Here is a 137,207-nt window from a genome sequence, read left to right as displayed (position 1 = left end):
AGTCCATCCAAGGGGCAATGGTCGCTCAGAGGTTTGCATAAAGGTACGTTTCAACGAATCTTGATGTTGGCTGGGAGTCCCCTCTTCGTCGGAGAGGGAAGCGCTGTAGAAGAGGGTTGAGAGTCCTATAGCAAAGCAAGTTCTTTGGTTCTAGAAGAGAGGATGTGCTTTCCGCATTGAAGTTAAGGATTGAATGAATTAATTGTCCGAAACCCTACTTGTGAATGAATGTCTCCTGTCCTTTGGCATCCCAGTGAAGAAGTTGACTTACTTCCGAATGAAGCGAACTCTGAATAAGGTTTTCAGATCGACCCAAAATATATTATTTATTGTAAGTGAACGGAGAAAAAATCCAAAGTCTTTAAAATAGGACGGACAGGCTGCTCCCTCTTGAGGTTGCAGGATCTGTAGTGACATCTTCTCCTGATGTGCAATTGGAGGCACTTGTGCTAGTTGCTGCATCTTCACCGATATCATTTATATTTCCATCTTCCTGCACTTGGTTGACAAACCCTGAAACCATAACACAGATTTAAATCTGCTCTTGGAAATCCTCGAAACCCATTCCATATCCAATCTTTGGACTACCACCCATATCTCCTACTATCGACCCACCACTGGAATAAGCGAAGAAGTACTGCGAGATAAAGCACGGATATTGGAGTTGATGAGTATGAGTAAAAAGTAAGTAAGCTTACAGGCGGGCCGGCCATACCATATTTAGGATTACTAGTTAAGGCTTTTCGCATTTTCGCTTGGTTGAGTCTGATAACGCATTATAAATTGTCAATTTGCAACTTATTATCGACCCACAGCATTCTAGAGTCAAAGCTGTTTTGAGAAACAAGTAAAATAGAAAGCAAAAACCAGCACAAGGCTTTATCTCCTCTCCTAAAGAAATCTATTTTGATCCGCAAATAAACAAACAGTTATCGCCAAGCATTTCTTTGAATGAACTTTTGTACGATCGAACAACGGGGAGATTTATCTCTTGCTAAATGATAAGAAGCTAAGCGCCCTTGCTAACTGACTTAACTGATACTAGCATGGAACTACTTGAAAGAGAGCAGCTTACTGAACGTACGATGAAAAAAGGCTGCTGCTGGTCCCTACGCTCATAGACAAAGGTTGTTCTATTAAACAAGGCACCACTTAATAATAAGAAGATGAATGTCTTGCTGCTTGGTGCCCTTTTAACCACCGACTGACTCCCCGCTTATACAGAGACGACCCGTGGGAAAGAAACAGTGGAAAGTATGACCCGAGAGCTTTGACTAGTTCCTTTTTACGGTCAGGCTACGGCTGATGAGCCGATCCTAGGCCCCGGGGAAAGGTTTTTTGCTTCCTTGGCGGTTGGACTTTGAGCAATCGAATCCTATCAACGGGCCCTGGATAGCGATAAGGGCACGGGGCCAGGGAAATTTCCTTTTTCTGGCTTAAACTAAACTAATGCTACCCTCGGAAAGGGTGGTTCCAAATCCAATAGCGGAAACACGCAGATAGCGAACCTTGCTGCGGATGTTGTAATAGTGTTTCACTTTTCCAATGACGGTGTAGGAGAAATGAAAGAGGGGATAGCGTGGGGAAGAGCGAGGAAGGGGAACACTAAAATTGAGGTTTTTGTTGATTTTATTCGTGATGATTATATTCAAAAGATAGTAGTCGCGGTATCTTTTTCACATCAGGACTGGGTGTATCGATGCCGGGTGTTATGCCGATGGCTTCCGGGGGCGAAGTCAATGCTTAAGGAGAAAGGTATGCCTGATACTTTTTAGGCAGAAGCAGTTAATACAGCTGTTTCTATTCTGAACAGAAGTCCGACAAAGGCAGTTCTGAACCGAACACCGTTTGAGCATGGTTTGGTAATCAGCCACATGAAGGTATTAGGTTTGCTTATTTTACTAGTCAAGCAAGTATCGGACAACTGCGAGCGAAAGCAAGAGATGTTTCTCGAGCTACAGATGTGATTGGTTGGCCATGCTCCTCTCCTACTAAGTGAATAGGGAAATAAGAATCATCAGCTGGGAATAAGAGTTCTATCCGTTCCTGATACCCTGCCTGGGCATCCCTCACTGAAAAGAGAATCAATGGCCATTCCTAACAAGCTTCTTTCCTCTCGGCATAACCGGTCTTAGCTTTTCCTGTTCACGATTCCTAGCACGATTCCTATCCTAAGCATTCTTTCCTAGGTGCCAGAGCGGGTTCCTTAATCTCAAGCAGCAGTCCAAGTTGAGTCTAAGTCGTAGGAGGGATTCCTTAGAGGAACGAAAGCATAGAAAATCGATAAACAGAAATGAGTAGTTGACACGGGAGACTAATTGCTTCAGCCTAGTGCAGAGTTTTCTACAAGCCGAGTAAAGTGTTCCTTTTGCTAATAACAACCATTGCTAAAAGCAGGTGCCTTTCCCCAAGGATACCGTCAACCGATTAAACCTTTGCTAATGGTGAAATTGCCAAACCTTTGCCCATGCCGAAAAAGAAGCCAAGTCCGATTCAATAATTACCTTTCTTTTGTCTCTATCTTTGGACTGAATCAGAATCAGAAGAAAAGCAAGGCTTATGTTCATTTCAAAACTCCTATCAAAATAGGGGAATTCAAGTGTAGGCGTGACTTGACGTTACGAAATGTCGAATCGGCACCAACGAATGTCACTAGGTGAGTTGACTATTATCGGAGCTAGGTGAGTTGATCAAACCCGAGAGTTCCCTAGTGTAGTAGAATCGCTTTCATTCAGTGAATGCAACTAGTTTTTTTCAGCTTGAGTAGTGGAACATAAGCATGGCACTTTTCTCGTATAGCCCATACCATAAGCTATCAGCAGCTGAAACGTCCATACCGGTTCAGTAATCAGAGCAGGATCTCTCCCTCTTTGGCAAAAGTAGTATTTAACTTGTTCCCTCCCATGTGGAATTAAGCAATGAATTAACACAAACAACTTAAAGCTTAAGAAAAAGATAGAGATAAGAACGGTGAGTCTGCTTGAAAGTTTTCGTAGACTGATTTGATTCAACAGAAGAATTCCATCCCTCCTGAGCTTTGCTAGCAATGGAAGTGGTTTCTTTTCCATCATCTTCTATCATCTGATGTACAAGGGCAATGCACAAAACCCGGCACACAAACTGTTTGAGTCAAGTTGCCAGCTTTTTCAACTCTTTCACGATACAGAGCCACAACCTGCTTATCGACAATGCACACATCATTTCCAAGCACAGTATACTCATTAAAGTACTTGCCAGGATACACCTTCTCCCCAAAATAGAGAGGAGCGGAAGGCCAGTTTGAAAATTGACAACGGGTCTTCCACGGACTGAACGGATATTATATTATACGGCGGACACCAGAGGTTCGAAGAAAGCTCTTTTCCACGCAGAATGGCACTGAAAATAAGAACACACTGGCTGGATGACTTGGATAAGGAAAGGCAATAAGAGAGACTAGAAAGATCGGGACCTATTCCCTCTAAAGTGGATCGCGCTGGAATCACCCGTTGGCCTTCTGATAACATAAAAAGCAGATTTCGTTGAGAAGATGTCATGGTTGTCGGGGATCCTAAGTAGTTTATCTTTCTCACCAGCAAAGCATGGAATATGGACTGATATGGTGTATCACCTCCTCTAGAGGAAGGGACAATAATAAATCACTTATCTGCTGCCCATGTTGAATGCATCTTGAATAGAGAGGTGGCTTATAAGAAAATGAACGCGCCATCTATCAGGCTGGAAGTAATTTGAGTCAAGCACCTATCCCAGACCCAATTAGATGTGAAGAAAGTCGTTACCCGCTGCCAACCAGAAATGAGTATTGTAATAAAATGAAGATCGTATCTCAAGCATTTCATGCCAATCTTGGAACAACCTGGTTTATGTCTAGCAGCAGCAAAAGAGAGATCTGTCAGAGTACTTGGCACTGCAGGAATCTTGCCCAAAGTCCCTCGGAATGGTACAATGACCAGAAAAGTTGAAGCTTTAGTGCCTTGTAGATGTAAAATAGGCTTACAAAGGCCACACCTCCTTCTTTGATGAGCTTGCGCTACGGTCTCAACTTGAGCCAACAAGGACTCTCTCTGGAAAAGTATGCTCGTAGTTCCAGACCTGCAATCAGTTGCAATACAAATCGTTTTCAATAAAAAATAAGAGAAATGAATGAAACATTTATATATATACATATGTACTTATGATATATAAAATCACCGTCAGTGCAAAAGAGCATCCAGAAATGCTTGGGCAGCCCACTCTTCCCAGTAGTTGTCTGGTTTTGTACTGTTGGGCCACCTCTTGCAAATTCTTTAAGGTGAGTATGTTCACCGCTGGACCCCAAGCATACTGCTAAAGCTCGTCAAGGTTTTAAAACATAGTCCCAGAGAAACATAGGCCAACACGAATCATCACGAGTTCAAATCCTTTCCGCAAAGCCTTGATCCCGGCTTTCCAAAACAAAAATGATTAGATTGCCTTGTTTGTCCACTTAAGCCGTGGGTGGTACCTCTGCTTCTAAGCGCTCGGTATGGTATGATCGGCATTGGAAAAGAAGTGGATTTTTTAGAACATCTACTTGATTTGAATGTTCCGTTTCTGAAAACCAATGAGAAAATGTAGGTTAGCAATCCGAAAGGTCAGGAAGAACTGGCTTTATGCCGGAAAGAAGGAATACTCGACGAAAAGTAACTTAACTAGCGGCGAATCGTCTGAGCGGGAATCGTTCTTCGTCTCTCGTCAATGAGCTGTCTTGAGATCGCTTGCCTCCTCCAGTGAAGGGAAGTCCGTAGCTTCTTGGGTCATGCGGGTAATCACATGCGGTGAGCGGATCGAGCTACTATATAATAAGTAACGGCTGAAAAAGCAATTCTTGGTAGATCCACTTGTTAAGGCGCGGAAAGCCGTGTTCCTTCTCAGCTCACGCTTTCCTGATTGATTTGAAAGACCCTACACACCACCGTATCCTTGGCTTTCTTCCCACTTTCAAAGAACTGGCTATCATTCTTTCTATTCTATCTCCTCGCTTGAGGTCTTATGCTTCTTCTTAAAGGGGTTACTCCGAGTCCATCAGTGTTGAAGGAATGGACAGAGACAGGCAAAGACAAAGTGCTGATTTGACTACCGATAGAGAGCAGAGCTAGAGACAAGATGCCTAGGACCTGGAGGAGATCCATAAGAACCAAGTCGTGGAGAAGATAGCATCAAACTGGAGATAATAAACCTAACTCTCCGTGCTTTAATCGAGAATGGATACAGGGTCGTCGAGCGAAACCTTTATTAGGCACTTGATGATCAAAATTGGAAGGGAGCAATGGATTCAGAGAATGGTGCTTTAATGCGTAATAACACATGGCACTTGGTTCCCGCAACTCAGGGACGCAATCTGATTGATTGCAAATGGGTTTATAAGATAAAAGGAAGGCTGATGGTACTATTGATCGGTACAAGGCTCGTTGGTTGCTAAAGGGTTTAAGCAACGTTATGGTATTGACTACGAAGAGACTTTCAGTCCTGTAGTCAAGGCGGCCACAATTAGACTAATATTGTCACTAGCAGTCTCTAATGGATGGTCTTTGCGACAGCTAGATGTTCAAAATGCTTTTCTTCATGGAGTTCTTGAAGAAGATGTTTATATGCGTCAGCCACCTGGTTATGAAGACAAGTCAAAGTTGGATTATGTGTGTAAATTAGATAAAGCACTCTATGGTCTCAAGCAGGCACCAAGAGCATGGGTTTCCAGACTAAGCATGAAATTGCAGAATCTTGGATTTCAACCGTCAAAAGCAGATGCTTCGATCTTCTTTTACAAGAAAGGTACAATCTCCATATTTGTGTTGATATATGTTGATGACATCATTGTTGCTAGTTCTTGTGAAAAAGCAACTTCGGCATTACTTCAAGATTTGAAAGAAGAATTTGCCCTTAAGGATCTTGGTGCGTTGCACTATTTATTGGGCATAGAAGTTAATAAAGTTCATGATGGAATTATCTTGACTCAAGAGAAGTATGCTACTGATCTGTTAAAACGTGTCGGCATGCATGGCTGCAAGGAGATCAATACACCGTTATCAGCAACAGATAAATTATTGGCGAAAGAAGGTGAGCCTCTAGGTGCGGAGGACTCTACAAGGTATCGAAGTATTGTTGGTGCGTTACAGTACTTGACATTGACCAGACCGGATATAGCTTTTCCGGTAAATAAAGTTTGCCAATATCTACATGCTCCCACTTCATTGCACTGGACAGCAGTTAAGCGCATATTGAGATATCTCAAAGGATCCTTGGGACTTGGTCTTCGAATTTGCAAGTCAGATTCAACTCTAGTAAGTGCGTTCTCAGATGCTGATTGGGCAGGATGTCCGGATGATCGCAAGTCCACTGGAGGGTTTGCAGTATTCTTGGGAGCTAATCTGATTTCTTGGAATGCTCGGAAGCAGGCAACTGTTTCAAGATCAAGTACCGAAGCAGAATACAAAGCCTTGGCAAATGCTACTGCAGAAATTATTTCGGTTCAAACCTTACTCAAGGAACGCGGCATAGCTCAGCCGCGGGCGGCATGCTTGTGGTGTGACAATATTGGTGCGACCTACTTATCAGCAAATCCAGTCTTCCATGCGCGAACTAAGCACATAGAAGTGGATTACCACTTTGTGCGTGAACAAGTGTCTCAAGGGTTGCTGGATATTCGGTTTGTTCCTTCAGGAGATCAAGTAGCAGATGGCTTCACCTGTAACCGACCTAGAAGGCAATATATACAAGGCGGCCTCCATCGTGGAGGTTAACACGCTTCATCAATAGGTTACACAAATTTACAGTGCTAACATGACTGCATCTCTACACGCCAGCATCTCCACTGTGCTCGGATCACTGATATGGTCATATCTTCGACACTCAGCAGTGACAAAGTTTCCTGTATTATCCCGTGCAACAATTCCTGCACCCGCAACTCCATCCTGCAAGTTCAGTGCTCCATCAGTGTTCAGTTTCATCCATCCCAAAGCAGGTCGAGCCCACTTCTGAACCACAGCCGATGGGGCTTCCTCCTGAGCTGGAATCTCTAGAGATTTAATGAGCTCATCAACCAATTCAACAGACCTCAACGGCTGGTACTTGACATCGCCATGGTTGTAGCTGTTTCGGCTCCCCCAGATGGTCCACATTACAGAGACTGCAATTGCCGCCTCCCGTTTTGCTCATGATATCTGCATCCAACACGTCCCGCGACCATGTAGCTGGGTTTAACCGTGGCATCATCTTGAGATCAAAAAGATCCTGAGCCGCACTCCAATTTTGCATGCTCACACTCGACTAGAGGGCGGGATTCTTTCATCCAATTGATGGCACTTTCTTTACAGAGACTGGAAAAACGGCTAAGAAACCCCGTCAAAATCGATTCAACTTGACTGTCATAATTAAGAAAGTGAAGAGATGGGCGCCCTATTCTCTGTGGTCTGTGAAGTTCTGTCAGCTATTGCCCGTGCTCAGTTCCAGATTTCTTCCATCAGTAGTCGGTATCTTCCATTTCAAATGCTAGTGAACATCACTTCTTCTAATATGCAATTCCCGAATGGGAACAGACTTGAAACCCTTCTTTTCCTAGCATTTCAGCCCAGGCGGCTTCCCTCTATATTAATAAGTTCTTTCGAGCAATCACTGATGTAGGTAGGGCTGGTGCGAGAAGAGATTGTCTTATGCCAGAAAAGAGGTGCTCCATGTCGAAGGCAAAAAGAGGTGCTTATCAAACAGGTGGTCCAAGCTCTACCAATCAGGGAGTATAACTACACTGGTCTATAGGGCTTAAGCTAGGGAAGGGGTATAGAATGGTACTTTCCATTTCTCAGGAATCCATAGAGAGAAGATCCTCCTGCTGCGGGTACAAGGCAGTTACACTTATTTCAGCAAAACTATTAGGAATGATGCTGATGGCAGATGCTTGCACTATTCACTTAAGGCTGGGTTGGCTTCTCAGTTAAGAAGAAGCAAACAGTTCGGCCTGATTGAAAACTAGCGTTTCTTGTCCATCCATCTTGCGAAAAAAACAGAGTAAAAAAAAGAACAAGAGCATGAGTTACGTCTGTGATTCCTGTTCGAGAAGCGGTTCCAACTTCCGCCTCAGGGTCTTGTGATAAAATTGATATAGGATTTGGCATTGCTGTCCTCCAGGTTGCCTGGCTAAGAAAAGAGAAAGGTCTCTCGCCACTCCAGTGATTTTATTAGACATCCTCTTTCCTCTACTTCCCAAGCCCGATTTCCTACCAGCATTTCTACTCAACCACAAATCCACCTAACTCTTCACTAGAGAAAGCCTGTCTTCTCGGACATCCTGTAATCTAGATCAGGCAAAACAAAAAAATCGTAGATAATGAAAGAAGAGTCAGCCCTTGGGGCACTAGGTGGGTCCCCTGTATGCAAGTCGTTACTTAACTTGGCAGTGTTGAAAGTGTTGCTGTGTAAAATCGAGATTGTGTGGGTGTTCAGTCATGTTCGACGCTATAAAACCCAGCCTTAAGTGGCCCCTCTCTGATAAGGTTTGAAATCAAAACGAGAAATAAAATGACAATGACGAACCAAGGTTCTTCTAAAGGTAAAGAAATGCAGGTGTTGGAGACCGGGATTAAGAATTTTGATCTTTCGGGAGGAAGTGCGACTAGCAGCCCGCATTCATCTTCCTATTTGTCTGTCAATTCGAGTCTGGACTCTCCTACTCCTACTCCTTCTTCTTCTTCTGCTGAGGGATTAATTGGGAGTGGGAGTCCTTCCTCCTCTTCCTCCGTGAACCAGCCATCCCCGCTTGAGTCCTTTGACTCTGTGAACCAACCATCCCCACCGAGATCCTTTTCCGTGAACCAACCATCCCCAGAGAGAGAGATCCGCTTCCTTTATCTTAATGAGCTATTGCAGAGTCCAAATGATAATTATGTCCGAGGTGTGTTGAGAACATCTATCGAGAACCAAATGAAAGATTTAATTCGTAGTGACGGCAGGGATCACCGAGGTGTTAATTTTAGGGCGGTAGCCGAACGGGTACATCATAATAGCGATGATATTGATTTTCTGGTTAAACAGCACAAGGACTTAGCAATGAATGGCACTGCAAGTGAAGCGTTCCAGTACGGAGTAGGCGACCTAGCTAATGCTAATTTAGCGGAAAATTTCGCTGCTATGCATTTTGCGGGGAGCACTTCGGATCTATTTTTGATTAACCCTATTGCTCTCGGTATCGGTTTGTTTCTATTTCTTGTGTTTTTAGGAATGCGGAAAGTATGGAAAAACATCTCGTAACGTCAAGTCACCCCTACACTTGAATTTCATATTTTCAAAATAAAGCCTTGCACCTCCATGTGACCTAACAGGACTCAAATAAAGCCTTGCACCTCTATGTGACCTAACAGGACTTTTGAATTAACTCTGCGATTTTGAAGACGGAGGAAATGAAAGCTGAAGAAGTTATCGAAACTTGGTTTAGTATCAAGGTTCTTCTCTTCCAGCCCCGAGCCCCTCTCTGATAAGGCTTTCAAGTTTTCAAAACGAAAATCAAATGACAAATCTGGTCCGATGGCTCTTCTCCACTAACCACAAGGATATTGGTACTCTATATTTCATCTTCGGTGCCATTGCGGGAGTGATGGGCACATGCTTCTCCGTACTGATTCGTATGGAATTAGCCCGACCCGGCGATCAAATTCTTGGTGGGAATCATCAACTTTATAATGTTTTAATAACGGCTCACGCTTTTTTAATGATCTTTTTTATGGTTATGCCGGCGATGATAGGTGGATTTGGTAATTGGTTTGTTCCGATTCTGATAGGTGCACCTGACATGGCATTTCCACGATTAAATAATATATCATTCTGGTTGTTGCCACCAAGTCTCTTGCTCCTATTAAGCTCAGCCTTAGTAGAAGTGGGCAGCGGCACTGGGTGGACGGTCTATCCGCCCTTAAGTGGTATTACCAGCCATTCTGGAGGAGCAGTTGATTTAGCAATTTTTAGTCTTCATCTATCAGGTGTTTCATCAATTTTAGGTTCTATCAATTTTATAACAACTATCTTCAACATGCGTGGACCTGGAATGACTATGCATAGATTACCACTTTTTGTGTGGTCCGTTCTAGTGACAGCATTCCTACTTTTATTATCACTTCCGGTACTGGCAGGGGCAATTACAATGTTATTAACCGATCGAAACTTTAATACAACCTTTTTTGATCCTGCAGGAGGGGGAGACCCAATATTATACCAGCATCTCTTTTGGTTCTTCGGTCATCCAGAGGTGTATATTCTCATTCTGCCTGGATTCGGTATTATTAGTCATATCGTATCGACCTTTTCAAGAAAACCGGTCTTCGGGTATCTAGGCATGGTTTATGCCATGATAAGTATAGGTGTTCTTGGATTTCTAGTTTGGGCTCATCATATGTTTACTGTGGGCTTAGACGTTGATACGCGTGCCTACTTCACCGCAGCTACCATGATCATAGCTGTGCCCACTGGAATAAAAATCTTTAGTTGGATTGCTACCATGTGGGGAGGTTCGATACAATACAAAACACCCATGTTATTTGCTGTAGGGTTCATCTTTTTGTTCACCATAGGAGGGCTCACTGGAATTGTTCTAGCAAACTCTGGGCTAGACATTGCTCTACATGATACTTATTATGTGGTTGCACATTTCCATTATGTACTTTCTATGGGAGCCGTTTTTGCTTTATTTGCTGGATTTTACTATTGGGTGGGTAAAATCTTTGGTCGGACATATCCTGAAACTTTAGGCCAAATCCATTTTTGGATTACTTTTTTCGGGGTTAATCTGACCTTCTTTCCCATGCATTTCTTAGGGCTTTCGGGCATGCCACGTCGCATTCCAGATTATCCAGATGCTTACGCCGGATGGAATGCTCTGAGCAGTTTCGGTTCTTATATATCCGTAGTTGGGATTCGTCGTTTCTTCGTAGTTGTCGCAATCACTTCAAGCAGTGGAAAGAACAAAAGATGTGCGGAAAGTCCTTGGGCTGTTGAACAGAATCCAACCACACTAGAATGGTTGGTACAAAGCCCTCCAGCCTTTCATACTTTTGGAGAACTTCCAGCTATCAAAGAGACAAAAAGCTAGGCGCACCTCTCCTAACTATTGCCCATAAAAAATAATATATTAATATTATTATATATTCTATATATATTTGCCCTTATAAAATAATATATTTAATATATATTAATTTTTTTTCTATTGTGTGAAGTAAAAGAAGAAAAGGTCTAGACTCCGTCATGACGGAATCTAAGATAAGAACCTAACAGAACATAAAAAATGAAAAAAGATTCTAGACTGTTAATGTCTTGGCTCTGGAAGGAGATCGCGTGCAAGTAAACTAACGTCGTTCGTTCGGCGACCCCGCCTCACTTCACTTAACAGAAAGGGGGCCCTATTGAGAATTACGAGCATCGCATAACAGAAAATCTATTTACAAGCTACTGATTCTCCGACTACCAATTCTCAGGTCTGTGCTTCGGTTGGAGTCTTGGTCCGCGGGTGGAGGTTCGCGAGGGGGATATTCTGAACCAGCCGCTATGGCATATTGCCAGCCGATACAACTTGAAAGCGAGACCAAACACTCTATACTATTACTCTAAACATCGAATGCAATGAGAAATTCTTCGACAGACGGACTTAGCTGATTGATGTCATAAGCAATCTTCCTCGTATAGCGAAATCGAGAGTTCACGCTCAGCGTGAAGGAAAGCACTTCTACTTTCTCAGAGCTCCCCATACAGTGGCACATCACCAGCCTTGCCTTAGTTCTCTTCTCGTTCAATGCTGTCTTTTCAGCGCTGATGGAAGCATGCCAAGGTGAAGTTGACGATCTCTTTAGCCTTTCTCCTTCTCTTCATCTTGCCCTATGAGCTCATGCAGTGAGTGCCGCAGGATGATTTAGTTCTGAGCGAGGGCTTGACCCGTTGAGGAGGGCATATTCTTCTGCATCTCTCTTGTCGGATCGCCTCCCCGTGTCCACGTCGTCGAAGAGATAGTCTTTGGACCCCGATTTCCCGTCGTAGGGAGCACTCTTCTGAGCCCCTAGATTCGCCGAAGGATGAGATCTTGCCTATGCAGTAGGATGAACAGGAAAGTTCTCCTCCATTGAGACCCCACCGCCGTGGAAGACTACTACTTTTTCTTATTGAAAAAAGAGGGGAGGGAATGGGGGGCTAGCAACCTCGTTTGAAGCTGATTTTCCAGCAGGGTCTGGATTCGACAGGTAGAAGGCCCAAAGCGGGACAGAAGGGCTTACAGCGCTCTGGGAAAGAAAGGTTCCGCTTTCTCCACTTTAGAATAGAATAGTTTTTAGGCCTTCGGAAAGTCTACTTTTTTGCCTTCGGAACTGAACGTAACAGGTCAAAATGGAAAAAAGTTACCGGTGCGTAATTGAAGATTCGGTGAAAACTAGTCGACCTTTCATCACAAATTGAAGCAGAGGCTGTTAGTTGAAAATCCATTTGCAGATCCTGTTGTTGAGGTAGAACCAGCTTCACCAATAGCATAGACTCTATCAGTCGAAGAGATCTGATCAGCAGGTACGAGGATAACAGAGACAGAGATAAAGGCTTCGTCAGCAGAGACGAGAGCAGGGCCCTTTTGAAAATAAGAAATAAGAGGGGCGATCAACGAATTGACCAGGTGTAAGCAGAGGGAACTGGAGCAGAGCAATATGTAGCATACTTTTCCGTTCGAGACCCGTATCTAGACCCTTGTGATCGATAGCCGGACCCATGCTGACGGCACCGAAACCCTGCCCCTCCCGCGGAACTAGTACCACCAATAGATAGGCCCGCCCCTTCTTGGGCAACCCTGAAAGTCTCTTCTTGTACGGACTGAAACAAGACAAACTACTCGCGAGACCCACTTCAGATCTCTTTCTTTAGTTTTCAGCTTTATTCCTTTCTTAGAAAAAAGTAGCTTCCCTTATTAGTAGCGCTAGTATCTTTTCATAATGATGACTTTTTTTCAGAGAACTTACTTCCTAGATTTTGAGAAGCTGAGGCATTGCCGGCTGGGGGGACAATTGATCGAAACGAATAACAACTAGTCACGATTAGGGAGAAAGCTCAGCTAGTATACGTAATGTGTTCAAGGCGCATTTCCTCCAACAACTAGACTAAATAATAAGGGCTGAAGGATTGACTTAAACGTTGTTGCATGAGCGGCTTCTAAATGAGTGGTTGATGATTCAATTCCTTCAAAGATGGCAAGAGCGGGGCATCTAGATCGATTCGTTTTTAAGGTTGTTATACCGAATAAAAAGAATTCTGATTCTCTGTTGAGGCAAGCTATTCATCATTAACAGGAAAGATCCCAAAGCTGTTATTGCAAACATGGGATAGCCTGACTCTACGCTACAATCTCTATTTTCTTATGATATTGAATCTGGCTTCTATTATTCAATCTCTAGTTACCGTGGGAAAAGAAAGAGATAAGAGCTCTTAGTCCGACAAGACAAGATATCCCTCTAAAAGCTTCTTCAATAGCTGTGGATGAAATTCATCTGCACACTGATAATTCACCAAAAACAATAGTTTCTGTTTCCCTAGTTTACCTGCCGCCTCTAGATTTCGTATCCATTCCGTGATCTGGCTCGTCGGTTATCAGCTATCGGGTTTTCCATGTTTGTATATTCGAATACAGAATTATGTGGGAATTACAACCGTAAACTAAGGTCGTCTGTTGTCTATTTACGAGTTTGGATGTGAATTAGTCAGAGGTTTACCCATATCTTCATTCGTAGGCTCACTTACGAACAGGATTGATGATGGATAAGTGAACTAGGCTGGTACTTTTTCTTATTACTCTGATATGAATGGATCTTGCTCGTAAAGTCTTCTCTTTCCCACAAACAAGTAGTAGGAGGTAGGCTTTTCTGCTATCACAAGATCTGCTTTCTTGGAGTGAGTGATGCCCAGGCAGGGTATCAGGAACGGATCATAGCTTCCTTGTCAGAGAGTCAAGTTAAGACTATTCTTGGGAATTCCGACCTGGCTCGCTCACTTCCGTCTATGAACGAGAGGAGAAAGCTCTATCGGGAAGATAGGGAAGCTGAACTAGGGATGCGATTAGTAGGTGGATAGCTGTTTTTTCAAGGAAGCAAGCAGCGGGTAAGGTTTTAGTAAAAAAGCAAGGACTCAGGGAACAACTTTTGTTGCTTTGGTTCACGGACCATCCTATGCAAATCCAATTAGCAGGACCCACGCACCAGTCCACCGAACCTGATATGCGGATAGCGGACCTCGAGCAGGGGGAATAGCTAACAGGTAGGAAGCAGCTGGGCCAAACCAGATAGCTAGGTTCAAAGAAAGGGAGAAGCAGCCCCGCAGGGCCAAGGAGTACGAGCAGTCGAGCTGTGGACTAGGAAGGGTACTTCGAACAGGGTGAATAGACCAGGCCCAGGTCAGGTAGTCCACCCCTCGGAAAGAAGGAAGTTTAGGAAGAACCCAAGGATAGCGAGGGAAGTCCCAACCAGAAGCGAGCAAACATAGGATAAATCTGTCTATGAAAGCAAGCCAAGAACTAGAAGCACGGAATCCAATCTTATTAACCACGGAAGTATAACGATAAGGGGAAGGAAGGATATGCGTAATATCCAAGTCAAGTAAAAGTTTACAAAGGTAAGCGTGAATGCTTTTGGTTCGCTACGATAGTAGTTACTCACTGGGTCAACAAGTCAAGGTATAGTTGTTTACAAGGTAGCTGGGTTGGATCGACTGATTCCTCGCGCAAAGAAAAAAAAGAGAATCTCTTCTACGGCTCCACCCACGAATCTAGGTACTGAGAGACCTCACAGCTAACCTCATTCCTCGCTTCATAAGCACATTGTTTAATTACCCTTGATTGTGTTTTTAGACCTCTGGCATCCAGATCAACGAAAATGCTCATCTTGTGGCTCTATTCTCCTGTTCTCCGTTTGAATACTACCGGGTAAGGTGGCTCGGTGAGAACATAACTAGCCCTCCCGTCAGCAAAGTGAAACCCCCTCCTCTAGGCTTGTTACAGTGGTGGGTGATGCACGTCGAGACCCAATGAAGAAGATGTCTCTTCTAGTAAGAATAGAGAAGATGTCTCATCTAGTAAGAATACACTTATTTGTGATCCTCCCTCTGTGACTGCTATTCCTATACTATCAGAAAGTAGACTATCCTAAGATTCGGGTTGCGATCCTCAAGGAAATAAGCTTTAATCTCAAAAATACTATTAGAGTGGGGAAACTTATAGCATCAGTCATAGTAACTTGAGAGGACTTTTCAATCTCGAACTCAAACTGATGCCTAGCTATTATTTAGAGATGCTCTTACAGAATCCCATGCTACGGAATGAATCTAGTTACCATCCGATTTAGCTCTTAAAGTATGGACATGGCTTAAGGAAGCTAATTACTCGGGTTCAAGTAGTTCGGCGTTGCCGGCAAGAGAGATGGAGTAACAAAGCCCTAACGTTAGATCCATTATCTCACAGAGTGAACGACATTCAGACAATTCATCCCTTCCAGCGCGGGTGCCAGACATCGCCAAAATGAGTAAGTCTAAGTCGCCGAAGAGAGTATTTTTTGTTTCTCTCGCAAGCTCTGATAGTGAGACAACAAAGGAAAGAATCTTCAGGCTATTCGCTTCCCTCTTTCAGTGTAGCCGGTCCAATAGCCCTCGAATGGAAGAGTTATTAGCAGAATCACCTGAGTCGGGTTTACCTGTGGAATCTAATGCATTAGGGACAGAATCCCAAGACGACGTTGGCGCAGAAGCTGACACAGAAGCAATCTCTGGGTCTCTACCTTTAGATTACCTGGCCATAGAAACACGTTCTGGCGAAGATGAACAAACATCCTCGGGTAAGTAAACTTAGAGCAAAGAGAAAGCGACAACGAGATCATACTTTTATTGCTTTTGAAGTTCCTTCTACTGGTGTACCGGGCACAGGGGATGTTGCCTCACCTAACTCCTTTATCTCCGGCGGATTCGCATCTATGTCTCTTTGAGAAGACTGCCTTGACAAGTCAATAATCAATCACTAGATTTAGGATCACAAGCCGATGCTTCACGTCGAAATGGGTTAGTCTGCATCTGAGAGACCCCGCCTAGCTCTAAAATGGTTTCAACCTTTCCTCGACCGGAAGCATTATGATAGTTTTCTTCGGCTAGAAAAGGAAGACTCATAGTCGCACTGGGAGTGAACGATACAAACGATGAAGCTCCCGAATTGGCATAATTGATGTATAAGAAGAAATAGGATCTGTTGTCCTTGGAACCGGGCGCGGCCCTCTTTCCGCTATTATGAGCGAGTTTTGGGTTAGCCAGAGCGGGCCAATAGGGATAAACAAAGTATGGAAGTAGTTGTGAGGTAATCAGATTGAACAAAGCGTGCTCTCGATGCTCCCGCAGTTGACTCATTTCCCGACGTTCTTGTTGCTCGAAGCAAGCTCCAAAAGCTGTGCTTAAGGCTGTTGTTGTTCCTGGGCTGGATTCGACTGGCGAGATAGACTACTTTGTTTGCGACTTTCCGTGCTTTACTTTCAACCGCGATGAGGTCAGCGTTTCTTAGCGGATAACGTGTTGAGCTATGCCCAATAATAGTCGTAAGATGAAGTAGCAGATCCTGAACCAGCTTTGGACATAGTTCTTTCTTTTTCTGCACAAAGAGCCCCTCCTAATTCACTAATTTGTAGGAAGATACTGGACTTTTGGATTTGAAAAAAGTTTCAGAAGATATGTCTAAAGTAGATGGTGATTGATAGAGCAATTCTTGCTCGTAAGTTCCAGTATGAGTACTGCGCCGAACATAAAGCTTGTGACTGGTAGTAAAACATCGATTTCTCTTTTGAGATAGAGTTCGATCCTCAACTATTTCTCGCGATATCTTCTTATGAAGTTTTGTTAGGGCATCTATAACCGCCTCCGGTTTAGGTGGGCAGCCCGGCAAGTAGACATCCACAGGAATTAACTTATCGACTCCCCGAACAGTACTATAGGAATCCGTACTGAACATTCCCCCTGTAATAGTACAAGCTCCCATAGCAATGACGTATTTTGGTTCAGGCATTTGCTCATATAATCTCACTAAAGAAGGAGCCATTTTCATTGTTACCGTACCGGCTGTTAAAATTAGGTCCGCTTGCCTAGGACTTGATCTTGGTTTGGTACCAATCCATAACGATCAAAGTCGAATCGCGAGCCTGAAGCAAATTCAATGAAACAACAACTGGTCAAAGTGCTTAACCAATGGGAATCACATCACCTTTTTTCACCGAGCGAGCTCTACTTAAGGATTCTGAGGGGAAAAGGATCCAATCTCTAAAGAAAGTACCCCCTCTTCGAACAGAAGCCTTTCCCCCAAGTCCTAATTTCTCTTTCTTTTATGCCGGGGAGGATTAGATTAATACTACTCAAATACTGCGATCTGAATCTACCGGGATGAACGAAAAATACGAGAAGAAAACATCGATCATGTCACCTTCACTCCTCTAGGGTCTGATGACACAATCAAAGAAGGATTCCGGGTTGTGAAAGGACATTAGGTAGTTTGATGTCCTGACTTTCGCTTCCATGAGCTGGAGAAAATATACAGTTAACTCTGTCACGACTTGAGAGTTTCGTTCCTCATTTACGAGATAATTTGGAGCCGCAGGAATCCGCCTTTCATGAGCATGCCGACGTCTTTTTTACTCCACTTTGAAAAGAGCAGCACGCATCCTCGATCAGACTAAATCAAACAAAGTATAGACAAGTTTTTCCAGTAATCTTGGCATTCTTTCTTCTCTCTTGAGCTGAATCAAAATCCGCAATTCGAACTCATTGTACCATAGGATCCAGATCATCCAAACTACACACGAATCCTTCACTCATTTGTTTCCACGAAGGCAAAGGGCTCCTACCGACATCACGTCAACCACGGCCTCAGATCCCCTGATTTCAAGTGACTTCGAAGATGCCCGGACAAATCTCTCTCCGTGATTCATCTATCGACGTACCCAATCATCACTATGAACCTAACGAACACGAACAGGAAATGTTAAGGTAAAGAAATAGTTCAATCACCCCAGAATCGTCGAAATCCCCTCGAAATGGAGAGCGGCGCAAGTCTCACACTCTTTCTCTCACTCTCTATCCTCTGTCTTTCAGATTTGCCCCTCGTAGCTGATACAGTGAAATATTTTTATGTAAGAGAGCTGATCCACAGGATTCAATGGTGAATTCTGATTTCCCCACAGACTGAACCAAAGGAGAAGAATAGAATAATTCACTGGTGCAGGCGGAGCAGCAAACCTTCGTAGAAAAGGGAGAAAACCGGAAAAAAACCGGGCTGTATGAAAAATGCTAAAATAATTTAGCTGCTCAGACCCAAACGATCAAGAAAGGATCCCAGACTTGCTCCGTCTATGCGCCCTGAACCTGAAGATAGAGACCCCAGCTAAGACCTATTTAGTTTAGTTGCCTCGGGTGAGCTGAACTACCAGAACTAGTTCTTTACAACTCGTGCCCCGGAGCCCTCTATCTAGAATAGCTCTCTCTAGATTTTCCAGAAATGTTACCAGAATAAGTTACAACTGACTATATCTTCTTTTCCCAGCGACGCGCTCTCCCACTAAGCTCTCAACCAATCCAAGGTTAAGAAAAGAAAGAACCAATGGAATAGTTGCGAATAGATCAGTCAAACCTCATCAAGTCCAGGTTTTGTAGGCAGGTATCTGGATAGGTTTATGGTTGGAAGAGATAGACACGAACGGATAGCCTTGTATGTATCGGTATGAACAGGTGTTCAGGTTTAGGAAGAGTAGTTAGCACAGAAGGGCTAGCTAGTGTTCTTTCTTTTGAGTAGGCGTGATTAGGTTTATATGTATGCATGGCCTAGTACAGTAGGTTTCGAAAGAAATAAATCTATCCTCCCTATGTGGAACTTGGTACTTTCCTCTTCGAAACTTGTTTTTTGCTTCGGATTGCTCGAAAGCCTAAATCGGCAACAGGAAACTCGTATTCAGAGATGGAGGAAATCAAGTCTCATGTTGCTCCTAAGAAAACGCGTATAGTAAGTAGTCTCATTGGCCCTCGTCGATGGGATGGACAAACGCGGAAGTGTATGCGTTACTGGGAAGCTAGCATTTCGTTTTGTCATGGAAGTTCGTGTTCTAATTTGTTTTTCGTTGGGGAAAAAAAACACCCACGCCAATAAAAAAAAGTCTCCCTTTCTCTTTTCGGGATTGGGAGCAGATCTTCCAAAGATGGTAAATTCCGCGATGTTCAATAATTTTAATAGGGAGAGCCCCCGCCGTGTATTGGATTTTGAGCAAGCAGCAACAAGCTCTAGATCAGCTGAAAGTGCCGCGTGGGATCTCCCAAGGGAGCGCCGTATCTTTCAGTTTGATGAGGCGAGTTTGAATTCCACCGAGAGTTCTATCCCTAGTTCTATCCCTACCACCACAACAAGTTCTGTTAGAACTATGACAGAAAGATCCAATGGTAGTGTAGTTAATGAAACTTCTGCGGAGTCAACTAGAGGAATTTATGAAGACCATCCAGGTCTTAACCCGACCGATGAAAGAGTAGTTGAATATCAAGCGGCTATACACGAAAAAATGGGGAAATTGATGATTGGCAGGAATCCCGCAGAAGTTCTGGCTGCGGCCGAACGTGTGCATGGGGAAAGCAATGATCCAGAATTTCTTCAAGAGCAGTACCAGGATTTAGTTCAAAATGGGACTGCAAGTGAAGCCTTCCAGTACGGAGTGCTTGAGCCCCCGGAGGACTATACTTTACCGGAAGTACGCGACCATATAATGGGTGGCTCACCCATCGAAGATTTGCAGATAGATTTCTTTATAAACGGCTATGAAAGTGCATTTTTGTCGGAATTTTTACCTATTTGTATCTATTTAGTGATCAGTCCGCTAGTTTCTTTGATTCCACTCGGTGTTCCTTTTCCATTTGCTTCCAATAGTTCGACCTATCCAGAAAAATTGTCGGCCTACGAATGTGGTTCCGATCCCTCCGGTGATGCCAGAAGTCGTTTCGATATACGATTTTACCCGGTTCCTATTTTATTTATTATCCCTGATCTGGAAGTCACCTTTTCTTTTCCTTGGGCAGTACCTCCTAACAAGATTGATCTGTTTGGATCTTGGTCCATGATGGCCTTTTTATTGATTTTGACGATTGGGTTTCTCTATGAATGGAAAAGGGGTGCTTCGGATCGGGAGTAACCACTAGTGAAAGGGCAAAGGGGGGAAGGACATAGGAAAGAGGGATGCCTACAAAAAATCAATTGATTCGTCATGGTAGAGAAGAAAAACAGCGCACGGACCGTACTCGAGCTTCGGATCAATGTCCCCAGAAGCAAGGAGTATGCCTGCGTGTTTCGACGAGAACACCGAAAAAACCTAATTCAGCTCTACGCAAGATAGCAAAAGTACGGTTGAGCAATCGACATGATATATTTGCTCACATTCCAGGCGAGGGTCATAATTCGCAGGAACACTCTATAGTCTTAGTCAGAGGAGGTAGAGTGAAAGATTCGCCAGGTGTGAAATCCCATCGTATTCGAGGAGTCAAGGATTTACTGGGAATTCCGGATCGTAGAAAGGGAAGATCTAAATATGGTGCAGAAAGACCAAAATCGAAATGAATGGAAGATGCCTCTGGAACTTTTTGGTTATTTTGAAGACGGAGGAGAAAGCTGAAGCGGAAATGCAATTCTCGTAGTGGCTATAAGGTAGCATAATCTAATGTAATATCTAAAGCCTTTCTTTTCTATTTCTTCTATTGGCTGGTCTGGGGTGGATGAAGCGAGGTAGGTATGTGGGAGGCTATATCTACAAATGGAGGAATCAGTCTGGTGGTTTAGTTTTAGAACCATCTTCTTCCATTTCTTCTTACTATTTGTCTTCTTCCTATCATTCTCTATGTTCTCTGGAGTGTTGCTAGTAACAGGTTTAGGCTCTTCAGGTATTAGTTTTGTCGGACAACCTCGCTCTCTGCCAACAGTGGCCAATTTAGTAGGATAGAATGTTTAGTAGAGGCTAGTGGAACGTTACATGAATAGTAGCTGGCCCATGCTGTTTCAAAGGGTAGGCAAGCTTCGTCTCGGAACTCACCGTAGTGGAAATCGGTAACGCGGGTATAAAGTGGAGTTTTTCTGACATTCTCGTAGCTAACTGTCATTGTTCTGACAGGTAGTAGGAGTAGGAATTGACAGATAAAGAATCTAGTGGTAGGCAGTAGACAACAGTCAAGAATGAGATTTACTTTCTATTTCATTCAATAGAATGCTAAAGTCATTGGCACAGTTACAAGCACCTCTCATTCATCTGTGATCTTGTAAGGATGGCCCTTTCCTGGTCTTGTCACGGACGGATGGACCTAGATTTCCATCTCATTCCAATGGAATATCTAGTGCTTTCTTGAATGTAATAAAACTTCAAAGCAAGCTTACAACGGGGCTTGATGCAGTGTAGATGTTTTTGGGAGTAAAGTTCAGAGTGGGCCATATGACAGGGAAAACTCTACACTAGAGACAATAACATAGAAGAGATTCTAGTAGAGGGTGTGCTTCTTCTTTATAGAGAGACTGACAATAAGAGTAGATTAGATCGTGTGCTTCTTTATAGACGGTGCGCCGACTACTTCACTGTTACCTACTTATCATTCACTAGACCGAGTATGAGTACGGACTGACATTCACTAGACCAAGTCAGAGTAGGGGGTTCCATTCTTCACTACACCCAATCTGTACCGACTCCCATTAATTACACCTTTTCTAGGTTACGAGTGTGGAAAGGAAAGACTTCTTACTTTATTCCATTCACTACAGGTTAAGTAAGCATGAACGTAGATAAGAGAGGAGTCAATGGAACTCTTGGCTTGTGAACAAGTGACTTCTTTCTTTTCATAGACTATACTACAGACTATCAAGCACTAGAAAACAACAGGCCCAGTTACGTACGAGTCAGGCAATTGTCTACCCTCACGAAGCAATGAGAAAAGGTAGGTGCTGATGTGCTAGTATAGAACATAAGTAAGAAAGCATCTATTTCCCTATAATCACCGACGTTGGTATTTGCCTACACCCCATTCTATGAAAAACTCCTACACTCCAAATATTATATATAATAGGAAGGCCATTCACTTTAAGAGGAAATGGAGCTGCATAGCGTCGCCTTCTGACTGGTATTAGCAAATGCTTTGTTGATCTGAACCGAACAAAGACACATCTTTGGTGCAGTTTTCCTGAAGGCGGCTCACAGGGAAGAGATCCGTTTTGTCAATCAGCAAAACCGTAGTGATGAAAGAAATTTCCCTCGATCATGTGTTCTCGGCCCAGTGACTGGTAAGTCAGTTCAGGCAAGAGATGATGGCGGGTCGATCACTATTTAGTCTTCTTGATAATAGAGTATAGGTCAGCCTAAGGTAAGGTCTGGTTAGAAATCCTTAGGAACAAGAAAGGGCACACAATCAAAGCCAGAGGTCTTCATCAAATTCAGCAAGACTAATCGTTTTCTTCAATCATCGACCCAGAATTCAACATAGAAATCTGATTACCTTCCAATCTGGTTGTATCTCTTTCTTAACTCCCTTTTTCGGATACACTCTAGTTTTCAAATTCTCCATGGCTACCACTGACAATACTGCTATTAGTCACCCCCCAACCTCTACCTCAGTCTCACACAGTGATTAACTCTATTCATTTTCAATACCCCATACACACTAAACAGGATGATTCCAACTTTCTACTTTGGCAATCACTGATTTTTCCTGTGGGGCCATGGCCTTATTGAATACCTCGAAGGCACTATTTCTTCACCATCCCCTACCTTAGTACTCGCCAATGGCACAGCCACCCCAAACCCGGCCTACGAAACCTGGATTCGTCAAGACCTGTTGCTGCTGGCTTGGCTTCTCTCGTCTATCTCCCCATCGATTCTTCCTCAGGTTGTCTCATGCACCACCTCCACCGATCTATGGAGGCTTCTCAAAAGCTCTTACTCCTCTCAATCGAATAACTAAACCAGAAGAACCATCGAGAAAGAAAAGCTTTCGTCACATCGATATGAGTGCTTTCTATAGGAAATGCATTCCAAGGACTCCCTTTGCTTTGCACAAAACGCATATTTATCCACCAGTTGCTCCGCATGTTCGATATCTGCGCTAATCTCCCCAAAATCTTACAAAGCGGCACCCAACAGCATTTCATGCGCCGATAGCTCTTCGGCTTGCTTGAGAAGAGTTTCACCTGGAGTACAACATTATATACCCAAGGTCAGTCAAAAACAATATAGAGGTGGAAGTAAAGAAGCTGAAGCAACTCTGCAAAGGACGGCTCGTGCTGGAAGAACATGTCGATCGAGGCTAGGGTTTTGAAAGAGGAGATGCAAGAGGGGTTCACCATTGTTTACTTTTCATGCCGGCGGAAGATGGTGTAAGACCGTCGACTATTTGGGAAAAAGGAGGAAAATCACTCTGATCTCTGATTTCGGAGAAATAAGTGGCTCACGAGGAATGGAGAGACAGATTCTCTATTTGATCTCGAAGTCCTCATATAACACTTCTTCCAGTCGGATCACTTGTTGGGAAATAATCATGCTCACACATGTTCCACACGGGCAAGGAAGCATAATCTAATGAAAGCCGTCTGAGATTCTTTCTATAGGAACCCTGAAGAGAAAGGATACGCCCCCCCGACTCTAAAAGGTTCCTGAATAAAGAAGGATGTAAGGAAGCTGAAGCGGAAATGCAATTCTCGGGTGAGGGAAGTGGAAGGTTGACGTGAGGTGGACGGCCCTCCTGGTCTTCACCTAATTGTGGAAGAGGGGAGTATCAACTCTCTCTCGCGCCTTTCTTCAGCTTGCTTCTTCCTGTTCGTCCATTCGGGACGGGGCAGGCAGCCCACATACATGAAGAGAAAAAGAGGGGGGTTCCTTGTCTGTCGGTCGAAGAAGGCAACAAACAAGTGGAAGCAACCGATGCTTTGGTCATTCGACTCCTTGATGCCAGTCTGTGCTTGCTGTCATGCTGGCAAAAGCGGGGGTTTCGGCCGGTTTTACCTACTATTGGATTTGAACCAATGACTCTCGCCGTATGAAAGCGATACTCTAACCGCTGAGTCAAGTAGGTCAAGCTGAGTCAAGTCAGAGAAAATAGAAAAAAAGAGAAAGCCAACCAAAGCGCAACCAGAGTTCTCCGCGGGGTGGAGCGCTAAGAAAGAGAAAGCGTTATCGCTATACGAAATGAAGCAGCGGCTAGCACGCTAAGATAAACCACTTGGTTTAGGCCCCTGCTTAGTGGCGTGTGATTTCAACACTATTCAAGAGGTATATGACAAAAATGGTGGGAGAGACCTCTATGTTCCTCAGCTTAAATCATTCTATGATTGTTTACAATTCTGTCATCTATTTGACATGAGGGCTAGAGGGTGGTCTTGGAGCAAGAAAAGTGTTGAGTCCAGGCGCATTATGGTACGACTGAGACTGAGTTGGGCAGGAGCAAGCGGTTGGATTGGCCTGACTCTTCAAGACCAAAGATACTCGGCTTCCTCTTCATCAAGTCACGAAATTCGACCCTTAGTTAGCTGCACCAAAACTAGAGCAGGCCCAAGACAAGCAAGAACAGTCAGTCAGCACCGATCAGGCAGGAAGCTGACAGTAAGCTAAGAATACTGGAAGAAGGTGGTCGCTCAGCCAACGCCCTAGTTCAACCAGAACAGTAGGGAAAGCGGTAGAGGCTGCTCCGTAGCTTTTTGGTCGGTAGCGAGGCACAGCAGTGAAAGAGCGCCGAAATGAATTAGATATCTTTCCACGGCTGTAACTACTAGTCATTCTACCCCTTGGAACACTTACTAAAACTACTAGTCCTAGTCGATACACCTACTCGTTTCGTTGCAACTGTCCAATAAGCTAGGGCCGGGCATGTCCAAAGAAGAATGTACCTGGGTCGGTAGCGAGGAAGTAAACTAGTGCTTTCCAACTGAGCTGGATACATACATATAGCTGGGGTTGCTCGCCTTGTTGAAACTAGTCCCCTTGCTGGCTCGGAAGCACCAGACCTATTCGTTTCACTCGAGAAAGTCTTTTGCTTCACCGGTTCGATATGCGATATAAAAATCCTTTCCTTCCACGGATGCGACTAAAAAGAGAGTAGCTTCTCCTGCTCGCCTTGTTGAAACTAGTCATTCTGTTTCTGCTGTGGCTGGTTTATCGGTTGCTCCAATTGTCCAATCTGTCCCAACAGAGTTAGGCATTCCTTCTGAGCTAGCTAGGGAGTCAATAGCAAGACCGGGTACAACAAGCCTATTAGAGAATGAAGTAGCTGAGTCGGGGGAAGGAACAACTGGACAACAATACGTTCCTACTGGGCAAACTGGGGCTGTAACTCCTATTCAATATGTTCCTACTGAGCTAGCACTGGTCGATCCAACTGAACTAGACTACTATAGGACTGGGCAACCTGATTTATACAGCTGGGATTCTAACAAGGCGTAGGGCTAGCCTAACTGACTACAGAACAACAGAACTAAAAGAACAAACTGGGGCCGGGCAACTATTAGTTTCAGCTCAAGCTGTCCCAACTGCTGCACTAGTCTATTCACAAGCACCAGCTAGCAACTAGTTCCGGAGCAGCAAACAGGACAACTGTCCAAAGAGAAGCTGCATGCCCAAGCGTTACCTGCGGCCTGGGTTTGGCTTTCCAACTGAACAAGCAACGGATTGAGCGCACTAGCGCGAAAGCGTTAGCACGCGCATCCGTTTTCTTGCTCCATAAGAAGCACTAGTACTTTTCCACGGAAGGCGCGGGCGTTGAAGCAAGGAATATAAGCTCGGGTAGGGTTCCGAGGACCACTAGTCGTTTCATTCGTTCCTGCCGCACCGGATTGAGCTGTCCAAGAAGCTAGGTCTTTTTCGGGGAAATAAGTTGTTTCTGCTACTGAACCAACTAGTCAAACTAGGCATTCCACTAATTGCTGCAGCTTCCGTTATTGCTGCTGGATTGGCCGTAGGGCTTGCTTCTATTGGGCCTGGAGTTGGTCAAGGTACTGCTGCAGGACAAGCTGTAGAAGGTATTGCGAGACAGCCAGAAGCAGAAGGTAAAATACGAGGTACTTTATTGCTTAGTCTAGCTTTTATGGAAGCTTTAACAATTTATGGACTAGTTGTGGCACTAGCGCTTTTATTTGCAAACCCTTTTGTTTAATCCTAAAAAAGAAAATGAGCCCTTTAGATTAGATACTTTTTTCTTTTTTTAGTAAATTGGTATTTGCTTCTGCAATTCCAATTATATCAATACTTTACTCCTATTTATTACTCCTGGAATTATCTATTTATCGGGACAGACAATACCCCACCCCAGGAAGAGCTGATTTGAGGATAATCAATTTAGAGGATATGCTCGCCTTCTTCCTTCCCGTCCTTAGTTTAGGACAGTGGAAAGTCTTTTTCCTTCTCCCGTGCTTCAAATATGTAAAGAATGGTAAACAAAGAAGAATAGCTAGGGGTCTGAGACCCTTTGGAATACACGAGATAAGCCATAAAGACGCCCAATACTTCTTTTCAAAGGAAGAAATGACAACCTTGAAAAATGGTTGGAGTGGAAAAGCTGAACCCTCTTCCTCACAGGTGGCTGAAACTTCATCCAACGCCAAGAAACCCAATACTCCTGATTATACCAGGGTTCCTCCTCCGAAAAAACCTAGCTGCTAACACACCCCAAAAACAGGTGGCTATGATTAAACCCATTCCAGTCTTTGGATTATAAACGGATGAGGAGACTTCAAGCACTGAAGGTTCTTCATCAGACGACGAAATAATGAACAAGCCCTTGAACTATCCCTTTGAAGAAGAGGAGTTTGAACCACGCGAAGATTATGAATCCGATACCGACAGGTATAAAACCTAATGATTGAAAGAATTCCCGAAAAACATTCAAAAGCAATTTGCCCTAGGGAAGTCAATCCTATTCATGAGCTTTGTATGATCATCATTCCACCGAAGGACTGGGTAAGAAGAATAAAATAATTCGACACAAACCCATAATCTTTTACAAAACCGAGCCCCCCCCATGTAAAAAACCCATGGAAGAATGTCTTTGGTGACGATTCTTCGGGGGAAGAACAACTTGTCGAAGGATCTCAATACCTAGAGGAAAGGACGGTACAATTAGCCAAGAGAGTGAAATTTCCCGTAACCATCCTGAAATCAGAGTTCAAACAATTCGAGAAAATGCGGTGCCCGCCAACCAACAGAGTGAGAGGACTCGATGGAGAAATTAAGAGTTCTCGAGGATTGGGGTATAGTTCAGAAGATGACACACGAGAAATAGATTACAGAGTGGCCGCGTTCTTTAATTCCCATCCTTTACGGCATGCGATCTAGGGTTTTCTAGCTAAAGGATGAAGTGAAGCAGTCAAATCGAGTTCGGGATATAGACGTGAATTGCTCCGTATATCGGAAAGAGCTAAGCATTGCGGCGAAGACCGTCGTGACATAACGAATCCATTCGATATTCTATGGAATCAATATCAAGATTTATTAGAACTAAAAGCAGCATTCCATCCAGCAGACCAAGTCGGGGAGAAATGGCAGATTGGTATAGGGGATTCGACCTACTTTTAAGAGAATAGAATCATTCTTTTTTTAAGTCAAAGAAAGCAAAGCTTATGAATGAATTGTGTGCTCTGAGGAACCTATTTCCCGAACCATTTGCATCATTTACAGATTCTCTCTCGATCGAGGACCCTCTTTCCTAAAGGCCCAAAGTGCATCATTCAGTCTGGATCAACGTACTGCATTCCATTCCAAGTGAGACATCGCAATATAGATAGAAAAAAAATGGGTAGTTCTATTCATTTAAGGTCTAAATTGATTAGAAAGAAGGGTACAGAAGCCAAGGACTGACATCCATTGTGGGGATCATCTTTTATCGGGAGACATGGCCTGGTGGTTTCTGATCGAGATTCCTAATCAATAGGGCGAAGAGTTCTTCGCATGATCTGGTCCTATCTTTTGTCTACGCTATTTTTTTGTCTCTTCTCAGCTGCTGTCCTTACTCCGGATAAATTGGAACACATTGATTCCGTTCGTTCCTGCCCTTCGCTTCAGGCCATAGTGCTTCTGAATTATTTCTATACCCCTTTGATGATGCAGCCTCTGACTCTCGTGGGTAAACTCCTACTTGATTAGTCAGAACTTCTCTGTCTCAACTCGTGGACCTATCTATCTTCTTCTTTATAAGAGATAGGGGTTTGCTATTCTCACGGATTGCTCATATTTATTTACCCCATTTTAAAGTTTTTGCCTTGTTTCAGCCCTTCCTTCATCTGAACCTTCCAGTACAATCTATCTTTATGGGGAGGACCCTTCATCTGACCTCCGAGCTACCCTGTCAATTGTAAAAAGTAGTTGAGTCGTGTCTCGCAGGAGCAAAAAGAGTGAAATGAGGACGTAAGCCCCCTAGGTCTTCCTCTTCCTTCTAAACTAATTGCTTTCGCTTGACTCTTCCAGTAAAAAAGTATACTGAGTGGTTGAAGGAAAGCGAAAAGGAATGGCTTTTTCATGTACCAGATCCGGTGAGCCAGACATCAAGCAAAAATTGACATACAGTCAAAGAGTAAGGAGCAGTTATTTGCAATGACGGGTGGATTGGTCAGAGCTGCAAGGAGAGACTCGGTTATGGTGCGATAAAGAGCTTGCTTCAATGCTCGGATTCAGGTAGAAAGTAAGAGCAGTAGCATATTCATAGGAGAGCTTTGTACTTGAAATTAGTAGTCCCGGTAGTTGGAAAAAAGCTCTGAATACAGATTCAAAGCATCAAGATAGGTAGTCCGATCATTAGTTGGCCAGTCATAGCAATTTAAGTAGAAAGCTAGCTTCGGGATCAGATCATTCAACTAAAGCTGTCAGGCCGGGTAGGCTTATCGGAACATTGGGGGTTCCTTATGTTGTGACTGAGCAGATATGTCTATTGTGCCCGGCAAAAACGTCCCGTCTTCCTCCTCCAGCCGCCACGCTGCGTCGTCGCCTCACCTCGGCTGCCCGCACCACCATCCACCTACGCACGCTTCCGCTCTGCCTCGCCGCTGCGCTCACCACCGTGCGTCGCATCCGCGCAGTCGCGCCGTGTCCCCGACGCCTCGCCGTGCTCGCGCCCGCGCCGCGACTTGCCACCTCGCCGTCACCATGGCCATTGCCGCCGCGTCACGCGCCACGTCCTCGCACCCGCGCTTCGCCGCCGCACGCGCTCGTCGCTGTCGTGCCGCGTCCGCTCGTCGCCGTTGTCGCGCCGTGACATGGCCACCGGGCTGTGTGCCACTCACGTGCACCGAACCGCTTTGCCACCGCGTTGACACCATCGTGCTGTTGCTCTCCCTCGCCGCGCCTGTGCCACCGTCGCTTCGGTTGCGCCGTCGCTCCGGTTGTGCCGCCGTCGTGCGCCACCGCTCCGGTCGCGTCCGCCGCTCGGCCGCCATGCTGCTCCGCTGCTTGGCCGACGCCACCACCTCACTCTTCCCTCGTGCTCCCTTTCGTCCCCGCCGCCTCGCCGTGCACCGTGCCGTCGCGTCACGGATGCCACTCTGCTCCCTCTCAGTCGCGCCGCACGTCGGTCTCGAAGTCGTCGCGGCCGTGTGCTGCCGGCCGCCGCCTTCACCATCCTCCCCGGCTTCATTGCGTCGCGCCCTTGCCTCCTACTCACGTCGCCTTGTCGCGCGCCCGAGCTGTCGCTCACAGCGCGCGGTGCTGCCGCATACGCGCGCGCGTGCTGCTCGCGCCGCCGCACCCTCCTTCCGCTTTCCCCGGCCGCCGCCAACCGCCGCCCGGAGATCCCGGCGCTGCATCCTGGCCACGCCGCTAACTACCTCCCCGCCCCAGCCGGCGCCGCGCCCTTGTGCCCGCGCCACTGTCCCCGTCCTCCGCTCGCCCGCGCGGTCGCGCCGCGTCCTCGCCTCACTGTCGCGCTGCTCCACCGTCGCGCTGGCCGTGCCAGCCCGACTGTAGCACGCGCCGGCCGCCGCTCCACTTGTGCCGGCCCAACAGACGGGCCACTTTTTCCGCCAGTGCCGCGCAACCACCGCGCGCGCCATGCGCGTGCCACGCGCCGCTACCAACCACCTCCCCGCCCTACGCGGCGGCCGCCCAATAAATTCCTCCCCTGGCCGTGCTGCCGCCCCCTTCGCTCCCTCTCGCGCTCGCCTCTCACCGCCGCGCTTCACCGCCGTCGAGACCACGCCGCCGATCGCCATGGCCGAACGCTGCCTTCGCCGTGCACCTCCGCCGGCCATCACTACCGCCTCTCGCCGTCCCACCACCCCGGTGAGCATCTCCTTCCTCCTCTCTCCCTTCCTCTGTTTTCGCCGCGCGTCACCGAGGGCGTGCGTGCGCCGTGCATCCCTGTCGCCATCTGGCCGCGCCACCGCCGCTCTCGATCTCGCCGTCACCGAGCCCGCGCCATCACCCGAGCCGCTCGGCCGATGCCATCGCCTGTTCCTCCTTCCCCGTCCTCTCTTCTTCTAGGCTCATGCTCGCGCGTCGACGCCGTTGGTCCTCCTCGCCGCCGTGCGCCACCAAGGGTCGTCGCCATCGCCGATTGCCACCAGTCGCGCCACGCCCTCACGTGCGCAGTTTCCCCCCCACGCCGCGCCACCGGCCTCTCCACGTCGCACCGTTGACCGCACCCCTTGCTGCCTCACCTTGCCTCTGCTGGCCGCGCGTGCCGCTCGCACCAGCCGCCACCATAAAATCCTCCGCCGGCCGTCTTTGCCGTCGAGCGATCTTCGCCGCCGAGCCGGTGCCGCTGCCGTCGCCCTCCTCTCCGAGTCACCCATCGGACGCCGTTCTCTGTGCCGCCCCTCGCCAGTCCGCGTCACCCGCCGGTTGCCGCTCTCCGCGTCGTCCCCAGACGCCGCCCTCTGCCCTGCTCGCTCGCTAGCCGTCGTGCTGTACACCCGCTCGGCCATGCGCGGTCTTGCGCCGCTGGCCTTTGGCCGCGCGCTGCTCATCGTCGGTCCCTGTCCCCGTCGCCGGCCTTCGCCGCCGTCCGCCACCACCGCATCGCCACCTCCCCGCTGCCCGAGCCCGCGCGCTGCTCGGCTCGGCCAAGCAGTCCCCTCCCTCTCCTCTGCTTTGACTCACTGACCGGTGGGGTCTGCTTGTCAGCAAGCCCCACCGACAGATCGGCCCACGTGTCATCCCCTCAATCTCTCCTCTCTCCCACTGACAAATGGGCCCCAGCCGTCAGCCTCCTCTCACTCCTACGCTGACGTCATCCCTCCGATTAATTGCGTAATAAATCAATAAGGTTTTGCTGTTTAGTTTAAAAACCCAGAAAACTTCTAAAATTCATAAGTAATTCATCTAGTCTCCGGTTAGGTCCATTCAAGTTTCATTAAATCCAGGAAAATACCAAGAACCCATTAAAAATAGTTTCATTCCCTGTTTCAGTAGTTTTATAGCCTGTTTTGTTGGTTTTGCCTTGTTTGTCGTAGGTTTTGACCCCGTCGCAGCGCCGTTCGCTCCCGAAGTCGTCGCCGAAGTTCCTTGTGGGTCTAAGCAAGGCAAGTGGCACCCTTCTTTGATCATATTGAACCTATGTTTATAAAACCCCCGCTTTTACATTCAAACATGCATTGTATTCAAATCTATTTACTTTATTTATCTATTGGGCATTTACCAATATATCCGTTGATCCCCATTTATTATTATTGTCATCCCAGGGTTAATTTAACTAGACTTAGGGTTAGGCAATGCTTAGCCATGCTTAGCTCAACTAGCTCACCAATTATTATTTAATTACTGTTACACTTTAATAGACCTTTAATGGTTGTAATCATTATTAATATCCCGTTGAGGATTAATACAACTAAAATATTGCTTATGGTGGGCTATGGGTGCATGGTTTTGAGAGTCGCACCCATGGCAATTAAGGACCGGTTCTCAGGAAACCCTGAAGGTCTTACACATACTAACCACAAGCCAGAATGGGCAACGGTGAGACTCGTAATCTAGCTTGTCCCTATTCGACGTACCCAGGCAAGGGTAGGCGTGATGGAGTATGGACGGGCAATCGTGGTGTAACGAAAGCTTCTCCTGCTTCCGGATCTACCAAGGCACAAGAGGGGACTGCCCGACTTGGTGTAAAGGAGGGGGTGAAACCTGAAGTGTGGTACGATTGTCTAGGGAGAGTTAGGCGAAAGGTCTTATCATGGTTTCCGTACTGAGGTATCGTGGTGATACGTTGGGGCATGGTAACATGCTTGGCAGCCATGTCTTGTGGGTAAAGTTGTACACCTCTGCAGAGTAAAACTATTCGAATAGCCGTGCCCGCGGTTATTGGGCGAACTGACAGATTCACTGGGATTAGTTGAACCTCTTTAATAATTTTATTAATCTTGGAACTGGTTTGACCCTGCGCAATGTGGTGTAACGTTGGCAGTGGTTTGGGTCTGTCGCAACGTGGTTTAACGTTGGACAGAGGGTTGACCCTGTCGCTACGTGGTGTAACGTTCGACAGCGGTCTGGTCCTGTTGCAACGTGGTGTGACGTTGGACAGTGGATGATTATTTTAATTGTTTACTTTACTTTTATTTCAGTCTATTCTATTTACTGTTTTGCTAAATTAGTGCAGCTTTGTGCAATTTAACCTTAGCCTATCCTTGATACCCTGTTGCATTCACTATTCTTCCTCTCTTGGGTGTTACTTGTTGAGTACGGTGATTTGTACTCAGCCTTGCTTAATTTTTCCCCCACCAGAGCAAGTGCCAGAGCCTGTGTCAGAAGAAGGTTGTTCCGAAGGTTGAAGTAAGGTTCAGTCCGCCGTCGAGAGTGCCTGTGGTGTGGAGCCATCTTCGCTAGCTGAAGCTGAAGATTAGATGGTTTAGTTTCTTTTCCTTTTCCGCTGCATTTCAGGCGTGGAAGCTGAAGCTGAAGCTGAAGATAGATAATTGTTTTTATTTGTTTTTAAGGCGTGGAACTGTGTATTAATTTGTCGTAGCGTGTACTCGGGCTGATGCCTGGACCGAGATTTAATACATGCTATTGTTCAGAAATTTGGTGTAAATTTCTGGGCGTGACATCCCGCCGGTCGTTGCCGTCCGCCCGAGCCGCGCTCGGCTCCCCTCCTCTCTGTTCCCCTCACGCTGACGAGTGGGCCCCACCCGTGCCGTTCCCCGCGCCCCTCCTCCTCTCTCTCCTCCCCGGGCCCGCGTGTCAGTCTCTCCCTCCCCCTCTCTCTCACCGACAGGTGGTCCCCACCTGTCAGCCGTCAGCTTCCTCTCTCCTCGCTGACGTCAGCAGCCCCATTAATTGCGCAATAATTGATTTAGGACTTTTCTGTTTAGCTAAAAACCCAGAAAACTTCTAAAATTCATATGTAATTCATCTAGTCTCCGTTTAGGTCCATTCAAATTTCATTAAATTCATAAAATTGTCAAGAATCCATTAAAAATAGTTTCTTTTGTTGTTTCAGTAGAGTTTGTGCCTGTTTTATTTATTTTTGTGCTCTGTCGCTTAGATTCGGACCCCGCCGAAGAGCCGGTTTACTTCGAGATCGTCGCCGAAGTTCCCCAAGGGCCAGAGCAAGGCAAGTGATACTCATCCTTGAACATATTGAACCCATTATTGCAAATTCCCCGCTTTATTTCTTCAAGTATGCATTGTTTTAATCAAAGTATTTACTGTGTGTTATTTTCGGGTAAACCTTATTATTATGCCGTTGTTTATCCAACTTTATTCATTGCTGGACCAGGGGTAATTTGATTAGAGTTAGGCTTAGGTTAATGCTTAGCCGTGCTTAGAACAAATAGCTCGTGCGATCACATTTTATCATGCTTAGTTCTGTTTAGCTGAGATATTGATTCACTACCCGGTTCGGGTTAATGTCAACTAAAATATCGATAATGGTGGGCTGTGGGTGCATAGTTTTGAGAGTCGCACCCATGGCAATTAAGGACCGGTTCACGGGAAACCCTGGAAGTAATTAAGTGCTAACCACATGCCGAAATGGGTAAAGTGCGATTTGAAGCATGACTTCGAACTATTTGACGTACCCAGGCAAGGGTAGGCGTGATGGAGTATGGACGGGCAATCGTGGTGTAACGAAAGCCTCTGCTGCTTCCGGATCTACCAAGGCACAAGAGGGGACTGCCCGACTTGGTGTAAAGGAGGGGGTGAAACCTAAAGTGTGGTACGATTAAATAGGGAGTGTTGTGTAACGGGTCCTATCACGGTCTCCTTTCCGGTATACCATGGTGGTATGTCAGCGCACGTTCAAGTGTAGTGGAGTCGTGTCTTGTAGGTACAGTACTACACCTCTGATCAGAGTATAAACTATTCGAATAGCCGTGCCCACGGTTACGGGCGAGCTCCCAGCTTCAATGTGATTAGTGAACCTTTAATAACATGAGTAATTGGTTATCACTCGGGACTACTGCAACGTGGTGTAACGTTGAGTAGTGGTTGGGCCTGTTGCAACGTGGTGTAACGTTGGACAGTGTTGTGGTATTTTACAACTGTTTATTTACTTATGCTTTACTGTATTAAATTACCTTTATTCTTCTTAATCTCTGTTACTTGTTTAACTGCTGCTTTTTTGCAACTAACCCTAACCTGTCCTTGTTAATCCCTATGCATCATTTTTTCCCCTTGTCCGTGTTACTTGTTGAGTACGGTGGTTTGTACTCAGCCTTGCTTAACTTTCCCACCCCAGAGCTAGAAGTCGAGTCCGATGGTGGTGCCTCTCAGGAGTGAGCGGTTCCGCCGTCGAAGCGTTGCCTGTGGACTGGAGCCGTACCCGCTGGAGCTAGTCTACAATTGTTTCCTTTCCGCTGCATTTCCGCTAGAATAAGTGTAATTTTTAGTTGTTTCTAAGCACGATGGTTATGTAATCAACATTGTCTTTTTGTGTACCCTGGCTGGTCCTGGACAGGGATTTAATACACAATTAAGTTCAGAAATTCGTGTGAGGAATTTCTGGGCGTGACACACGTGCGGGGAGCATAAGGGGGCAGGCGGTGCAAAACATGGTAGATGCGATCATACCAGCACTAAAGCACCGTATCCCATCAAAACTCTGAAGTTAAGCTTGCTTGGGCGAGAGTAGTACTAGGATGGGTACCTCCGGGGAAGTCCTCGTGTTGCATCCTTCTTTTTAGCCGTTTTGGGTTCTTGGTCGAGACATTCGTTCATTTTTACCGTTTTCGGTACTTGCCGGAGCCATTCGTTCGGCCTACGCGTTTATCGCTCGTGACGCGCGTGCCTGGCGACGCCGTCGTTCGTTCCACCTTCTGTCCGGGACAGACGTCCCGCCGTTTGCTCGGGGTACACGTATCTCGCTTTTCGCTCTCATGAGACCCTGCCGTTCGTACGCGGTACGAGTCAGCCGCTTATTCGCTCCTACGACGGCACCGTTCGACCCGGATGGACGGGTAAGGGCCACGCGCAGGGAGCATAAGGGGGCAGGCGGTGCGAGACATGCTGGATGCGATCATATCAGCACTAAAGCACGGAATCCCATCAGAACTTCGAAGTTAAGCATGACCTCCTAGGAAGTCCTCGTGTTGCATCCCTCTTTTTAGCCGTTTTGGGTTCTTGGTCGAGACATTCGTTCATTTTTGCCGTTTTGGGACCAAGGTCGAGACATTCGTTCAATTTTACCGTTTTCAGTACTTGCCGGAGCCATTCGTTCGGCCTACGCGTTTATCGCTCGTGACGCGCGTGCCTGGCGACGCCGTCGTGCGTTCCACCTTCTGTCCGGGACAGACGTCCCGCCGTTCGCTCGGGGTACACGTATCTCGCTTTTCGCTCTCATGAGACCCTGCCGTTCGTACGCGGTACGAGTGAGCCGCTTATTCACTCCTACGACGGCACGGTTCGCCCCGGGCGGACGGGTAAGGGCCACGCGCGGGGAGCATATGGGGGCAGGCGGTGCGAGACATGCTGGATGCGATCATATCAGCACTAAAGCACTGAATCCCATCAGAACTTCGAAGTTAAGCATGACCTCCTGGGAAGTCCTCGTGTTGCATCCCTCTTTTTAGCCGTTTTGGGTTCTTGGTCGAGACATTCGTTCATTTTTGCCGTTTTGGGACCTCGGTCGAGCCATTCGTTCATTTTTACCGTTTTCGATACTTGCCGGAGCCATTCGTTCGGCCTACGCGTTTATCGCTCGTGACGCGCGTGCCTGGCGGTGCCGTCGTTCGTTCCACCTTCTGTCCGGGACAGACGTCCCGCCGTTTGCTCGGGGTACACGTATCTCGCTTTTTGCTCTCATGAGACCCTGCCGTTCGTACGCGGTACAAGTCAGCCGCTTATTCGCTCCTACGACGGCACCGTTCGCCCCGGACGGACGGGTAAGGGCCACGCGCGGGGAGCATAAGGGGGCAGCCGGTGCGAGACATGCTGGATGCGATCATATTAGCACTAAATCACTGAATCCCATCAGAACTTCGAAGTTAAGCGTGACCTCCTGGGAAGTCCTCGTGTTGCATCCCTCTTTTTTGCCGTTTTGGGTTCTTGGTCGAGACATTCGTTCATTTTTGCCGTTTTGGGACCTCGGTCGAGCCATTCGTTCATTTTTACCGTTTTCGGTACTTGCCGGAGCCATTCGTTCGGCCTACGCGTTTATCGCTCGTGACGCGCGTGCCTGGCGACGCCGTCGTTCGTTCCACCTTCTGTCCGGGACAGACGTCCCGCCGTTCGCTCGGGGTACACGTATCTCGCTTTTCGCTCTCATGAGACCCTGCCGTTCGTACGTGGTACGAGTCAGCCGCTTATTCGCTCCAACGACGGCACGGTTCGCCCCGGTGGACGGGTAAGGGCCACGCGCGGGGAGCATATGGGGGCAGGCGGTGCGAGACATGCTGGATGCAATCATACCAGCACTAAAGCACCGGATCCCATCAAAACTCTGAAGTTAAGCGTGCTTGGGTGAGAGTAGTACTAGGATGGGTACCTCCTGGGAAGTCCTCGTGTTGCATCCCTCTTTTTAGCCGTTTTGGGTTCTTGGTCGAGACATTCGTTCATTTTTGCCGTTTTGGGACCTCGGTCGAGCCATTCGTTCATTTTTACCGTTTTCGGTACTTGCCGGAGCCATTCGTTCGGCCTACGCGTTTATCGCTCGTGACGCGCGTGCCTGGCGACGCCGTCGTTCGTTCCACCTTCTGTCCGGGACAGACGTCCCGCCGTTTGCTCGGGGTACACGTATCTCGCTTTTTGCTCTCATGAGACCCTGCCGTTCGTACGCGGTACGAGTCAGCCGCTTATTCGCTCCTGCGACGGCACCGTTCGACCCGGACGGACGGGTAAGGGCCACGCGCAGGGAGCATAAGGGGGCAGGCGGTGCGAGACATGCTGGATGCGATCATATCAGCACTAAAGCACGGAATCCCATCAGAACTTCGAAGTTAAGCGTGACCTCCTGGGAAGTCCTCGTGTTGCATCCCTCTTTTTAGCCGTTTTGGGTTCTTGGTCAAGACATTCGTTCATTATTGCAGTTTTGGGACCTCGGTCGAGCTATTCGTTCATTTTTACCGTTTTCGGTACTTGCCGGAGCCATTCGTTCGGCGTACGCGTTTATCGCTCGTGACGCGCGTGCCTGGCGACGCCGTCGTTCGTTCCACCTTCTGTCCGGGACAGACGTTCCGCCGTTCGCTCGGGGTACACGTATCTCGCTTTTCGCTCTCATGAGACCCTGCCGTTCATACGCGGTACGAGTTAGCCGCTTATTCGCTCCTACGACGGCACGGTTCGCCCCGGGCGGACGGGTAAGGGCCACGCGCGGGGAGCATATGGGGGCAGGCGGTGCGAGACATGCTGGATGTGATCATATCAGCACTAAAGCACTGAATCCCATCAGAACTTCGAAGTTAAGCATGACCTCCTAGGAAGTCCTCGTGTTGCATCCCTCTTTTTAGCTGTTTTGGGTTCTTGGTCGAGACATTCGTTCATTTTTGCCGTTTTGGGACCAAGGTCGAGACATTCGTTCAATTTTACCGTTTTCAGTACTTGCCGGAGCCATTCGTTCGGCCTACGCGTTTATCGCTCGTGACGCGCGTGCCTGGCGACGCCGTCGTGCGTTCCACCTTCTGTCCGGGACAGACGTCCCGCCGTTCGCTCGGGGTACACGTATCTCGCTTTTCGCTCTCATGAGACCCTGCCGTTCGTACGCGGTACGAGTGAGCCGCTTATTCACTCCTACGACGGCACGGTTCGCCCCGGGCGGACGGGTAAGGGCCACGCGCGGGGAGCATATGGGGGCAGGCGGTGCGAGACATGCTGGATGCGATCATATCAGCACTAAAGCACTGAATCCCATCAGAACTTCGAAGTTAAGCATGACCTCCTGGGAAGTCCTCGTGTTGCATCCCTCTTTTTAGCCGTTTTGGGTTCTTGGTCGAGACATTCGTTCATTTTTGCCGTTTTGGGACCTCGGTCGAGCCATTCGTTCATTTTTACCGTTTTCGATACTTGCCGGAGCCATTCGTTCGGCCTACGCGTTTATCGCTCGTGACGCGCGTGCCTGGCGGTGCCGTCGTTCGTTCCACCTTCTGTCCGGGACAGACGTCCCGCCGTTTGCTTGGGGTACACGTATCTCGCTTTTTGCTCTCATGAGACCCTGCCGTTCGTACGCGGTACGAGTCAGCCGCTTATTCGCTCCTACGACGGCACCGTTCGCCCCGGACGGACGGGTAAGGGCCACGCGCGGGGAGCATAAGGGGGCAGCCGGTGCGAGACATGCTGGATGCGATCATATTAGCACTAAATCACTGAATCCCATCAGAACTTCGAAGTTAAGCGTGACCTCCTGGGAAGTCCTCGTGTTGCATCCCTCTTTTTTGCCGTTTTGGGTTCTTGGTCGAGACATTCGTTCATTTTTGCCGTTTTGGGACCTCGGTCGAGCCATTCGTTCATTTTTACCGATTTCGGTACTTGCCAGAGCCATTCGTTCGGCCTACGCGTTTATCGCTCGTGACGCGCGTGCCTGGCCACGCCGTCGTTCGTTCCACCTTCTGTCCGGGACAGACGTCCCGCCGTTCGCTCGGGGTACACGTATCTCGTTTTTCACTCTCATGAGACCCTGCCGTTCGTACGCGGTACGAGTCAGCCGCTTATTCGCTCCTACGACGGCACGGTTCACCCCGGGCGGACGGCTAAGGGCCACGCGCGGGGAGCATAAGGGGGCAGGCGATGCGAGACATGCTTGATGCGGTCATACCAGCACTAAAGTACCGGATCCCATCAGAACTCCGAAGTTAAGCGTGCTTGGGCGAGAGTAGTACTAGGATGGATGACCTGCTGGGAAGTCCTCGTGTTGCATCCCTCTTTTTAGCCGTTTTGGGTTCTTGGTCAAGACATTCGTTCATTATTGCAGTTTTGGGACCTCGGTCGAGCCATTCGTTCATTTTTACCGTTTTCGGTACTTGCCGGAGCCATTCGTTCGGCGTACGCGTTTATCGCTCGTGACGCGCGTGCCTGGTGACGCCGTCGTTCGTTCCACCTTCTGTCCGGGACAGACGTTCCGCCGTTCGCTCGGGGTACACGTATCTCGCTTTTCGCTCTCATGAGACCCTGCTGTTCATACGCGGTACGAGTTAGCCGCTTATTCGCTCCTACGACGGCACGGTTCGCCCCGGGCGGACGGGTAAGGGCCACGCGCGGGGAGCATATGGGGGCAGGCGGTGCGAGACATGCTGGATGTGATCATATCAGCACTAAAGCACTGAATCCCATCAGAACTTCGAAGTTAAGCATGACCTCCTAGGAAGTCCTCGTGTTGCATCCCTCTTTTTAGCCGTTTTGGGTTCTTGGTCGAGACATTCGTTCATTTTTGCCGTTTTGGGACCAAGGTCGAGACATTCGTTCAATTTTACCGTTTTCAGTACTTGCCGGAGCCATTCGTTCGGCCTACGCGTTTATCGCTCGTGACGCGCGTGCCTGGCGACGCCGTCGTGCGTTCCACCTTCTGTCCGGGACAGACGTCCCGCCGTTCGCTCGGGGTACACGTATCTCGCTTTTCGCTCTCATGAGACCCTGCCGTTCGTACGCGGTACGAGTGAGCCGCTTATTCACTCCTACGACGGCACGGTTCGCCCCGGGCGGACGGGTAAGGGCCACGCGCGGGGAGCATATGGGGGCAGGCGGTGCGAGACATGCTGGATGCGATCATATCAGCACTAAAGCACTGAATCCCATCAGAACTTCGAAGTTAAGCATGACCTCCTGGGAAGTCCTCGTGTTGCATCCCTCTTTTTAGCCGTTTTGGGTTCTTGGTCGAGACATTCGTTCATTTTTGCCGTTTTGGGACCTCGGTCGAGCCATTCGTTCATTTTTACCGTTTTCGATACTTGCCGGAGCCATTCGTTCGGCCTACGCGTTTATCGCTCGTGACGCGCGTGCCTGGCGGTGCCGTCGTTCGTTCCACCTTCTGTCCGGGACAGACGTCCCGCCGTTTGCTCGGGGTACACGTATCTCGCTTTTTGCTCTCATGAGACCCTGCCGTTCGTACGCGGTACAAGTCAGCCGCTTATTCGCTCCTACGACGGCACCGTTCGCCCCGGACGGACGGGTAAGGGCCACGCGCGGGGAGCATAAGGGGGCAGCCGGTGCGAGACATGCTGGATGCGATCATATTAGCACTAAATCACTGAATCCCATCAGAACTTCGAAGTTAAGCGTGACCTCCTGGGAAGTCCTCGTGTTGCATCCCTCTTTTTTGCCGTTTTGGGTTCTTGGTCGAGACATTCGTTCATTTTTGCCGTTTTGGGACCTCGGTCGAGCCATTCGTTCATTTTTACCGTTTTCGGTACTTGCCGGAGCCATTCGTTCGGCCTACGCGTTTATCGCTCGTGACGCGCGTGCCTGGCGACGCCGTCGTTCGTTCCACCTTCTGTCCGGGACAGACGTCCCGCCGTTCGCTCGGGGTACACGTATCTCGCTTTTCGCTCTCATGAGACCCTGCCGTTCGTACGTGGTACGAGTCAGCCGCTTATTCGCTCCAACGACGGCACGGTTCGCCCCGGTGGACGGGTAAGGGCCACGCGCGGGGAGCATATGGGGGCAGGCGGTGCGAGACATGCTGGATGCAATCATACCAGCACTAAAGCACCGGATCCCATCAAAACTCTGAAGTTAAGCGTGCTTGGGTGAGAGTAGTACTAGGATGGGTACCTCCTGGGAAGTCCTCGTGTTGCATCCCTCTTTTTAGCCGTTTTGGGTTCTTGGTCGAGACATTCGTTCATTTTTGCCGTTTTGGGACCTCGGTCGAGCCATTCGTTCATTTTTACCGTTTTCGGTACTTGCCGGAGCCATTCGTTCGGCCTACGCGTTTATCGCTCGTGACGCGCGTGCCTGGCGACGCCGTCGTTCGTTCCACCTTCTGTCCGGGACAGACGTCCCGCCGTTTGCTCGGGGTACACGTATCTCGCTTTTTGCTCTCATGAGACCCTGCCGTTCGTACGCGGTACGAGTCAGCCGCTTATTCGCTCCTGCGACGGCACCGTTCGACCCGGACGGACGGGTAAGGGCCACGCGCAGGGAGCATAAGGGGGCAGGCGGTGCGAGACATGCTGGATGCGATCATATCAGCACTAAAGCACGGAATCCCATCAGAACTTCGAAGTTAAGCGTGACCTCCTGGGAAGTCCTCGTGTTGCATCCCTCTTTTTAGCCGTTTTGGGTTCTTGGTCAAGACATTCGTTCATTATTGCAGTTTTGGGACCTCGGTCGAGCCATTCGTTCATTTTTACCGTTTTCGGTACTTGCCGGAGCCATTCGTTCGGCGTACGCGTTTATCGCTCGTGACGCGCGTGCCTGGCGACGCCGTCGTTCGTTCCACCTTCTGTCCGGGACAGACGTTCCGCCGTTCGCTCGGGGTACACGTATCTCGCTTTTCGCTCTCATGAGACCCTGCCATTCATACGCGGTACGAGTTAGCCGCTTATTCGCTCCTACGACGGCACGGTTCGCCCCGGGCGGACGGGTAAGGGCCACGCGCGGGGAGCATATGGGGGCAGGCGGTGCGAGACATGCTGGATGTGATCATATCAGCACTAAAGCACTGAATCCCATCAGAACTTCGAAGTTAAGCATGACCTCCTAGGAAGTCCTCGTGTTGCATCCCTCTTTTTAGCTGTTTTGGGTTCTTGGTCGAGACATTCGTTCATTTTTGCCGTTTTGGGACCAAGGTCGAGACATTCGTTCAATTTTACCGTTTTCAGTACTTGCCGGAGCCATTCGTTCGGCCTACGCGTTTATCGCTCGTGACGCGCGTGCCTGGCGACGCCGTCGTGCGTTCCACCTTCTGTCCGGGACAGACGTCCCGCCGTTCGCTCGGGGTACACGTATCTCGCTTTTCGCTCTCATGAGACCCTGCCGTTCGTACGCGGTACGAGTGAGCCGCTTATTCACTCCTACGACGGCACGGTTCGCCCCGGGCGGACGGGTAAGGGCCACGCGCGGGGAGCATAAGGGGGCAGCCGGTGCGAGACATGCTGGATGTGATCATATTAGCACTAAAGCACTGAATCCCATCAGAACTTCGAAGTTAAGCGTGACCTCCTGGGAAGTCCTCGTGTTGCATCCCTCTTTTTTGCCGTTTTGGGTTCTTGGTCGAGACATTCGTTCATTTTTGCCGTTTTGGGACCTCGGTCGAGCCATTCGTTCATTTTTACCGTTTTCGGTACTTGCCGGAGCCATTCGTTCGGCCTACGCGTTTATCGCTCGTGACGCGCGTGCCTGGCGACGCCGTCGTTCGTTCCACCTTCTGTCCGGGACAGACGTCCCGCCGTTCGCTCGGGGTACACGTATCTCGCTTTTCGCTCTCATGAGACCCTGCCGTTCGTACGTGGTACGAGTCAGCCGCTTATTCGCTCCAACGACGGCACGGTTCGCCCCGGTGGACGGGTAAGGGCCACGCGCGGGGAGCATATGGGGGCAGGCGGTGCGAGACATGCTGGATGCAATCATACCAGCACTAAAGCACCGGATCCCATCAAAACTCTGAAGTTAAGCGTGCTTGGGTGAGAGTAGTACTAGGATGGGTACCTCCTGGGAAGTCCTCGTGTTGCATCCCTCTTTTTAGCCGTTTTGGGTTCTTGGTCGAGACATTCGTTCATTTTTGCCGTTTTGGGACCTCGGTCGAGCCATTCGTTCATTTTTACCGTTTTCGGTACTTGCCGGAGCCATTCGTTCGGCCTACGCGTTTATCGCTCGTGACGAGCGTGCCTGGCGACGCCGTCGTTCGTTCCACCTTCTGTCCAGGACAGACGTCCCGCCGTTTGCTCGGGGTACACGTATCTCGCTTTTTGCTCTCATGAGACCCTGTCGTTCGTACGCGGTACGAGTCAGCCGCTTATTCGCTCCTGCGACGGCACCGTTCGACCCGGACGGACGGGTAAGGGCCACGCGCAGGGAGCATAAGGGGGCAGGCGGTGCGAGACATGCTGGATGCGATCATATCAGCACTAAAGCACTGAATCCCATCAGAACTTCGAAGTTAAGCGTGACCTCCTGGGAAGTCCTCGTGTTGCATCCCTCTTTTTAGCCGTTTTGGGTTCTTGGTCGAGACATTCGTTCATTTTTGCCATTTTGGGACCTCGGTCCAGCCATTCGTTCATTTTTACCGTTTTCGGTACTTGCCAGAGCCATTCGTTCGGCCTACGCGTTTATCGCTCGTGACGCGCGTGCCTGGAAACGCCGTCGTTCGTTCCACCTTCTGTCCGGGACAGACGTCCCGCCGTTCGCTCGGTGTACACGTATCTCGTTTTTCACTCTCATGAGACCCTGCCGTTCATACGCGGTACGAGTCAGCTGCTTATTCGCTCCTACGACGGCACGGTTCACCCCGGGCGGACGGCTAAGGGCCACGCGCGGGGAGCATAAGGGGGCAGGCGATGCGAGACATGCTTGATGCGATCATACCAGCACTAAAGTACCGGATCCCATCAGAACTCCGAAGTTAAGCGTGCTTGGGCGAGAGTAGTACTAGGATGGATGACCTGCTGGGAAGTCCTCGTGTTGCATCGCTCTTTTTAGCCGTTTTGGGTTCTTGGTCGAGACATTCGTTCATTATTGCCGTTTTGGGACCTCGGTCGAGCCATTCGTTCATTTTTACCGTTTTCGGTACTTGCCGGAGCCATTCGTTCGGCCTACGCGTTTATCGCTCGTGACGCGCGTGCCTGGCGACGCCGTCATTCGTTCCACCTTCTGTCCGGGACAGACGTCCCGCCGTTCGCTCGGGGTACACGTATCTCGCTTTTCGCTCTCATGAGACCCTGCCGTTCGTACGCGGTACGAGTGAGCCGCTTATTCACTCCTACGACGGCACGGTTCGCCCCGGGCAGACGGGTAAGGGCCACGCGCGGGGAGCATATGGGGGCAGGCGGTGCGAGACATGCTGGATGCGATCATATCAGCACTAAAGCACTGAATCCCATCAGAACTTCGAAGTTAAGCATGACCTCCTGGGAAGTCCTCGTGTTGCATCCCTCTTTTTAGCCGTTTTGGGTTCTTGGTCGAGACATTCGTTCATTTTTGCCGTTTTGGGACCTCGGTCGAGCCATTTGTTCATTTTTACCGTTTTCGATACTTGCCGGAGCCATTCGTTCGGCCTACGCGTTTATCGCTCGTGACGCGCGTGCCTGGCGATGCCGTCGTTCGTTCCACCTTCTGTCCGGGATAGACGTCCCGCCGTTTGCTCGGGGTACACATATCTCGCTTTTTGCTCTCATGAGACCCTGCCGTTCGTACGCGGTACGAGTCAGCCGCTTATTCGCTCCTACGACGGCACCGTTCGCCCCGGTCGGACGGGTAAGGGCCACGCGCGGGGAGCATAAGGGGGCAGCCGGTGCGAGACATGCTGGATGCGATCATATTAGCACTAAATCACTGAATCCCATCAGAACTTCGAAGTTAAGCGTGACCTCCTGGGAAGTCCTCGTGTTGCATCCCTCTTTTTAGCCGTTTTGGGTTCTTGGTCGAGACATTCGTTCATTTTTGCCGTTTTGGGACCTCGGTCGAGCCATTCGTTCATTTTTACCGTTTTCGGTACTTGCCGGAGCCATTCGTTCGGCCTACGCGTTTATCGCTCGTGACGCGCGTGCCTGGCGACGCCGTCGTTCGTTCCACCTTCTGTCCGGGACAGACGTCCCGCCGTTCGCTCGGGGTACACGTATCTCGCTTTTCGCTCTCATGAGACCCTGCCGTTCGTACGCGGTACGAGTCAGCCGCTTATTCGCTCCAACGATGGCACGGTTCGCCCCGGTGGACGGGTAAGGGCCACGCGCGGGGAGCATAAGGGGGCACGCGGTGCGAGACATGCTTGATGCAATCATACCAGCACTAAAGCACCGGATCCCATCAAAACTCTGAAGTTAAGCGTGCTTGGGCGAGAGTAGTACTAGGATGGGTACCTCCTGGGAAGTCCTCGTGTTGCATCCCTCTTTTTAGCCGTTTTGGGTTCTTGGTCGAGACATTCGTTCATTTTTGCCGTTTTGGGACCTCGGTCGAGCCATTCGTTCATTTTTACCGTTTTCGGTACTTGCCGGAGCCATTCGTTCGGCCTACGCGTTGATCGCTCGTGACGCGCATGCCTGGCGATGCCGTCGTTCGTTCCACCTTCTGTCCGGGACAGGCGTCCCGCCGTTCGCTCGGGGTACACGTATCTCGCTTTTCGCTCTCATGAGACCCTGCCGTTCGTACGCGGTACGAGTCAGCCGCTTATTCGCTCCTACGACGGCACGGTTCGCCCCGGGCGGACGGGTAAGGGCCACGCGCGGGGAGCATAAGGGGGCAGGCGGTGCGAGACATGCTGGATGCGATCATATCAGCACTAAAGCACTGAATCCCATCAGAACTTCGAAGTTAAGCATGACCTCCTGGGAAGTCCTCGTGTTGCATCCCTCTTTTTAGCCGTTTTGGGTTCTTGGTCGAGACATTCGTTCATTTTTGCCGTTTAGGGACCTCGGTCGAGCCATTCATTCATTTTTTCCGTTTTCGGTACTTGCCGGAGCCATTCGTTCGGCCTACGCGTTTATCGCTCGTGACGCGCGTGCCTGGCGACGCCGTCGTTCGTTCCACCTTTTGTCCGGGACAGACGTCCCGCCGTTCGCTCGGGGTACACGTATCTCGCTTTTCGCTCTCATGAGACCCTGCCGTTCGTACGCGGTACGAGTCAGCCGCTTATTCGCTCCAACGACGGCACGGTTCGCTCCGGTGGACGGGTAAGGGCCACGCGCAGGGAGCATAAGGGGGCAGGCGGTGCGAGACATGCTTGATGCAATCATACCAGCACTAAAGCACCGGATCCCATCAAAACTCTGAAGTTAAGCGTGCTTGGGCGAGAGTAGTACTAGGATGGGTACCTCCTGGGAAGTCCTCGTGTTGCATCCCTCTTTTTAGCCGTTTTGGGTTCTTGGTCGAGACATTCGTTCATTTTTGCCGTTTTGGGACCTCGGTCGAGCCATTCGTTCATTTTTTCCGTTTTCGGTACTTGCCGGAGCCATTCGTTCGGCCTACGCGTTTATCGCTCGTGACGCGCGTGCCTGGCGACGCCGTCGTTCGTTCCACCTTCTGTCCGGGACAGACGTCCCGCTGTTCGCTCGGGGTACACGTATCTCGCTTTTCGCTCTCATGAGACCCTGCCGTTCGTACGCGGTACGAGTCAGCCGCTTATTCGCTCCAACGATGGCACGGTTCGCCCCGGTGGACGGGTAAGGGCCACGCGCGGGGAGCATAAGGGGGCACGCGGTGCGAGACATGCTTGATGCAATCATACCAGCACTAAAGCACCGGATCCCATCAAAACTCTGAAGTTAAGCGTGCTTGGGCGAGAGTAGTACTAGGATGGGTACCTCCTGGGAAGTCCTCGTGTTGCATCCCTCATTTTAGCCGTTTTGGGTTCTTGGTCGAGACATTCGTTCATTTTTGCCGTTTTGGGACCTCGGTCGAGCCATTCGTTCATTTTTACCGTTTTCGGTACTTGCCGGAGCCATTCGTTCGGCCTACGCGTTTATCGCTCGTGACGCGCATGCCTGGCGATGCCGTCGTTCGTTCCACCTTCTGTCCGGGACAGGCGTCCCGCCGTTCGCTCGGGGTACACGTATCTCGCTTTTCGCTCTCATGAGACCCTGCCGTTCGTACGCGGTACGAGTCAGCCGCTTATTCGCTCCTACGACGGCACGGTTCGCCCCGGGCGGACGGGTAAGGGCCACGCGCGGGGAGCATAAGGGGGCAGGCGGTGCGAGACATGCTGGATGCGATCATATCAGCACTAAAGCACTGAATCCCATCAGAACTTCGAAGTTAAGCATGACCTCCTGGGAAGTCCTCGTGTTGCATCCCTCTTTTTAGCCGTTTTGGGTTCTTGGTCGAGACATTCGTTCATTTTTGCCGTTTAGGGACCTCGGTCGAGCCATTCGTTCATTTTTTCCGTTTTCGGTACTTGCCGGAGCCATTCGTTCGGCCTACGCGTTTATCGCTCGTGACGCGCGTGGCTGGCGACGCCGTCGTTCGTTCCACCTTTTGTCCGGGACAGACGTCCCGCCGTTCGCTCGGGGTACACGTATCTCGCTTTTCGCTCTCATGAGACCCTGCCGTTCGTACGCGGTACGAGTCAGCCGCTTATTCGCTCCAACGACGGCACGGTTCGCTCCGGTGGACGGGTAAGGGCCACGCGCAGGGAGCATAAGGGGGCAGGCGGTGCGAGACATGCTTGATGCAATCATACCAGCACTAAAGCACCGGATCCCATCAAAACTCTGAAGTTAAGCGTGCTTGGGCGAGAGTAGTACTAGGATGGGTACCTCCTGGGAAGTCCTCGTGTTGCATCCCTCTTTTTAGCCGTTTTGGGTTCTTGGTCGAGACATTCGTTCATTTTTGCCGTTTTGGGACCTCGGTCGAGCCATTCGTTCATTTTTTCCGTTTTCGGTACTTGCCGGAGCCATTCGTTCGGCCTACGCGTTTATCGCTCGTGACGCGCGTGCCTGGCGACGCCGTCGTTCGTTCCACCTTCTGTCCGGGACAGACGTCCCGCTGTTCGCTCGGGGTACACGTATCTCGCTTTTCGCTCTCATGAGACCCTGCCGTTCGTACGCGGTACGAGTCAGCCGCTTATTCGCTCCAACGATGGCACGGTTCGCCCCGGTGGACGGGTAAGGGCCACGCGCGGGGAGCATAAGGGGGCAGGCGGTGCGAGACATGCTTGATGCAATCATACCAGCACTAAAGCACCGGATCCCATCAAAACTCTGAAGTTAAGCGTGCTTGGGCGAGAGTAGTACTAGGATGGGTACCTCCTGGGAAGTCCTCGTGTTGCATCCCTCTTTTTAGCCGTTTTGGGTTCTTGGTCGAGACATTCGTTCATTTTTGCCGTTTAGGGACCTCGGTCGAGCCATTCGTTCATTTTTTCCGTTTTCGGTACTTGCCGGAGCCATTCGTTCGGCCTACGCGTTTATCGCTCGTGACACGCGTGCCTGGCGACGCCGTCGTTCGTTCCACCTTCTGTCCGGGACAGACGTCCCGCCGTTCGCTCGGGGTACACGTATCTCGCTTTTCGCTCTCATGAGACCCTGCCGTTCATACGCGGTACGAGTCAGCCGCTTATTCGCTCCAACGACGGCACGGTTCTCCCCGGTGGACGGGTAAGGGCCACGCGGGGAGCATAAGGGGGCAGGCGGTGCGAGACATGCTGGATGCAATCATACCAGCACTAAAGCACCGGATCCCATCAAAACTCTGAAGTTAAGCGTGCTTGGGCGAGAGTAGTACTAGGATGGGTACCTCCTGGGAAGTCCTCGTGTTGCATCCCTCTTTTTAGCCGTTTTGGGTTCTTGGTCGAGACATTCGTTCATTTTTGCCGTTTTGGGACCTCGGTCGAGCCATTCGTTCATTTTTTCCGTTTTCGGTACTTGCCGGAGCCATTCGTTCGGCCTACGCGTTTATCGCTCGTGACGCGCGTGCCTGGCGACGCCGTCGTTCGTTCCACCTTCTGTCCGGGACAGACGTCCCGCCGTTCGCTCGGGGTACACGTATCTCGCTTTTCGCTCTCATGAGACCCTGCCGTTCGTACGCGGTACGAGTCAGCCGCTTATTCGCTCCAACGACGGCACGGTTCGCTCCGGTGGACGGGTAAGGGCCACGCGCGGGGAGCATAAGGGGGCAGGCGGTGCGAGACATGCTTGATGCAATCATACCAGCACTAAAGCACCGGGTCCCATCAAAACTCTGAAGTTAAGCGTGCTTGGGCGAGAGTAGTACTAGGATGGGTACCTCCTGGGAAGTCCTCGTGTTGCATCCCTCTTTTTAGCCGTTTTGGGTTCTTGGTCGAGACATTCGTTCATTTTTGCCGTTTTGGGACCTCGGTCGAGCCATTCGTTCATTTTTACCGTTTTCGGTACTTGCCGGAGCCATTCGTTCAGCCTACGCGTTTATCGCTCGTGACGCGCATTCCTGGCGATGCCGTCGTTCGTTCCACCTTCTGTCCGGGACAGACGTCCCGCCGTTCGCTCGGGGTAGACGTATCTCGCTTTTCGCTCTCATGAGACCCTGCCGTTCGTACGCGGTACGAGTCAGCCGCTTATTCGCTCCAACGATGGCACGGTTCGCCCCGGTGGACGGGTAAGGGCCACGCGCGGGGAGCATAAGGGGGCAGGCGGTGCGAGACATGCTTGATGCAATCATACCAGCACTAAAGCACCGGATCCCATCAAAACTCTGAAGTTAAGCGTGCTTGGGCGAGAGTAGTACTAGGATGGGTACCTCCTGGGAAGTCCTCGTGTTGCATCCCTCTTTTTAGCCGTTTTGGGTTCTTGGTCGAGACATTCGTTCATTTTTGCCGTTTTGGGACCTCGGTCGAGCCATTCGTTCATTTTTACCGTTTTCGGTACTTGCCGGAGCCATTCGTTCGGCCTACGCGTTTATCGCTCGTGACGCGCATGCCTGGCGATGCCGTCGTTCGTTCCACCTTTTGTCCAGGACAGGCGTCCCGCCGTTCGCTCGGGGTACACGTATCTCGCTTTTCGCTCTCATGAGACCCTGCCGTTCGTACGCGGTACGAGTCAGCCGCTTATTCGCTCCTACGACGGCACGGTTCGCCCCGGGCGGACGGGTAAGGGCCGCGCGCGGGGAGCATAAGGGGGCAGGCGGTGCGAGACATGCTGGATGCGATCATATCAGCACTAAAGCACTGAATCCCATCAGAACTTCGAAGTTAAGCATGACCTCCTGGGAAGTCCTCGTGTTGCATCCCTCTTTTTAGCCGTTTTGGGTTCTTGGTCGAGACATTCGTTCATTTTTGCCGTTTAGGGACCTCGGTCGAGCCATTCGTTCATTTTTTCCGTTTTCGGTACTTGCCGGAGCCATTCGTTCGGCCTACGCGTTTATCGCTCGTGACGCGCGTGCCTGGCGACGCCGTCGTTCGTTCCACCTTTTGTCCGGGACAGACGTCCCGCCGTTCGCTCGGGGTACACGTATCTCGCTTTTCGCTCTCATGAGACCCTGCCGTTCGTACGCGGTACGAGTCAGCCGCTTATTCGCTCCAACGACGGCACGGTTCGCTCCGGTGGACGGGTAAGGGCCACGCGCGGGGAGCATAAGGGGGCAGGCGGTGCGAGACATGCTTGATGCAATCATACCAGCACTAAAGCACCGGATCCCATCAAAACTCTGAAGTTAAGCGTGCTTGGGCGAGAGTAGTACTAGGATGGGTACCTCCTGGGAAGTCCTCGTGTTGCATCCCTCTTTTTAGCCGTTTTGGGTTCTTGGTCGAGACATTCGTTCATTTTTGCCGTTTTGGGACCTCGGTCGAGCCATTCGTTCATTTTTTCCATTTTCGGTACTTGCCGGAGCCATTCGTTCGGCCTACGCGTTTATCGCTCGTGACGCGCGTGCCTGGCGACGCCGTCGTTCGTTCCACCTTCTGTCCGGGACAGACGTCCCGCTGTTCGCTCGGGGTACACGTATCTCGCTTTTCGCTCTCATGAGACCCTGCCGTTCGTACGCGGTACGAGTCAGCCGCTTATTCGCTCCAACGATGGCACGGTTCGCCCCGGTGGACGGGTAAGGGCCACGCGCGGGGAGCATAAGGGGGCAGGCGGTGCGAGACATGCTTGATGCAATCATACCAGCACTAAAGCACCGGATCCCATCAAAACTCTGAAGTTAAGCGTGCTTGGGCGAGAGTAGTACTAGGATGGGTACCTCCTGGGAAGTCCTCGTGTTGCATCCCTCTTTTTAGCCGTTTTGGGTTCTTGGTCGAGACATTCGTTCATTTTTGCCGTTTAGGGACCTCGGTCGAGCCATTCGTTCATTTTTTCCGTTTTCGGTACTTGTCGGAGCCATTCGTTCGGCCTACGCGTTTATCGCTCGTGACACGCGTGCCTGGCGACGCCGTCGTTCGTTCCACCTTCTGTCCGGGACAGACGTCCCGCCGTTCGCTCGGGGTACACGTATCTCGCTTTTCGCTCTCATGAGACCCTGCCGTTCATACGCGGTACGAGTCAGCCGCTTATTCGCTCCAACGATGGCACGGTTCTCCCCGGTGGACGGGTAAGGGCCACGCGGGGAGCATAAGGGGGCAGGCGGTGCGAGACATGCTGGATGCAATCATACCAGCACTAAAGCACCGGATCCCATCAAAACTCTGAAGTTAAGCGTGCTTGGGCGAGAGTAGTACTAGGATGGGTACCTCCTGGGAAGTCCTCGTGTTGCATCCCTCTTTTTAGCCGTTTTGGGACCTCGGTCGAGCCATTCGTTCATTTTTTCCGTTTTCGGTACTTGCCGGAGCCATTCGTTCGGCCTACGCGTTTATCGCTCGTGACGCGCGTGCCTGGCGACGCCGTCGTTCGTTCCACCTTCTGTCCGGGACAGACGTCCCGCCGTTCGCTCGGGGTACACGTATCTCGCTTTTCGCTCTCATGAGACCCTGCCGTTCGTACGCGGTACGAGTCAGCCGCTTATTCGCTCCAACGACGGCACGGTTCGCTCCGGTGGACGGGTAAGGGCCACGCGCGGGGAGCATAAGGGGGCAGGCGGTGCGAGACATGCTTGATGCAATCATACCAGCACTAAAGCACCGGGTCCCATCAAAACTCTGAAGTTAAGCGTGCTTGGGCGAGAGTAGTACTAGGATGGGTACCTCCTGGGAAGTCCTCGTGTTGCATCCCTCTTTTTAGCCGTTTTGGGTTCTTGGTCGAGACATTCGTTCATTTTTGCCGTTTTGGGACCTCGGTCGAGCCATTCGTTCATTTTTACCATTTTCGGTACTTGCCGGAGCCATTCGTTCGGCCTACGCGTTTATCGCTCGTGACGCGCATGCCTGGCTATGCCGTCGTTCGTTCCACCTTCTGTCCGGGACAGACGTCCCGCCGTTCGCTCGGGGTACACGTATCTCGCTTTTCGCTCTCATGAGACCCTGCTGTTCGTACGCGGTACGAGTCAGCCGCTTATTCGCTCCTACGACGGCACGGTTCGCCCCGGGCGGACGGGTAAGGGCCACGCGCGGGGAGCATAAGGGGGCAGGCGGTGCGAGACATGCTAGATGCGATCATATCAGCACTAAAGCACTGAATCCCATTAGAACTTCGAAGTTAAGCATGACCTCCTGGGAAGTCCTCGTGTTGCATCCCTCTTTTTAGCCGTTTTGGGTTCTTGGTCGAGACATTCGTTCATTTTTGCCGTTTAGGGACCTCGGTCGAGCCATTCGTTCATTTTTTCCGTTTTCGGTACTTGCCGGAGCCATTCGTTTGGCCTACGCGTTTATCGCTCGTGACACGCGTGCCTGGCGACGCCGTCGTTCGTTCCACCTTCTGTCCGGGACAGACGTCTCGCCGTTCGCTCGAGGTACACGTATCTCGCTTTTCGCTCTCATGAGACCCTGCCGTTCATACGCGGTACGAGTCAGCCGCTTATTCGCTCCAACGACGGCACGGTTCGCCCCGGTGGACGGGTAAGGGCCACGCGCGGGGATCATAAGGGGGCAGGCGGTGCGAGACATGCTTGATGCAATCATACCAGCACTAAAGCACCGGATCCCATCAAAACTCTGAAGTTAAGCGTGCTTGGGCGAGAGTAGTACTAGGATGGGTACCTCCTGGGAAGTCCTCGTGTTGCATCCCTCTTTTTACCCGTTTTGGGTTCTTGGTCGAGACATTCGTTCATTTTTGCCGTTTTGGGACCTCGGTCGAGCCATTCGTTCATTTTTTTCCGTTTTCGGTACTTGCCGGAGCCATTCGTTCGGCCTACGCGTTTATCGCTCGTGACGCGCGTGCCTGGCGACGCCGTCGTTCGTTCCACCTTCTGTCCGGGACAGACGTCCCGCTGTTCGCTCGGGGTACACGTATCTCGCTTTTCGCTCTCATGAGATCCTGCCATTCGTACGCGGTACGAGTCAGCCGCTTATTCGCTCCAACGACGGCACGGTTCGCCCCGGTGGACGGGTAAGGGCCACGCGGGGAGCATAAGGGGGCAGGCGGTGCGAGACATGCTGGATGCAATCATACCAGCACTAAAGCACCGGATCCCATCAAAACTCTGAAGTTAAGCGTGCTTGGGCGAGAGTAGTACTAGGATGGGTACCTCCTGGGAAGTCCTCGTCTTGGATCCCTCTTTTTAGCCGTTTTGGGTTCTTGGTCGAGACATTCGTTCATTTTTGCCGTTTAGGGACCTCGGTCGAGCCATTCGTTCATTTTTTCCGTTTTCGGTACTTGCCGGAGCCATTCGTTCGGCCTACGCGTTTATCGCTCGTGACGCGCGTGCCTGGCAACGCCGTCGTTCGTTCCACCTTCTGTCCGGGACAGACGTCCCGCTGTTCGCTCGGGGTACACGTATCTCGCTTTTCGCTCTCATGAGACCCTGCCATTCGTACGCGGTACGAGTCAGCCGCTTATTCGCTCCAACGACGGCACGGTTCGCCCCGGTGGACCGGTTAGGGCCACGCGGGGAGCATAAGGGGGCAGGCGGTGCGAGACATGCTGGATGCAATCATACCAGCACTAAAGCACCGGATCCCATCAAAACTCTGAAGTTAAGCGTGCTTGGGCGAGAGTAGTACTAGGATGGGTCCCTCCTGGGAAGTCCTCGTATTGCATCCCTCTTTTTAGCCGTTTTGGGTTCTTGGTCGAGACATTCGTTCATTTTTGCCGTTTTGGGACCTCGGTCGAGCCATTCGTTCATTTTTTCCGTTTTCGGTACTTGCCGGAGCCATTCGTTCGGCCTACGCGTTTATCGCTCGTGACGCGCGTGCCTGGCGACGCCGTCGTTCGTTCCACCTTCTGTCCGGGACAGACGTCCCGCCGTTCGCTCGGGGTACACGTATCTCGCTTTTCGCTCTCATGAGACCATGCCGTTCGTACGCGGTACGAGTCAGCCGCTTATTCGCTCCAACGACGGCACGGTTCGCCCCGGTGGACGGGTAAGGGCCACGCGCGGGGAGCATAAGGGGGCAGGCGGTGCGAGACATGCTTGATGCAATCATACCAGCACTAAAGCACCGGATCCCATCAAAACTCTGAAGTTAAGCGTGCTTGGGCGAGAGTAGTACTAGGATGGGTACCTCCTGGGAAGTCCTCGTGTTGCATCCCTCTTTTTAGCCGTTTTGGGTTCTTGGTCGAGACATTCGTTCATTTTTGCCGTTTTGGGACCTCGGTCGAGCCATTCGTTCATTTTTACCGTTTTCGGTACTTGCCGGAGCCATTCGTTCGGCCTACGCGTTTATCGCTCGTGACGCGCGTGCCTGGCGATGCCGTCGTTCGTTCCACCTTCTGTCCGGGACAGACGTCCCGCCGTTCGCTCGGGGTACACGTATCTCGCTTTTCGCTCTCATGAGACCCTGCCGTTCGTACGCGGTACGAGTCAGCCGCTTATTCGCTCCTACGACGGCACGGTTCGCCCCGGGCGGACGGGTAAGGGCCACGCGCGGGGAGCATAAGGGGGCAGGCGGTGCGAGACATGCTGGATGCGATCATATCAGCACTAAAGCACTGAATCCCATCAGAACTTCGAAGTTAAGCATGACCTCCTGGGAAGTCCTCGTGTTGCATCCCTCTTTTTAGCCGTTTTGGGTTCTTGGTCGAGACATTCGTTCATTTTTGCCGTTTAGGGACCTCGGTCGAGCAATTCGTTCATTTTTTCCGTTTTCGGTACTTGCCGGAGCCATTCGTTCGGCCTACGCGTTTATCGCTCGTGACACGCGTGCCTGGCGACGCCGTCGTTCGTTCCACCTTCTGTCCGGGACAGACGTCCCGCCGTTCGCTCGGGGTACACGTATCTCGCTTTTCGCTCTCATGAGACCCTGCCGTTCATACGCGGTACGAGTTAGCCGCTTATTCGCTCCAACGACGGCACGGTTCGCCCCGGTGGACGGGTAAGGGCCACGCGCGGGGAGCATAAGGGGGCAGGCGGTGCGAGACATGCTTGATGCAATCATACCAGCACTAAAGCACCGGATCCCATCAAAACTCTGAAGTTAAGCGTGCTTGTGCGAGAGTAGTACTAGGATGGGTACCTCCTGGGAAGTCCTCGTGTTGCATCCCTCTTTTTAGCCGTTTTGGGTTCTTGGTCGAGACATTCGTTCATTTTTGCCGTTTTGGGACCTCGGTCGAGCCATTCGTTCATTTTTACCGTTTTCGGTACTTGCCGGAGCCATTCGTTCGGCCTACGCGTTTATCGCTCGTGACGCGCATGCCTGGCGATGCCGTCGTTCGTTCCACCTTCTGTCCGGGACAGACGTCCCGCCGTTCGCTCGGGGTACACGTATCTCGCTTTTCGCTCTCATGAGACCCTGCCGTTCGTACGCGGTATGAGTCAGCCGCTTATTCGCTCCTACGACGGCACGGTTCGCCCCGGGCGGACGGGTAAGGGCCACGCGCGGGGAGCATAAGGGGGCAGGCGGTGCGAGACATGCTGGATGCGATCATATCAGCACTAAAGCACTGAATCCCATCAGAACTTCGAAGTTAAGCTTGACCTCCTGGGAAGTCCTCGTGTTGCATCCCTCTTTTTAGCCGTTTTGGGTTCTTGGTCGAGACATTCGTTCATTTTTGCCGTTTAGGGACCTCGGTCGAGCAATTCGTTCATTTTTTCCGTTTTCGGTACATGCCGGAGCCATTCGTTCGGCCTACGCGTTTATCGCTCGTGACACGCGTGCCTGGCGACGCCGTCGTTCGTTCCACCTTCTGTCCGGGACAGACGTCCCGCCGTTCGCTCGGGGTACACGTATCTCGCTTTTCGCTCTCATGAGACCCTGCCGTTCATACGCGGTACGAGTCAGCCGCTTATTCGCTCGTACGACGGCACGGTTCGCCCCGGGCGGACGGCTAAGGGCCACGCGCGGGGAGCATAAGGGGCAGGCGGTGCGAGACATGCTTGATGCGATCATACCAGCACTAAAGCACCGGATCCCATCAAAACTCTGAAGTTAAGCGTGCTTGTGCGAGAGTAGTACTAGGATGGGTACCTCCTGGGAAGTCCTCGTGTTGCATCCCTCTTTTTAGCCGTTTTGGGTTCTTGGTCGAGACATTCGTTCATTTTTGCCGTTTTGGGACCTCGGTCGAGCCATTGGTTCATTTTTACCGTTTTCGGTACTTGCCGGAGCCATTCGTTCGGCCTACGCGTTTATCGCTCGTGACGCGCATGCCTGGCGATGCTGTCGTTCGTTCCACCTTCTGTCCGGGACAGACGTCCCGCCGTTCGCTCGGGGTACACGTATCTCGCTTTTCGCTCTCATGAGACCCTGCCGTTCGTACGCGGTACGAGTCAGCCGCTTATTCGCTCCTACGACGGCACGGTTCGCCCCGGGCGGACGGGTAAGGGCCACGCGCGGGGAGCATAAGGGGGCAGGCGGTGCGAGACATGCTAGATGCGATCATATCAGCACTAAAGCACTGAATCCCATTAGAACTTCGAAGTTAAGCATGACCTCCTGGGAAGTCCTCGTGTTGCATCCCTCTTTTTAGCCGTTTTGGGTTCTTGGTCGAGACATTCGTTCATTTTTGCCGTTTAGGGACCTCGGTCGAGCCATTCGTTCATTTTTTCCGTTTTCGGTACTTGCCGGAGCCATTCGTTCGGCCTACGCGTTTATCGCTCGTGACACGCGTGCCTGGCGACGCCGTCGTTCGTTCCACCTTCTGTCCGGGACAGACGTCCCGCCGTTCGCTCGGGGTACACGTATCTCGCTTTTCGCTCTCATGAGACCCTGCCGTTCATACGCGGTACGAGTCAGCCGCTTATTCGCTCCAACGACGGCACGGTTCGCCCCGGTGGACGGGTAAGGGCCACGCGCGGGGATCATAAGGGGGCAGGCGGTGCGAGACATGCTTGATGCAATCATACCAGCACTAAAGCACCGGATCCCATCAAAACTCTGAAGTTAAGCGTGCTTGGGCGAGAGTAGTACTAGGATGGGTACCTCCTGGGAAGTCCTCGTGTTGCATCCCTCTTTTTACCCGTTTTGGGTTCTTGGTCGAGACATTCGTTCATTTTTGCCGTTTTGGGACCTCGGTCGAGCCATTCGTTCATTTTTTCCGTTTTCGGTACTTGCCGGAGCCATTCGTTCGGCCTACGCGTTTATCGCTCGTGACGCGCGTGCCTGGCGACGCCGTCGTTCGTTCCACCTTCTGTCCGGGACAGACGTCCCGCTGTTCGCTCGGGGTACACGTATCTCGCTTTTCGCTCTCATGAGATCCTGCCATTCGTACGCGGTACGAGTCAGCCGCTTATTCGCTCCAACGACGGCACGGTTCGCCCCGGTGGACGGGTAAGGGCCACGCGGGGAGCATAAGGGGGCAGGCGGTGCGAGACATGCTGGATGCAATCATACCAGCACTAAAGCACCGGATCCCATCAAAACTCTGAAGTTAAGCGTGCTTGGGCGAGAGTAGTACTAGGATGGGTACCACCTGGGAAGTCCTCGTGTTGCATCCCTCTTTTTAGCCGTTTTGGGTTCTTGGTCGAGACATTCGTTCATTTTTGCCGTTTAGGGACCTCGGTCGAGCCATTCGTTCATTTTTTCCGTTTTCGGTACTTGCCGGAGCCATTCGTTCGGCCTACGCGTTTATCGCTCGTGACGCGCGTGCCTGGCGACGCCGTCGTTCGTTCCACCTTCTGTCCGGGACAGACGTCCCGCTGTTCGCTCGGGGTACACGTATCTCGCTTTTCGCTCTCATGAGACCCTGCCATTCGTACGCGGTACGAGTCAGCCGCTTATTCGCTCCAACGACGGCACGGTTCGCCCCGGTGGACCGGTTAGGGCCACGCGGGGAGCATAAGGGGGCAGGCGGTGCGAGACATGCTGGATGCAATCATACCAGCACTAAAGCACCGGATCCCAACAAAACTCTGAAGTTAAGCGTGCTTGGGCGAGAGTAGTACTAGGATGGGTCCCTCCTGGGAAGTCCTCGTATTGCATCCCTCTTTTTAGCCGTTTTGGGTTCTTGGTCGAGACATTCGTTCATTTTTGCCGTTTTGGGACCTCGGTCGAGCAATTCGTTCATTTTTTCCGTTTTCGGTACTTGCCGGAGCCATTCGTTCGGCCTACGCGTTTATCGCTCGTGACGCGCGTGCCTGGCGACGCCGTCGTTCGTTCCACCTTCTGTCCGGGACAGACGTCCCGCCGTTCGCTCGGGGTACACGTATCTCGCTTTTCGCACTCATGAGACCATGCCGTTCGTACGCGGTACGAGTCAGCCGCTTATTCGCTCCAACGACGGCACGGTTCGCCCCGGTGGACGGGTAAGGGCCACGCGCGGGGAGCATAAGGGGGCAGGCGGTGCGAGACATGCTTGATGCAATCATACCAGCACTAAAGCACCGGATCCCATCAAAACTCTGAAGTTAAGCGTGCTTGTGCGAGAGTAGTACTAGGATGGGTACCTCCTGGGAAGTCCTCGTGTTGCATCCCTCTTTTTAGCCGTTTTAGGTTCTTGGTCGAGACATTCGTTCATTTTTGCCGTTTTGGGACCTCGGTCGAGCCATTCGTTCATTTTTACCGTTTTCGGTACTTGCCGGAGCCATTCGTTCGGCCTACGCGTTTATCGCTCGTGACGCGCGTGCCTGGCAACGCCGTCGTTCGTTCCACCTTCTGTCCGGGACAGACGTCCCACCGTTTGCTCGGGGTACACGTAACTCGCTTTTCGCTCTCATGAGACCCTGCCGTTCGTACGCGGTACGAGTCAGCCGCTTATTCGCTCCTACGACGGCACCGTTCGACCCGGACGGACGGGTAAGGGCCACGCGCAGGGAGCATAAGGGGGCAGGCGGTGCGAGACATGCTGGATGCGATCATATCTGCACTAAAGCACTGAATCCCATCAGAACTTCGAAGTTAAGCGTGACCTTCTGGGAAGTCCTCGTGTTGCATCCCTCTTTTTAGCCGTTTTGGGTTCTTGGTCGAGACATTCATTCATTTTTGCCATTTTGGGACCTCGGTCGAGCCATTCGTTCATTTTTACCATTTTCGGTACTTGCTAGAGCCATTCGTTCGGCCTACGCGTTTATCGCTTGTGACGCGCGTGCCTGGAAACGCCGTCGTTCGTTCCACCTTCTGTCCGGGACAAACGTCCCGCCATTCGCTCGGGGTACACGTATCTCGCTTTTCACTCTCATGAGACCCTGCCGTTCGTACGCGGTACGAGTCAGCTGCTTATTCGCTCCTACGACGGCACGGTTCACCCCGGGCGGACGGCTAAGGGCCACGCGCGGGGAGCATAAGGGGGCAGGCGATGCGAGACATGCTTGATGCGATCATACCAGCACTAAAGTACCGGATCCCATCAGAACTCCGAAGTTAAGCGTGCTTGGGCGAGAGTAGTACTAGGATGGATGACCTGCTGGGAAGTCCTCGTGTTGCATCCCTCTTTTTAGCCGTTTTGGGTTCTTGGTCGAGACATTCGTTCATTATTGCCGTTTTGGGACCTCGGTCGAGGCATTCGTTCATTTTTACCGTTTTCGGTACTTGCCGGAGCCATTCGTTCGGCCTACGCGTTTATTGCTCGTGACGCGCGTGCCTGGCGACGCCGTCGTTCGTTCCACCTTCTGTCCGGGACAGACGTCCCGCCGTTCGCTCGGGGTACACGTATCTCGCTTTTCGCTCTCATGAGACCCTGCCGTTCGTACGCGGTACGAGTCTGCCGCTTATTCACTCCTACGGCGGCACGGTTCGCCCCGGGCGGACGGGTAAGGGCCACGCGCGGGGAGCATATGGGGGCAGGCGGTGCGAGACATGCTGGATGCGATCATATCAGCACTAAAGCACTTAATCCCATCAGAACTTCGAAGTTAAGCATGACCTCCTGGGAAGTCCTCGTGTTGCATCCCTCTTTTTAGCCGTTTTGGGTTCTTGGTCGAGACATTCGTTCATTTTTGCCATTTTGGTACCTCGGTCGAGCCATTCGTTCATTTTTACCGTTTTCGGTACTTGCCGGAGCCATTCGTTCGGCCTACGCGTTTATCGCTCGTGACGCGCGTGCCTGGCGACGCCGTCGTTCGTTCCACCTTCTGTCCGGGACAGACGTCCCGCCGTTTGCTCGGGGTACACGTATCTCGCTTTTTGCTCTCATGAGACCCTGCCGTTCGTACGCGGTACGAGTCAGCCGCTTATTCGCTCCTATGAGGGCACCGTTCGCCCCGGACGGACGGGTAAGGGCCACGCGCGGGGAGCATAAGGGGGCAGGCGGTGCGAGACATGCTGGATGCGATCATACCAGCACTAAATCACTGAATCCCATCAGAACTTCGAAGTTAAGCGTGACCTCCTGGGAAGTCCTCGTGTTGCATCCCTCTTTTTAGCCGTTTTGTGTTCTTGGTCGAGACATTCGTTCATTTTTGCCGTTTTGGGACCTCGGTCGAGCCATTCGTTCATTTTTACCGTTTTCGGTACTTGCCGGAGCCATTCGTTCGGCCTACGCGTTTATCGCTCGTGACGCGCGTGCCTGGCGACGCCGTCGTTCGTTCCACCTTCTGTCCGGGACAGACGTCCCGCCGTTCGCTCGGGGTACACGTATCTCGCTTTTCGCTCTCATGAGACCATGCCGTTCGTACGCGGTACGAGTCAGCCGCTTATTCGCTCCATCGACGGCACGGTTCGCCCCGGTGGACGGGTAAGGGCCACGCGCGGGGAGCATAAGGGGGCAGGTTGTGCGAGACATGCTTGATGCAATCATACCAGCACTAAAGCACCGGATCCCATCAAAACTCTGAAGTTAAGCGTGCCTGGGCGAGAGTAGTACTAGGATGGGTACCTCCTGGGAAGTCCTCGTGTTGCATCCCTCTTTTTAGCCGTTTTGGGTTCTTGGTCGAGACATTCGTTCATTTTTGCCGTTTTGGGACCTCGGTCGAGCCATTCGTTCATTTTTACCGTTTTCGGTACTTGCCGGAGCCATTCGTTCGGCCTACGCGTTTATCGCTCGTGACGCGCGTGCCTGGCGATGCCGTCGTTCGTTCCACCTTCTGTCCGGGACAGACGTCCCGCCGTTCGCTCGGGGTACACGTATCTCGCTTTTCGCTCTCATGAGACCCTGCCGTTCGTACGCGGTACGAGTCAGCCGCTTATTCGCTCCTACGACGGCACGGTTCGCCCCGGGCGGACGGGTAAGGGCCACGCGCGGGGAGCATAAGGGGGCAGGCGGTGCGAGACATGCTGGATGCGATCATATCAGCACTAAAGCACTGAATCCCATCAGAACTTCGAAGTTAAGCATGACCTCCTGGGAAGTCCTCGTGTTGCATCCCTCTTTTTAGCCGTTTTGGGTTCTTGGTCGAGACATTCGTTCATTTTTGCCGTTTAGGGACCTCGGTCGAGCAATTCGTTCATTTTTTCCGTTTTCGGTACTTGCCGGAGCCATTCGTTCGGCCTACGCGTTTATCGCTCGTGACACGCGTGCCTGGCGACGCCGTCGTTCGTTCCACCTTCTGTCCGGGACAGACGTCCCGCCGTTCGCTCGGGGTACACGTATCTCGCTTTTCGCTCTCATGAGACCCTGCCGTTCGTACGCGGTACAAGTCAGCCGCTTATTCGCTCCTACGACGGCACGGTTCGCCCCGGTGGACGGGTAAGGGCCACGCGCGGGGAGCATAAGGGGGCAGGCGGTGCGAGACATGCTGGATGCAATCATACCAGCACTAAAGCACCGGATCTCATCAAAACTCTGAAGTTAAGCGTGCTTGGGCGAGAGTAGTACTAGGATGGGTACCTCCTGGGAAGTCCTCGTGTTGCATCCCTCTTTTTAGCCGTTTTGGGTTCTTGGTCGAGACATTCGTTCATTTTTGCCGTTTTGGGACCTCGGTCGAGCCATTCGTTCATTTCTCCGTTTTCGGTACTTGCCGGAGCCATTCGTTCGGTCTACGTGTTTATCGCTCGTCACGCGCGTGCCTGGCGACGCCGTCGTTCGTTCCACCTTCTGTCCGGGACAGACGTCCCGCTGTTCGCTCGGGGTACACGTATCTCGCTTTTCGCTCTCATGAGACCCTGCCATTCGTACGCCGTATAAGTCAGCCGCTTATTCGCTCCAACGACGGCACGGTTCGCCCCGGTGGACGGGTAAGGGCCACGCGGGGAGCATAAGGGGGCAGGCGGTGCGAGACATGCTGGATGCAATCATACCAGCACTAAACCACCGGACCCCATCAAAACTCTAAAGTTAAGCGTGCTTGGGCGAGAGTAGTACTAGGATGGGTACCTCCTGGGAAGTCCTCGTGTTGCATCCCTCTTTTTAGCCGTTTTGGGTTCTTGGTCGAGACATTCGTTCATTTTTGCCGTTTAAGGACCTCGGTCGAGCCATTCGTTCATTTTTTCCGTTTTCGGTACTTGCCGGAGCCATTCGTTCGGCCTACGCGTTTATCGCTCGTGACACGCGTGCCTGGAGACGCCATTGTTCGTTCCACCTTCTGTCCGGGACAGACGTCCCGCCGTTCGCTCGGGGTACACGTATCTCGCTTTTCGCTCTCATGAGACCCTGCCGTTCGTACGCGGTACGAGTCAGCCGCTTATTCGCTCCAACGACGGCACGGTTCGCCCCGGTGGACGGGTAAGGGCCACGCGCGGGGAGCATAAGGGGGCAGGCGGTGCGAGACATGCTTGATGCAATCATACCAGCACTAAAGCACCGGATCCCATCAAAACTCTGAAGTTAAGCGTGCTTGTGCGAGAGTAGTACTAGGATGGGTACCTCCTGGGAAGTCCTCGTGTTGCATCCCTCTTTTTAGCCGTTTTGGGTTCTTGGTCGAGACATTCGTTCATTTTTGCCGTTTTGGGACCTCGGTCGAGCCATTCGTTCATTTTTCCGTTTTTGGTACTTGCCGGAGCCATTCGTTCGGCCTACGCGTTTATCGCTCGTCACGCGCGTGCCTGGCGACGCCGTCGTTCGTTCCACCTTCTGTCTGGGACAGACGTCCCGCCGTTCGCTCGGGGTACACGTATCTCGCTTTTCGCTCTCATGAGACCCTGCCGTTCGTACGCGGTACGAGTCAGCCGCTTATTCGCTCCAACGACGGCACGGTTCGCCCCGGTGGACGGGTAAGGGCCCGCGCGGGGAGCATAAGGGGGCAGGCGGTGCGAGACATGCTTGATGCAATCATACCAGCACTAAAGCACCGGATCCCATCAAAACTCTGAAGTTAAGCCTGCTTGGGTGGGAGTAGTACTAGGATGGGTACCTCCTGGGAAGTCCTCGTGTTGCATCCCTCTTTTTAGCCGTTTTGGGTTCTTGGTCGAGACATTCGTTCATTTTTGCCGTTTTGGGACCTCGGTCGAGCCATTCGTTCATTTTTACCGTTTTCGGTACTTGCCGGAGCCATTCGTTCGGCCTATGCGTTTATCGCTCGTGACGCGCGTGCCTGGCGACGCCGTCGTTCGTTCCACCTTCTGTCCGGGACAGACGTCCCGCCGTTCGCTTGGGGTACACGTATCTCGCTTTTCGCTCTCATGAGACCCTGCCGTTCGTACGCGGTACGAGTCAGCCGCTATTCGCTCCAACGACGGCACGGTTCGCCCCAGTGGACGGGTAAGGGCCACGCGCGGGGAGCATAAGGGGGCAGGCTGTGCGAGACATGCTGGATGCAATCATACCAGCACTAAAGCATCGGATCCCATCAAAACTCTGAAGTTAAGCGTGCTTGGGCGAGAGTAGTACTAGGATGGGTACCTCCGGGGAAGTCCTCGTGTTGCATCCCTCTTTTTAGCCGTTTTGGGTTCTTGGTCGAGACATTCGTTCATTTTTGCCGTTTTGGGACCTCGGTCGAGCCATTCGTTCATTTTTTCCGTTTTCGGTACTTGCCGGAGCCATTCGTTCGGCCTACGCGTTTATCGCTCGTGACGCGCGTGCCTGGCGACGCCGTCGTTCGTTCCACCTTCTGTTCGGGACAGACGTCCCGCTATTCGCTCGGGGTACACGTATCTCGCTTTTCGCTCTCATGAGACCCTGCCATTCGTACGCGGTACGAGTCAGCCGCTTATTCGCTCCAACGACGGCACGGTTCGCCCCGGTGGACGGGTAAGGGCCACGCGCGGGGAGCATAAGGGGGTAGGCGGTGCGAGACATGCTTGATGCAATCATACCAGCACTAAAGCACCGGATCCCATCAAAACTCTGAAGTTAAGCGTGCTTGGGCGAGAGTAGTACTAGGATGGATACCTCCGGGGAAGTCCTCGTGTTGCATCCCTCTTTTTAGCCGTTTTGGGTTCTTGGTCGAGACATTCGTTCATTTTTGCCGTTTTGGGACCTCGGTCGAGCCATTCGTTCATTTTTTCCGTTTTCGGTACTTGCCGGAGCCATTCGTTCGGCCTACGCGTTTATCGCTCCTGACGCGCGTGCCTGGCGACGCCGTCGTTCGTTCCACCTTCTATCCGGAACATAGGTCCCGCCGTTCGCTCGGGGTACACGTATCTCACTTTTCGCTCTCATGAGACCCTGCCGTTCGTACGCGGTATGAGTCAGCCGCTTATTCGCTCCCACGACGGCACGGTTCGCCCCGGTGGACCGGTAAGGGCCACGCGCGGGGAGCATAAGGGGGCAGGCGGTGCGAGACATGCTTGATGCAATCATACCAGCACTAAAGCACCGGATCCCATCAAAACTCTGAAGTTAAGCGTGCTTGGGCGAGAGTAGTACTAGGATGGGTACCTCCTGGGAAGTCCTCGTGTTGCATCCCTCTTTTTAGCCGTTTTGGGTTCTTGGTCGAGACATTCGTTCATTTTTGCCGTTTTGGGACCTCGGTCGAGCCATTCGTTCATTTTTTCCGTTTTCGGTACTTGCCGGAGCCATTCGTTCGGCCTACGCGTTTATCGCTCGTGACGCGCGTGCCTGGCGACGCCGTCGTTCGTTCCACCTTCTGTTCGGGACAGACGTCCCGCTGTTCGCTCGGGGTACACGTATCTCGCTTTTCGCTCTCATGAGACCCTGCCATTCGTACGCGGTACGAGTCAGCCGCTTATTCGCTCCAACGACGGCACGGTTCGCCCCGGTGGACGGGTAAGGGCCACGCGCGGGGAGCATAAGGGGGTAGGCGGTGCGAGACATGCTTGATGCAATCATACCAGCACTAAAGCACCGGATCCCATCAAAACTCTGAAGTTAAGCGTGCTTGGGCGAGAGTAGTACTAGGATGGGTACCTCCTGGGAAATCCTCGTGTTGCATCCCTCTTTTTAGCCGTTTTGGGTTCTTGGTCGAGACATTCGTTCATTTTTGCCGTTTTGGGACCTCGGTCGAGCCATTCATTCATTTTTTTCCGTTTTCGGTACTTGCCGGAGCCATTCGTTCGGCCTACGCGTTTATCGCTCGTGACGCGCGTGCCTGGCGACGCCGTCGTTCGTTCCACCTTCTGTCCGGGACAGACGTCCCGCTGTTCGCTCGGGGTACACGTATCTCGCTTTTCGCTCTCATGAGACCCTGCCATTCGTACGCGGTACGAGTCAGCCGCTTATTCGCTCCAACGACGGCACGGTTCGCCCCGGTGGAAGGGTAAGGGCCACGCGGGGAGCATAAGGGGGCAGGCGGTGCGAGACATGCTGGATGCGATCATATCAGCACTAAAGCACTGAAACCCATCAGAACTTCGGAGTTAAGTGTGACCTCCTGGGAAGTCCTCGTGTTGCATCCCTCCTTTTAGCCGTTTTGGGTTCTTGGTCGAGACATTCGTTCATTTTTGCCGTTTTGGTACCTCGGTCGAGCCATTCGTTCATTTTTCCGTTTTCGGTACTTGCCGGAGCCATTCGTTCGGCCTACGCGTTTATCGCTCGTGACACGCGTGCCTGGCGACGCCGTCGTTCGTTCCACCTTCTGTCCGGGACAGACGTCCCGCTGTTCGCTCGGGGAACACGTATCTCGCTTTTCGCTCTCATGAGACCCTGCCATTCGTACGCGGTACGAGTCAGCCGCTTATTCGCTCCAACGACGGCACGGTTCGCCCCGGTGGACGGGTAAGGGCCACGCGCGGGGAGCATAAGGGGGCAGGCGGTGCGAGACATGCTTGATGCAATCATACCAGCACTAAAGCACCGGATCCCATCAAAACTCTGAAGTTAAGCGTGCTTGGGCGAGAGTAGTACTAGGATGGGTACCTCCTGGGAAGTCCTCGTGTTGCATCCCTCTTTTTAGCCGTTTTGGGTTCTTGGTTGAGACATTCGTTCATTTTTGCCGTTTTGGGACCTCGGTCGAGCCATTCGTTCATTTTTTCTGTTTTCGGTACTTGCCGGAGCCATTTGTTCGGCCTACGCGTTTATCGCTCGTGACGCGCGTGCCTGGCGACGCCGTCGTTCGTTCCACCTTCTGTCCAGGACAGACGTCCCGCTGTTCGCTCGGGGTACACGTATCTCGCTTTTCACTCTCATGAGACCCTGCCATTCGTACGCGGTACGAGTCAGCCGCTTATTCGCTCCAACGACGGCACGGTTCGCACCGGTGGACGGGTAAGGGCCATGCGGGGAGCATAAGGGGGCAGGCGGTGCGAGACATGCTGGATGCGATCATATCAGCACTAAAGCACTGAATCCCATCAGAACTTCGGAGTTAAGCGTGACCTCCTGGGAAGTCCTCGTGTTGCATCCCTCTTTTTAGCCGTTTTGGGTTCATGGTCGAGACATTCGTTCATTTTTGCGGTTTTGGGACCACGGTCGAGCCATTCGTTCATTTTTACCGTTTTCGGTACTTGCCGGAGCCATTCGTTCGGCCTACGCGTTTATCGCTCGTGACGCGCGTGCCTGGCGACGCCGTCGTTCGTTCCACCTTCTGTCCGGGACAGACGTCCCGCCGTTCGCTCGGGGTACACGTATCTCGTTTTTCACTCTGATGAGACCCTGCCGTTTGTACGCGGTACGAGTCAGCCGCTTATTCGCTCCTACGACGGCACGGTTCGCCCCGGGCGGACGGCTAAGGGCCACACGCGGGGAGCATAAGGGGCAGGCGGTGCGAGACTAGCTTGATGCGATCATACCAGCACTAAAGCACCGGATCCCATCGGAACTCCGAAGTTAAGCGTGCTTGGGTGAGAGTAGTACTAGGATGGGTACCTCCTGGGAAGTCCTCATGTTGCATCCCTCTTTTTAGCCATTTTGGGTTCTTGGTCAAGACATTCGTTCATTTTTGCCGTTTTGGGACCTCGGTCGAGCCATTCGTTCATTTTTCCGTTTTCGGTACTTGCCGGAGCCATTCGTTCGGCCTACGCGTTTATCGCTCGTGACACGCGTGCCTGGCGACGCCGTCGTTCGTTCCACCTTCTTTCCGGGACAGACGTCCCGCTGTTCGCTCGGGGTACACGTATCTCGCTTTTCGCTCTCATGAGACCCTGCCATTCGTACGCGGTACGAGTCAGCCGCTTATTCGCTCCAACGACGGCACGGTTCGCCCCGGTGGACGGGTAAGGGCCACGCGCGGGGAGCATAAGGGGGCAGGCGGTGCGAGACATGCTTGATGCAATCATACCAGCACTAAAGCACCGGATCCCATCAGAACTCCGAAGTTAAGCGTGGTTGGGCGAGAGTAGTACTAGGATGGATGACCTCCTGGGAAGTCCTTGTGTTGCATCCCTCTTTTAGCCCTTTTGGGTTCTTGGTCGAGACATTCGTTCATTTTTGCCGTTTTGGGACCTCGGTCGAGCCATTCGTTCATTTTTACCGTTTTCGGTACTTGCCGGAGCCATTCGTTCGGCCTACGCGTTTATCGCTCGTGACGCGCGTGCCTGGCGACGTCGTCGTTCTTCCCACCTTCTGTCTGGGACAGACGTCCCGCCGTTCGCTCGGGGTACACGTATCTCGCTTTTCGCTCTCATGAGACCCTGCCGTTCGTACGCGGTATGAGTCAGCCGCTTATTCGCTCCAACGACGGAACGGTTCGCCCCGGTGGACGGGTAAGGGCCACGCGCGGGGAGCATAAGCGGGCAGGCGGTGCGAGACATGCTGGATGCAATCATACCAGCACTAAAGCACCGGATCCCATCAAAACTCTAAAGTTAAGCGTGATTGGGCGAGAGTAGTACTAGGATGGGTACCTCCTGGGAAGTCCTCGTGTTGCATCCCTCTTTTTAGCCGTTTTGGGTTCTTGGTCGAGACATTCGTTCATTTTTGCCGTTTTGGGACCTCGGTCGAGCCATTCGTTCATTTTTCCGTTTTCGGTACTTGCCGGAGCCATTCGTTCGGCCTACGCGTTTATCGCTCGTGACGCGCGTGCCTGGCGACGCCGTCGTTCGTTCCACCTTCTGTCCGGGACAGACGTCCCGCCGTTCGCTCGGGGTACACGTATCTCGCTTTTCGCTCTCATGAGACCCTGCCGTTCGTACGCGGTACAAGTCAGCCGCTTATTCGCTCCTACGACGGCACGGTTCGCCCCGGGCAGACGGGTAAGGGCCACGCGCGAGGAGCATAAGGGGGCAGGCGGGGCGAGACATGCTGGATGCGATCATATCAGCACTAAACCACTGAATCCCATCACAACTTCGAAGTTAAGCGTGACCTCCTGGGAAGTCCTCGTGTTGCATCCCTCTTTTTAGCCGTTTTGGGTTCTTGGGCGAGACATTCGTTCATTTTTGCCGTTTTGGGACCTAGGTCGAGCCATTCGTTCATTTTTACCGTTTTCGGTACTTGCCGGAGCCATTCGTTCGGCCTACGCGCTTATCGCTCGTGACGCGCGTGCCTGGCGACGCCGTCGTTCGTTCCACCTTCTGTCCGGGACAGACGTCCCGCCGTTTGCTCGGGGTACACGTATCTCGTTTTTCACTCTGATGAGACCCTGCCGTTCGTACGCGGTACAAGTCAGCCGCGTATTCGCTCGTACGACGGCACGGTTCGCCCCGGGCGGACGGCTAAGGGCCACGCGCGGGGAGCATAAGGGGCAGGCGGTGCGAGACATGCTTGATGCGATCATACCAGCACTAAAGCACCGGATCCCATCAGAACTCCGAAGTTAAGCGTGGTTGGGCGAGAGTAGTACTAGGATGGATGACCTCCTGGGAAGTCCTTGTGTTGCATCCCTCTTTTAGCCGTTTTGGGTTCTTGGTCGAGACATTCGTTCATTTTTGCCGTTTTGGGACCTCGGTCGAGCCATTGGTTCATTTTTACCGTTTTCGGTACTTGCCGGAGCCATTCGTTCGGCCTACGCGTTTATCGCTCGTGACGCGCGTGCCTGGCGACGTCGTCGTTCTTTCCACCTTCTGTCTGGGACAGACGTCCCGCCGTTCGCTCGGGGTACACGTATCTCGCTTTTCGCTCTCATGAGACCCTGCCGTTCGTACGCGGTACGAGTCAGCCGCTTATTCACTCCAACGACGGCACGGTTCGCCCTGGTGGACGGGTAAGGGCCACGCGCGGGGAGCATAAGGGGGCAGGCGGTGCGAGACATGCTGGATGCAATCATACCAGCACTAAAGCACCGGATCCCATCATAACTCTAAAGTTAAGCGTGCTTGGGCGAGAGTAGTACTAGGATGGGTACCTCCTGGGAAGTCCTCGTGTTGCATCCCTCTTTTTAGCCGTTTTGGGTTCTTGGTCGAGACATTCGTTCATTTTTGCGGTTTTGGGACCTCGGTCGAGCCATTCGTTCATTTTTACCGTTTTCGGAACTTGCCGGAGCCATTCGTTCGGCCTACGCGTTTATCGCTCGTGACGCATGTCACACCCGGAGTTTTGTCCTAAGCTTTAAATCGTAAAAAGGAATTCGTAAATAACAATTGGCTTAATTAACTTAGGAAAAATCCCTCTAAAAGGACCTAATTCAATTAGATCGAGGCTCGCAAATCGACTAACTGGATTTAAATTCAAATTGCAGAAGTATAAAATTTGGCCAAACAAATTAATTTAAAACTCGACAAAAGTGGGGTTTTCCATTTTCCCTCCTTTTTCCTTTCTTTTTCCGTTCCTTCTCAAATTGGGCCGAAGTCCAATTTTCCTCCCTCTTTCTTTTTCCTTTTCTTTTTCTTTTTCTTTTCCTTCCCGGGCCGGCCCAGCCGAGCCAGCCCGCAGCCTCCTCCTCGGCCGGCCCAGCCGAGCCGCCCTCCCTCCGCCCGCCAGCGCGAGCCCCGCCTGGGCCGCGGCTTCGGCCCAGCTCCCGCGCTCGCCCGCTCGCCCGCGCCCGCGAGTCCGCGCCGCCTCCCTCCTCTCTCTCGCGCCACTGACAGGTGGGGCCCACCTGTCAGCGACCGAGCTCCGCCAGCCCGCGCCGCAACCGCCGCCGCCGCAACGGTCGCCGCCGAGACCGCGTCGTCCCTGACTCGGTTTCCAACCTCCGCCCGCCCTAGCCGGTGCCGCCACCCTATAAATCCCCACCGCCGCCGTGCCGTCGCCCACTTTCCGCCGTCGCTCGTGTCGCCGCCGCGCTGCTGCCTCTCGTCGCTGCCGTGCAATTTTGCCGTCGGACGCCTTCGCCGCTGTCCAGCCGCGTCATCGCCTCCGCGCCGCCGTCGCCGACCGGTCGCCACCCTCGTCGTCGCCGGTGAGCGTCCCCCGCGCCGCGCATTCCTCCATCGCGTCGTCGCCGTCGCGCCCGGTCGCCTCACCGCCGCCAATCGATCTCCGCCGCCACCGCCGATCTCCCGCACCCGCCCACGTCGCCACCTCCGCCTCGGTCTCGCCGACCCGCCTGCGCCCTCGCCGCCGCCGGTGAGCACCCGCACCCTCCTTCCCTCTTTCTCCCCCTTTCCGGCCGACCGCCGCCGAGTCGCGCGCCGTCGATGGAAGAGACCGAAGCTCGCCGCTCCCGCCGGCCGCCGTGGTCGTCGTCGCCTCCGCGTCGCCGACGTTTGGCCGCCGTCGCTTGCACCGCACGTGCCGCGTCGTCGGCCGTCGCCGTGCCAGCCGTCGCCGCTGTTCTGCCGGTTGCGCCCGCGCTTTCGCCGCCCCCGCCGTCGTCGCCGTCGCGTCGTCGCCGCTCGCCGGTCGTCGCCGTCGCACCACCGTCGCTGTGCGCCGCCACCGCCGCGTCGCCCGCCGCTCCCGCCGGTCGCCGCCATCCGCCCGACCGCGCATTCTGCCACCTCCTCTCTGTTCCCCTCTCGCTGACGAGTGGGTCCCACCCGTCAGTCGTCCCCGCGCCCGCGTGTCAGTCTCTCCCTCTCCCCTTCTCTCACCGACAGATGGTCCCCACCTGTCAGCCGTCAGTTTCCTCTCTCCTCGCTGACGTCAGCAGCCCCATTAATTGCGCAATAATTGATTTAGGACTTTTCTGTTTAGCTAAAAAACCCAGAAAACTTCTAAAATTCATAAGTAATTCATCTAGTCTCCGTTTAGGTCCATTCAAATTTCATTAAATTCATAAAATTGTCAAGAATCCATTAAAAATAGTTTCTTTTGCTGTTTTAGTAGAGTTTGTGCCTGTTTTATTTATTTTTGTGCTTTGTCGCTTAGATTCGGACCCCGCCGAAGAGCCGATTTACTTCGAGATCGTCGCCGAAGTTCCCCAAGGGCCAGTGCAAGGAAAGTGACACTCATCCTTGAACATATTGAACCCATTGTTGCAAATTCCCCGCTTATTTATTTCAAATATGCATTGTTTTAATTAAAGTACTTACTTTACGCTATTTTCGGGCAAACCTTATTATTATGCCGTTGTTTATCGAACTTTATTCATTGCTGGACCAGGGGTAACTTGATTTGAGTCAGGCCTAGGTTAATGCTTAGCCATGCTTAGAACAAATAGCTCATGGGATCACATTTAATTATGCTTAGTTCTGAATAGCTGAGATAATGATTCACTACCCGGTTCGGGTTAATGTCAACTAAAATATTGATAATGGTGGGCTGTGGGTGCATGGTTTTGAGAGTCGCACCCATGGCGATTAAGGACCGGTTCACGGGAAACCCTGGAAGTAATTAAGTGCTAACCACATGCCGAAATGGGTAAGGTGGGATTTGGAGCATGACTTCGAACTATTTGACGTACCCAGGCAAGGGTAGGCGTGATGGAGTATGGACGGGCAATCGTGGTGTAACGAAAGCTTCTCCTGCTTTCGGATCTTCCAAGGCACAAGAGGGGACTGCCCGACTTGGTGTAAAGGAGGGGGTGAAACCTGAAGTGTGGTACGATTAAATAGGGAGGGTTGTGTAACGGGTCCTATCACGGTCTCCTTTCCGGTATGCCGTGGTGGTATGTCGGTGCACGTTCAAGTGGAGTCGTGTCTTGTGGGTACAGTAGTACACCTCTGATCAGAGTATAAACTATTCGAATAGCCGTGCCCACGGTTAAGGGTGAACTCCCAGCTTCACTGTGATTAGTGAACCTTAATAATTTGAGTAATTGGTTGTCACACAGGACTACTGTAACGTGGTGTAACGTTGAGTAGTGGTTGGGCCTGTTGCAACGTGGTGTAACGTTGGACAGTGTTGTGGTTCTTTACAACTGCTTACTTATCTATGCTTTACTGTAGTTAATTACCTTCGTTTTTTTAATCTCTGTTATTTGTTTAACTGCTGCTTTATTGCAACCAACCCTAACCTGTCCTTGTTAATCCCATTGCATCATTTATTTCCCACTTGTCCGTGTTACTTGTTGAGTACGGTGGTTTGTACTCAGCCTTGCTTAACTTTCCCACCCAGAGCTAGAAGTCGAGTCCGATGGAGGTGCCTCTCAGGAGTGAGCTGTTCCGCCGTCGAAGTGTTGCCTGTGGACTGGAGCCGTACCCGCTAGAGCTAGTCTACCCCTTTGTTTTTCTTTCCGCTGCATTTCCGCTAGAATAAGTGTAATTTTTCAGTTGTTTCTAAGAACGATGGTTATGTAATCAACATTGTCTTTTTGTGTACCCTGGCTGGTCCTGGACAGGGATTTAATACACAATTAAGTTCAGAAATTCGTGTGAGGAATTTCTGGGCATGACAACGCGGGGAACGACTGACGAGTGGGGCCACTCGTCAGCGGGAGGGCAACAGAGAGGAGCAGAGCGCGCGGGCTCGGGCGGACGGCGGCGACCGGCGGGAGCGGCGGGCGACGCGGCGGCGGCGGCGCACGGCGACGGCGGCGCGACGGTGACCGGCGGCTGGCGACGAGATTGCGCGGCGGCGGCGAGAGGCGGCAGCGCGGCGGCGACACGAGCGACGGCGGAAAGTGGGCGACGGCGCGCGGCGGCTCGGGATTTATTGGGTGGCGGCACCGGCTAGGGCGGGCGGAGGTTGGAGACCGAGTCGGGGACGACGCGGTCTCGGCGGCCGCGGTTGCGGCGGCGGCGGTTGCGGCGGCGGCGCGGAGTCGGACTCGGCCGGCGCGGCACGGGCGCAGGCTGGCGAAACGGTCACTGACAGGTGGGCCCCAGCTATCAGTGGCGCGAGAGAGGAGGGAGCGGCGATGGTCTTCGTGGCGCGAGCGAGCTGGGCCGGAGCCGCGGCCCAGGCGGGGCGCGTGCGAAGAAGGGGAGTGTCACGCCCAGAAATTTACACCAAATTTCTGAACAATAGCATGTATTAAATCTCGGTCCAGGCATCAGCCCGAGTACACACTATGACAAATTAATACATAGTTCCCCAACTTAAAAACAAATAAAAACAATTATCTATCGAAATGCAGCGGAAAAGGAAAACAAACTGAACCATCTAATCTTCAGCTTCAGCTGGCGAGGACGGCTCCACACCACAGGCACTCTCGACGGCGGACTGAACCTTACTTCAACCTTCGGAACAACCTTCTTCTGACACAGGCTCTGGCACTTGCTCTGGTGGGGGAAAAATAAGCAAGGCTGAGTACAAACCACCGTACTCAACAAGTAACACCCAAGAGAGGGAGAATAATGAATGCAATAGGGTAACAAGGATAGGCTAAGGTTAACTTGCACAAAGCTGCAGTAATTTAGCAAAAGCGGTAGATAAAATAAACTGAAATAAAAGTAAAGTAAACATTTAAGATAAACATCCACTGTCCAACGTTACACCACGTTGCAACAGGCCCAGACCGCTGTCGAACGTTACACCACGTAGCGACAGGGTCAACCCTCTGCCCAACGTTAAACCACGTTGCGACAGACCCAAACCACTGCCAACGTTACACCACATTGCGCAAGGTCAAACCAGTTCCAAGATTAATAAAATTATTAAAGAGGTTCATCTAATCCCAGTGAGTGTCAGTTCGCCCAATAACCGCGGGCACGGCTATTCGAATAGTTTTACTCTGCAGAGGTGTACAACTTTACCCACAAGACATGGCTCCCAAGCATGTTACCACGCCCCAACGTATCACCACGATACCTTAGTACGGAAACCACGATAAGACCTTTCACCCAGCCCTCCCTAGACAATCGCACCACACTTCAGGTTTCACCCCCTCCTTTACACCAAGTCGGGCAGTCCCCTCTTGTGCCTTGGTAGATCCGGAAGCAGGAGAAGCTTTCATTACACCACGATTGCCCGTCCATACTCCATCACGCCTACCCTTGCCTGGGTACGTCGAATAGGGACAAGCTAGATTACGAGTCTCACCGTTGCCCATTCTGGCTTGTGGTTAGTACGTGTAAGACCTTCAGGGTTTCCTGAGAACCGGTCCTTAATAGCCATGGGTGCGACTCTCAAAACCATTCACCCACAGGTCACCATAAGCAATATTTTAGTTGTAATAATCCACATCGGGAAATGAATAATGATAACACCCATTAAAGGTCTATCAAAGTTTAATCAATAATTAAATAAGAATTGGTGAGCTAGTTGAACTAAGCATGGCTAAGCATTGACTAACCCTAATTCTAGTCAAATTAACCCTGGGATGTCAATAATAAATGGGGATCAACGGGTATAAAGGTAAATGCCCAATAGGTAAGTAAAGTAAATACAATAAATAGATTTGCATAAAACAATGCATGTTTGAATGTAAAAGCGGGGGATTTTATAATCATAGGTTCAGTATGATCAAAGAAGGGTGCCACTTGCCTTGCTTAGACCCACGAGGAACTTCGGCGACCACTTCGAGAACGAACGGCGCTGCGACGGGGGAAAAACCTACGACAAACAAGGCAAAACAAACGAAACAGGCTAAAAACTACTGAAACAGAGAAAGAAACTATTTTTAATGGATTCTTGGCATTTTTCTGGATTTAATGAAACTTGAATGGACCTATACGGAGACTAGATGAATTACTTATGAATTTTAGAATTTTTCTGGGTTTTTTAGCTAAACAGAAAAGTCCTAAATCAATTATTGCGCAATTAATGGGGCTGCTGACGTCAGCGAGGAGAGAGGAGGCTGACGGCTGACAGGTGGGGACCACCTGTCAGTGGGAGAGAGGGGAAGTGGGCGGCTGACACGCGGGCCCGGGGAGGAGAGAGAGGAGGCGGGCGCGGGGAACGGCTGACGGGTGGGACCCGTCGGTCGGCGACCGTGGAACAGAGAGGAGGGGAGCGGGGTCCGGCCGGGAGAGGGAGAGGGGCGGCAACGCCCGGGCGGCGGTGGACGGCGACCGGCGGAGGACGGCGCCCGGCGACGAGCGGCGCGAACCGGCGGGCGGCGGCGAATGGCGACGGCAGCCGGGAAGCGGGAACATCGGCGGTGCGAGCAGCGGCGGCGGGAGCGGCGGAGACGGCAAGGGCCGAGGAGAAAGGGGAGGTGGCGATGGCGATGACCGGCGGCGCGAGGGCATCGACGTCGGTGACATCGACCGGCGACCGAAGGGCGACGACGGCGTCGGCGAGGAGGAGGCAGAGACCACGGCGGGGTGGCGCGGCTCGGAGCGGCGGTGGAGCAGAGCGGAGGAGGGAGAGGGCGGCTGAGCGGCGGCAGAGCAGCAACGACGGCGTCGGCGACGACGTCGAGCGGCGACAAGCGGGCGGCGACGGCGACGAGGGCGCGACGACGACCGACGTTCGACGACAGCGCGTGGCACGCGACCGAGCGCGGCGCACGGCGACGACAGCACAGCGGCGTGGCGACGGCGGGCGGGCGCGGGAAGCGGCCATGCGGGAAGGCGCGGGTGGCGCAAGGACAGCGTGACAACGGCGGAGCTGGGCGACGGTCTGGCAGGGGCCGCCGGCGATCGGCGGAGTCCGACGACGACGGCACGGGGGTGAGCTCGGAGGCGATGATGGAGGAAACGGGAGAGGGAGAGGGGAAACGCTCACCGGCGGCGACAACGAAGGCGGCGCGTCGGCGAGGGTGAGGCGGAGGTGGTGACCCAAACGCGCGGCGGCTGGCGACGCGCGGTGACGAGATCGGCTGACGGCGTCGAGACGACGGGCACGGCGGCGGGAGGGACGAAGGGGTGGCGACGACGCTCGGCGACCACCGGTGGCGACGAGGGCCGGCGGAAGGTCGGCGAAGCCGAGGCGGAGGTGGTGACGCGAGTGGGCGGCGACGTCCAACGGCCGACGGGGAAATCGGCGGCTGACGGCGACGGAGGGGAGCTTCGGGCGGAGAGGGGAAAGTGGCGGCGGGGCGGCGGCGCGAGGATTTTATAGGTGGTGGCGCCGGCTAGGGCGGAGCGGCCGGTGGAGACTGAGTCGACGACGCGGCGAACTCGGCGGTGGCGGTTGCGGCGGTGGTTGCAGCGGTGGTGCGGCGGAGGACTCGGGGCGGCGGCGGAGTCGGCTGGCGCGGCGCGGCGCGGGCGCGGGCTGGCGCGGAGGCGGGGTTTCGGTCGCTGATAGGTGGGCCCCACCTGTTAGTGGCGCGAGAGAGAGGAGGGAGGCGAGACGGACTTCGCGGCGAGCGCGGGCGAGCGAGCGGGCGAGCTGGGCCGGGTGGCGGCCCAGGCGGGCGCGCGCTGGCGGGCAGAGGGAGCGGCCGGCGCGGCTGGGCCGGCCGTGCGGGAAGACGGGCCGGCTCGGCTGGGCCGGCCCGGGAAGAAAAAGAAAAAGAAAAAGAAAAAGGAAAAAGAGAGAGGGAGGAAAATTGGACTTCGGCCCAATTTGAGAAGGAAGGGAAAAGAAAGGAAAAAGGAGGGAAAAAGGAAAACCCCACTTTTGCCGAGTTTTAAATTAATTTGTTTGGCCAAATTTTATACTTCTGCAATTTAAATTTAAATCCTGTTAGTCGATTTGCGAGCCTCGATTTAATTGAATTAATTCCTTTTAGAGGGATTTTTCCTGAGTTAATTAAGCCAATTGTTACTTACGAATTCCTTTTTACGATTTTAGGCTTGGGACAAAACTCCGGGTGTGACAAACCTACCCCCTTAAACGGAATCTCGACCCCGAGATTCGGAGGCACTGGCGAAGAGGTGCGGATGGGCGGCCTTGAGCTCATCTTCTCTTTCCCATGTTGCTTCTTCTTCTGAGTGGTGACTCCACTGAACTCTGCAGAATCTGATCACACGGTTCCGAGTCTTCCTTTCACTGGTTTCTAGAATCCGTGCTGGCTTCTCCACATATGTTAGATCTTCCTGCAGATCGATGTGCTCGGAGTTGGTCTGTTCCTCAGGCACACGGAGACACTTCTTGAGCTGCGACACATGGAACACGTCATGGATTCCGGCCATGTTAGCGGGGAGTTCCAACTGATACGCAACTTCTCCCCTGCGTTCCACTATCCGGTATGGTCCCACAAAACGTGGTGCCAATTTTCCTTTGGTCTGAAACCGGTGTACTCCTCGCAAAGGTGTAACGCGGAGGTACACATAGTCTCCTGCTTCGAAGGCTAAGTCCCTTCGACGATTATCTGCATAACTCTTCTGTCTGGTTTGAGCTGTTTTCAACCTTTCACGGATTATTCTGACCTTCTCTTCGGCCTGACTTAGAACTTCAGTCCCAAAAACTTGACGTTCTCCTGTTTGATCCCAGAAGAGGGGTGTACGACACTTTTGCCCATACAATGCTTCAAAAGGTGCCATCTGCAGACTGGCCTGATACGGTAGGTTCTTATCCCAAGTTCCACCAAAGTTGAGAGTGCAAGCTCTGAGCATATCTTCAAGAACCTGATTTACCCTCTCTGTCTGACCATCTGTCTGGGGATGATAAGCCGTACTGAAATTCAGTCGGGTTCCCAATTCTTCCTGCAGCTTTTGCCAAAACTTCGAGGTAAACTGACTTCCTCGGTCAGAAACGATCTTCTTCGGTACTCCATGTAGACACATGATCCTGGCCAAGTAAATCTCGGCTAATCTTTTCCCTGAGTAGGTAGTGTGAACTGGTATGAAATGAGCGACCTTCGTCAATCGATCAACAATTACCCAAATCGAGTCATGACCGGCAGCAGTCCTTGGTAAACCAGTGATGAAATCCATCCCGATTTCTTCCCATTTCCATTCTGGAATCTGGAGAGGTTGCAATAGTCCTGATGGCCTTTGGTGTTCTGCTTTGACTCGTTGACAAACATCGCACAAGGCGACATATTCTGCAATTTCTCTCTTCATACTAACCCACCAAAACTTTTCTTTGAGGTCCTGATACATCTTGGTACTCCCAGGGTGAATAGAGTACTGGGTTTGATGAGCTTCTCGAAGTATCAACTCCTTTAACTCCTTGTCATCTGGTACGCACAACCTGTTTCCCATCCAGATTGTCCCATGTTCATCTTCTGAAAAATCTCGAGCTTTACCAACTCGCATATTTTTCTTTAGCTCGGCTATCCCCGGATCATTTGCTTGGTATTGGCGAACTTGATCCACCAAAGTGGGCTGCGCTTCTAGAGCTGCTACAAAACCTTCTTCAACTAAACCCAAATTTAGTCGCTTAAACTCCTGTTGCAACTGCTCACAAACTTCCGTTGACATCGCAGCGTTGCAGTAATTCTTCCGGCTCAAGGCATCGGCAACTACATTTGCTTTGCCTGGATGGTAATGGATACTTAGATCATAATCCTTGATCAATTCCAACCATCTTCGCTGACGGAGGTTCAAATCCGGTTGTGTAAAGATATACTTTAAACTCTTATGATCCGTATATACTTCACACTTGTTACCGATTAAGTAGTGTCGCCAAATCTTTAGGGCATGCACCACAGCTGCTAGTTCCAAATCATGAGTCGGGTAGTTACCCTCATGTGGTCTCAACTAACGAGAGGCGTAAGCAATCACCTTTCCTTCTTGCATTAGCACACATCCCAGTCCTGATCTGGATGCGTCACAGTAAACCTGGAAGTCCTTCGTCTGATCCGGCAAAACCAACACGGGTGCCGAAACCAACCTTTGCTTGAGCTCTTCAAAACTCCTATCGCACTCACTTGACCATTTGAACTTCTCTTCCTTTTTCAACAACTGTGTCATTGGCTTGGCTATCTTCGAGAAATTCTCAATGAACCGGCGGTAATAGCCCGCAAGTCCTAAGAAACTCCTGATTTGGGAAACCGTCTTAGGCGGGGTCCACTTGATTACTGACTCCACATTACTGGGGTCCACTGCTACACCTTGGGCATTGATCACATGGCCAAGGAACTTCACTTCGTGCAGCCAAAAATCACACTTGCTGAACTTGGCATACAACTGGTGTTCTCTTAGCTTCTCTAGCACAATCCGCAAATGTTGCCCGTGCTCTTTTTCTGACTTGGAGTAGATAAGAATGTCATCAATGAAGACAACCACAAACTTATCCAGGTATTCCATGAACAACTTATTCATGAGATTCATGAAAAATGCCGGGGCATTGGTAAGTCCAAACGACATTACCGTACATTCATACAAGCCGTAGCGAGTAGTGAATGTCATCTTGGGAATATCTTCTTCCCGAATTCTTAACTGATGATACCCTGATCTCAAATCGATCTTGGAGAAAACTTTGGCTCCCTTCAACTGATCGAACAGATCATCAATCCTTGGCAGAGGATACTTATTCTTGATGGTAACATCGTTCAAAGCACGATAGTCCACACACATTCTCTTGGTTTTGTCCTTCTTCTCAACAAAAATAACTGGGGCACCCCAAGGCGAGGTACTCGGTCGGATATAACCTTTCTGAAGCTGTTCATCCCCTTGCTTCTTCACTTCCGCCATCTCATTGGCTGCCATCCTGTAGGGTCTCTTATAGATCGGGGCGGTTCCTGGTACCAAGTCGATACGGAACTCGATCTCTCTTTCTAGCGGCATTGTCGTGAGATCATCTGGAAACACCTCCGGATACTCACAAACCACTGGTATGTCTTCCAACTTCTTTGGGCCTTTAACTTTTTCCGAGGGTTGCTCTTCGGCTTCCATCTGATTCAAACAAGTCCTGGTTGACACTGACTCCGGCGACTGATAAGTCACCACTTTACCACCTTCATCGGTCAAGGTGACGGTACGCTTGGCACAATCAATCACTCCTTGATGCTTGGTAAGCCAGTCCATTCCCAAAATGACATCTAGGTCTTTAGATTCGAGAAGGATGAGATTGGCCAGAAAGGGTATCCCTTGGATTTCTATGGGCACATCAGGGCTATAAAGGTCCGATAGCATACTATGCCCTGGAGTATTAACCCGCATCGGGTTTCTTAACTTTTCCCTTTCTAACCCAAGCAATCCCACAAACTTTCTTGAAATAAAAGAGTGTGTAGCACCAGAATCAAAAAGTACTGTAGCAGGTACGGAGTTGACAGGAAACGTACCCAGTATTACTTCTGGCGCAGCCTGTGCTTCTTCGGCGGTGACGTGATTCACGCGAGCTTGCATGAACCTTTGCCCACTGCGCTTCGGCTTCGGGCACTTGTCGGCAAAGTGACCTGGGTCGCCACAGTTGTAGCACACTCCAGGCTTTGCACCTGCATCCTTCCTGGCTGGAGGAGGTTGAGCTGTCGGCGGAGAAGCATTCTGTTGCCGGGAAGCTGGTGCAGGGGGAGCGCGTTGAGGTGGAGCACGCTGGGATGAACCACTGGAGAAGTTGATGGGGTTGTAGGGACGATGTTGGCGGAAAATAAAGGTTGACTGCCCATGGTGCTGATTCGAAGGATAGGGGCCAGTGTGGAATCGAGGCTTCTGAGGAGGCGGCTGATTAGACCTGAACTGGGAAGCCTTCCTCTTCCTGTCTATCTGGAGGTGCTGGTCCTCCTGACGGATGGCCTTATCCACTAGTTTTTCAAAATCGGCATAGTCGCCCGAAAGCAACTGCTTCTTCAGTTCATCATCCAAGCCTCCGAGGAACTTTTCTTGTCTTTCGGCATCAGTGCGGACATCCTCGGGAGCGTATTGCGCTAGGCGATTGAACTCATGAAGGTACTCAGTCACTGTCTTGGTACCTTGCTGCAAAGCGCGGAACTCACGCTTCTTCTATGTGACTATCCCGTCGGGGATATGGGCCTTGTGGAAATTAAGACAGAATTCCGCCTAAGTCACTTCCGTGGTAGCGGTGCGGGTAGCCAGGAAATTATCCCACCAAGCAGAGGCGGGACCCATCAGTTGATGTGCGGCAAAGGAGACCTTCTCTTGGTCAGTGCACTGCAGTAGATTGAGCTTCTTCTCGATGGTATGGAGCCAATCACTTACCTCCATAGGGTTGGTAGTGCTTGAGAAGGTTGGGGGACGAACACGGAGAAACTCCGGTAACTTGGACTGCACAGGGGGTGGTCCCTGCTGTTGCTGGTTATTCTGACTTTGATTTAGAAGCTGGTGGAGCACTTGTTGATGTTGCTGCTGTTGCTGTTGCATCTGCTGCATCATCCAAGAGAGCATCTGCGTCTGGTTAGCAAGAATCTGGGCAAGCGACGGGTTCTCTGGTGGAGGCGGCGAGGGCGGTCCTCCGGTACTGGACTGGTCGGTGTCGCGGTTGTTGTGGCGGGTGTTCACCATCTTCAGGAGCGGGAGGACAGAAAGAGAAAGAAGAAAAAGAAACGACTAAGCAAACAGGGGTTTTATTTAATTAGTGAACTGTAATTGTCTTGCTTAAAAAACACACTTAAAAACCACACAACTCCTGGCGGCACAACCATAACCCCACTACTGCTATGGTTCACCACTAGCCCCAAGCGAAGCAAACCTAACACACCAAAACTAGCACACAACGACTAAAACGAAGCTAAAGGCGATGTCTAGGGCACGAAAGGGGAGCGACGATCGACGACCGGAGATGGATCTTCTTCCTCGTCTTTAGAGTGGCTTCTTGAGTTGCTAGGGAGGCCATCTTCATCTTCACCAGAAGCGGACTCGCTGCTGCTCGAGACTGAGACGACCCTGTTGCGGTTCCTTGCAGCGTTGAACGGGGAGACACCTTCCTCGGGCACCGGGGTCGGAGAGGTTGGCACCATCTGCATCAAGGGTCTTAGTTCATCCGGGGCACCAGGGTAAGACTGAACTCTTAGCGGCCCACGGGTTCGCTTTCTTGCCGTAGTGCGACACCTTGCACCTCCGGGCTCTAGGAGTCCTTTAAGCCTGGCATTGTCCTTCTTCAAGCGATCGACCTCATCTTGCAGACGAACGATCTGGGTGAGCTTGGCGTCGTTCAAGGCCTTGGACGCTTCGTGGAGATCGTGATGCATCTGGTCGAGACCCTGCAGCACCGTGCACATCCTACCGAAGGTAGGGTCTTGCTCACTTCGGGCAGACCGAAACCTACTGACCATGGAATTGGGTCCACGACCAGGGTGATACCGGTAAGCCGAATGCCGAAACGTCAGGTCATGCCTAGCCCTGAGCGTTGTCATCAGACTGTAGGCAGCTTCCTGGCAGGCATGCTCATGCGAACCTCCAGCTCCTTCTGCTTCCAAGTTAGGGAGGAAACCGGGGATTCCACGCAGCTCCAATCTTACTTGGTGGGGAAACACGCCTTCCGGAGGATGGATCGTGGTGTACTCCGGCTCATAAGGGTATCCTGCTGTGAACGAGACTCTCGCCAACTCTGCCACGAATCCAGCCATTCCGTTTCCACGATGGTACAAGGGGTGGTCGGCCATGTAAAGCTCACAAGGATTTGGAATCAATAGATGCAAGATTTTATTTCAAGATAAATAAATCATAAAAGAAACAAAGTAAATAAAGTTTTGACCCGTAAATCGATTTACTCATGCTTTTCAGCAAAAGGGGTTTTGTCTTTTTAAATCACTCACGCTTTTGAAAAACACTAACCCATCTTCAAAACAATCCAACTTTCGCAAACTATGCACAAACATGAAAAGCAGAGGGCTCTTAGGGCTTCCATTGGGCTGATCCTACGGTCAAAGGTGGCTCTGATAGCAACTTGTCACGCCCAGAAATTCCTCACATGAATTTCTGAACTTAATTGTGTATTAAATCCCTGTCCAGGAACAGCCAGGGTACACAAAAAGACAGTGTTGATTACATAACCATCGTTCTTAGAAACCACTGAAAATTACACTTATTCTAGCGGAAATGCAGCGGAAAGAAAAACAAAGGGGTAGACTAGCTCCAGCGGGTACGGCTCTAGTCCACAGGCAACTCTTCGACGACGGAACAGCTCACTCCTGAGAGGCACCTCCATCGGACTCGACTTCTAGCTCTGGGTTGGGAAAGTTAAGCAAGGCTGAGTACAAACCACCGTACTCAACAAGTAACACGTACAAGGGGAAGAAGTAAATGATGCATAGGGATTAACAAGGACAGGCTAGGGTTAGTTGCAGTAAAGCAGCAGTTTAAACAAATAACAGAGCTTAAAAGAATAAAGGTAATTAAGTACAGTAAAGCATAAAAAGTAACAGTTGTAAAATACCACAACACTGTCCAACGTTACACCACGTTGCAACAGGCCCAACCACTACTTCAACGTTACACCACGTTGCAGTAGTCCCGAGTGATAACCAATTTACACAAGTTATTAGAGGTTCACAAATCACAGTGAAGCTGGGAGTTCGCCCGTAACCGTGGGCACGGCTATTCGAATAGTTTATACTCTGATCAGAGGTGTACTACTGTACCCACAAGACACGACTCCACTACACTTGAACGTGCGCCGACATACCACCATGGTATACCGGAAAGGAGACCGTGATAGGACCCGTTACACAACCCTCCCTATTTAATCGCACCACACTTCAAGTTTCACCCCCTCGTTTACACCAAGTCGGGCAGTCCCCTCTTGTGCCTTGGTAGATCCAGAAGCAGGAGAAGCTTTCGTTACACCACGATTGCCCGTCCATACTCCATCACGCCTACCCTTGCCTGGGTACGTCAAATAGTTCAAAGTCATGCTTCAAATCCCACCTTACCCATTTCGGCATGTGGTTAGCACTTATTTACTTCCAGGGTTTCCCGTGAACCGGTCCTTAATCGCCATGGGTGCGACTCTCAAAACCATGCACCCACAGCCCACCATTATCAATATTTTAGTTGACATTAACCCGAACCGGGTAATGAGTCATTATCTCAGCTATCCAGAACTAAGCATGATTAAATGTGGTCCCATGAGCTATTTGTTCTAAGCATGGCTAAGCATTAACCTAGGCCTATCTCTAGTCAAGTTACCCCTGGTCTAGCAATGAATAAAGTTGGATAAACAACGGCATAATAATAAGGTTTACCCGAAAATTACCTAAAGTAAGTACTTTGGTTAAAACAATGCATATTTGAAATAAATAAGCGGGGAATTTGCAATAATGGGTTCAATGTGTTCAAGGATGAGTGTCACTTGCCTTGCTCTGGCCCTTGGGGAACTTCGGCGACGATCTCGAAGTAAACCGGCTCTTCGGCGGGGTCCGAAACTAAGCGACAAAGCACAAAAATAAATAAAACAGGCACAAACTCTACTGAAACAGCAAAAGAAACTATTTTTAATGGATTCTTGACAATTTTATGAATTTAATGAAATTTGAATGGACCTAAACAAAGACTAGATGAATTACTTATGAATGTTAGAAATTTTCTGGGTTTTTAAGCTAAACAGAAAAGTCCTAAATCAATTATTGCGCAATTAATGGGGCTGCTGACGTCAGCGAGGAGAGAGGAAGCTGACGGCTGATAGGTGGGGACCACCTGTCGGTGAGAGAGAGGGGGAGGAAGAGACTGACACGCGGGCCTGGGGAGGAGAGAGAGGAGGCGGGCGCGGGGAACGACTGTCGAGTGGGGCCACTCGTCAGCGGGAGGGCAACAGAGAGGAGCAGAGCGCGCGGGCTCGGGCGGACGGCGGCGACCGGCGGGAGCGGTGGGCGACGCGGTGGCGGCGGCGCAAGGCGACGGCGGCGCGACGGCGACGACTGGCGAGCGGCGACGGTGCGACGGCGACGACGGCCGAGGCGGCGACGCACGGGCGCAACCCGGCAGAACAGCGGCGACGGCGACTGGCGAGCGGCGACGGCACGGCATGCGCGGCGCAAGCGACGGCGGCCAGACATCGGCGACGCAGAGGCGACGACGACCACGGCGGCCGGTGGGAGGGGCGAGCTTCACACTCGTCCGGCGACGGCGCGCGACTCGGCGGCAGTCGGCCGAAAAGGGGGAGAGAGAGGGGAGGAGGGTGCGGGTGCTCACCGGCGGCGGCGAGAGCGCGGGCGGGTCGGCGAGGTCGAGGCGGAGGTGGCGACGCGGGTGGGAGCGGGAGATCGGCAACGACGGCGGAGATCGACGGGTGGTGGCGACGGGCGAGACATGGCGGCGACCGGGCAGCGAGGGAACGCGCGGCACCGAGGAGGCTCCCTAGCGACGGCGAGGGCGGCAGCAAGTCAGCGACAGCGGGACGGAGGTGGTGACGCAACAAGGCGGCGGCAACCGGCGGCTGCCGACGAGATTGCACGGCGGCGGCGAGAGGCGGCAGCGCGGCGGCGACACGAGCGACGGCGGAAAGTGGGCGACGGCGCGCGGCGGCTCGGGATTTATAGGGTGGCGGCACCGGCTAGGGCGGGCGGAGGTTGGAGACCGAGTCGGGGACGACGTGGTCTCGGCGGCGGCCGTTGCGGCGGCGGCGGTTGCGGCGGCGGCGCGGAGTTGGACTCGGCCGGCGCGGCGCGGGCGCGGGCTGGCGAAACGGTCACTGACAGGTGGGCCCCACCTGTCAGTGGCGCGAGAGAGGAGGGAGCGGCAATGGACTTCGCGGCCCGGGCGAGCGGGCGAGCGGGCGAGCTGGGCCGGAGCCGCGGCCCAGGCGGGGCGCGCGCGAAGAGGGGGAGGAAGGCCGGTCGGCTGGGCCGGCCAAGGGGAAGGCGGTGGGCCGGCTCGGCTGGGCCGGCCCGGGAAGAAAAAGAAAAAGAAAAAGAAAAGGAAAAAGGAAGAGGGAGGAAAATTGGACTTCGGCCCAATTTGAGAAGGAAGGGAAAAAGAAAGGAAAAAGGAGGGAAAAAAGAAAACCCCACTTTTGCCGAGTTTTAAATTAATTTGTTTGGCCAAATTTTATACTTCTGCAATTTAAATTTAAATCCTGTTAGTCGATTTGCGAGCCTCGATTTAATTGAATTAATTCCTTTTAGAGGGATTTTTCCTGAGTTAATTAAGCCAATTGTTACTTACGAATTCCTTTTTACGATTTAAGGCTTGGGACGAAACTCTGGGTGTGACAGAAGTCCTCATGTTGCATCCCTCTTTTTAGCCGTTTTGGGTTCTTGGTCGAGACATTCGTTCATTTTTGCCGTTTTGGGACCTCGGTCGAGCCATTCGTTCATTTTTACCGTTTTCGGTACTTGCCGGAGCCATTCGTTCGGCCTACGCGTTTATTGCTCGTGACGCGCGTGCCTGGCGACGCCGTCGTTCGTTCCACCTTCTGTCCAGGACAGACGTCCCGCCGTTCGCTCAGGGTACACGTATCTCGCTTTTCGCTCTCATTAGACCCTGCCGTTCGTACGCGGTACGAATCAGCCGCTTATTCGCTCCTACGACGGCACGGTTCGCCCCGGGCGGACGGGTAAGGGCCACGCGCGAGGAGCATAAGTGGGCAGGCGGTGCGAGACATGCTGTATGCGATCATACCAGCACAAAGCACTGGATCCCATCAGAACTTGAAAGTTAAGCTTGCTTGTGCGAGAGTAGTACTAGGATGGGTGACCTCCTGGGATGTCCTCTTGTTGCATCCCTCTTTTTAGCCGTTTTGGGTTCTTGGTCGAGACATTCGTTCATTTTTGCCGTTTTGGGACCTCGGTCGAGCCATTCGTTCATTTTTACCGTTTTCGGTACTTGCCGGAGCCATTCGTTCGGCCTACGCGTTTATCGCTCGTGACGCGCGTGCCTAGCGACACCCTCGTTCGTTCCACCTTCTATCCGGGACAGACGTCCCGCCGTTGGCTCGGGGTACACGTATCTCGCTTTTCGCTCTCATGACACCCTTCCGTTCGTACGCGGTACGACTCAGCCGCTTATTCGCTCCTACGACGGCACGGTTCGCACCGGGCGAACGGGTAAGGGCCACGCGCGGGGAGCATAAGGGGGCAAGCGGTGCGAGACATGCTGGATGCGATCATACCAGTACTAAAGCACCGGATCCGATCAGAACTCCGAAGTTAAGCGTGCTTGGGCGAGAGTAGTACTAGGATGGTGACCTCCTGGGAAGTCCTCATGTTGCATCCCTCTTTTTAGCCGTTTTGGGTTCTTGGTCGAGACATTTGTTCATTTTTGCCGTTTTGGGACCTCGGTCGAGCCATTCGTTCATTTTTACCGTTTTCGGTACTTGCCGGAGCCATTCGTTTGGCCTACGCGTTTATCGCTCGTGACGCGCATGCATGGCGACGCCGTCGTTCGTTCCACCTGTCCGGGACAGACGTCCCGCCGTTCGCTCGGGGTACATGTATCTCGCTTTTCGCTCTCATGAGACCCTGCCGTTCGTACGCGGTACGAGTCAGCACCTTATTCGCTCCTACGACGGCACGGTTCGCCCCGGGCAGACGGGTAAGGGCCACGCGCGGGGAGCATAAGGGGGCAGGCGGTGCGAGACATGCTGGATGCGATCATACCAGCACTAAAGCACCGGATCCCATTAGAACTCCGAAGTTAAGCGTGCTTGGGCGAGAGTAGTACTAGGATGGTGACCTCCTGGGAAGTCCTCATGTTGCATCCCTCTTTTTAGCCGTTTTGCGGAGCCATTCGTTTGGCCTACGCGTTTATCGCTCGTGACGCGCGTGCATGGCGACGCCGTCGTTCGTTCCACCTTCTGTCCGGGACAGATGTCCCGCCGTTCGCTCGGGGTACACGTGTCACGCCCGGAGTTTTATCCCAAGCCTAAATCGTAAAAAGAAATCCGTAAATAACGATTGGCTTAATTAACTCAGGAAAAATCCCTCTAAAAGGAATTAATTCACTTAAATCGAGGCTCGCAAATCGACTAACAGGATTTAAATTTAAATTGCAGAAGTATAAAATTTGGCCAAACAAAATAATTTAAAATTCGGCAAAAGCGGGGTTTTCCTTTTTCCTCCTTTTTCCCTCCTTTTTCCTTTCTTTTTCCCTTCCTTCTCAAATTGGGCCGAAGTCCAATTTTCCTCCCTCTCTCTTTTTCCTTTTTCTTTTTCTTTTTCTTTTTCTTCCCGGGCCGGCCCAGCCGAGCCGGCCCGTCTTCCCGCTCGGCCGGCCCAGCCGCGCCGGCCGCTCCCTCCGCCCGCCAGCGCGCGCCCGCTTGGGCCGCGGCTTCGGCCCAGCTCCCGCGCCGCGCCGCGCCCGCGCCCGCGAGTCCGCGCCGCCTCCCTCCTCTCTCGCGCGCCACTGACAGGTGGGGCCCACCTGTCAGTGACCGTTTCGGCCGCCCGCGCCCGCGCCGCGCCGGCCGAGTCCGGGTCCGCCGCCGCGCCGCAACCGCCACCGCCAAGGCCGCGCCATCGCCGGCTCGGTCTCCAACCTCCGCCCGCCCTAGCCGTTGCCTCCACGCTATAAATCCCGAGCCGCCGCGCGCCGTCGCTCACTTTCCGCCGTCCGCCCGAGTCGCCGCCGCGCTGCTACCTCTCGCCGCCGCCGCGCAACTTCACCGTCGGACGCCGGTCGCCGCCGCTTTGTCGCGTCATCACCTCCGCGCCGCTGTCGCCGACCAGTCGCCGTCCTCGTCGTCGTCAGCGAGCGTCCCCGCGCCGCGCATTCCTCCGTCGCGTCGTCGCCATCGCGCCCGGTCGCCTCGCCACCACCGATCGATCTCCGCCGCCACCGCCGATCTCCCGCACCCGCCCGTGTCGCCACCTCCGTCTCGGTCTCGCCGACCCGCCCGCGTCCTCGCCGCCGCCGGTGAGCACCCGCACCCTCCTCCCCTCTTTCTGCGCTACTTCAGTCGTTGAAGAGTCAAGCGTCGCTCTCAAGTTGAAGATGGAGTCGTTGAAGAGTCAAGCGTTGCTTCTTCAGTCGTCGCAGCCGTTTTGAGCCGTAGACGTTACCCTAGCATCGTCTTTTAGTCGTTGCTTGGTAGTTTTTGTGTGTGTAGGTTTGTTTGGGGTTAGCGGTTCACCATGACAAGTAGTGGCGTTATGGTCGTACCACCAGGAGTTGAGTGCTCTTTTAAGTGTTTTAATCAAGATCAGAAAATTACAGTCGAGTAATTCAAGAAAAGCCCTTTGATTTTCTCCTCTGCCTTTGTTCTCCCCTTCTGCTCAGATGGTGAACACAAGGAACAGTAACCGCAACAACAATGGAGCAACTGGAAGTCAAGGAAACCATGAAGGCTCGCAAATCGACTAACAGGATTTAAATTTAAATTGCAGAAGTATAAAATTTGGCCAAACAAAATAATTTAAAATTCGCCAAAAGTGGGGTTTTCCTTTTTCCTCCTTTTTCCCTCCTTTTTCTTTTCTTTTTCCCTTCCTTCTCAAATTGGGCCGAAGTCCAATTTTCCTCCCTTCCTTTTCTTTTTCCTTTTTCTTTTTCTTTTTCTTCCTTCCCGGGCCGGCCCAGCCGAGCCGGCCCGTCTTCCCGCTCGGCCGGCCCAGCCGCGCCGGCCGCTCCCTCCGCCCGCCAGCGCGCGCCCGCCTGGGCCGCCGCCCGGCCCAGCTCGCCCGCTCGCTCGCCCGCGCTCGCCGTGAAGTCCGTCTCGCCTCCCTCCTCTCTCTCGCGCCACTGACAGGTGGGGCCCACCTGTCAGCAACCGAAACCCCGCGCCGCGCCGCGCCAGCCGGACTCCGCGCCGTCGTCGCAACCGCCGCCGCCGCAACCGCCGCCGCCGAGACCGCGCCGTCGCCGACTCGGTCTCCAACCTCCGCCCACCCTAACCGGTGCCTCCACGCTATAAATCCCGAGCCGCCGCGCGCCATCGCTCACTTTGCGCCGTCGCTCGTGTCACCGCCGCACTGCCGCCTCTCGCCGCCGCCGCGCAATCTCGTCGCTAGCCGCCGGTCGCCGCCGCTTTGTTGCGTCATCACCTCCGCCCCGTCCTCGCCGACTTGCTGCCGTCCTCCGTCGCCGTCGGTGAGCGTCCCCGCGCCGCGCATTCCTTCCTCGCGTCGTCGTCGTCGCGCCCGGTCGCCTCGCCGCCACCGATCGATCTCCGCCCCCACCGCCGATCTCCCGCACCCGCCCGCGTCGCCACCTCCGCCTCGGCCTCGTCGACCCGCCCGCGCCCTCGCCGCCGCCGGTGAGCACCCGCACCCTCCTCCCCTCTTTCTCCCCCTTTCCGGCCGACCGTCGCCGAGTCGCGCGCCGTCGCCGGACGGGACCTTAGCTCGTCGCTCCCGCCGGCCGCCGTGGTCGTCGTCGCCTCCGCGTCGCCGATGTTTGGCAGCCGTCGCTTGCGCACGCGCGTGCCCGCGCTCGTCGCTCGCCGGTTGTCGCCGTGCCAGCCGTCGCCGCTGTTCTGCCGGTTGCGCCTGTGCGTCGCCGCCTCGGCCGTCATCGCCGTCGCGCCGTCGTCGCTCGCCGGTCGTCGCCGTCGCGCCGTCGCCGTCGCGCCGCCGTCGCCATGCGCCGCCGCCGTGTCGCCTGCCGCTCCCGCCGGTCGCCGCCGTCCGCCCGAGCGCGCTCTGCTCCCTTCCTCTCTGTTCCTCTCTCGCTGACGAGCGGGACCCACCCGTTAGTAGTACCCCGCGCCCGCCTCCTCTCTCTCCTCCCCGGGCCCGCGTGTCAGTCTCTCCCTCTCCCTCTCTCTCACCGACAGGTGGTCCCCACCTGTCAGCCATCAGCCTCCTCTCTCCTCGCTGACGTCAGCAGCCCCATTAATTGCGCAATAATTGATTTAGGACTTTTTTGTTTAGCTAAAAAACCCAGAAAACTTCTAAAATTCATAAGTAGTTCATCTAGTCTCCGTTTAGGTCCATTCAAATTTCATTAAATTCATAAAATTGTCAAGAATCCATTAAAAATAGTTTCTTTCTCTGTTTCAGTAGTTTTTAGCCTATTTTGTTTGTTTTGCCTTGTTTGTCGTAGGTTTTGACCCCGTCGCAGCGCCGTTCGTTCTCGAAGTCGTCGCCGAAGTTCCTCGTGGGTCTAAGCAAGGCAAGTGGCACCCTCCTTTGATCATATTGAACCTATGTTTATAAAATCCCTCGCTTTTACATTCAAACATGCATTGTTTTATGCAAATCTATTTATTGTATTTACTTTATTGGGCATTTACCAATATACCCGTTGATCCCCATTTATTATTGACATCCCAGGGTTAATTTGACTAGAATTAGGGTTAGTCAATGCTTAGCCATGCTTAGTTCAACTAGCTCACCAATTCTTATTTTGATTATTGATTAAACTTTGATAGACCTTTAATGGGTGTTATCATTATTCATTTCCCGATGTGGATTAATACAACTAAAATATTGCTTATGGTGGGCTATGGGTGCATGGTTTTGAGAGTCGCACCCATGGCAATTAAGGACCGGTTCTCAGGAAACCCTGAAGGTCTTACACGTACTAACCACAAGCCAGAATGGGCAACGGTGAGACTCGTAATCTAGCTTGTCCCTATTCGACGTACCCAGGCAAGGGTAGGCGTGATGGAGTATGGACGGGCAATCGTGGTGTAACGAAAGCTTCTCCTGCTTCCGGATCTACCAAGGCACAAGAGGGGACTGCCCGACTTGGTGTAAAGGAGGGGGTGAAACCTGAAGTGTGGTGCGATTGTCTAGGGAGGGCTAGGTGAAAGGTCTTATCATGGTTTCCGTACTGAGGTATCGTGGTGATACGTTGGGGCATGGTGACATGCTTGGGAGCCATGTCTTGTGGGTAAAGTTGTACACCTCTGAAGAGTAAAACTATTCGAATAGCCGTGCCCGCGGTTATTGGGCGAACTGACAGACTCACTGGGATTAGTTGAACCCCTTTAATAATTTTCTTAATCTTGGAACTGGTTTGACCCTGTGCAATGTGGTGTAACGTTGGCAGTGGTTTGGGTCTGTCGCAACGTGGTTTAACGTTGGACAGAGGGTTGACCCTGTCGCTACGTGGTGTAACGTTCGACAGTGATTCGGGCCTGTTGCAACGTGGTGTAACGTTGGACAGTGGATGATTATTTTAAATGTTTACTTTGCTTTTATTTCAGTTTATTTTATCTACTGTTTTGGTAAATTACTGCAGCTTTGTGCAATTTAACCTTAGCCTATCCTTGATACCCTATTGCATTCATTATTCTCCCCGTCTTGGGTGTTACTTGTTGAGTACGGTGGTTTGTACTCAGCCTTGCTTACTTTTTCCCCCACCAGAGCTAGTGCTAGAGCCTGTGTCAGAAGAAGGTTGTTCCGAAGGTTGAAGTAAGGTTCAGTCCGCCGTCGAGAGTGCCTGTGGTGTGGAGCCGTCTTCGCCAGCTGAAGCTGAAGATTAGATGGTTTTGTTTGTTTTCCTTTTCCGCTGCATTTCGATAGATAATTGTTTTTATTTGTTTTTAAGTCGTGGAACTGTGTATTAATTTGTCATAGTGTGTACTCGGGCTGATGCCTGGACCGAGATTTAATACATGCTATTGTTCAGAAATTTGGTGTAAATTTCTGGGCGTGACAGCATCCCTCTTTTTAGCCGTTTTGGGTTCTTGGTCGAGACATTCGTTCATTTTTGCCGTTTTGGGACCTCGGTCGAGCCATTCGTTCATTTTTACCGTTTTCGGTACTTGCCGGAGCCATTCGTTTGGCCTACGCGTTTATCGCTCGTGACGCGCGTGCATGGCGACGTCGTCGTTCGTTCCACCTTCTGTCCGGGACAGACGTCCCGACGTTCGCTCGGGGTACACGTATCTCGCGTTTCGCTCTCATGAGACCTGCCGTTCGTACGCGGTACGAGTCAGCCGCTTATTCGCTCCTACGACGGCACGGTTCGCCCCGGGCGGACGGGTAAGGGCCACGCGCGGGGAGAATAATGGGGCAGGCGGTGCGAGACATGCTGGATGCGATCATACCAGCACTAAAGCACCGGATCCCATCAGAACTTCGAAGTTAAGCGTGCTTGGGCGAGAGTAGTACTAGGATGGTGACCTCCTGGGAAGTCCTCATGTTGCATCCCTCTTTTTAGCCGTTTTGGGTTCTTGGTCGAGACATTCGTTCATTTTTGCCATTTTGGGACCTCGGTCGAGCCATTCGTTCATTTTTACCGTTTTCGGTACTTGCCGGTGCCATTCGTTCGGCCTACGCGTTTATCGCTCGTGACGCGCGTGCATGGCGACGCCATCGTTCGTTCCACCTTCTGTCCGGGACAGACGTCCCGCCGTTCGCTCGGGGTACATGTATCTCGCTTTTCGCTCTCATGAGACCCTGCCGTTCGTACGCGGTACGAGTCAGCCGCTTATTCGCTCCTACGACGGCACGATTCGCCCTGGGCGGACGGGTAAGGGCCACGCGCGGGGAGCATAAGGGGGCAGGCGGTGCGAGACATGCTGGATGCGATCATACCAGCACTAAAGCATCGGATCCCATCAGAACTCCGAAGTTAAGTGTGCTTGGGCGAGAGTAGTACTAGGATGGTGACCTCCTGGGAAGTCCTCATGTTGCATCCCTCTTTTTAGCCGTTTTGGGTTCTTGGTCGAGACATTTGTTCATTTTTGCCGTTTTGGGACCTCGGTCGAGCCATTCGTTCATTTTTACCGTTTTCGGTACTGGCCGGAGCCATTCGTTTCGCCTACGCGTTTATCGCTCGTGACGCGCGTGCATGGCGACGCCGTCGTTCGTTCCACCTTCTGTCCGGGACAGACGTCCCGCCGTTCGCTCGGGGTACACGTATCTCGCTTTTCGCTCTCATGATGTGAGGACGTCCCAAAGCCTAGGTGGTGCAATGCTCCGAGACATGTCAGCGCGAAATATCTGGATGGATGGGGCCTCAAATTAAACCCAAATAATTACGATAACCATCCAAACTCATCGCAGACCCCGACGTGTCTTGAAGAGGGCACTACAAAGGCTCTAAGCCATCGGATATGAAATAGAAGACATAACCATTGGAATAGCCACGCCAGTCATCTACGTCATACGCCCGTCAACCACTCGATGGTGGCAACCAAAAGCGTACCCCAGAGACTCGATCTCAACAAAGGCATATTCCCCGGTTATCTCAACCATTTCAAACCCATCCTCATGTGGGACTAGTTGCCCAGGAATGCAACATAGTCTCACATAACTCATCTCAAGCACGATATCCGAATCATAAGTGGTTCTAAGCATAACGCATAAATAGTCTTAATAAGTTCTAAGTAGTACTTGGCGACAAGCCATACATATTGGTTCATACGGTAAGCGTGCTACCCAAAAGCCCATAGGCAAACCGGCTAGGGTAAATCCCTAGTTAAAACCATCCTGGAAATCACAAGCAGCATCAAACTCCTCATCCAAACAGTCAATACCTGCAGCAGGGTTTGAACCAAAAACAAGTAAAAGAAAGCAAGAAATCAGTACATTAATCAAATTAATGTACTGGCAAGTCGGTGACAACCCTAGCATGCTACATGTTGGCCGTATTCAAGGATAAGCTGTGTATAGGTTAATTTGCATAAATGCCAGTTTTAGTTCACAACATTTTCTCAACGGAATTTTTTTTAACAATAGTATAGAGTTAGTAAAACTTGTAATGTAAATGAATAAATAACACGCATCTACCCCTCAAGGTAGATCATCACCACTTACCATCATATCATCACCATTCACCGAACTTTACCCAAGTTCACCAACAAAACATTCCAACCATTTTTCAAGTTCACAAAGAGTTTATCAAAATCACAAACTATACTCATGACACTTCGCCATGCCGCTCATGACCGTGAGCACGGCTAATCGATTAGTTTTAGACTCTGAAGAGTTTGTACAACTTCTAAGCCCACATGATATGGTTCGCTCTAGTTTGTCCGATACCCGTCGGTATCACCACATTCTACACATTGAGTGTGATCTAGAGATCATAACAAAACCGTTACATTGTTTATTGTCTAGCCTTGCACCAGCACGATGTGTGTTTTACCCACGCTACTAGCAAAGTAGCGCCACTAGGTAGCAGGCCCACGCTTTAACCTAGCGCTGTAAGGAACCCTACCCGGAATCCCTCACGAGGCACAGCACCGTTGTATTGGACAGACTGCCCGCTCAAATCATCACATACCACATGTCATTAACCAATCTCAACAAATCACAAGCCATAGGAAGTTCCGATAAGTTACCAAAACCCGGTAACTCATACTCTTCGGCCTACCAAGATGCAAGGCTAAACTCTAAACAACTTAATAGGTTAAGGCCAGCCCATACTTAGCACATGTGGTTTGTACTGTTTTCATTAGTTGGTGACATAGAGTGAGGTCCTTAATCGACCCGGGCGAACGCTCCCCCTATCGGTGCACATCTACTACCATATGTACACCACTCGCCGCCCAAGTCTAAAAACAAGTTTTCTCCATTTTCTATTCACAATACTCACACATTAAAATTCTGTCCAGCAGCACCAAAATAACCTTTTTCACATATAACATTTATCAAAAAGAGTAATTTGTAAGGCGGTAACCGAATATATAAGCATATAGCGGCAATATAAGCATAGCATAATCCCAAATAACACAATAATTGTATCCAAGAGCACCCTATGGTTACAACCAGCAAGGATTCAATATTTCAAGGTAGGTTATTGTCACGCCCAGAAATTTACACCAAATTTCTGAACAATAGCATGTATTAAATCTCGGTCCAGGCATCAGCCCGAGTACACACTATGACAAATTAATACACAGTTCCATGACTTAAAAACAAATAAAAACAATTATCTATCGAAATGCAGCGGAAAAGGAAAACACACTAAACCATCTAATCTTCAGCTTCAGCTGGCGAAGACGGCTCCACACCACAGGCACTCTCGACGGCGGACTGAACCTCACTTCAACCTTCGGAACAACCTTCTTCTGACACAGGCTCTGGCACTTGCTCTGGTGGGGGGAAAAGTAAGCAAGACTGAGTACAAACCACCGTACTCAACAAGTAACACCCAAGGGAGGGAGAATAATGAATGCAATAGGGTAACAAGGGTAGGCTAAGGTTAACTTGCACAAAAGCTGCGGTAATTTAGCAAAGCAGTAGATAAAATAGAATGAAATAAAAGTAAAGTAAACATTTAAAATAATCATCCACTGTCCAATGTTACACCACGTTGCAACAGGCCCAAACCACTGTCGAACGTTACACCACGTAGCGACAGGGTCAACCCTCTGCCCAACGTTAAACCACGTTGCAACAGACCCAAACCACTGCCAACGTTACACCACATTGCGCAGGGTCAAACCAGTTGCAAGATTAAGAAAATTATTAAAAGGGGTTCAACTAATCCCAGTGAGTCTGTCAGTTCGCCCAATAACCGCGGGCACGGCTATTCGAATAGTTTTACTCTGCAGAGGTGTACAACTTTACCCACAAGACATGGCTGCCAAGCATGTTACCATGCCCCAACGTATCACCACGATACCTCAGTACAGAAACCATGATAAGACCTTTCACCCAGCCCTCCCTAGACAATCGCACCACACTTCAGGTTTCACCCCCTCCTTTGCACCAAGTCGGGCAGTCCCCTCTTGTGCCTTGGTAGATCCGGAAGCAGGAGAAGCTTTCGTTACACCACGATTGCCCGTCCATACTCCATCACGCCTACCCTTGCCTGGGTACGTCGAATAGGGACAAGCTAGATTACGAGTCTCACCGTTGCCCATTCTGGCTTGTGGTTAGTACGTGTAAGACCTTCAGGGTTTCCTGAGAACCGGTCCTTAATTGCCATGCGTGCGACTCTCAAAACCATGCACCCACAGCCCACCATAAGCAATATTTTAGTTGTATTAATCCATATCGGGAAATGAATAATGATAACACCCATTAAAGGTCTATCAAAGTTTAATCAATAATCAAAATAAGAATTGGTGAGCTAGTTGAACTAAGCATGGCTAAGCATTGACTAACCCTAATTCTAGTCAAATTAACCCTGGGATGTCAATAATAAATGGGGATCAACGGGTATAAAGGTAAATGCCCAATAGATAAGTAAAGTAAATACATTTGAATAAAACAATGCATGTTTGAATGTAAAAGCGGGGGATTTTATAATCATAGGTTCAATATGATCAAAGAAGGGTGCCACTTGCCTTGCTTAGACCCACGAGGAACTTCGGCGACGACTTCGAGAACGAACGGCGCTGCGACGGGGTCAAAACCTACGACAAACAAGGCAAAACAAGAAAAACAGGCTAAAAACTACTGAAACAGAGAAAGAAACTATTATTAATGGATTCTTGGCAATTTTCTGGATTTAATGAAACTTGAATGGACCTAAACGGAGACTAGATGAATTACTTATGAATTTTAGAAGTTTTCTGGGTTTTTAGCTAAACAGAAAAGTACTAAATCAATTATTGCGCAATTAATGGGGTTGCTGACGTCAGCGAGGAGAGAGGAGGCTGACGGCTGACAGGTGGGGACCACCTGTCGGTGAGAGAGAGAGGGAAGTGGGCGGCTGACACGCGGGCCCGGGGAGGAGAGAGAGGAGGCGGCTGGCGGGTGGCGGCTGACGGGTGGGTCCCGCTCGTCAGCGAGAGAGGAACAGAGAGGAAGGGAGCAGAGCGCGCGCTCGGGCGGACGGCGGCGACCGGCGGGAGCGGCGGGCGACGCGGCGGCGGCGCACGGCGACGGCGGCACGACGGCGACGGCGCGACGGCGACGACCGGCGAGCGACGAGCGCGGGCACGCGCGGGCGCAAGCGACGGCGGCCAAACGTCGGCGACGCGGAGGCGACGACGACCACGGCGGCCGGCGGGAGAGACGAGCTATGGTCCCGTCCGGCGACGGCGCGCGACTCGGCGACGGTCGGCCGGAAAGGGGGAGAAAGAGGGGAGGAGGGTGCGGGTGCTCACCGGCGGCGGCGAGGGCGCGGGCGGGTCGGCGAGGCCGAGGCGGAGGTGGCGACGCGGGCGGGTGCGGGAGATCGGCGGTGGCGGCGGAGATCGATCGGTGGCGGCGAGGCGACCGGGCGCGACGGCGACGACGCGAGGAAGCAATGCGCGGCGCGGGGACGCTCACCGATGGCGACGGAGGACGGCAGCAAGTCGGCGAGGACGGGGCGGAGGTGATGACGCAACAAAGCGGCGGCGACCGGCGGCTAGCGACGAGATTGCGCGGCGGCGGCGAGAGGCGGCAGTGCGGCGGTGACACGAGCGACGGCGCAAAGTGAGCGACGGCGCGCGGCGGCTCGGGATTTATAGCGTGGAGGCACCGGCTAGGGCGGGCGGAGGTTGGAGACCGAGTCAGCGATGGCGCGGTCTCGGCGGCGGCGGTTGCGGCGACGGCCCGGAGTCTGGCTCGGACGCGGCGCGGCGCGGGCGCGGCGGGTGAAACAGTCACTGACAGGTGGGCCCCACCTGTCAGTCGCGCAGGAGAGAGGAGGGAGGCGGCGCGGACTCGCGGGCGCGGGCGCGGCGCGGCGCGGGAGCTGGGCCGAAGCCGCGGCCCAGGCGGGGACGCGCGCTGGCGGGCGGAGGGAGGCCGGCGCGGCTGGGCTGGCCGAGGAGGAGTGGGCCGGCTCGGCTGCGCCGGCCCGGGAAGAAAAAGAAAAACAAAAAGAAAAGGAAAAAGAGAGAGGGAGGAAAATTGGACTTCGGCCCAATTTGAGAAGGAAGGGAAAAAGAAAGGAAAAAGGAGGGAAAAAGGAGGAAAAAGGAAAACCCCACTTTTGCTGAATTTTAAATTATTTTGTTTGGCCAAATTTTATACTTCTGCAATTTAAATTTAAATCCTGTTAGTCGATTTGCGAGCCTCGATTTAAGTGAATTAATTCCTTTTAGAGGGATTTTTCCTGAGTTGATTAAGCCAATTGTTATTTACGGATTTCTTTTTACGATTTAGGCTTGGGATAAAACTCCGGGCGTGACAGTTATGTCGCAATTTGGTCACATCTACCATTCCCACATTTATATAATTTCTTTTACTAAAATTAATACTAGCTAACGTATGCATGTTTGCAATAGAATCATTTAGCCCAATAAAACATAGGATCAAAGTGGTCAAAGGAGGGGCTGACTTGCCTTCGTCCGCAAACACCTGAACCTGGTCTTCAACAAACTCACCCTCTTCTTCTTCGACGTATTCTTCCTCTATTCAAAATACGCGTATACGATAAATACAAAAATGCATAAAAACCAAAAATGCATGAAAATGCATGAGACTTATGCAGTGAGTGTGTGCTGGTCTCAGGTGGCCTCTAGTGAAGAAATTTTTATTTTATCACTTTGTTTTACAGAGAAATGCATTTAATAATTAAAAAGGTTTAAAAAGGGCTAAGTTTTATTAAGCAACATTTTTGTACAGAAGTGAAGAAAATTACTTTTACAAAGTTACAGAGCATGATTTTAGAAAATTAACAGAAGTGGTTTCACAATTTTTAGAGCTATTTTCAATTTGTTATGGAGTTAACAAGCTCTAGGAGACATTTAGGGAAAAACAAAAATAAAGGAAAAGTTTGTACAAAAAGTACCAAGTTTTATATTTTTCTAAAATAGTTCACAGTTCCACGGATCTAACAAAACTGGTTTCACAATTTTCGGAGTTAAAATGAATTTTCTACAAAATTTTGAAGTTCTGCTCATTCTCAGCTTAAAAAAAATAGAAATCAGTTTTCAAAATTTAATTTCAGCCGGGCCCACATGTCAGTGAATGGCATTTGCTGAAGTGAGGGGCGTTTTGCAGAAAGGCCCTCGTAAGATAGGAAATCAACCCGCACTCCCTTGCTACAGTAATATGTGTCTAGGCAGTTTTCGGATAGGACCCTAGCTTTAGTCGAATTCTCCGAAGGAGGTCCCTGGTCGGCTCAAACAAGGGGCAGCCATGGGTGAGTTGGATTTTCAGCTCGCCGGTGACGATCGGTGGCCCGAATCAATTCGAGCGCAAAAGAGAAAATGTAGAGGGGGTCCTTGTGCATCCGTGAGTGGTGGTGGTGAGGGAAATGCTGGTTCGTAGCCCATGGAACACGAGCAACAGCGACGACATGTCTAGGTATGGCCATGCATGTGCTTGTAGTAGCTTGGTTAGTGCATGCAAGGGCTCGGTTAGTGCAAAATAGTTAGTGCCAGAGATGTCTCAAGGTACTAGGGTGCTCACCAAGCGAAGAAACGGACGAAACGATGTCCACGGGAGCGGTGAAGACGTTGGCCGGCGGCGAGGTCGGTGACGCCCACCACGTGTTCGATAGATTGCTTCTTGGGCAAAAGAGGCACGGATGAGCTCGGCGTGATGTTTCGTCTGAGCACAAGGGTAAAATGGGTTCACTGAGGGATGCTAAGAAGGATGACGCGGACGGTTTCTCGTGAGACTCACCTAGGAGAGATTAATGGCGACATGGGCTCGCCGGCGCCGACATGGGCGCTCGCGTTCCGGCCATCCCAAGGGGTTTCCTTCCCGGAGTTCGCTTGGAACGTGAAGAGGCGAGGTAGGAGAGCCTGCTGGCGCGAGGGCTGGTTTAAAGGTGGAGTTTGGACGCGGTGCCCGTGAGCTCGATCCATGGCCTAAGCTCTGTCCCTGTGTTCTCGAGCCGTGCGACGATGGAACAGGGCGGCTGGGCGCATCAGGACGTGTGCAGCGTGCCGTGGAAGAGTAGTGGAGGAGGAGATTTGGTCTAGGCGCGGTGATTTGGTCGGAACGGCCTCGTCTACCTTCAATGGAGTCGTACCCGGGTGGTGATTGGGGAGAATGGCGCGAGGTGGACGATGGGTATGGAGACACGGTGTCTAGACCCATCAGCAGCGTCGGCTAACATCGTAGCTTCGTGGAGAAGGCCCGACATGGCATGGTGGGAAGCTAGGGGTGCTGTTTTCTCCACTTCAAGGAAGACGCCCGCCTGGTGTTCAACGAAATGCTTACAAAGACTGAGAGAGGGAGAGAAGGTGGCTGGTGCTATGATGGGATTTCTTGGGCTTCCATTGGCCATGGGGGGCGGTGGAGGCTGTGAGGAGAGAGTGGGAGGTTGCCATGTGGGTCCTAGGGGTGTGGAGCCCTCTTGTCATTGAAAGAAATTTGAAATCTGGCTTGGAGGCTAAGTCAAGTAGAGTTGGCTGCAAAGGATTTTTTTGGAGGATGAGAAGAAATGGTTAGATAGCGATCCAGCGTGTGCCACTCCTCTTGGTGTTAGAAGAATGTTAGTAGAAGACTTTGGCTGAAACAAAACTTTTAAAAGAGGTTTTTAAATAAATTTTTCGAAGAGAGCAAGTTTGAATCTACTAACAGTTTTTCAGGTTTTTGGAGAGATTAAAATAAATCAAAGAGATAGAAAACCTTAATGAAAAATTTTGAAACTTTGAGGGTTGATTTCTGACATGTCAAGGTATTTTTCAGAATTTTTGTAGAATTTTTGGATGCACATAAATACCAAATTAATTATTTTTGTGACTCTAGGTCTATTATTGCATGTGATGATGAGATGATTAAGATCGAAAAACAATTAAAATCACTCCCAACCACATGATGCATTTAAGTTAAATTTAGTTCTCGGGTTTACGGGCTTGGGTATGTTACAAAACCTACCTCCCTTAAACAAAATCTCGACCCCGAGATTTGATAGGATCTAGGAGAAGAAACTAGGAAAATCGGCTCTAAGGCGGTCTTCCCTTTCCCACATTGCTTCTTCGGGAGTGTGGTTGCTCCACTGGATTTTGAGCATCTTGATTGAGTGGCTTCGCGTGTGTCGCTCGGCTTCCTCAAGAATGCGGATTGGATACTCCTGGTAGGAGAGGTCGGGTTGGAGATTGATGTCTTCTAATGGAGTGATCTCCGTAGGAACTCGAAAGCACTTCTTGAGCTGCGAAACATGGAACACATCATGCACATCTGAGAGTTGAGATGGTAGCTGCAACTTGTAGGCAACTTGACCCCTCTTGGCAAGAACTTGATATGGACCAATGTATCAAGGCGCCAATTTTCCGTGCACCCGAAATCGACAAGTGCCCCGCAATGGCGAGACCTTTAGATAGACATAGTCACCAACCACAAAGCTCAATTCGCGACGGCGACGGTCGGAATAACTCTTTTGGCGGGATTGTGCCTCCTTTAGCCGGTTTCTGATGAGAGCGACGTTTTGCTCGGCTTCCTTGATAACGGCAGGACCAAAGAGTTGTCTTTCTCCCACTTCTGACCAGAAGAGTGGGGTTCTACACTTTCTTCCATACAAAGCCTCAAAGGGTGACATTTGAAGGCTAGTTTGGTAACTATTGTTGTATGAGAATTCGGCAAAGGATAGACATTTGTCCCAATTGGTGTTGTAACTGAGGACACAAGATCTGAGCATATCTTCCAAGATCTGATTGGTGCGCTCAGTCTGACCTCCAGTCTGTGGGTGAAAAGCTGTGCTAAAGAACAACTGAGTACCAAGGAGCTCATGAAGATTCTCCCAAAACCGGGAAGTGAACTGGGGACCACGGTCTGATACAATGGCCTTCGGTACCCCATGCAAGCGAACGATGTGAGTCAAATAGAGCTCTGCCAGCTTTGCACCATTGTAGGAGACATTCACCGGAATGAAATGGGCAACCTTGGTCAAGCTATCAACGATGACCCATATGGAATCATGTCCATTAGAAGTCTTAGGAAGACCTGTTATGAAATCCATTCCAACTTCATCGAACTTCCACTCAGGAATTTGCAAGGGTTGAAGTAAACCTGCAGGACGTTGGTGCTCAGCCTTGACACGCTGACACACATCACAAATAGCAACATATGCAGCAATGTCACGCCTCATGGTAGGCCACCAATAAAGAGAGCGAATATCCTGGTACATCTTGGTGCAACCTGGATGGATGGACATGGGAGACTCGTGTGCCTCTGTAAGAATAAGCTCCCGAAGATGTTGAGTGTCGGGGACAAACAATTGCTTCCCATGAACAACAACACCATCATCATCTAAGGAAAAGATAGTTGGCTTGTCACTTGCCATTTCCTTCTTAATTTCAACTACCTCCTGGTCAGCGAGTTGAGCCTCTTTTATCTGAGAAAGGAGGGTCGGTTGAAGTGCTAGGGCAGCAACAGAACCTTCTTCAACCACACCAAGATTGAGCTTCTGAAATTCCCATAACAACTTCGGTTGTGGAACAAGTTCGGAAGCAGAAATGTGGTTAAGTTTTCGGCTGAGTGCATCGGCTACAACATTGGCTTTACCGGGATGGTAATGGATGCCAAGATCATAGTCCTTGATGAGTTCCAACCATCTTCTTTGCCTTAGGTTCAAATCTGGTTGGGTGAAGAAATACTTCAAACTTTTATGGTCGGTATAGATTTCGCATCTTTTACCGATAAGGTAGTGGCGCCAGATTTTCAAGGCATGAACTACGGCTGCCAATTCCAAGTCATGGGTTGGATAATTGAGTTCATGAGGGTGCAACTGACGTGAAGCATAGGCCACAACCTTTCCTTCTTGCATCAATACACACCCGAGGCCATTGTGAGATGCGTCACAATAGACATCAAAATTTTTGTGGATATCGGGCATTATAAGCACTGGGGCCGTTGTGAGCCTTTTCTTTAACTCTTGGAAACTTGCCTCGCATGCCTCTGACCATACAGACTTGTTCTCCTTCTTGAGAAGTTGGGTCAGTGGTCTAGCAATCTTAGAGAAATTCTCAATGAACCGGCGGTAATAACCGGCTAAGCCAAGAAAAGCTCGAACCTCTGTTACGGTCTTGGGTTGTTCCCAATTAAGCACACTTTCCACTTTGCTTGGATCAACTGCGATACCACCCCCGGATATCACATGACCGAGAAAGGCCACTTCGTTCATCCAAAACTCACATTTGTTGAATTTTGCATAGAGTTGATGCTCACGAAGTTTGTCAAGCACTAGCCTTAGATGTTGTGCGTGTTCTTCCTCATTCTTCGAGAAAATGAGAATGTCGTCAATGAACACTACCACAAATTAGTCCAAGTATTCCATGAAAACCTTGTTCATCAAGTTCATAAAAGTGGCAGGAGCATTGGTTAGGCCAAAAGAAACTACAGTGTATTCAAACAAACCATAGCAGGTTCTGAAAGCTGTCTTTGGAATATCCCCCAGTCTGATCTTGAGTTGAAAATATCCAGACCTCAAATCAATCTTGGAGAATACTTGCGCACCGGTCATTTGGTCAAAGAGATCATCGATGCGGGGGAGTGGATATTTGTTCTTAATTGTCACCTCATTTAGTGGACGGTAGTCAACACACAGTCGAACCGTACCATCACTTTTTGGAGCAAAAAGAACGGGACAGCCCCAAGGAGAGATGCTATGTCGAATGAAACCCTTCTCTAGTTGCTCATCAATTTGCTTCTTGAGCTCAACCAATACTTCACTGGTCATACGGTAGGGTTGTTTAGCGACAGGTGCCGCACCAGGAACAAGATCAATCACGAACTCAATGTCACGATCAGGTGGCATTCCTGGTAGCTCATCAGGGAAGACATCAGGATATTCACACACCACTGGTATTGATTCAAGCTCAGGTTTGATGAGAGAGTTGATACATGACTGGTATGAGTGTCACGCCCAGAAATTCCTCACACGATTTTCTGAACTTAATTGTGTATTAAATCCCTGTCCAGGACCAGCCAGGGTACACAAAAAGACAATGTTGATTACATAACCATCGTTCTTAGAAACAACTGAAAATTACACTTATTCTAGCGGAAATGCAGCGGAAAGAAAAACAAAGGGGTAGACTAGCTCCAGCGGGTACGGCTCCAGTCCACAGGCAACACTTCGACGGCGGAACAGCTCACCCCTGAGAGGCACCTCCATCGGACTCTGCTTCTAGCTCTGGGTTGGGAAAGTTAAGCAAGGCTGAGTACAAACCACCATACTCAACAAGTAACACGGACAAGGGGAAAACAAAATGATGCAACGGGATTAACAAGGACAGGCTAGGGTTAGTTGCGATAAAGCAGCAGTTTAAACAAATAACAGAGATTACCAGAATAAAGGTAATTTAAATACAGTAAAGCAGAAATAAATAAACAGTTGTAAAGTACCACAACACTGTCCAACGTTAGACCACGTTGCAACAGGCCCAACCACTACTCAACGTTACACCACGTTGCAGTAGTCCCAAGTGATAACAAATTTACTCAAGTTATTAGGGTTCACTAATCACAGTGAAGCTGGGAGTTCGCCCGTAACCGTGGGCACGGCTATTCGAATAGTTTATACTCTGATCAGAGGTGTACTACTGTACCCACAAGACACGACTCCACTACACTTGAATGTGCGCCGACATACCACCATGGTATACCGGAAAGGAGACCGTGATAGGACCCGTTACACAACCCTCCCTATTTAATCGTACCACACTTCAGGTTTCACCCCCTCCTTTACACCAAGTCGGGCAGTCCCCTCTTGTGCCTTGGTAGATCCGGAAGCAGGAGAATCTTTCGTTACACCACGATTGCCCGTCCATACTCCATCACGCCTACCCTTGCCTGGGTACGTCAAATAGTTCGAAGTCATGCTCCAAATCCCACCTTACCCATTTCGGCATGTGGTTAGCACTTATTGACTTCCAGGGTTTCCCGTGAACCGGTCCTTAAACACCATGGGTGCGACTCTCAAAACCATGCACCCACAGCCCACCATTATCAATATTTTAGTTGACATTAACCCGAACCGGGTAGTGAATCAACATCTCAGCTATTCAGAACTAAGCATAATTATATGTGATCCCATGAGCTATTTGTTCTAAGCATGGCTAAACATTACCCTAGGCCTGACTCTAATCAAGTTACCCCTGGTCCAGCAACGGATAAAGTTGGATAAACAACGGTATAATAATAAGGTTTACCCGAAAATAGCATAAAGTAAGTACTTTAATTAAAACAATGCATATTTGAAATAAATAAGCGGGGAATTTGCAATAATGGGTTCAATATGTTCAAGGATGAGTGTCACTTGCCTTGCTCTGGCCCTTGGGGAACTTCGGCGACGATCTCGAAGTAAACCGGCTCTTCGGCAGGGTCCGAATCTAAGCGACAGAGCACAAAAATAAATAAAACAGGCACAAACTCTACTGAAACAGCAAAAGAAACTATTTTTAATGGATTCTTGGTAATTTTATGAATTTAATGAAATTTGAATGGACCTAAACGGAGACTAGATGAATTACTTATGAATTTTAGAAGTTTTCTGGGTTTTTAGCTAAACAGAAAAGTCCTAAATCAATTATTGCGCAATTAATGGGGCTACTGACGTCAGCGAGGAGGGACGAAGCTGACGGCTGACAGGTGGGGACCACCTGTCGGTGAGAGAGAGGGAGAGGGAGAGACTGACACGCGGGCCCGGGGAGGAGAGAGAGGAGGCGGGCGCGGGGTACTATTGACGGGTGGGACCCACTCGTCAGCAAGAGGGAACAGAGAGAAGGGGAGCACTCGGGCTCGGGCGGACGGCGGCGACCGGCGGGAGCGGCGGGCGACGCGGCGGCGGCGGCGCACGGCGACGGTGGCGCGACGGCGACGACGCGACGGCGACGACCGGCGAGCGGCGACGGCGCGACGGCGACGACGGCCGAGGCGGCGACGCACGGCGACGGTGGAAGGACAGCGGCGACGGCGACTGGCGAGCGGCGACGGCGTGGCACGCGCGGGCGCCAGCGACGGCGGCCAGACGTCGGCGACGCGGAGGCGACGGCGACCACGGCGGCCGGCGGGAGGGGCGAGCTTTGCACTCGTCCGGCGACGGCACGCGACTCGGCGGCGGTCGGCCGGAAGGGGGAGAAAGAGGGGAGGAGGGTGCGGGTGCTCACCGGCGGCGGCGAGAGCGCGGACGGGTCGGCGAGGCCGAGGCGGAGGTGGCGACGCGGGCGGGTGTGGGAGATCGGCGGTGGCGGCGGAGATCGATCGGCGGCGGCGAGGCAACCGGGCGCGACGACGACGACGCGACGGAGGAATGCGCGGCGCGGGGACGCTCACTGGCGGCGACGAGGACGGCGACTGGTCGGCGACAGCGGCGCGGAGGTGATGACGCGACAAAACAGCGGCGACCGGCGTCCGACGGCGAAGTTGCGCGGCGGCGGCGAGAGGCAGCAGCGCGGCGGCGACTCGGGTGGACAGCGGAAAGTGAGCGACGGCGCGCGGCGGCTCAGGATTTAGGGTGGCGGCACCGGCTAGGGTGGGCGGAGGTTGGAGACCGAGTCGGCGACGGCGCGGTCTCGGCGGTGGCGGTTGCGGCGGCGGCGGTTGCGGCGGCGGCGGTTGCGGCGACGGCGCGTAGTCCGGCTCGGACGCGGCGCGGCGCGGCGCGGGCGCGCGAAACAGTCACTGACAGGTGGGCCCCACCTGTCAGTGGCGCGGGAGAGAGGAGGGTGGCAGGCGCGGCGCGGGAGCTGGGCCGTAGCCGCGGCCCAGGCGGGGACGCGCGCTGGCGGGGAAAACGGCCGGCGCGGCTGGGCCGGCCGAGGAGGAGTGGGCCGGCTCGGCTGGGCCGGCCCGGGAAGGGAAAGAAAAAGAAAAAGAAAAGGAAAAAGAGAGAGGGAGGAAAATTGGACTTCGGCCCAATTTGAGAAGGAAGGGAAAAAGAAAGGAAAAAGGAGGGAAAAAGGAAAACCCCACTGTTGCCGAGTTTTAAATTAATTTGTTTGACCAAATTTTATACTTCTGCAATTTGAATTTAAATCCTGTTAGTCGATTTGCGAGCCTCGATTTAAGTGAATTAATTCCTTTTAGAGAGATTTTTCCTGAGTTAATTAAGCCAATTGTTATTTACGGATTTCTTTTTACGATTTAGGCTTAGGACGAAACTCCGGGTGTGACAAACCTACCCCCCTTAAACGGAATCTCGACCCCGAGATTCGGAGGCACTGGCGAAGAGGTGCGGATGGGCGGCCTTGAGCTCATCTTCTCTTTCCCAAGTTGCTTCTTCTTCTGAGTGGTGACTCCACTGAACTCTGCAGAATCTGATCACACGGTTCCGAGTCTTCCTTTCACTGGTTTCTAGAATCCGTGCTGGCTTCTCCACATAAGTTAGATCTTCCTGTAGATCGATGTGCTCGGAGTTGGTCTATTCTTCAGGCACACGGAGGCACTTCTTGAGCTGCGACACATGGAACACGTCATGGATTCCGGCCATGTTAGCGGGGAGTTCCAACTGATACGCAACTTCTCCCCTGCGTTCCACTATCCGGTATGGTCCCACGAAACGTGGTGCCAATTTTCCTTTGGTCTAAAACCGGTGCACTCCTCGCAAAGGTGTGACGCGGAGGTACACATAGTCTCCTGCTTCGAAGGCTAAGTCCCTTCGGCGATTATCTGCATAACTCTTCTGTCTGGTTTGGGCTGTTTTCAACCTTTCACGGATTATTCTGGCCTTCTCTTCCGCCTGGCTTAAAACTTCGGTCCCAAAAACTTGACGTTCTCCTGTTTGATCCCAGAAGAGGGGTGTACGGCACTTTCGCCCATACAATGCTTCAAAAGGTGCCATCTACAGACTGGCTTGATAACTGTTGTTGTATGAGAACTCTGCATACGGCAAATTCTTATCCCAAGTTCCACCAAAGTCGAGAGCGCAAGCTCTGAGCATATCTTCAAGAATCTGATGTACCCTTCCGTCTGACCATCTGTCTGGGGATGATAAGCCGTGCTGAAGTTCAGTCGGGTTCCCAATTCTTCCTGTAGCTTCTGCCAAAACTTTGAAGTAAACTGGCTTCCACGGTCAGAAACGATCTTCCTCGGTACTCCATGTAAAAACATGATCCTAGCCAAGTAAATCTCGGCTAATCTTTTCCCTGAGTAGGTAGTGTGAACTGGTATGAAATGAGCAACCTTTGTCAATCGATCAACAATGACCCAAATCGAGTCATGACCGGCAGCGGTCCTTGGTAAACCAGTGATGACATCCATCCCGATTTCTTCCCACTTCCATTCTGGAATCTGGAGAGGTTGCAATAATCCTGCTGGCCTTTGGTGTTCTGCTTTAACTCGTTGACAAACATCGCACAAGGCGACATATTCTGCAATTTCTCTCTTCATACTAACCCACCAAAACTTTTCTTTGAGGTCCTGATACATCTTGGTACTCCCAGGGTGAATAGAGTACTGGGTTTGATGAGCTTCTTGGAGTATCAACTCCTTCAACTCCTTGTTATCTGGTACGCACAACCTGTTTCCCATCCAGATTGTCCCATGTTCATCTTCTGAAAAATCTCGAGCTTTACCAACTCGCATATTTTTCTTTAGCTCGGCTATCTCCGGATCATTTTCTTGGGATTGGCGAACTTGATCCACCAAAGTAGGCTGCGCTTCTAGAGCTGCCACAAAACCTTCTTCGACTAAACCCAAATTTAGTCGTTCAAACTCCTGTTGTAACTGCTCACATACTTCTGTTGTCACCGCAGCATGGCAGTAATTCTTCCGGCTCAAAGCATCTGCAACCACATTGGCTTTGCCTGGATGGTAATGGATACTCAAATCATAATCCTTGATCAATTCCAACCATCTTCGCTGGCGGAGATTCAAATCCGGTTGTGTAAAGATATACTTTAAACTCTTATGATCCGTATATACTTCACACTTGTTACCGATCAAGTAGTGTCGCCAAATCTTTAGGGCGTGCACCACAGCTGCTAGTTCCAAATCATGAGTCGGATAGTTACCCTCATGTGGTCTCAACTGTCGAGAGGCGTAAGCAACCACCTTTCCTTCTTGCATTAGCACACATCCAAGTCCTGATCTGGATGCGTCACAGTAAACCTGGAAGTCCTTCGTCTGATCCGACAAAACCAACACGGGTGCCGAAACCAACCTTTGCTTGAGCTCTTCAAAACTCCTATCGCACTCACTTGACCACTTGAACTTCTCTTCCTTTTTCAACACCTGTGTCATTGGCTTGGCTATCTTTGAGGAATTCTCAATGAACCGGCGGTAATAGCCCGCAAGTCCTAAGAAACTCCTGATTTGGGAAACCGTCTTAGGCGGGGTCCACTTGATTACTGACTCCACGTTACTGGGGTCTACTGCTACACCTTAGGCATTGATCACATGGCCAAGGAACTTCACTTCGTGCAGCCAAAAATCACACTTGCTGAACTTGGCATACAACTGGTGTTCTCTTAGCTTCTCTAGCACAATCCGCAAGTGTTGCTCGTGCTCTTCTTCTGACTTGGAGTAGATAAGAATGTCGTCAATGAAAACAACCACAAACTTATCCAGGTATTCCATGAACACCTTATTCATGAGATTCATGAAAAATGCCGGGGCATTAGTGAGTCCAAACGACATTACCGTACACTCATACAAGCCATAGCGAGTAGTGAATGACGTCTTAGGGATATCTTCTTCCCGAATTCTCAACTGGTGATATCCTGATCTCAAATCGATCTTGGAGAAAATTTTGGCTCCCTTCAACTGATCAAATAGATCATCAATCCTTGGTAGAGGATACTTATTCTTGATGGTGACATCGTTCAACGCACGATAGTCCACACACATTCTCTTAGTTTTGTCCTTCTTCTCAACAAAAATAACCGGGGCACCCCAAGGCGAGGTACTCGGTCGGATATAACCTTTCTGAAGCTGTTCATCCACTTGCTTCTTCACTTCTGCCATCTCATTGGCGGCCATCCTGTAGGGTCTCTTATAGATCGGTGCGGTTCCGGGTACCAAGTCGATACGGAACTCGATCTCTCTTTCTGGCGGCATCGTTGTGAGATCATCTGGAAACACCTCCGGATACTCACAAACCACGGGTATGTCTTCCAACTTCTTTGGGTCCCTGACTTTTTCCGAGGGCTGCTCTTCGGCTTCCATCCGATTCAAACAAGTCCTGGTTGACACTGACTCCGGCGACTGATAAGTCACCACTTTACCTTCTTCGCTGGTCAAGGTGATTGTACGCTTGGCACAATCAATCACTCCTTGATGCGTGGTAAGCCAGTCCATTCCCAAAATGACATCTAGGTCTTTAGATTCGAGAAGGATGAGATTGGCTAGAAAGGGTGTCCCTTGGATCTCTATGGGCACATCAGGGCTATAAAGGTCCGAAAACATACTATGCCCTGGAGTATTTACCCGCATCGGGTCTCTTAACTTTTCCCTTTTTAACCCAAGCATTCCCACAAACTTCCTTGAAATAAAAGAGTGTGTAGCACCAGAATCAAAAAGTACTATAGCAGGTACGGAGTTGACAGGAAACGTACCCAGTATTACTTCTGGCGCAGCCTGTGCTTCTTCGGCGGTGACGTGATTCACGCGAGCTTGCACGAACCTTTGCCCACCGCGCTTCGGCTTCGGGCACTTGTCAGCAAAGTGACCTGGGTCGCCATAGTTGTAGCACACCCCAGGCTTGGCACCTGCACCCTTCCTGGCTGGAGGAGGTTGAGCTGTCGGCGGAGGAGCATTCTGTTGCCGGGGAGCTGGTGCGGGAAGAGCACGCTGAGTTGGAGCACGCTGAGATGAACCACTGGAGAAGTTGCTGGGATTGTAAGGACGATGTTGGCGGACAATGAAGGTTGATTGCCCGTGCTGCTGATTCGAAGGATAGGGGCCGGTGTGGAATCGGGGCTTCTGAGGAGGCGGCTGGTTTGACCTGGACTGCGAAGCCTTCCTCTTCTTGTCCATCTGGAGGTGCTGGTCCTCTTGACGGATGGCCTTGTCTACTAGTTTCTCAAAATCGGCATAGTCGCCCGAAAGCAACTGCTTCTTCAGCTCATCATCCAAGCCTCCGAGGAACTTTTCTTGCCTTTCGGCGTCAGTGCGGACGTCCTCGGGAGCGTATCGCGCTAGGCGATTAAACTCATGTAGGTACTCAGTCACCGTCTTGGTACCTTGCTGTAGAGCGCGGAACTCACGCTTCTTCTGGGTGACTATCCCGTCGGGAATATGGGCCTTGCGGAAGTTAAGACAGAATTCCGCCCAAGTCACTTCCGTGGTAGCGGTGCGGGTAGCCAAGAAATTATCCCACCAAGCAGAGGCGGGACCCATCAGTTGGTGTGCGGCGAAGGAAACCTTCTCTTGGTCAGTGCACTGCAGTAGGTTGAGCTTCTTCTCGATGGCGTGGAGCCAATCACTTGCCTCCATGGGGTTGGTGGTGCTTGAGAAAGTTGGGGGACGAACACGGAGGAACTCTGGTAGCTTGGACTGCACAGGGGGTGGTCCCTGCTGTTGCTGATTATTCTGACTTTGATTTAAGAGCTGCTGTAGCACTTGTTGATGTTGCTGCTGTTGCTATTGCATCTGCTACATCATCCAAGAGAGCATCTGCGTCTGGTTAGCAAGAACGTGGGCAAGCGACGGGTTCTCCGGTGGAGGCGGCGGGGGCGGTCCTCCGGTGCTGGACTGGTCGGTGTCGCGGTTGTCGTGGCGGGTGTTCACCATCTGCGGGGCGGGAGGAACAGAAAGAGAAAGAAGAAAAAGAAACGACTAAGCAAACAGGGGCTTTATTTAATTAGTGAACTGTAATTGTCTTGCTTAGGAAACACACTTAAAACCACACAACTCCTGGCGGCACAACCATAACCCCACTACTGCTATGGTTCACCACTAGCCCCAAGCGAAGCAAACCTAACACACCAAAACTAGCACACAACGACTAAAACGAAGCTAAGGGCGGCGTCTAGGGCACGGAAGGAGAGCGACGATCGACGACAGGGGACGGGTCTTCTTCCTCGTCTTCAGAGCGGCTTCTTGAGTTGCTAGAGAGACCATCTTCATCTTCACCCGAAGCGGACTCACTGCTGCCAGAGACTGAGACGACCCTGTTGCGGTTCCTTGCTGCGTTGAACGGGGAGACACCTTCCTCGGGTACAGGGGTCGGAGAGGTTGGCACCATCTGCATCAGGGGTCTTGGTTCATCCGGGGCACCAGGGTAAGACTGAACTCTTGGCGGCCCACGGGTTCGCTTCCTTGCCGTCGTGCGACACCTTGCACCTCCGAGCTCTGGGAGTCCTTTAAGCCTGGCATTCTCCTTCTTCAAGCGGTCGACCTCATCTTGCAGGCGGACGATCTGGGTGAGCTTGGCGTCGTTCAGAGCCTTGGATGCTTCGTGGAGATCGTGATGCATCTGGTCGAGACCCTGCAGCACCGTGCACATCCTACCGAAGGTAGGGTCTTGCTCACTTCGGGCAGACCGAAACCTACTGACCATGGAATTGGGTCCACGACCAGGGTGATACCGGTAAGCCGAATGCCGAAACGTCAGGTCATGCCTGGCCCTGAGTGTTGTCATCAGACTGTAGGCAGCTTCCTGGCAGGCATGCTCATGCGAACCTCCAGCTCCTTCTGCTTCCAAGTTAGGGAGGAAACCAGGGATTCCATGTAGCTCCAATCTGACCCGGTGAGGAAACTCGCCTTCAAGAGGGTGGATCGTGGTGTACTCCGGCTCATAGGGGTATCCTGCTGTGAACGAGACTCTTGCCAACTCTGCCACGAATCCAGCCATCCCGTTTCCACGATGGTACAAAGGGTAGTCAGCCATCTAAAGAACACAAGGATTTGGAATCAATAGATGCAAAATTTTATTTCAAGATAAATAAACCGTAAAAGAAACAAAGTAAATAAAGTTTTACCCGTAAATCGATTTACTCACACTTTTCAATCAAAGGGGTTTTGTCTTTTTAAATCACTCACACTTTTGAAAAACACCAACCCATTTTCAAAACACTCTAATTTCGCAAACTATGCACAAACATGAAAAGCAGAGGGCTCTTAGGGTTTCCATTGGGCTGATCCTACGGTCAAAGGAGGCTCTGATACCAACTTGTCACGCCCAGAAATTCCTCACACGATTTTCTAAACTTAATTGTGTATTAAATCCCTGTCCAGGACCAGCCAGGGTACACAAAAAGACAATGTTGATTACATAACCATCGTTCTTAGAAACAACTGAAAATTACACTTATTCTAGCGGAAATGCAGCGGAAAGAAAAACAAAGGGGTAGACTAGCTCCAGCGGGTACGGCTCCAGTCCACAGGCAACACTTCGACGGCGGAACAGCTCACTCCTGAGAGGCACCTCCATCGGACTCTGCTTCTAGCTCTGGGTTGGGAAAGTTAAGCAAGGCTGAGTACAAACCACCGTACTCAACAAGTAACACTGACAAGGGGAAAACAAAATGATGCAACGGGATTAACAAGGACAGGCTAGGGTTAGTTGCGATAAAGCAGCAGTTTAAACAAATAACAGAGATTAACAGAATAAAGGTAATTTAAATACAGTAAAGCAGAAATAAATAAACAGTTGTAAAGTACAACAACACTGTCCAACGTTACACCACGTTGCAACAGGCCCAACCACTACTCAACGTTACACCACGTTGCAGTAGTCCCAAGTGATAACAAATTTACTCAAGTTATTAGGGTTCACTAATCACAGTGAAGCTGGGAGTTCGCCCGTAACCGTGGGCACGGCTATTCGAATAGTTTATACTCTGATCAGAGGTGTACTACTGTACCCACAAGACACGACTCCACTACACTTGAACGTGCGCCGACATACCACCATGGTATACCGGAAAGGAGACCGTGATAGGACCCGTTACACAACCCTCCCTATTTAATCGTACCACACTTCAGGTTTCACCCCCTCCTTTACACCAAGTCGGGCAGTCCCCTCTTGTGCCTTGGTAGATCCGGAAGCAGGAGAAGCTTTCGTTACACCGCGATTGCCCGTCCATACTCCATCACGCCTACCCTTGCCTAGGTATGTCAAATAGTTCGAAGTCATGCTCCAAATCCCACCTTTCCCATTTCGGCATGTGGTTAGCACTTATTGACTTCCAGGGTTTCCCGTGAACCGGTCCTTAATCACCATGGGTGCGACTCTCAAAACCATGCACCCACAGCCCACCATTATCAATATTTTAGTTGACATTAACCCGAACCGGGTAGTGAATCAACATCTCAGCTATTCAGAACTAAGCATAATTATATGTGATCCCATGAGCTATTTGTTCTAAGAATGGCTAAGCATTACCCTAGGCCTGACTCTAATCAAGTTACCCCTGGTCCAGCAACGGATAAAGTTGGATAAACAACGGTATAATAATAAGGTTTACCCGAAAATAGCATAAAGTAAGTACTTTAATTAAAACAATGCATATTTGAAATAAATAAGCGGGGAATTTGCAATAATGGGTTCAATATGTTCAAGGATGAGTGTCACTTGCCTTGCTCTGGCCCTTAGGGAACTTCGGCGACGATCTCGAAGTAAACCGGCTCTTCGGCGGGGTCCGAATCTAAGCGACAAAGCACAAAAATAAATAAAACAGGCACAAACTCTACTGAAACAGCAAAAGAAACTATTTTTAATGGATTCTTGGTAATTTTATGAATTTAATGAAATTTGAATGGACCTAAACGGAGACTAGATGAATTACTTATGAATTTTAGAAGTTTTATGGGTTTTTAGCTAAACAGAAAAGTCCTAAATCAATTATTGCGCAATTAATGGGGCTGCTGACGTCAGCGAGGAGAGAGGAAGCTGACGGCTGACAGGTGGGGACCACCTGTCGGTGAGAGAGAGGGAGAGGGAGAGACTGACACGCGGGCCCGGGGAGGAGAGAGAGGAGGCGGGCGCGGGGTACTACTGACGGGTGGGACCCACTCGTCAGCGAGAGGGAACAGAGAGAAGGGGAGCACTCGGGCTCGGGCGGACGGCGGCGACCGGCGGGAGCGGCGGGCGACGCGGCGGCGGCGGCGGCGCGACGGCGACGACGCGACGGCGATGACCGGCGAGCGGCGACGGCGCGACGGCGATGACGGCCGAGGCGGCGACGCACGGCGACGGTGGAAGGACAGCGGCGACGGCGACTGGCGAGCGGCGACGGCGCGGCACGCACGGGCGCAAGCGACGGCGGCCAGACGTCGGCGACGCGGAGGCGACGGCGACCACGGCGGTCGACGGGAGGGGCGAGCTTTGCACTCGTCCGGCGACGGCACGCGACTCGGCGGCGGTCGGCCGGAAGGGGGAGAAAGAGGGGAGGAGGGTGCGGGTGCTCACCGGCGGCGGCAAGAGCGCGGACGGGTCGGTGAGGCCGAGGCGGAGGTGGCGACGCGGGCGGGTGTGGAAGATCGGCGGTGGCGGCGGAGATCGATCGGCGGCGGCGAGGCGACCAGGCGCGACGACGACGACGCGACGGAGGAATGCGCGGCGCGGGGACGCTCACTGGCGGCGACGAGGACGGCGACTGGTCAGCGACAGCGGCGCGGAGGTGATGACGCGACAAAGCAGCGGCGACCGGCGTCCGACGGCGAAGTTGCGCGGCGGCGGCGAGAGGCAGCAGCACGGCGGCGACTCGGGTGGACGGCGGAAAGTGAGCGACGGCGCGCGGCGGCTCGGGATTTAGGGTGGCGGCACCGGCTAGGGCGGGCGGAGGTTGGAGACCGAGTCGGCGACGGCGCGGTCTCGGCGGTGGCGGTTGCGACGGTGGCGGTTGCGGCGACGGCGCGGAGTCCGGCTCGGACGCGGCGCGGGCGCGCGAAACAGTCACTGACAGGTGGGCCCCACCTGTCAGTGGCGCGGGAGAGAGGAGGGAGGCGACGCGGACTCGCGGGCGCGGGCGCGGCGCGGGCGCGCGAAACAGTCACTTACAGGTGGGCCCCACCTGTCAGTGGCGCGGGAGAGAGGAGGGAGGCGACGCGGACTCGCGGGCGCGGGCGCGGCGCGGGAGCTGGGCCGTAGCCGCGGCCCAGGCGAGGACGCGCGCTGGCGGGGAAAACGGCCGGCGCGGCTGGGCCGGCCGAGGAGGAGTGGGCCGGCTCGGCTGGGCCGGCCCGGGAAGGGAAAGAAAAAGAAAAAGAAAAGGAAAAAGAGAGAGGGAGGAAAATTGGACTTCGGCCCAATTTGAGAAGGAAGGGAAAAAGAAAGGAAAACGGAGGGAAAAAGGAAAACCCCACTTTTGCCGAGTTTTAAATTAATTTGTTTGACCAAATTTTATACTTCTGCAATTTGAATTTAAATCCTGTTAGTCGATTTGCGAGCCTCGATTTAAGTGAATTAATTCCTTTTAGAGAGATTTTTCCTGAGTTAATTAAGCCAATTGTTATTTACGGATTTCTTTTTACGATTTAGGCTGAGGACGAAACTCCGGGTGTGACAATGAGGTGGCGGCTTTATTGGAAGTGAAGGTGGCTGTTTTCCCATCGCTGTTGACAAAAGAGATGGTTTTGGAAGCACAGTTGATATTCCCCTTGTGTTTGGAAAGCCAATCCATGCCTAGGATGACATCTAATCCTAAGGAACTCACCTGGATTAGGTCGGCTGTGAAGTCTACCTCATCAATGAGGATAGTCACATTCTTGCATATTGTTCTGGTTTTGAAGGTTGACCCAGGGGATTGGATTATCATGGGGGTGTCTAAAAGTGTGTTGGGTATGTTGTTTTGCTTTGCTACTTTGGTGGATATAAAGGAATGAGATGCACCAGAATCAAATAACACCAAAGCAGGAACTGAGTGAACAAGAAAGGTACCTAGCACCACATCGGGTGCGTCAACAGCCTCCTCTGCGGTCGCGTGGTTGAGACGACCGCGCCCAAAGTTCTGAGCCGGCTTGGGAGCAGCTCGGCCCCCACGTGGAGCAGCAGCAGGGACACCACGGGGCTGCGGTGCTGTGGGGCGTGGAGGAGGAGCACTAGTGCGACGCGGGTAAGGACAGTTGTTGGAGTAGTGTCCCAACTTCCCGCAGTTGAAGCAGTTAACATTTGCAGCACGGTTGTAGCCTCTGAGCTGTGGTGCACCACGGTTAGCCTGCGGTGGCACAACAGCAGGTGGACGTGGAGCTACGTACTGGGGACGCTGCGGTGGAACAGAAGTAGGACGTGCAGCTGGAGCAGGCTGCCAAGTGCGTGGGCGACTCGGACGGCTGACAGTAGCCCTGCGCGCCATGAACTTGCGCTTTCGGTCCACAGCTACTTCCTTCTCACTTGCCTCCCAACGGAGGGACTTGTCAACAAGGGTCTTCATACTGTCGATCTCATGGGTAGAGAGACCGTGCTTCAGCTCCGGGCTAAGGCGATCAAGGCAAAGTTGCACCTTTCTCGCCTCAGTAGTGCCTAGCTCATCAGTCGCATACCGTCCAAGGTAGTTGAAGCGACTGAGAAACTCCATGAAAGGCAAGTCCCCTTGAGTGAGATTGAGGAACTCCGTTCTCTTGGCCTTCATAAGCCCTTCTGGGACGTGAGCAGTGCGGAAGCCTTGCTTGAACACGTTCCAGGTGATGGCGGTGTCCTGGGGAAGTGTAGACTTGTAAGTCTCCCACCAGGCAGCTGCAGCACCCTGAAGGTAGTAGGTGGCATAGGTCGCCTTCTCCTCATCATCACAACGGACGAGGTTAAGCTTGTTCTCGATATCACGGAGCCAGTCATCCGCGTCAAGAGGATCAGCAGCAACAGAGAACACGGGTGGTTGTGTTCGCTGCACTTCAGCCAGCTTAGACTGTGGCTGACGGTTGTTCTGGAGGAGAGCATTGCCCAAGGCCTCTTGAGTCGCGACCAAGCGGTCGAAGAGTTGATTCTGCGCCGCGAGAATCTGAGTCAAAGTAGGATCCATCTCGTCGGTTGGATGGCTACCGCTCGCTCCTGAATTCCGAGGGGAAGATGGTGGAGGTTGCAAGTTGTCGTGGTCGTTGTTTTGGTTTTCTGCAGAGTCTGCCGTTATATTGCGCCTAGAGCGGGTAACGGGCATTCTGCACACAAAACACGGAAGTGGAAAAAAAATTGTTGAGATTGATAGAATTGGCATATTTAAGCTGAAAGGAAGGGCAAAAATATAAAAGTAGTGCTTAAAGGAATTGCAATAAGTTAACCCAATCCAAAAGTACGGAAAGGTATAGGCACTTAAAAGCAAGTATTTAAGCACTAATTTAACTTTGATAACAACAAATCATCAGTTAGAATTTCTGGACAGCAAGCATGGATACTCGAAAATGGTTCATAAATGCGCTTATTATGCACCATTCATTCCATTAAAGGTTTCATACAAAAGAGCTTACATAAATAGCCACCAAAACACGTTTACAAATCGCGTGCACATCCAAAATGTGGCTAAGGGGAGTACATCAGAGGTCATCATACATCTCATGCTAATGAAACTATCTAAGTCACCTAGCTAGAACAACCCTAGGTGCTGTCAGAAGGTCTGGGAGAACCTGAAGAGCTAGAAGTCATCTCCACACCATCATCAAGTGGTGGAGGTGTCTGCATCACCAAACGGTAACAGCTCCCGCGGTGATATCGGATGTGGTTTGGCCCCTCAACAAGGAGGCCGGAAGGGGGTGGAAGATCAGCAACAACCCGGTGACTACCACCATGCCCTTTGAACATAGGGGACGGTGTAATCAACTGGTAGTATCCTGATGGAGGGGGCCACTCCTCCTCAACTGGTAGCATGGCGTCTTCGCCGTACACGACCTCGGGTGGGATGCCCCAAATTCCAGCTCGGGGTTCCATCTCACGGTCGAGAATAGCGATGCGCCGCCTCGCCCAATGGAGCTCATGCATCAAATCCTCGATGATCCTCTCCTGGGACCTAACGAAGTAGCCCAAACGGAGGTGAGGGGAGGGCGGTTCACCTTGAAGAGATGCTAGACCAGGGTAGGTGACAAAGCGACCAGCATTCCGGGCTCATGTCACGGAGAAAGCCGGTAGCAGTGTAGGCAGCATCATTCATGGCTCCCACAGCAGTCGACCCAGTGCCGTACACCATAGTGTGGTGTCTGTCATTGTCCCTCGATGGAAGGACTAGCTCAACCTGATAGCTCCTTTGAGAGGCGCTATAGTTTCGCGTGAAGACAGTGTACTGGGGTCGCCGAGAATAGCCGGCGTGCTGCATCATTTCCCAGAGTGTTTGCTGCATGGTGCCTGCCATGAAGCCTCCGGAGTAGTAAGAGGGTTCCAAGAGAGCCATCTACAAGGTTAGGATATGGTTATCTAGATTAGAAACCATAAGTGAAAGGAAGGATCAGGAAAACTTAGTTTTCAGATTCTGGACTGGAGCAAACCATAGCAACAATAGGGGAAAAAGCCTATTTAGGTGGCTGATAAAAAGGATTTTTTTTTTTGCACAACAAAGTTTCTGTACAGGTTATCTACCCCCCTCAAAATTTTAGGAATTTTTGAACAAGTTTTAAGACCTACAAGAAATTTAAGCTAAAGGGTGCAGTTTTGTTTTTCCTCGGGTTCAATGGGTGGCTCGAATTTTTAGACCATGCAAAACTGAAGATAAAATCACACAAAAATTCAAGCAACATCCTACAAGGATCTCCTAACAACAGGCCAAGATTCAAAATTTTCCCACCTACGGTCTATCCTATACAAAAAGATTAAGACTGCTAACTCCAACTCTTGACAGATAATCGTTAGTTGCTAAATAATTCACTAAGTCATGTTTTAGTTGCCCAAAAATTAAGAAATTTTTTCTACATGAAGCTAAGTTGATACTAAGCTAATCTCGTTCAGGGGTGAGTACTGTTGAAAGTTACAGAAAGCAAACAAAATCCTAGATAGCCGTCCTGCCCCATTCTACCCATGCTAGGCCAAGATGGTTTTTTTTTTGTGAGGGTTCATTGCTGAACCTGAGACAACCAACCCAGCGTCTCATCCTAGAAGTTCTAGCAAAATTTTATTTGCTCAAGTCATTCAAAAGCCTATGCTTAACTAATTAACCTAAGCATTTTTGGCAAAAACAAACGTCTCTCATGGGAGGGTTTTGCATAAGCTTTTAATTTCAGTTTCTGATTTAGTTGGCACTCGTTTTAAGTTGATTATTTTAAATGAGATCTACATTTGCAGATGGCAACATATATATGAGATTCTCGTAGCCTATAGCATCAAGAGGAGAGGAAACCGTTTTTCAAAATAAGGTATTACCTAGAAGGGGTAGGAATTCTAGAAATAAGGTTTTCACAAATATATTTTTTTCCAAGATAGTTTTGAGAATACCATTGTACGACTATTCTTTCCAGGGATTCCCTACAGTCGGTCATGGCTCTGATACCAGAAAGCTGTGAGGACGTCCCAAAGCCTAGGTGGTGCAATGCTCCGAGACATGTCAGCGCGAAATATCTGGATGGATGGGGCCTCAAATTAAACCCAAATAATTACGATAACCATCCAATCTCATCGCAGACCCCGACGTGTCTTGAAGAGGGCACTACAAAGGCTCTAAGCCATCGGATATGAAATAGAAGACATAACCATTGGAATAGCCACGCTAGTCATCTACGTCATACGCCCATCAACCACTCGATGGTGGCAACCAAAAGCGTACCCCAGAGACTCGATCTCAACAAAGGCATATTCCCCGGTTATCTCAACCATTTCAAACCCATCCTCATGTGGGACTAGTTGCCCAGGAATGCAACATAGTCTCACATAACTCATCTCAAGCACGATATCCGAATCATAAGTGGTTCTAAGCATAACGCATAAATAGTCTTAATAAGTTCTAAGTAGTACTTGGCGACAAGCCATACATATTGGTTCATACGGTAAGCGTGCTACCCAAAAGCCCATAGGCAAACCGGCTAGGGTAAATCCCTAGTTAGAACCATCCTGGAAATCACAAGCTGCATCAAACTCCTCATCTAAACAGTCAATACCTGCAGCAGGGTCTGAACCAAAAACAAGTAAAAGAAAGCAAGAAATCAGTACATTAATCAAATTAATGTACTGGCAAGTCGGTGACAACCCTAGCATGCTACATATTGGCCGTATTCAAGGATAAGCTGTGTATAGGTTAATTTGCATAAATGCCAGTTTTAGTTCACAACATTTTCTCAACGGAATTTTTTTTTAACAATAGTATAGAGTTAGTAAAACTTGTAATGTAAATGAATAAATAACACGCATCTACCCCTCAAGGTAGATCATCACCACTTACCATCATATCATCACCATTCACCGAACTTTACCCAAGTTCACCAACAAAACATTCCAACCATTTTTCAAGTTCACAAAGAGTTTATCAAAATCACAAACTATACTCATGACACTTCACCATGCCGCTCATGACCGTGAGCACGGCTAATCGATTAGTTTTAGACTCTGCAGAGTTTGTACAACTTGTAAGCCCACATGATATGGTTCGCTCTAGTTTGTCCGATACCCGTCGGTATCACCACATTCTACACATTGAGTGTGATCTAGAGGTCATAACAAAACCGTTACATTGTTTATTGTCTAGCCTTGCACCAGCACGATGTGTGTTTTACCCACGCTACTAGCAAAGTAGCGCCACTAGGTAGCGGGCCCACGCTTTAACCTAGCGCCGTAAGGAACCCTACCCGGAATCCCTCACGAGGCACGGCACCGTTGTATTGGACAGACTGCCCGCTCAAATCATCACATACCACATGTCATTAACCAATCTCAACAAATCACAAGCCATAGGAAGTTCCGATAAGTTACCAAAACCCGGTAACTCATACTCTTCGGCCTACCAAGATGCAAGGCTAAACTCTAAACAACTTAATAGGTTAAGGCCAGCCCATACTTAGCACATGTGGTTTGTACTGTTTTCATTAGTTGGTGACATAGAGTGAGGTCCTTAATCGACCCGGGCGAACGCTCCCCCTATCGGTGCACATCTACTACCATATGTACACCACTCGCCGCCCAAGTCTAAAAACAAGTTTTCTCCATTTTCTATTCACAATACTCACACATTAAAATTCTGTCCAGCAGCATCAAAATAACCTTTTTCACATATAACATTTATCAAAAAGAGTAATTTGTAAGGCGGTAACCGAATATATAAGCATATAGCGGCAATATAAGCATAGCATAATCCCAAATAACACAATAATTGTATCCAAGAGCACCCTATGGTTACAACCAGCAAGGATTCAATATTTCAAGGTAGATTATGCCGCAATTTGGTCATATCTACCATTCCCACATTTATATAATTTCTTTTACTAAAATTAATACTAGCTAACGTATGCATGTTTGCAATAGAATCATTTAGCCCAATAAAACATAGGATCAAAGTGGTCAAAGGAGGGGCTGACTTGCCTTCGTCCGCAAACACCTGAACCTGGTCTTCAACAAACTCACCCTCTTCTTCTTCGACGTATTCTTCCTCTATTCAAAATACGCGTATACGATAAATACAAAAATGCATAAAAACCAAAAATGCATGAAAATGCATGAGACTTATGCAGTGAGTGTGTGCTGGTCTCAGGTGGCCTCTAGTGAAGAAATTTTTATTTTATCACTTTGTTTTACAGAGATATGCATTTAATAATTAAAAAGGTTTAAAAAGGGCTAAGTTTTATTAAGCAACATTTTTGTACAGAAGTGAAGAAAATTACTTTTACAAAGTTACAGATCATGATTTTAGAAAATTAACAGAAGTGGTTTCACAATTTTTAGAGCTATTTTCAATTTGTTATAGATTTAACAAGCTCTAGGAGACATTTAGGGAAAAACAAAAATAAAGGAAAAGTTTGTACAAAAAGTACCAAGTTTTATATTTTTCTAAAATAGTTCACAGTTCCACGGATCTAACAAAACTGGTTTCACAATTTTCGGAGTTAAAATGAATTTTCTACAAAATTTTGAAGTTCTGCTCATTCTCAGCTTAAAAAAAAATAGAAATCAGTTTTCAAAATTTAATTTCAGCCGGGCCCACATGTCAGTGAATGGCATTTGCTGAAGTGAGGGGCGTTTTGCAGAAAGGCCCTCGTAAGATAGGAAATCAACCCGCACTCCCTTGCTACAGTAATATGTGTCTAGGCAGTTTTCGGATAGGACCCTAGCTTTAGTCGAATTCTCCGAAGGAGGTCCCTGGTCGGCTCAAACAAGGGGCAGCCATGGATGAGTTGGATTTTCAGCTCGCCGGCGACGATCGGTGGCCCGAATCAATTTGAGCGCAAAAGAGAAAATGTAGAGGGGGTCCTTGTGCATCCGTGAGTGGTGGTGGTGAGGGAAATGCTGGTCCGTAGCCCATGGAACACGAGCAACAGTGACGACATGTCTAGGTATGGCCATGCATGTGCTTGTAGTGGCTTGGTTAGTGCATGCAAGGGCTCGGTTAGTGCAAAATAGTTAGTGCTAGAGATGTCTCAAGGTACTAGGGTGCTCACCAAGCGAAGAAACGGACGAAACGATGTCCACGGGAGCGGTGAAGACGTTGGCCGGCGGCGAGGTCGGTGACGCCCACCACGTGTTCGATAGATTGCTTCTTGGGCAAAAGAGGCACGGATGAGCTCGGCGTGATGTTTCGTCTGAGCACAAGGGTAAAATGGGTTCACTGAGGGATGCTAAGAAGGATGACGCGGATGGTTTCTCGTGAGACTCACCTAGGAGAGATTAATGGCGACGTGGGCTCGCCGGCGCCGACATGGGCGCTCGCGTTCCGGCCATCCCAAGGGGTTTCCTTCCCGGAGTTCGCTTGGAACGTGAAGAGGCGAGGTAGGAGAGCCTGCTGGCGCGAGGGCTGGTTTAAAGGTGGAGTTTGGACGCGGTGCCCGTGAGCTCGGTCCATGGCCTAAGCTCTGTCCCTGCGTTCTCGAGCCGTGCGACGATGGAACAGGGCGGCTGGGCGCGTCAGGACGTGTGCAGCGTGCCGTGGAAGAGTAGTGGAGGAGGAGATTTGGTCTAGGCGCGGTGATTTGGTCGGAACGGCCTCGTCTACCTTCAATGGAGTCGTACCCGGGTGGTGATTGGGGAGAATGGCGCGAGGTGGACGATGGGTATGGAGACACGGTGTCTAGACCCATCAGCAGCGTCGGCTAACATCTTAGCTTCGTGGAGAAGGCCCGGCATGGCATGGTGGGAAGCTAGGGGTGCTCTTTTCTCCACTTCAAGGAAGACGCCCGCCAGGTGTTCGACGAAATGCTTACAAAGACTGAGAGAGGGAGAGAAGGTGGCTGGTGCTATGATGGGATTTCTTGGGCTTCCATTGGCCATGGGGGGCGGTGGAGGCTGTGAGGAGAGAGTGGGAGGCTGCCAAGTGGGTCCTAGGGGTGTGGAGCCCTCTTGTCATTGAAAGAAATTTGAAATCTGGCTTGGAGGCTAAGTAGAGTTGGCTGCAAAGGATTTTTGGAGGATGAGAAGAAATGGTTAGATAGCGATCCAGCGTGTGCCACTCCTCTTGGTGTTAGAAGAAAGTTAGTAGAAGACTTTGGCTGAAACAAAACTTTTAAAAGAGGTTTTTAAATAAATTTTTCGAAGAGAGCAAGTTTGAATCTACTAACAGTTTTTCAGGTTTTTGGAGAGATTAAAATAAATCAAAGAGATAGCAAACCTTAATGAAAAATTTTGAAACTTTGAGGGTTGATTTCTGACATGTCAAGGTATTTTTCAGAATTTTTGTAGAATTTTTGGATGCACATAAATACCAAATTAATTATTTTTGTGACTCTAGGTCTATTATTGCATGTGATGATGAGATGATTAAGATCCAAAAACAATTAAAATCACTCCCAACCACATGATGCATTTAAGTTAAATTTAGTTCTCGGGTTTACAGGCTTGGGTATGTTACACATGAGACCCTGCCGTTCGTACGCGGTACGAGTCAGCCGCTTATTCGCTCCTACGACGGCACGGTTCGCCCCGGGCGAACGGGTAAGGGCCACGCGTGGGGAGCATAAGGGGGCAGGCGGTGCGAGACATGCTGGATGCGATCATACCAGCACTAAAGCACCGGATCCCATCAGAACTCCGAAGTTAAGCGTGCTTGGGCGAGAGTAGTACTAGGATGGTGACCTCTAGGGAAGTCCTCATGTTGCATCCCTCTTTTTAGCCGTTTTGGGTTCTTGGTCGAGACATTCGTTCATTTTTGCCGTTTTGGGACCTCGGTCAAGCCATTCGTTCATTTTTACCGTTTTTGGTACTTGCCGGAGCCATTCGTTCGGCCTACGCGTTTATCGCTCGTGACGCGCGTGCATGGCGACGCCGTCGTTCATTCCACCTTCTCTCCGGGACAGACGTCCCGCCGTTCGCTCGGGGTACACGTATCTCGCTTTTCGCTCTCATGAGACCCTGTCGTTCGTACGCGGTACGAGTCAGCCGCTTATTCGCTCCTACGACGGCACGGTTCGCCCCGGGCGGACGGGTAAGGGCCACGCGCGGGGAGCATAAGGGGGCAGGCGGTGCGAGACATGCTGGATGCGATCATACCAGTACTAAAGCACGGGATCCCATCAGAACTCCGAAGTTAAGCGTGCTTGGGCGAGAGTAGTACTAGGATGGTGACCTCCTGGGAAGTCCTCATGTTGCATCCCTCCTTTTAGCCGTTTTGGGATCTTGGTCGAGACATTCGTTCATTTTTGCGGTTTTGGGACCTCGGTCGAGCCATTCGTTCATTTTTACCGTTTTCGGTACTTGCCGGAGCCATTCGTTCGGCCTACGCGTTTATCGCTCGTGACGCGCGTGCATGGCGACGCCGTCGTTCGTTCCACCTTCTGTCCGGGACAGACGTCCCGCCGTTCGCTCGGGGTACACGTATCTCGCATTTCGCTCTCATGAGACCCTATCGTTTGTACGCGGTACGAGTCAGCCGCTTATTCGCTCCTACGACGGCACGGTTCGCCCCGGGCGGACGGGTAAGGGCCACGCGCGGGGAGCATAAGGGGGCAGGCGGTGCGAGACATGCTGGATGCGATCATACCAGTACTAAAGCACGGGATCCCATCAGAACTCCGAAGTTAAGCGTGCTTGGGCGAGAGTAGTACTAGGATGGTGACCTCCTGGGAAGTCCTCATGTTGCATCCCTCCTTTTAGCCGTTTTGGGATCTTGGTCGAGACATTCGTTCATTTTTGCGGTTTTGGGACCTCGGTCGAGCCATTCGTTCATTTTTACCGTTTTCGGTACTTGCCAGAGCCATTCGTTCGGCCTACGCGTTTATTGCTCGTGACGCGCGTGCCTGGCGACGCCGTCGTTCGTTCCACCTTCTATCCGGGACAGATGTCCCGCCGTTCGCTCGGGGTACACGTATCTCGCTTTTCGCTCTCATGAGACCCTGCCGTTCGTACGCGGTACGAGTCAGCCGCTTATTCGCTCCTACGACGGCACGGTTCGCCCCGGGCGGACGGGTAAGGGCCATGCGCGGGGAGCATAAGGTGGCAGGCGGTGCGAGACATGCTGGATGCGATCATACCAGTACTAAAGCACCGGATCCCATCAGAACTCCGAAGTTAAGCGTGCTTGGGCGAGAGTAGTACTAGGATGGTGACCTCCTGGAAAGTCCTCATGTTGTGTCACGCCCGGAGTTTTATCCCAAGCCTAAATCGTAAAAAGAAATTCGTAAATAACAATTGGTTTAATTAACTCAGGAAGAATCCCTCTAAAAGGAATTAATTCACTTAAATCGAGGCTCGCAATCGACTAACTGGATTTAAATTTAAATTGCAGAAGTATAAAATTTGGCCAAACAAATTAATTTAAAATTCGGCAAAAGTGGGGTTTTCCTTTTTCCCTCCTTTTTCCTTTCTTTTTCCTTTCTTTTTCCCTTCCTTCTCAAATAGGGCCGAAGTCCAATTTTCCTCCCTTCCTTTTCTTTTTCCTTTTTCTTTTTCTTTTTCTTCCTTCCCGGGCCGGCCCAGCCGAGCCGGCCCACTCCTCCTCGGCCAGCCCAGCCGCGCCGGCCTCCCTCCGCCCGCCAGCGCGCGTCCCCGCCTGGGCCGCGGCTTCGGCCCAGCTCCCGCGCCGCGCCGCGCCAACGCCCACGAGTCCACGCCGGCTCCCTCCTCTCTCCCGCGCCACTGACAGGTGGGGCCAACCTGTCAGTGACTGTTTCACCCGCCGCGCCCGCGCCGCGCCGCGTCCGAGCCGGACTCCGCGCCGTCGCCGCAACCGCCGCCGCCGAGACCGCGCCGTCGCCGACTCGGTCTCCAACCTCCGCCCGCCCTAGCCGGTGCCTCCACGCTATAAATCCCGAGCCGCCGCGCGCCGTCGCTCACTTTCCGCCGTCGCTCGTGTCACCACCGCACTGCCGCCTCTCGCCGCCGCCGCGCAATCTCGTCGCTGCCGCCGGTCACCGCCGCTTTGTTGCGTCATCACCTCCGCCCCGTCCTCGCCGACTTGCTGCCGTCCTCCATCGCCGTCGGTGAGCGTCCCCGCGCCGCGCATTCCTTCCTCGCGTCGTCGCCGTCGCGCCCGGTCGCCTCGCCGCCACCGATCGATCTCCGCCACCACCGCTGATCTCCCGCACCCGCCCGCGTCGCCACCTCCGCCTCGGCCTCGCCGACCCGCCCGCGCCCTCACCGCCGCCGGTGACCACCCGCACCCTCCTCCCCTCTTTCTCCCCCTATCCGGCCGACCGTCGCTGAGTCGCGCGCCGTCGCCGGACGGGACCATAGCTCGTCGCTCCCGCCGGCCGCCGTGGTCGTCGTCGCCTCCGCGTCACCGACGTTTGGCCGCCTTCGCTTGCGCCCGCGCGTGCCCGTGCTCGTCGCTCGCCGGTTGTCGCCGTGCCAGCCGTCGCCGCTGTTCTGCCGGTTGCACCTGTGCGTCGCCGCCTCGGCCGTCGTCGCCGTCGCGCTGTCGTCGCTCGCCGGTCGTCGCCGTTGCGCGTCGCCGTCGTGCCGCCGTCGCCGTGCGCCGCCGCCGCGTCGCCCGCCGCTCCCGCCGGTCGCCGCCGTCCGCCCGAGCGCGCGCTCTGCTCCCTTCCTCTCTGTTCCTCTCTCGCTGACGAGCGGGACCCACCCGTCAGTCACCACCCCGCCAGCCGCCTCCTCTCTCTCCTCCCCGGGCCCGCGTGTCAGCCGCCCACTTCCCTCTCTCTCTCACCGACAGGTGGTCCCCACCTGTCAGCCGTCAGCCTCCTCTCTCCTCGCTGACGTCAGCAGCCCCATTAATTGCGCAATAATTGATTTAGGACTTTTCTGTTTAGCTAAAAAACCCAGAAAACTTCTAAAATTCATAAGTAATTCATCTAGTCTCCGTTTAGGTCCATTCAAGTTTCATTAAATCCAGAAAATTGCCAAGAATCCATTAAAAATAGTTTCTTTCTCTGTTTCAGTAGTTTTTAGCCTGTTTTTCTTGTTTTGCCTTGTTTGTCGTAGGTTTTGACCCCGTCGCAGCGCCGTTCGTTCTCGAAGTCGTCGCCGAAGTTCCTCGTGGGTCTAAGCAAGGCAAGTGGCACCCTTCTTTGATCATATTGAACCTATGTTTATAAAATCCCCCGCTTTTACATTCAAACATGTATTGTTTTCTGCAAACCTATTTATTGTATTTATCTATTGGGCATTTACCTTTATACCCGTTGATCCCCATTTATTATTGACATCCCAGGGTTAATTTGACTAGAATTAGGGTTAGTCAATGCTTAGCCATGCTTAGTTCAACTAGCTCACCAATTCTTATTTTGATTATTGATTAAACTTTGATAGACCTTCAATGGGTGTTATCATTATTCATTTCCCGATATGGATTAATACAACTAAAATATTGCTTATGGTGGGCTGTGGGTGCATGGTTTTGAGAGTCGCACCCATGGCAATTAAGGACCGGTTCTCAGGAAACCCTGAAGGTCTTACACGTACTAACCACAAGCCAGAATGGGCAACGGTGAGACTCGTAATCTAGCTTGTCCCTATTCGACGTACCCAGGCAAGGGTAGGCGTGATGGAGTATGGACGGGCAATCGTGGTGTAACGAAAGCTTCTCCTGCTTCCGGATCTACCAAGGCACAAGAGGGGACTGCCCGACTTGGTGTAAAGGAGGGGGTGAAACCTGAAGTGTGGTGCGATTGTCTAGGGAGGGCTGGGTGAAAGGTCTTATCATGGTTTCCGTACTGAGGTATCGTGGTGATACGTTGGGGCATGGTAACATGCTTGGGAGCCATGTCTTGTGGGTAAAGTTGTACACCTCTGCAGAGTGAAACTATTCGAATAGCCGTGCCCGCGGTTATTGGGCGAACTGACAGACTCACCGGGATTAGTTGAACCCCTTTTAATAATTTTCTTAATCTTGGAACTGGTTTGACCCTGCGCAATGTGGTGTAACCTTGGCAGTGGTTTGGGTCTGTCGCAACGTGGTTTAATGTTGGGCAGAGGGTTGACCCTGTCGCTACGTGGTGTAACGTTCGACAGTGGTTTGGGCCTGTTGCAACGTGGTGTAACGTTGGACAGTGGATGATTATTTTAAATGTTTACTTTACTTTTATTTCAGTCTATTTTATCTACTGCTTTGCTAAATTACCGCAGCTTTTGTGCAAGTTAACCTTAGCCTACCCTTGTTACCCTATTGCATTCATTATTCTCCCTCTCTTGGGTGTTACTTGTTGAGTACGGTGGTTTGTACTCAGCCTTGCTTACTTTTCCCCCCACCAGAGCAAGTGCCAGAGCCTGTGTCAGAAGAAGGTTGTTCTGAAGGTTGAAGTGAGGTTCAGTCCGCCGTCGAGAGTGCCTGTGGTATGGAGCCGTCTTCGCCAGCTGAAGCTGAAGATTAGATGGTTTAGTTTGTTTTCCTTTTCCGCTGCATTTCGATAGATAATTGTTTTTATTTGTTTTTAAGTCGTGGAACTGTGTATTAATTTGTCATAGTGTGTACTCGGGCTGATGCCTGGACCGAGATTTAATACATGCTATTGTTCAGAAATTTGGTGTAAATTTCTGGGCGTGACAAGTTGGTATCAGAGCCAGGTTGACCGTAGGATGAGCCAAATGGAAACCCTAGGAGCCTTCTTTCATATGCATTAGGTTTTGCAAAATTTGAGTCGTTTGCAAAGGAAAAAGGGGTGTCGAGTCTTTTGTTTTTGAAAATTTAGTGAGCATACTTGCTTCTCAAGCCTTGATCTCTCTATAGATGTGTGTCATCCCATCGACGAGCCCGTGCCTTCGTCGCAGCAGTCGTCAGCAACTTCAGCCGATCAGGTGTCAAGACCGAAGATTCAAGTGAAGAGTCAGGTCTGCGCTACTCCAAGCGTCGCTCTTGAGAGTTGAAGATGGAGTCGTTCAAGAGTCAAGCGTTGCTTCCTCAGTCGTCGCAGCCGTTTCGAGCCGTAGACGTTACCCTAGCATCGCCTTTTAGTCGTTGCTTGGTAGTTTGTGTGTGTAGGTTTGTTTTGGGTTAGCGGTTCACCATAACAAGTGGAGGCGTTATGGTCGTACCACCAGGAGTTGAGTGCTTTTTTAAGTGTTTTAATCAAGATCAGAAAATTTCAGTCGAGTAATTCAAGAAAAGCCCTTTGATTTTCTCCTCTGCCTTTGTTCTCCCCTTCTGCTCAGATGGTGAACACAAGGAACAGTAACCGCAACAACAACGGAGCAACTGGAAGTCAGGAAAACCATGAAGGTTCGCGCAATGGATCACCACCGCCGCAACAAGAGGACCCGACGATTGCCCAAGTTCTAGCCAACCAGGCTCAGATGATGACCATGATGATGCAACAGATGCAACAACAACACCAACAGATGATGCAGCTCTTGATGAATCAGCAGCAGAATCAACACCAAGGACCACCGCCAGCACAGTCAAAGTTATCAGAGTTTCTTCGAGTTCGACCACCGACGTTTGCAAGTACAACCAACCCGATGGAAGCGAATGACTGGCTGCATGCAATCGAAAAGAAGTTGAATCTTTTGGAGTGCAGTGATCAAGAGAAGGTCGCTTTCGCGACTCACCAACTGATGGGACCCGCCTCCGTTTGGTGGGATAACCTTTTGGCTACTCGGACCGCCACTACAGATATCACTTGGGACGAGTTCTGCAACAGTTTTCGGAAAGCCCATGTGCCGGATGGAATAGTAGCACAGAAGAAGCGTGAGTTTCGTAATCTACAACAAGGGGACATGACAGTTACAGAGTATCTCCATGAGTTCAACCGCCTTGCACGTTATGCCCCGGAAGATGTGCGCACCGATGCTGAAAGACAAGAAAAGTTTCTTGAAGGATTGGATGATGACCTGACCAAACAGCTGATCTCCAGAGATTTTGCAGACTTTGAGAAGTTAGTGGACAAAGCAATCTGCCAGGAGGACCAGTGCAACCAGATGGATCGCAAGAGAAAAGCGGAACAAGTCAACACAGGAAAGAACCAGAAGCCACGTTTGCACTTTGGACAACAGCAGGGGTCTTCGACACTGATTGTTCGTCAACACCGACCTTTCAACCCAAGCAACTACAACCCCCATTACAACGACAACAATAGAGGACAACTGCAGCCCTTATCACCACTGCCACCGCCAAACCAGACAACACCAGCTCAGAAGCCAGGGGTTTGTTTCAACTGCAACAGACCGGGTCACTTCGCCAAGGAGTGTCCACAGCCAAGACGCAACAAACCAGGATTCATGCAAGCCGAAGTCAACCAAGTCTCAGCCAAGGAAACTCAAGCTGCACCTGAGTTTGTTCCAGGTAAGTTCTGCCAACTCTAGGCTGCTTGTCTGCACCTCTTTAAGAGCTCCTCCGAATCTCGGGGACGAGATTCTGTTAAGGGGGGTGGATTTGTCACGCCCGGAGTTTTATCCCAAGCCTAAATCGTAAAAAGAAATCCGTAAATAACAATTGGCTTAATTAACTCAGGAAAAATCCCTCTAAAAGGAATTAATTCACTTAAATCGAGGCTCGCAAATCGACTAACAGGATTTAAATTTAAATTGCAGAAGTATAAAATTTGGCCAAACAAAATAATTTAAAATTCGGCAAAAGTGGGGTTTTCCTTTTTCCTCCTTTTTCCCTCCTTTTTCCTTTCTTTTTCCCTTCCTTCTCAAATTGGGCCGAAGTCCAATTTTCCTCCCTCTCTCTTTTTCCTTTTCTTCTTCTTTTTCTTTTTCTTCTCGGGCCGGCCCAGCCGAGCCGGCCCACTCCTCCTCGGCCAGCCCAGCCGCGCCGGCCTCCCTCCGCCCGCCGGCGCGCGTCCCCGCCTGGGCCGCGGCTTCGGCCCAGCTCCCGCGCCGCGCCGCGCCCGCGCCCGCGAGTCCGCGCCACCTCCCTCCTCTCTCCCGCGCCACTGACAGGTGGGGCCCACCTGTCAGTGACTGTTTCACCCGCCGCGCCCGCGCCGCGCCGCGTCCGAGCCGGACTCCGCGCCGTCGCCGCAACCGCCGCCGCTGAGACCGCGCCGTCGCCGACTCGGTCTCCAACCTCCGCCCGCCCTAGCCGGTGCCTCCACGCTATAAATCCCGAGCCGCCGCGCGCCGTCGCTCACTTTGCGCCGTCGCTCGTGTCACCGCCGCACTGCCGCCTCTCGCCGCCGCCGCGCACTCTCGTCGCTAGCCACCGGTCGCCGCCGCTTTGTTGCGTCATCACCTCCGCCCCGTCCTCGCCAACTTGCTGCCGTCCTCCGTCGCCGTCGGTGAGCGTCCCCGCGCCGCGCATTCCTTCCTCGCGTCGTCGCCGTCGCGCCCGGTCGCCTCGCCGCCACCGATCGATCTCCACCGCCACCGCCGATCTCCCACACCCGCCCGCGTCGCCACCTCCGCCTCGGCCTCGCCGACCCGCCCGCGCCCTCGCCGCCGCCGGTGAGCACCCGCACCCTCCTCCCCTCTTTCTCCCCCTTTCCGGCCGACCGTCGCCGAGTCGCGCGCCGTCGCCGAACGGGACCATAGCTCGTCGCTCCCGCCGGCCGCCGTGGTCGTCGTCGCCTCCGCGTCGCCGACGTTTGGCCACCGTCGCTTGCGCCCGCGCGTGCCCGCGCTCGTCGCTCGCCGGTTGTCACCGTGCCAGCCATCGCCGCTGTTCTGCCGGTTGCGCCTGTGCGTCGCCGCCTCGGCCGTCGTCGCCGTCGCGCCGTCGTCGCTCGCCGGTCGTCGCCGTCGCGCCGTCGCCGTCGCACCGCCGTTGCCGTGCGCCGCCGCCGCGTCGCCCGCCGCTCCCGCCGGTCGCCGCCGTCCGCCCGAGCGCGCGCTCTGCTCCCTTCCTCTCTGTTCCTCTCTCGCTGACGAGCGGGACCCACCCGTCAGTCGCCACCCGCCAGCCGCCTCCTCTCTCTCCTCCCCGGGCCCGCGTGTCAGCCGCCCACTTCCCTCTCTCTCTCACCGACAGGTGGTCCCCACCTGTCAGCCGTCAGCCTCCTCTCTCCTCGCTGACGTCAGCAGCCCCATTAATTGCGCAATAATTGATTTAGGACTTTTCTGTTTAGCTAAAAAACCCAGAAAACTTCTAAAATTCATAAGTAATTCATCTAGTCACCGTTTAGGTCCATTCAAGTTTCATTAAATCCAGAAAATTGCCAAGAATCCATTAAAAATAGTTTCTTTCTCTATTTCAGTAGTTTTTAGCCTGTTTTTCTTGTTTTGCCTTGTTTGTCGTAGGTTTTGACCCCGTCGCAGCGCCGTTCATTCTCGAAGTCGTCGCCGAAGTTCCTCGTGGGTCTAAGCAAGGCAAGTGGCACCCTTCTTTGATCATATTGAACCTATGATTATAAAATCCCCCGCTTTTACATTCAAACATGCATTGTTTTATTCAAATGTATTTACTTTACTTATCTATTGGGCATTTACCTTTATACCCGTTGATCCCCATTTATTATTGACATCCTAGGGTTAATTTGACTAGAATTAGGGTTAGTCAATGCTTAGCCATGCTTAGTTCAACTAGCTCACCAATTCTTATTTTGATTATTGATTAAACTGTGATAGACCTTTAATGGGTGTTATCATTATTCATTTCCCGATATGGATTAATACAACTAAAATATTGCTTATGGTGGGCTATGGGTGCATGGTTTTGAGAGTCGCACCCATGGCAATTAAGGACCGGTTCTCAGGAAACCCTGAAGGTCCTACACGTACTAACCACAAGCCAGAATGGGCAACGGTGAGACTCGTAATCTAGCTTGTCCCTATTCGACGTACCCAGGCAAGGGTAGGCGTGATGGAGTATGGACGGGCAATCGTGGTGTAACGAAAGCTTCTCCTGCTTCCGGATCTACCAAGGCACAAGAGGGGACTGCCCGACTTGGTGTAAAGGAGGGGGTGAAACCTGAAGTGTGGTGCGATTGTCTAGGGAGGGCTGGGTGAAAGGTCTTATCATGGTTTCCGTACTGAGGTATCGTGGTGATACGTTGGGGCATGGTAACATGCTTGGCAGCCATGTCTTGTGGGTAAAGTTGTACACCTCTGCAGAGTAAAACTATTCGAATAGCCGTGCCCGCGGTTATTGGGCGAACTGACAGACTCACTGGGATTAGTTGAACCCCTTTTAACAATTTTCTTAATCTTGGAACTGGTTTGACCCTACGCAATGTGGTGTAACGTTGGCAGTGGTTTGGGTCTGTCGCAACGTGGTTTAACGTTGGGCAGAGGGTTGACCCTGTCGCTACGTGGTGTAACGTTCGACAGTGGTTTGGGCCTGTTGCAACGTGGTGTAACGTTGGACAGTGGATGATTATTTTAAATGTTTACTTTGCTTTTATTTCAGTCTATTTTATCTACTGCTTTGCATTCATTATTCTCCCTCTCTTGTGCAAGTTAACCTTAGCCTACCCTTGTTACCCTATTGCATTCATTATTCTCCCTCTCTTGGGTGTTACTTGTTGAGTACGGTGGTTTGTACTCAGCCTTGCTTATTCCCCCCACCAGAGCAAGTGTCAGAGCCTGTGTCAGAAGAAGGTTGTTCCGAAGGTTGAAGTGAGGTTCAGTCCGCCGTCGAGAGTGCCTGTGGTGTGGAGCCGTCTTCGCCAGCTGAAGCTGAAGATTAGATGGTTTAGTTTGTTTTCCTTTTCCGCTGCATTTCGATAGATAATTGTTTTTATTTGTTTTTAAGTCGTGGAACTGTGTATTAATTTGTCATAGTGTGTACTCGGGTTGATGCCTGGACCGAGATTTAATACATGCTATTGTTCAGAAATTTAGTGTAAATTTCTGGGCGTGACAGCCACCGCCGATCTCTCTCACCCGCCCGTGTCGCCACCTCCTCCTCGGTCTCGCCGACCCGCCCGCGCCCTCGCCGCCGCCGGTGAGCACCCGCACCCTCCTCCCCTCTTTCTCCCCCTTTCCGGCCGACCGCCGCCGAGTCGCGCGCCGTCGCCGGACGAGACCGAAGCTTGCCGCTCCCGCCGGCTGCCGTGGTTGTCGTCGCCTCCGCGTCGCCAACGTCTGGCCGCCATTGCTTGCGCCCGCGCGTGCCGCGTCGTCACCGCTCGCCAGTCGCCGTCGCCGCTGTTCTGCCGGGTTGCGCCCGAGCGTCGCCGCCCCGGCCGTCGTCGCCGTCGCGCCGTCGCCGCTCGCCGGTCGTCGCCGTCGCCGTCGCCGTCGCGCCGCCGTCGCCGTGCGTCGCCCGCCGCTTCCGCCGGTCGCCGCCGTCCGCCCGACCGCGCGTTCTGTCACCTCCTCTCTGTTCCTCTCTCGCTGACGAGTGGGTCCCACCCGTCAATCGTCCCCGCGCCCGCCTCCTCTCTCTCTCCTCCCCGGGCCCGCGTGTCAGTCTCTCCCTCTCCCCTTCTCTCACCGACAGGTGCTCCCCACCTGTCAGCCGTCAGTTTCCTCTCTCCTCGCTGACGTCAGCAGCCCCATTAATTGCGCAATAATTGATTTAGGACTTTTCTGTTTAGCTAAAAAACCCAGAAAACTTCTAAAATTCATAAGTAATTCATCTAGTCTCCGTTTAGGTCCATTCAAATTTCATTAAATTCATAAAATTATCAAGAATCCATTAAAATTAGTTTCTTTTGCTGTGTCAGTAGAGTTTGTGCCTGTTTTATTTATTTTTGTGCTTTGTCGCTTAGATTCGGACCTTGCCGAAGAGCCGGTTTACTTCGAGATCGTCGCCGAAGTTCCCCAAGGGCCAGAGCAAGGCAAGTGACACTCATCCTTGAACATATTGAACCCATTATTGCAAATTCCTCGCTTATTTATTTCAAATATGCATTGTT

General features: G+C 51.6%; 1 protein-coding gene, 51 non-coding genes and 2 pseudogenes across 52 annotated transcripts; all 54 read left to right on the top strand.

The window, feature by feature from the left end:
* The first annotated feature begins 18,941 nt into the window (after positions 1-18,941).
* On the top strand, positions 18,942-20,814 carry LOC121055827. Its single transcript, XM_040529186.1, has one exon. The coding sequence runs from the start codon at positions 19,065-19,067 to the stop codon at positions 20,202-20,204; it is 1,140 nt and encodes a 379-aa protein (XP_040385120.1). The 5' UTR covers positions 18,942-19,064; the 3' UTR covers positions 20,205-20,814.
* Positions 20,815-35,004: 14,190 nt separating this feature from the next.
* LOC121055840 lies at positions 35,005-35,122 on the top strand (annotated as a pseudogene).
* Positions 35,123-36,840: 1,718 nt separating this feature from the next.
* LOC121055903 lies at positions 36,841-36,958 on the top strand. Its single transcript, XR_005812886.1, has one exon. It is a non-coding gene; the product is annotated as a 5S ribosomal RNA (ribosomal RNA).
* Positions 36,959-39,178: 2,220 nt separating this feature from the next.
* LOC121055834 lies at positions 39,179-39,297 on the top strand. The gene has a single exon (XR_005812824.1). It is a non-coding gene; the product is annotated as a 5S ribosomal RNA (ribosomal RNA).
* Positions 39,298-41,054: 1,757 nt separating this feature from the next.
* On the top strand, positions 41,055-41,172 carry LOC121055902. The gene has a single exon (XR_005812885.1). It is a non-coding gene; the product is annotated as a 5S ribosomal RNA (ribosomal RNA).
* Positions 41,173-42,929: 1,757 nt separating this feature from the next.
* LOC121055901 lies at positions 42,930-43,047 on the top strand. Its single transcript, XR_005812884.1, has one exon. It is a non-coding gene; the product is annotated as a 5S ribosomal RNA (ribosomal RNA).
* Positions 43,048-43,881: 834 nt separating this feature from the next.
* LOC121055897 lies at positions 43,882-44,000 on the top strand. Its single transcript, XR_005812880.1, has one exon. It is a non-coding gene; the product is annotated as a 5S ribosomal RNA (ribosomal RNA).
* Positions 44,001-45,295: 1,295 nt separating this feature from the next.
* LOC121055899 lies at positions 45,296-45,413 on the top strand. The gene has a single exon (XR_005812882.1). It is a non-coding gene; the product is annotated as a 5S ribosomal RNA (ribosomal RNA).
* Positions 45,414-46,246: 833 nt separating this feature from the next.
* Positions 46,247-46,364, top strand: LOC121055898. The gene has a single exon (XR_005812881.1). It is a non-coding gene; the product is annotated as a 5S ribosomal RNA (ribosomal RNA).
* A 371-nt stretch (positions 46,365-46,735) lies between these two features.
* On the top strand, positions 46,736-46,853 carry LOC121055895. Its single transcript, XR_005812879.1, has one exon. It is a non-coding gene; the product is annotated as a 5S ribosomal RNA (ribosomal RNA).
* An 833-nt stretch (positions 46,854-47,686) lies between these two features.
* Positions 47,687-47,804, top strand: LOC121055894. The gene has a single exon (XR_005812878.1). It is a non-coding gene; the product is annotated as a 5S ribosomal RNA (ribosomal RNA).
* A 371-nt stretch (positions 47,805-48,175) lies between these two features.
* On the top strand, positions 48,176-48,293 carry LOC121055893. Its single transcript, XR_005812877.1, has one exon. It is a non-coding gene; the product is annotated as a 5S ribosomal RNA (ribosomal RNA).
* A 369-nt stretch (positions 48,294-48,662) lies between these two features.
* On the top strand, positions 48,663-48,780 carry LOC121055876. The gene has a single exon (XR_005812860.1). It is a non-coding gene; the product is annotated as a 5S ribosomal RNA (ribosomal RNA).
* Positions 48,781-49,151: 371 nt separating this feature from the next.
* Positions 49,152-49,269, top strand: LOC121055909. The gene has a single exon (XR_005812892.1). It is a non-coding gene; the product is annotated as a 5S ribosomal RNA (ribosomal RNA).
* Positions 49,270-49,640: 371 nt separating this feature from the next.
* LOC121055892 lies at positions 49,641-49,758 on the top strand. Its single transcript, XR_005812876.1, has one exon. It is a non-coding gene; the product is annotated as a 5S ribosomal RNA (ribosomal RNA).
* An 833-nt stretch (positions 49,759-50,591) lies between these two features.
* On the top strand, positions 50,592-50,709 carry LOC121055891. The gene has a single exon (XR_005812875.1). It is a non-coding gene; the product is annotated as a 5S ribosomal RNA (ribosomal RNA).
* Positions 50,710-51,080: 371 nt separating this feature from the next.
* Positions 51,081-51,198, top strand: LOC121055890. The gene has a single exon (XR_005812874.1). It is a non-coding gene; the product is annotated as a 5S ribosomal RNA (ribosomal RNA).
* Positions 51,199-51,567: 369 nt separating this feature from the next.
* LOC121055875 lies at positions 51,568-51,685 on the top strand. The gene has a single exon (XR_005812859.1). It is a non-coding gene; the product is annotated as a 5S ribosomal RNA (ribosomal RNA).
* A 332-nt stretch (positions 51,686-52,017) lies between these two features.
* LOC121055907 lies at positions 52,018-52,135 on the top strand. Its single transcript, XR_005812890.1, has one exon. It is a non-coding gene; the product is annotated as a 5S ribosomal RNA (ribosomal RNA).
* Positions 52,136-52,968: 833 nt separating this feature from the next.
* Positions 52,969-53,086, top strand: LOC121055889. Its single transcript, XR_005812873.1, has one exon. It is a non-coding gene; the product is annotated as a 5S ribosomal RNA (ribosomal RNA).
* Positions 53,087-53,456: 370 nt separating this feature from the next.
* On the top strand, positions 53,457-53,574 carry LOC121055837. Its single transcript, XR_005812827.1, has one exon. It is a non-coding gene; the product is annotated as a 5S ribosomal RNA (ribosomal RNA).
* A 369-nt stretch (positions 53,575-53,943) lies between these two features.
* LOC121055881 lies at positions 53,944-54,061 on the top strand. Its single transcript, XR_005812865.1, has one exon. It is a non-coding gene; the product is annotated as a 5S ribosomal RNA (ribosomal RNA).
* A 371-nt stretch (positions 54,062-54,432) lies between these two features.
* On the top strand, positions 54,433-54,550 carry LOC121055888. The gene has a single exon (XR_005812872.1). It is a non-coding gene; the product is annotated as a 5S ribosomal RNA (ribosomal RNA).
* Positions 54,551-55,383: 833 nt separating this feature from the next.
* Positions 55,384-55,501, top strand: LOC121055830. The gene has a single exon (XR_005812820.1). It is a non-coding gene; the product is annotated as a 5S ribosomal RNA (ribosomal RNA).
* Positions 55,502-56,334: 833 nt separating this feature from the next.
* Positions 56,335-56,452, top strand: LOC121055913. The gene has a single exon (XR_005812895.1). It is a non-coding gene; the product is annotated as a 5S ribosomal RNA (ribosomal RNA).
* An 833-nt stretch (positions 56,453-57,285) lies between these two features.
* On the top strand, positions 57,286-57,403 carry LOC121055887. Its single transcript, XR_005812871.1, has one exon. It is a non-coding gene; the product is annotated as a 5S ribosomal RNA (ribosomal RNA).
* A 369-nt stretch (positions 57,404-57,772) lies between these two features.
* Positions 57,773-57,890, top strand: LOC121055877. Its single transcript, XR_005812861.1, has one exon. It is a non-coding gene; the product is annotated as a 5S ribosomal RNA (ribosomal RNA).
* A 369-nt stretch (positions 57,891-58,259) lies between these two features.
* Positions 58,260-58,377, top strand: LOC121055905. The gene has a single exon (XR_005812888.1). It is a non-coding gene; the product is annotated as a 5S ribosomal RNA (ribosomal RNA).
* Positions 58,378-58,748: 371 nt separating this feature from the next.
* On the top strand, positions 58,749-58,866 carry LOC121055829. Its single transcript, XR_005812819.1, has one exon. It is a non-coding gene; the product is annotated as a 5S ribosomal RNA (ribosomal RNA).
* Positions 58,867-59,700: 834 nt separating this feature from the next.
* On the top strand, positions 59,701-59,819 carry LOC121055908. The gene has a single exon (XR_005812891.1). It is a non-coding gene; the product is annotated as a 5S ribosomal RNA (ribosomal RNA).
* A 1,295-nt stretch (positions 59,820-61,114) lies between these two features.
* On the top strand, positions 61,115-61,232 carry LOC121055904. Its single transcript, XR_005812887.1, has one exon. It is a non-coding gene; the product is annotated as a 5S ribosomal RNA (ribosomal RNA).
* Positions 61,233-62,065: 833 nt separating this feature from the next.
* LOC121055882 lies at positions 62,066-62,183 on the top strand. Its single transcript, XR_005812866.1, has one exon. It is a non-coding gene; the product is annotated as a 5S ribosomal RNA (ribosomal RNA).
* Positions 62,184-62,551: 368 nt separating this feature from the next.
* LOC121055832 lies at positions 62,552-62,669 on the top strand. The gene has a single exon (XR_005812822.1). It is a non-coding gene; the product is annotated as a 5S ribosomal RNA (ribosomal RNA).
* A 371-nt stretch (positions 62,670-63,040) lies between these two features.
* Positions 63,041-63,158, top strand: LOC121055914. The gene has a single exon (XR_005812896.1). It is a non-coding gene; the product is annotated as a 5S ribosomal RNA (ribosomal RNA).
* Positions 63,159-63,527: 369 nt separating this feature from the next.
* LOC121055838 lies at positions 63,528-63,645 on the top strand. Its single transcript, XR_005812828.1, has one exon. It is a non-coding gene; the product is annotated as a 5S ribosomal RNA (ribosomal RNA).
* Positions 63,646-64,015: 370 nt separating this feature from the next.
* On the top strand, positions 64,016-64,133 carry LOC121055910. The gene has a single exon (XR_005812893.1). It is a non-coding gene; the product is annotated as a 5S ribosomal RNA (ribosomal RNA).
* Positions 64,134-64,504: 371 nt separating this feature from the next.
* On the top strand, positions 64,505-64,622 carry LOC121055911. The gene has a single exon (XR_005812894.1). It is a non-coding gene; the product is annotated as a 5S ribosomal RNA (ribosomal RNA).
* A 371-nt stretch (positions 64,623-64,993) lies between these two features.
* Positions 64,994-65,111, top strand: LOC121055886. Its single transcript, XR_005812870.1, has one exon. It is a non-coding gene; the product is annotated as a 5S ribosomal RNA (ribosomal RNA).
* A 371-nt stretch (positions 65,112-65,482) lies between these two features.
* LOC121055900 lies at positions 65,483-65,600 on the top strand. The gene has a single exon (XR_005812883.1). It is a non-coding gene; the product is annotated as a 5S ribosomal RNA (ribosomal RNA).
* Positions 65,601-66,430: 830 nt separating this feature from the next.
* On the top strand, positions 66,431-66,548 carry LOC121055884. Its single transcript, XR_005812868.1, has one exon. It is a non-coding gene; the product is annotated as a 5S ribosomal RNA (ribosomal RNA).
* Positions 66,549-67,378: 830 nt separating this feature from the next.
* LOC121055856 lies at positions 67,379-67,496 on the top strand. The gene has a single exon (XR_005812841.1). It is a non-coding gene; the product is annotated as a 5S ribosomal RNA (ribosomal RNA).
* A 370-nt stretch (positions 67,497-67,866) lies between these two features.
* On the top strand, positions 67,867-67,985 carry LOC121055847. The gene has a single exon (XR_005812832.1). It is a non-coding gene; the product is annotated as a 5S ribosomal RNA (ribosomal RNA).
* Positions 67,986-68,355: 370 nt separating this feature from the next.
* LOC121055831 lies at positions 68,356-68,473 on the top strand. The gene has a single exon (XR_005812821.1). It is a non-coding gene; the product is annotated as a 5S ribosomal RNA (ribosomal RNA).
* Positions 68,474-69,305: 832 nt separating this feature from the next.
* On the top strand, positions 69,306-69,424 carry LOC121055846. Its single transcript, XR_005812831.1, has one exon. It is a non-coding gene; the product is annotated as a 5S ribosomal RNA (ribosomal RNA).
* A 370-nt stretch (positions 69,425-69,794) lies between these two features.
* On the top strand, positions 69,795-69,912 carry LOC121055906. The gene has a single exon (XR_005812889.1). It is a non-coding gene; the product is annotated as a 5S ribosomal RNA (ribosomal RNA).
* A 17,173-nt stretch (positions 69,913-87,085) lies between these two features.
* Positions 87,086-87,203, top strand: LOC121055842 (annotated as a pseudogene).
* A 372-nt stretch (positions 87,204-87,575) lies between these two features.
* LOC121055883 lies at positions 87,576-87,693 on the top strand. Its single transcript, XR_005812867.1, has one exon. It is a non-coding gene; the product is annotated as a 5S ribosomal RNA (ribosomal RNA).
* A 369-nt stretch (positions 87,694-88,062) lies between these two features.
* Positions 88,063-88,180, top strand: LOC121055845. Its single transcript, XR_005812830.1, has one exon. It is a non-coding gene; the product is annotated as a 5S ribosomal RNA (ribosomal RNA).
* A 5,215-nt stretch (positions 88,181-93,395) lies between these two features.
* Positions 93,396-93,513, top strand: LOC121055872. The gene has a single exon (XR_005812856.1). It is a non-coding gene; the product is annotated as a 5S ribosomal RNA (ribosomal RNA).
* Positions 93,514-93,885: 372 nt separating this feature from the next.
* Positions 93,886-94,003, top strand: LOC121055878. Its single transcript, XR_005812862.1, has one exon. It is a non-coding gene; the product is annotated as a 5S ribosomal RNA (ribosomal RNA).
* Positions 94,004-126,063: 32,060 nt separating this feature from the next.
* On the top strand, positions 126,064-126,181 carry LOC121055871. The gene has a single exon (XR_005812855.1). It is a non-coding gene; the product is annotated as a 5S ribosomal RNA (ribosomal RNA).
* Positions 126,182-126,553: 372 nt separating this feature from the next.
* Positions 126,554-126,671, top strand: LOC121055880. The gene has a single exon (XR_005812864.1). It is a non-coding gene; the product is annotated as a 5S ribosomal RNA (ribosomal RNA).
* A 372-nt stretch (positions 126,672-127,043) lies between these two features.
* On the top strand, positions 127,044-127,161 carry LOC121055879. Its single transcript, XR_005812863.1, has one exon. It is a non-coding gene; the product is annotated as a 5S ribosomal RNA (ribosomal RNA).
* Positions 127,162-127,533: 372 nt separating this feature from the next.
* On the top strand, positions 127,534-127,651 carry LOC121055833. Its single transcript, XR_005812823.1, has one exon. It is a non-coding gene; the product is annotated as a 5S ribosomal RNA (ribosomal RNA).
* Positions 127,652-137,207: the final 9,556 nt, after the last annotated feature.

The sequence above is a fragment of the Oryza brachyantha genome, chromosome 11 (assembly GCF_000231095.2).
Source record: "Oryza brachyantha chromosome 11, ObraRS2, whole genome shotgun sequence".
Classification (NCBI taxonomy): Eukaryota; Viridiplantae; Streptophyta; class Magnoliopsida; order Poales; family Poaceae; genus Oryza; species Oryza brachyantha.
Note: the sequence above shows the minus strand (reverse complement) of the source record. Positions and strands in the feature narration are given on the sequence as shown.

What these genes read in the sequence shown, in the direction of transcription:
- LOC121055827 (XM_040529186.1), top strand. Translation starts at nt 19,065, where the DNA reads ATGGACAAACGCGGAAGTGTATGCGTTACTGGGAAGCTAGCATTTCGT.